Source organism: Chrysochloris asiatica, unplaced genomic scaffold (genome assembly GCF_000296735.1).
Source record: "Chrysochloris asiatica unplaced genomic scaffold, ChrAsi1.0 scaffold00001, whole genome shotgun sequence".
Classification (NCBI taxonomy): domain Eukaryota; kingdom Metazoa; phylum Chordata; class Mammalia; order Afrosoricida; family Chrysochloridae; genus Chrysochloris; species Chrysochloris asiatica.
In genome coordinates, this window is record NW_006408519.1 from 3253468 (window position 1) to 3359217 (window position 105750).

General features: G+C 39.6%; 3 protein-coding genes and 1 pseudogene across 3 annotated transcripts in view; 3 read left to right on the plus strand and 1 right to left on the minus strand.

Annotated features, from left to right (window-relative positions):
* CTHRC1 (collagen triple helix repeat containing 1) overlaps positions 1 to 21570 on the plus strand; it is a 24495-nt gene extending 2925 nt beyond the window's left edge. Inside the window, exons 2-4 of the mRNA XM_006830624.1 lie at positions 12883 to 13104; positions 17419 to 17635; positions 21037 to 21570. Of these exons, the coding sequence (XP_006830687.1) occupies positions 12883 to 13104; positions 17419 to 17635; positions 21037 to 21179 (582 nt within the window). The 3' untranslated portion in view covers positions 21180 to 21570. The remainder of the gene's footprint in view (positions 1 to 12882; positions 13105 to 17418; positions 17636 to 21036) is intronic.
* A 20370-nt stretch (positions 21571 to 41940) lies between these two features.
* On the minus strand, positions 41941 to 63580 carry SLC25A32 (solute carrier family 25 (mitochondrial folate carrier), member 32). The gene is made up of 7 exons (XM_006830625.1): positions 63427 to 63580; positions 51660 to 51810; positions 51130 to 51215; positions 49620 to 49780; positions 44716 to 44829; positions 44221 to 44366; positions 41941 to 42520 (listed from the first exon to the last, which is right to left on the minus strand). Exons 1-7 carry the CDS (start codon positions 63578 to 63580, stop codon positions 42376 to 42378), a joined length of 957 nt encoding a protein of 318 aa, XP_006830688.1. The 3' UTR covers positions 41941 to 42375.
* Positions 63581 to 63880: 300 nt separating this feature from the next.
* On the plus strand, positions 63881 to 64079 carry LOC102813837 (annotated as a pseudogene).
* Positions 64080 to 64102: 23 nt separating this feature from the next.
* Positions 64103 to 103538, plus strand: DCAF13 (DDB1 and CUL4 associated factor 13). The gene is made up of 11 exons (XM_006830626.1): positions 64103 to 64196; positions 72176 to 72375; positions 72920 to 73027; positions 82378 to 82467; positions 84810 to 84965; positions 88927 to 89004; positions 92277 to 92359; positions 97123 to 97287; positions 100007 to 100142; positions 101976 to 102139; positions 103359 to 103538. Exons 1-11 carry the CDS (start codon positions 64127 to 64129, stop codon positions 103444 to 103446), a joined length of 1338 nt encoding a protein of 445 aa, XP_006830689.1. The 5' UTR covers positions 64103 to 64126; the 3' UTR covers positions 103447 to 103538.
* Positions 103539 to 105750: the final 2212 nt, after the last annotated feature.

Here is a 105750-nt window from a genome sequence, read left to right on the forward strand (position 1 = left end):
GGGCTAGGTGCGTAGTGCCGTCCTGGAACTAGGAGGCGGGGGGGGGGGCGGCTGGTGTCTGCACAGTTGTGTGTGTGGTGTGTGTGTGTGTCTAGCGTGCGTCTGGGTGTCCCACTTTGGGTATGTGTAAGGAAGGACCTGGGCTAGGTGCGTAGTGCCGTCCTGGAACTAGGAGGTAAAACCAAAATGCCAGGGCCATCAGGAGCAGAGATTGGACGTGGAACCCCCTACCCCAAGTACAGGGAGTTCAATGGGATGCCCCCATATACAGGGAGTCGCCTAATAATTTCTGGTCTCAGAGGGAAACCCTGGGAGGATGCAGAGAGTTAGGGCTGGAATGCGAGTAGAATTGGAGAGCTTGGGTAGGTTAGAACCTGAAAGCTGCCTGAAAGACTGAACTTCTCTGATCCCCTGGGCCAGGGCCATGCTACGTGTCCTTTGTTGCAGGGCGGTGGCCACATCTAACCATAGAAGAGAATAAGAACCCTCACAAAGCTCTGTCCAACCTTTTGTAACTTGAAGACTGTGAGTAACATTGGGTCATCTTCCTAGGGAGTTAGGGCTGCAATTTTCTTAGCTGGATGACCACAGTTGGGACTAGTAATGATTCAGAGGAGTTAAGGGCTGTATGGGAAATAAAGCGTCTCCACCCTAACCCTCCTTGGTGCTTCCAAACAGTGATCCTGTGGAAACAAGGTTGAGTTAAAGGAGAAGATAGTTCCCAGAAGAAACAGCCCGGCAGTGCTTTCTGTCGGGCACATCTATGAGAAAGTTTCTTTGCTTAAAGCTCTTTACCTCTAAACTTCAACAGAACCACTGAGAGGCAGAGAACTAATAAACACCATTCTTTCACAACTACCATATTCCTGGGCACAAAGTAAACGTCAATCTCATCAGCAAACAAATATGGTTTACAGGCATTGCAGCAATGCAATACAGAGGAGTATGTTTTATTAAAATAGAAATAATAAAGTATTTTGAATTTGTTCAGCAGTCATTCTAAATAGAATTAATAAACAAAACTCCCTGGCACCTAGTTCTATGCTGGATTCAGAAGGGCTGGAAACATGTCTGCCGTTTCACTCAGCACTTTTTGGTGATGTCCTGTGTAATTTTGCTCCACAGAAGCAGACTATGTATTCAGGGCTGCAGTTCTATTTTAAGTGTCTAAATTGTTTTAAACTATTTTAAATGAGTGTGGTTCATGTACAGTTTGCGTTTTATGAATTTGAAGTATGGTCCACAAAATATCCGTTTTCCCCACAAAGCTAGCAATTTTTTTTCTTTTTTTTTCAAAGATTTCCAGTACTTGTAATTTCTCACAACTCTTACGCCACTTGGAGAAGTTTAGTGTGCAGACAGGCTCGGGTATATATTGTAGATTAGATTTAGTTTTACTGAAAGAAAAATGCTACATACTTAGAAGGTTTCAACAGATCCTATAAAACAACTTCTTTGTATAGGATCTTTCAAAGCGGTCCTTTCACACTTTCAACAAGCTCTTCCCCCTGGTGGCCAAGAAAAGTAGCAGTTCTGAATATACATGGTTATATGGAGTCCTGGTGTGGTGCTGTGTGTTAATGCACCAGACTGCAAAGCCGTTTGAACTGCAAGGTCAGCGTTTCAAGCTCACCAGCTGCTCCTCTGAAACCCTTTACTGGGTCGATATAGGTTGGAACCAACTCAATGGCACTTCACAACAACAAGGGAGTCCTTACTGACTATCAAAGGCTTTCAATTATGTGGATCATGACAAGCTATGGACAACATTGCGAAGTATGAGTATCCTTGAACACTTAATTGTGCTCATGAGGAATCTGTACTTGGATCAAGAGGCAGTTGTTCGAACAGAACATGGGAACATTGAATGGTTTAAAATTAAGAAAGGTGTGCAACAGGGTTGTATTCTTTCACCATACTTATTCAACATGTATGATGAGCAAATAATACGAGAAGCTGGGTTATATGACAAATAATCCAAGAAGCTGTGTTATATGAAGAAAAATGTGGCATCAGGATTGGAGGAAGATTCATTAACAACCTGTGATATGCAGATGATACAACCTTGCTTGCTGAAAGTGAAGAGAACTTAAAATGTTTACTGATGAAGATTAAAGAGCACAGCCTTTGGTATGGATTGCATCTCAGTGTAAAGAAAACAAAAATCCTCACCACTGGACCAATAAACAGCATTCTCATCAATGGAAAAAAGATTGAAGCTGTCAAGGACTTCATTCTTCTTGGATCAACACTCATGGAAGCAGCAGTCAAGAAATCAAATGACATATTGCATTAGGCAAATCTGCTGTATAAGACCTCTTTAATGTGTTCAAAAGCAAACATGTCAGCTTAAGGACTAAGGTGCACCTGACCCAAGCCATGGTATTTTGAATAACCTCATATGCATGTGAAAGCTGGGCAGTGAATAAGGAAGACTGTAGAAGAATTGATGCCTTTGAGTTATGGTGTTGGAGGAAAATATTGAAAGTGCCATGGGCTGCCAAAAGAACCAACAGATCTGTGTTGAAAGAAGTGCAGCCAGAGTGCTCCTTGGAGGCCAGGATGGCCAAACTTTGTCTCTCATACTTGGGACATATTGTCAGGAGGGACCAGTCACTGGAGAAGGATGTCATGTTTAATAAGGTGGAGAGTCAGAGAAAAAGAGGAAGCCTCACTCCCAACGAGATAGATTGGCTAAATGGCAGCATCGATGGACTCAAGCGTGGCAACGGTAGTGAGGTTGGCCCAGGATCGGGCAGTGTTTCGTTCTGTTGTGCATAGGGTCACTATGAGTCGGTACCAACTCGATGGCACCTAACAACAACAACAACAACAAGGCCTGGTGTGGTGCTGTGGGCTAATGTGCTAGACTCCAAAGTTGGTTTGAACCTCAAGGTCACCAGTTCAAGCTCACCAGCTGCTCCTTGGAAACCCTATACAGGGTCGCTATGGCTAGGAACTGACTCAATGACACTTAACAACAAAGAGTCCTGGTGTGGCGCTGTGGATTAATGCACCAGACTGCAAAACCGTTTGAACTGCAAGGTTGGCAGTTTAAGCTCACCAGCTACTCCTTGGAAATCCTATACAGGGTCTCTGTGGGTCGGAATAGACTTGACAGCACTTCACAACAACAACAAAGGAGGCAATCACTCGACTGTCCCCACCACTCACCTGTGAGCTGGTCATACTATGGTGGCCTGTGTGTTGCTATGATGCTGGAAGCTTTGTTACAGGTATTTTAAATACTAGCAGGGTCACTCATGGTGAACAGGTTTCAACTGAGCTTCCAGACTAAGCAGGACTAGAAAGAAGGAGAGGCAGCCTACTTGTGAATGTTTAGCCACTAAAAACCTCATGAATAGCAGTGGAACACTGTGATCTAGCACCAAAATATTGAATATTGAAACTTGGTGAATAGCATCAGAATACTGTCCGATAGAGTGCCGGAAGATGAGCGCTGCAGGTTGGAAGATACTCAAAATATGACTAAGGGAAGAGCAGCCACCTAAAAGTAGAGTTAACCATGATGACGTGAATGGAGTAAAGCTTTTAGAACCTTCATATGTTGATGGGGCACAACCTGACATGAGGATAAACAGCTGCAAACATCCATTAATAATCAGAACATGTATGAAGTATGAATCTAGAAAAACTGGAAGTTATCAAAAATGAAAAACGAAGTAGATAAAAATCAATATCTCAGCCTTTAGTGGACTGGTATGGATCTTTTTGAATCTTACAATCATGGTTTACTGTGCTGGGAATGACACATTGAAGAAGAATGGCATTACGTTCATCATTAAAAAGAACATTTCAAGATCTCTATTGAAGTATAATGCTGTCTGTGACAGGATAGTATCCGTATGCCTACAAGGAATACCAGTTAATACTACTATTACTCAAATTTATACACCAATCACTCAAGTCAGTAATGATGAAGAAATTGAAAAATTCTGCCAACTTCAGTCTGAAATCGATCAAACATGCAATAAAGATGTATTGATAATTACTGGCGATTGGAATGCAAAGATTGGAAACAAAGAGATAGGATCAGTAGTTAGAAAATTTGGCCTTGGTGATAGAAACAATTCTAGAGATTGCATTATAAAATTTTGTTCATTGTAAACACCTCTTTTCAACAATATCAAAGACAACTGTGCACATGGACTTCACCAAAAGGAATACATAGGAATCAAATTGACCACATCTGTGGGAAGATGGTGGAAAAGCTTAATATAAGCCCAAACAAGGCCAGGTTCAGACTGTGAAACAGACCATCCATGGCTCATGTACAAATTGAAGCTGAAGCTGAAGAGAATTAAAACAAGTCTACAGGAACCAAATATGACCTTGAACATATCCCACCTGAATTTAGAGACCATCTCAGAACAAATTTGATGCATTAAACAATAATAACCAGAAGATTTGTGTAATGACATCTAGAACATCATACAGGAGGAAAGCAAAACATCATTAAGAAGACGAGAATGAAGGAAAAGATAAAAAATGGATGGTAGAACAGACTCTCAAACTTGCTCTCCAGCATTGAGATGCTAAAGCAAATACAAGAATTGAGAAGATAAAAGCTGAACATCAAATTTCAAAGGGCAGCTTGAGAAGACAAAGTCAAGTATTATAATGAAATGTGCAAAAACCTGGAGTTAGAAAACCAAAAGAGAAGAGCACACTCAATATTTCTCACGCTAAAAGAACTGAAGAAAAAATTGAAGCTTCGACTTGCAATATTGAAAGATTTTGTAGGCAAAATACTGAATGATGCAGAAAGCATCAAAAGAAGATAGAAGGATTACAGAGTCAGTATACCAAAAAGAATTGGTCAATGTTCAACCATTTCAAGAAGTAGCATTTGATCAAGAGCCAATAGTTCTGAAGGAAGAACTGCAAGATGCATTGAAGGCATTGGCAAAGAACAAGCTGTAGGAATTGAAATCTTTAAGAAATTGATGCAGCACTGGAGATACTCACCCCTCTGTGCCGAGAAATATGGAAGACCTACTGATTAGAAGAGATCCAAATTTGTGCCCAATTCCAAAGAGAGGTGACTCACTGGAATGTAGAAATCATCAGATAATATCATTAATATTACATGCAAGTAAATTTTTGCTAAGGATGATTCAAAAACAACTACAATAGTAGTTTGACAGGGAACTAACTGCCAGAGCTTCAAACTGGATTCAGAAGAGGATGTGGAACGAGGGATATCATTGCTAACATCAGATGGATCTTGGCTGAAATACCAGAAAGATAATTACTTGTGCTTTACTTACTATGCAAAGGCTTTCAACTGTGTGGATCATGACAATCTATGGATTGAATAATGGGTATTCCAGAACACTTAATTGTGCTCATAGACCAAAAGGCAGTCATTTGAACAGAACAAGGGGACACTGAGTTGTTCAAAATTAGGAGAGGTGTGCACATGGTATATATTCTTTTAACCATACTTATTCAACCTGTATGCTGAGCAAATAATCAGAGAAGCTGGATTATATGAAGAATGTGGCATCAGGATTGGAAGAAAACTCATTAACAACTGTGATATGCGGATGATATAACTTTGCTTGCTAGAAGTAAAGAGGAATTAAAATACTTACCGGTGATGATCAAAGACCACAACCTTTAGTATTTGTTGCACTTCAATGTAAAGAAAACAAAAATCCTTACCACTGGACCAATAAATAATATCATGATAAATGGAGAAAAGATTGAAGTTGTCCAAGTTTTCATTTTGCTTGGATCCACTATCAACACTCATGGAAGCAGCAGTAAAAAATCAAAGGACGTATTTCATTAGGTAATTCTGCTGCAAAAGACTTTTTTAAGGTGTTCAAGAACAAAGATGTCAGTTTGAGGACTAAGGTGTGTCTGACCTAAGCCATGGTATTATCAATAGCCTCATTTACATATGAAATTTGGACAAGGAAGAATAGATGCATTTGAGTTATGGTGCTGGAGAAAACGGACTGTCAGAAAAACAAACCAATCTGTGTTGAAAGAAGTATGGTCAGGATGCTCCTTTGAATCCAGAATGGTAAAACTTCATTTCTCATACTTTGGACATATTATCAGGAGGGACCAGTCCTTAGGGAAGGAAATCATACTCGGAAACATGGTGGGTCAGTAAAAGAGGAAGACCTCCCCCCCCCCCCCAACTCCACCAGATAGCTTGGTACAGTAACAACAATAGACTCAAGTGTAGCAACCAGTGAGAGGAAGGCACAGAGCTAGCCAGTGTTTCTTCTGTTGTACTTAGGTTTGCTATGAGTCAGAATGACCCGATGGCACCTAACAACAACAACAAGGATCCCTTGTAGCACCGTGGGTTATAAGTTGGGCTGATAACTACAAAGACAGCCGTTTGAATCCACTAGCTGCTATGGGAGAAAGATGAGGTTTTCTGCTTCTGTAAAGATTTATAGCCTCAGAAACCCTCAACTAGGTTGCTGTGAGTAAGAACCAACTCAACTGCACATAACTACCACCACCACTGGGTAGTATGTATGTTCTGAGTTAGCATTTCAACATGAAAGAAGGCATATGGAATACCTATGGAACAGAATCCCTTAAAATGTTCTTGTTATGTGCCATTGAGTGGACTGTGACTCATAGTAACCTTATTATGCACAATAGAACGAAACTGCCCAGTGCTGAGCCATTCTCACAATTGTCGTTACACTTGAGTCCATTGTGGCTGCCACTGTGCCGTTCCATCTTATAGGGAAACTTCATTTTTGCTGACCTTTTGGCTGAAAAGGTAAACAAAAATTCAGTGCTTGGCATTGTTGAGGTTTGGTGCCAGATGATTTGTGTGTGTGTGTGTGTGTGTGTGTGTGTGTGTAGGAATGTCCCATATGTAGGATGTTTACCATCATCTCTGACTTCTAGATGCCAGCAGCAGTGTTCTGTCCTCTCTTATACAACCAAAATGTCTCCAGACATTGTCACATGTCCTCTGAGGGACAAAATTGCCTCTGATTGAGAACCACTGATAGATGTTGTTGTTAGGTGCCATCACATAGGTTTCAACTCATAGCCACCCTATGCACAACAGAAGGAAATATTGCCCAGTTCCATACCATCATGGTATACAGGAAAATAAAACTTGGTCTATGTAGCATCTTACTCCAAGGAAATAATAAAGGAAAAAAAAATCAAAGAAGACCAACAAAAAGTTATTTTTTCTCCCCTCCACTTTATAGTCCACACATTTCATATCTCGCAGAAGTACATGAAGTTACTAAAATGGAATTTAAGTCTAAAATAAAACCAAATTCTTAAAACATTTTTTACTTTGGCATGTCTTTGTATAGCTTTTCAAATATTAAATACTTGTCTTACCATTTATCTTATTATTAAATAGCACTTTTTTTCTCTTGTAATTAGAATAAAAATGGCAGTGCCACAATCATGAAAGTTATCAAAACCAAGACCAAACCACTGATGTTAGAAGCACATTAGTTGACAAACATAAACCTAGATACATAAAGACCCTTTCTAGGCACTGTCATTATTGGATTTTATAATTTGACTATTTCCAATCCCAAGGAGCTCTGGTAGCATGGTGATTAGGAGTCAGGCTACTAACCTCAAGGTCAGCAGTTCAAAACTACCAGCCATTCCACATGAGAAAGATGAGGCTTTCTGTTCCCGTAACCATAAAGATTTACAGGCTTGGAAACCCTATACAGGGTCATTATGAGTTGGAACCAACTCCGCATAACCACCACCACCACCATTTCCAATCCCGGATAGACTTAAAAAAACCCAGTGCCATCAAGTCAATTCTGACTCATAGCTAGCCCTGTAGAACAGAGTAGAGCTGCTCCTTTGGATTTACAAGACTGTAAATCTGTGACTTTTCTGTAAGTAGCCCACTACATCATCAAGGATCCTCCAGTTCCAGACACTGAAGTTAAAAGATAAGCTTTAAGGTTATTTTAATATATAAAGAACTGTGCTTTTTGCTCTGATTGGAGTATTTATACAGAATGACTGTATTAAACATTTACACAAATAGGAAAGGTTAAAATAACACTAAGTGGATTGTATTGGGGTTTGCAGGGTCTAATAGATGACTCCTCTTTTCCCAACTGAATTTATTTAAGGTAACACTTGGGAATTGAACAAATGAAGATCAAAATATCACTGACTGTAGCAGTGCAGGATAAGCACTAGACTGCTAACCACAAGGTTGGTGGTTTAAACCCACCAGTCACTTCTTGGAAACCCTATACAGGGTGGCTATGAGTTGGAACTGGCTTGACAACACTTAACAACAATAAATTATGTTGACGAATAGGGGCTTATTCATGCAAGAGTTAATGCTATCTTCCTGGGGTCTTCTTGTGTGCCATCAAGTCAAAGCTAACTTACAGGGACAATATAAGACAGAGTACAACTACGTCAGAGGGCTTTTAGGCTGCAGTCTTTACAAGAGCAGATTCACAAGTCTTCTCTCCCACAGAGTTGCTGGTTTGAATCACCAACCTTCCTGTTAGCTTCCTAAAGTTTAACTGTTGTGATACCCTGCCTACACTTTGATAGAGTCTACCCAAAGGAATCAACACCCTTACCCAGGATTGCTGCTTCCCACTGGTCCTGAAGGAGTAAAGAAAATAATGGCTGACATATGCAGGCACTGTTCTGGTGTGACGCTGGAGGATAACGCACAGGACTGCAAGGTCAGTTTGAACCATAAGGTTGGTGGTTCAAACTCATCAGCCGCTCCTCAGAAACTCTATACAGAGTCACTATGAGTCTAAACTGACCTGACAGCATTTAACAACAACAACAGGTATTAGCCAGGAGTCCTGGTATGGTGCTGTAGGATAAGCACTGGACTGGTAACCTCAAGGTTGGTGGTTCAAACTCACCAGTTGCTCCCTGGAAACCCTATACAGGGTCGCTGTGAGTGGGAACTGACTCAAAGGCATATAACAGCAACAAGGCACTATTCTAAGCACATTTTATTTATTATCACACTTAAAGTGCATAATAAGCCTAAGAGGTCAGAATCTTTATTGTTATCACCATTTTATAGCTAAGGAAACTGAGGCACTAAAAGGTTGAGTAACTTGCTGTCTTTGTTATCTAGTGCTATTATAACAATTACCACACATGGATGAATTTAACAAGCAAATTTATTTTTTCAAAAACCAAGTTTGATGTTGTAAAGAGTCATCAAGTTGGTTCCAACTCATAGCAACCCTGTGTAGGATTTCAAGGAGCAGCTGGTGAGCTTGAACTGCAGACCTTGTGGTTCAAATGGACCTTGCCATCCAGCGATTAACCCCCAGTACCACACCACACTTGCTGATGTAGTTTGTTGTTGTTAAGTGTCGTCAAGTCAGTTCCAACTCATAGCCACCCTGTATAGGATTTCCAAGTTTAGGAAGATGTTAGTCAAAATTTAAAGCATCAGCTATAGATGAAGCCTTTTTCTCTCGGCTCTGGGGGAAAGATCTTTGTTTATTTTCAACAGCTGTGGGCTTGGTGTCCCTTGGAAATTTCCATGTATCTTGACATCAGTCTTCTCCTAACTCTAGGAGGTTCTCAGTGCAGGGATCCTGGGTCTAAAACGTACACTCCAATCCTGGCTCTTCTTCCTTGGTGGTCATAGGTTCCTTTCTCTCTGCTGGCTTCTCTCTCTTTCTCTCTCTAGCAAAATGTAAGGAGATGCAGGCCACGCCCTAGGGAAGCACCCATTACTTCAGATCAGGAGTATTGCATCCCACTAAAATCCTGCCTCATTAGCATATAAACATTACCTAATTCTCATTAACATAACCTAATCCTACCTCATTAGCACATGTTGTTGTTAGCATGTGTTGACATGTTAACTTGGTGCTGTCAAGCTTGTTTCAGACTCTTAGTGACAGTATGCACAACAGAACAAAACATTGCCCATTCTTAACAATTGTGGTGTTTGAGTCCATTATTGAAATCACTGTCTGTCCATTTCATTTCATTTCATTCTTTTTCTTGGGTCCTCTACCAAGCATAAGGAGCTCTGGTAGCATAGTGGTTATGTATCAGGCTGCAAACCTCAGGGTCAGCAGTTTGAAACTACCAGCTGTTCCACGGAAGAAAGATAAGGCTTTCTGCTCCCATAAAGACTTACAGCCTCGGAAACCCTGTACAGGGTCGCCATGAGTCGGAACCGACTCCACAGCACATAACAACAACAACAACTACCAAGCATGATGTCCATTTCCAGGGACTGATCCCTCCTGACAACAATGTCCAAAGTACATGAGGCAAAGTCTCACCATCTTGTCTTCTAAGGACCATACTGAGCTGTACGTCCAAGAAAAATGTGTTTGTTCTTTTGGCAGTCCATGGTACTTTCAGTATTCTTCATCAACATCATAATTCAAATGCATCAGTTCTTCTCCAGTCTTCTTTATTCATTGTCCAGCGTTCACATGCATACGAGGTGATTAAAAATACCATGGCTTGGGTCAGGTGCACCTTAGTCCTCAAACTAGCATCTTTGCTCTTGAACACTTTAAAGAGGTCTTTTGTAGCAGATTTTCCCAGTGCAATATGTCATTTGATGTCTTCACTGCTCTTTCCATGAGCAGTAATTGTAGATCCAAGTAAAATAAGTCTTGACAACTTCAATTCTGATGTAATTTATTGTTCCAGTTGTGAGGACTTTGTTTTCTTTACATTGAGTTGTAATCCACACTGAAGGGTGTATTCTTTGAGCTTCATTAACAAGTACTTCCTTCACTTTCAACAAACAAGGTTGTGTCATCTGCATATTGCAAGTTGTTAATGAGCCTTCCTCCAATCCTGATACCACATTTTCCTAGCACCTAAGACTTTTTGGCACAGAGACTTCTGATAAATAATTGCAACCCTGTTGAGGACCAGTGGTCACCCACACCTAGGTCCCTTAGTATTCCTGGGGAAGGAGAGGTGGGGCTGGAGGTCAGGAATGCTAACTAATGACATGTCCTCCATATAAAAATAGGCAGGATAAGCAGGAGACATGTGTATCTGAACCTACCCAGTGATTCTGAGGGAGAAAGATCTGGTGATCTTTTCCCATTAAGGCTGTTGTAGGTGGTGGCTGTGCGCCACCAAGTCAGTTTTGACCCTGTGTAGGGTTTCCAAAGCTGTAAATCTTTGCAAGATCAGTAAGTCTTATCTTTTTTCCCATGGAGCAACTGGTAGATTCAAACTACTGAATTATGGGTAGCAACCCAGCTCATAGTCCACCATGTTATCAGGGCTTCTTCCCATTAAGATTTCAGCCTAGTAAACCCTGTGAAAGCAGTTTTACTGTGTTACATAAGATCGCTATGGAATCAACTCAACAGGACCTATCATTCACAATGTATATCCAACGTACAGATATTGCCAGTGTAAGATCAGTAGATACTATTAAGATTTTATCATTATGTTCCTAGGAATTTATCTTAGAAAAACAATTCATGAAACTGTAAAAGCACACTTAAGAAATCCAATCATTTTATAAGATAGAGGATTAGATAAGAAAGAAGCTGCAAAAATAGTGTGGAGATGATGTCTAACCTCTTCTGGCTTCACAAGGGGGAAGGAGGAGAATCATCTGCCCAAGACCAATTCCTATGAGGCAGAGGTCAGACATGTCTCCATCTCCAAACTTCTTTACCCTGTTCTGACACCAACCATTCCTCCCACAGCACTCGACTTCTCTGCTGGGTTTGATCACCTGTTGCAGTGGCCACACAGAACTCACAGACAATATTCACATTTATGAGATTTATTAGGGAAACTAACAGGGTACGCTTCAGGATCAGAAACAACTCAGGTTACACCAGTTCTGTGGTCAGGAGCTCCTCTTCTCAGCCAATCTTGACCTCTCAGCCACATGACCCCTTGGCGTCTGCCCTACTCTAGAAAGTATTATCCTTTTATCCTGTGGGTAACTGCCCAAAGGACACCCCATTCTGCAAGTCAGAGTCCTGCTCGAAAGCATTCAGCTTTACTCCGACTGTGGACCAGGAACCTGCTGCTCTGCTTCTCTGTGTGGCTGCCTCTGTTTCTGTCATTGTTCCACACAAGAATCTTGCTCTCCACTCTTGGCTCTTCCTCTTGATGATCCTAGACTCTTCTGTTCCGATTGCTGAGATGACTTCTTTCAAACCTAGGAGAATGACAAAACTAACCAATCCCCACAACAGAGTCCCTACACCCTGTTTACATTGTCCCACCCAGTCATTTTGCTGGGAGTTACAAAGACCATGACCACAAGAGATATTCTAAGTAAATTCACTGTACCACAGATATAAAAAGCAGAATATCAAATTATATCCACCTTGGAATATAGCAAGTGAAAAATCATGTATGCTTGTAATAGAAAGGAGCAAGGTAAATGAAAACATTTGTCCTCTTCTTTGATTGTATGTGCTTACGTGTGTGTGTGTGTGTGTGTGTGTGTGTGTGTGTATGAGCCCGGCTGGTACAATGGTTAAACTACTCAGCTGCTAATGGAAAGACTGGTGGTTTTTTGACACTAGCTGCTCCGTGGTCAAGATGACAGCCTTGGAAACACTTCGGGGCTGTTCTTACTTTGTCCTATAGGGTCAGAATTAACTCAATGGCAGTGTTCATTTTTGGTGTGTGTGTGTAAAGTTTGTGCAACAAAAAAAATGTAGGGAAGGAATATCAATATTTTAGTAATCACTTTTAACTGAATTTTCTAAAGAAAAAATGGATTATCTACACATCATGATTTATATAGAATAACATGAACAAGAGTGATGAACAGATGTTTGGCTCCAAGGACTCAGAATAAATGCAATTCTGATCAGATTGAGTGTTTGGGTCCTACATAAGTGATGTGTCCCCCTCTCTTCCTCCTGGTAGTATAATGGAATGTGCTTACAAGGACCTGCAGGGGTGCCTGGGCGAGATGGGAATCCTGGGGCCAATGGCATTCCTGGAACCCCTGGGATCCCAGGTCGAGATGGATTCAAAGGAGAAAAGGGGGAATGCCTGAGGGAAAGCTTTGAGGAGTCCTGGACGCCTAACTACAAGCAGTGTTCGTGGAGTGCCCTAAATTATGGCATAGACCTTGGGAAAATCGCAGTAAGTAAAGTCGGTTTTTTGGTTTTAGTTGAAATAAACCTTGAGTTTTCATATTTGACAGCTAACTTTTAGGTAGAATGTTATTGTTGTTGTTATTTTTTACCAGAAGACTTTAAAAAATCAAATAAAAGCTAGGTACAATGTGACTATTAACTTAGAATTAATTTTAAAAATTGATAACACTTCAGAGTTTCATATGACATATGAATCATTCTTACCATAAGGTTTATAACTACTTGGTGGTGGTGGTGTGCCATCAAGTTGCTTCCAACTGTATAGGGTTTCTGAGGCTGTAAATCTTTATGGGAGCAGAAAGCCTCATCTCCCTTCCATGGAGTGACTGGTAGGTTCGAACTCCTGACCTTGTAGTCATCAGTCAGGCTCATAATCCACTATGACACCAGGACTCCTCATAATTACAGACTCTTTTTAAAAAATACAAACAAAAGGGAGAGTGAAGGTGTCTGTATTGAACTGTAAATAACTTTCCAATCTTGTCCTAAAGTGAATATAAATTTAAATTAGTCTAATAAACTGCATTTGGGGCTCCAGACATAAAGGTGGGGGGAAATTTCTACATGATAGGGTTTAGAACATGGGCAGTCCACTGATAGTTGCTCTTACCAGGTAGCAGGCTTAATTTTAAAATGCTAGCTTTGAGAGAAGTAAAATGGACCAGATGGGATGCATTACTTTGACCATTTAAAGTTAATCTGCAACATTTAGGGGGAAATTACTCATAGTAGCCTGCCTGGCAGTACATTTGATTAATGATTCAATCACACTGATTAGTGTTTGCTTCAAGTGTAACTACCAAGTCCACTGGAATGGGAGAGAGTTGAGGTTGTTGGTATTTACAAGCCTTTTTCTCCTTTTATGAACTTAATTCTGTTCATGCTTCCATATTTACAACACATTTCTCCACAGTTTCAGGTGCCATGATCCCCAGGCAAGATAGAAGAGACTTTATGTTTATAAAACTCTAAGGTTCTTTCTTGCCCAGTGAAATAGGCTTCTTGCAGAGCCTTTGCAGTGTATAGGACCTTAGGTGAAATCCTGATCCCCATCCAGAACCTTCTGAGGTGGGACATTCCCACTGACAAGCAGACCAGCCTGGAAGAGCTAGACCAACAGAAGATACATCTTCGAAGAAAGATCTGTAGGAAAACCCCAAAACAAAAATGTCAGTATGATTGGCTACTAGAAGAATAAGCAAATTATTTGCCAGGAAGCCATCAAGGCAAGCAATCAAGTCTCTTCAGGACAAATCCCCCTCTAATACTAAAAGTCAAAGGTTACACATGAGCAGGCATGTAAGCTTACTGGAGACCACATTGATCTAGTGGTGAGTGGAAGAGGGGTAGGGCAGCAATGAAGAAATGGGCTGAGTTCAACCAAATTCCATAGACTCCCGCTTACCTGGAGATGAGTGAGAGAAGAGGAAGGGTTGGGTGGTCCAAAGTGTGGTGAGACCTGGGGACACCTGAGCCTTTGGACAAAGACATGGCAATGGAGGGCTACAGGTGAGAATGAAGCATCCAGCTGATATGGAGTGAGGGAAGACACACAAGAACATCAAAACTTGCAGATAGTACCCATTTGACCTAGCCTCAATTGCTTCATAATCAGAACTCAACTAGAGGAAGATAATTTTTTTTTTTTTTAAATAAAGGAAACAAGGGTAAATTGCTGCAGTTTGATGAACTTGACCTATACTCTTGGATGTCGTAGCTCAAAATACCAACAGAGGGAAGGAGTCTTCACATCAATTATCAGTGCTATCCCCTCTGTATACAGGGTAGATAGGGATGGGCAACTTAGACATTGGCTACTTAAAATGAGGGGACGATAAAGGCATGAAGTGACTGGCTTACAAGGTTTCAAGAGGTAGTTTAGTTTAAGATAGAGTGCAGGGGAAGATAGAGTCCCCACTGAACAGTTTTCATCTTGTCTAGACGGGTCTGTTGAAAAGAGATGGGGATAAAATTCTTACGATTGAATAGTGAGTAATTGTTATCATGATAATTGCTATTGTCAGAACTGTAAATATAGAAGTTTTGTAACAAAAATGGGAACGTAGTCAATGTTACAATCCAGAAACAGAGGACCCTAGGACCATCAAGGGAGAAGAGCACAAGTGGAATGTGGGACCCTATCCAGAGAAGCAGCGACACCAGAGATGGAGGCCGAGATGAAGACATGGAGAGTGAGATCACCTGAGGACTCTAGACTCATGGAAAGAGAGGGACTGAGTGCTGGCGGCTAGGAGAAAGGCTTGCAGAATGTGTTCTTTGGTTGTTTATTATGTATTCCTGAGTGTTTTTGTGTACATCTCCCCACCCCACCCCTCAAAAAAAAAGAAAAACAGAGGGAATAGAAGCAAATACTGTTGAATGATGATGCATGCAAGGGATTGTAAGCATTGCAATGAAATGATGGTGTAAAGCTGTTGTTCTCCCATGCAAACTATCACTCAGGTCACAATATATATATATATTTTAAATGTTAAAGCACATAAGCTTATTGTCTAAATTTTACAAGTCTTGAAAAAAAAAATCAAAAACCTCTAATGTTCTTGTTTTATATCTACCCCACTTCTCAGCTGCTAGGAGCATTTAGATCTCTGTTCTAGCCTCTTTATTAAAAAGCCTGAGACTTTTCTACTTTTGTGTGATAGAATTTCTATAGTGTTGTGGACTGTGACCTTTTTTATGTTTATGTGTCATTTCTAAGAAAGCATCTTATGAAAATCTGACATTGATACACTGGTTGTTTATTTATAGCCCATCATAAGTTGCTGCATTCTTTCTAAAGACTATCCTTGTGGACTCTGAATTATTAATCTGTCTTCAAGCTTCTTGTAGCACTGGTCAGATGGGTATGGACACCTTCAGCAAGTAAAAGATAGTAGAGTCATGAGCCAGTAGGAAGAGAGATTTTGCAAAGACCAGTTAGAGAAAAACACACCTGGGCACTATGATTGTGTCATATAGGTAAAGACTGAAACTCAGATAGATTAAGAGACCCAGACCCTTTCCTGTGCTTCACCTACCACTGTTGTTCACTAAGAAACATCAACCAATTGCTGTTGGTTCAACTCCAACTCATGGCAACTCCGTGTGTGTCTGAGTAGAACTGTGCCTCATAGGATTTTCAATGACTGCTTATTTAAGAAATTAGGTGATCATACCTTGCTTTCAAGGTATCTCTGGTTATACTTGAAACTTTCTGTTAGCAGCCAAATGCATTCATCATTTGACCACCCAAGGGCTCCTCAAAAAGAAACAAGTCAAGAGTAAATATCTAGGGGTACCACTGGTCTAGAATGTAAGTTCCATGAGGGCAGAGAGTCTGTGTTTTATTCATTACTGCATCTGTAGCATCCAGCACATAATTGGGACTCAGTAAATATTTTTGAATGGAAAAAATATAGAGAGATTGTTTAGTCTAAGAGACTGAAGATGAATTGCTTTGGTAAAACTGAAAGATGACTTCAACGGAGCAAATAATTCTAAGACAGCCATAATCTGATTCCCTTCCAGTTCCCTTATCAGTCTATGACCTATCTCACATACAGCCTCTCTCTGTAAAAGTTAAGCCTCTTAACACTTTCATGACCAAGTTATTTTCTACTTTGAATTCTTTATTGATAACCATGTATTTTCATTAAGAGAAAGCATGTTGGATCAAGGAAATTTCTGGAAGTTTGCTATCAAATGGATTTTTTATACCTGTTACTCTGCATTCTGGGTGTGGGGGAGGGTTATAATATTATGTGTGACCCATTTGCCCCTCTGGACTATGGGTGGTAGGATTTGTGGGGCGCATATGTCCCTCTGGACTCTACACTGCTTCTGGATCCCTTGACAGGTGCATACAATTTAGCATACCTAAAAAAGAGATATTCATGCAAACATGAAATCATCACAAGGAAGATAACTTCCAAAAATGCACAGGCGCTGGGAAATATACTTACAAGGCTTAGCTCTCACTGAAAAAGCCAAAAGAGGCAAAATCACCTCCAGGATGCATCACCTCATACAATAAAACAGTAACCGGTGGTACACACCAATTCTTCCATTTCAGTTGTACAGGTCCCCCGATGGCTGTGTGCACCATCCATGGGAAAGCCCTTACTCAATAAACCCCAGAGGAGGGAAATGTGGGTGGGCAGTGTAAGTCATGAAAAGGTTAAATGTGGCATTGGTGGGGGGCGGGGGAGGATATTTAAGTAAAATTCACAATACACTTAGCATATTTTAATCAATTCAAACAGAAAATGCTAACTAAACTGCATTTCTGTGTTTGTGATAGGAGTGTACATTTACAAAGATGCGTTCAAACAGTGCTCTAAGAGTTTTGTTTAGTGGCTCGCTTCGGCTAAAATGCAGAAATGCCTGCTGCCAGCGCTGGTATTTCACATTCAATGGAGCTGAATGCTCAGGACCTCTTCCCATTGAAGCTATCATTTATCTGGACCAAGGAAGCCCTGAACTGAATTCAACAATTAATATTCATCGCACTTCTTCCGGTATGTAGAAAAATGACACTGCCTTTAGATCTTCAGTGATTTGAGATTAATTATGAGTCCCTGTATCATGTTTGGTCACTAGCCTGCTACAAAAAGGAGGGTTTTGCAAATTTTTAGTTCATGATTCTCCAACATGGTTCCACTTTAGAATTATTTGTGTATTTATAATTTACGTATATGGATGCTCGTATCCCATCTCTGATCAGTTGAACCAGAATCTCTGGGTACAAGGCCCCAGAGCATCTGTATGTTAATAAAATATATTCTCTAGTGATTCTGATGTGTTCATGGTGGTGAAAAATCACGAAGTTTGATGAAATGGCAAAATAGTCAACAATGCACCAAAGCAGTCATTGTCAATCTTGTCTGTACTTTGGGCTCACCTGGAGAACTTTAAGATGATTAATGCCTGGTACTACCCTTCCACAAAGGAGCTCTGGTAGCGTAATGGTTACGAATCGGTCCGTGAACAATCGCAAAGCCAGCAGTTCAAAACTACCAGCTGTTCTGAAGGAGAAAAATGAGGCTTTCTGCTCCCGTAAAGATTTACAGCCTCGGAAACCCTATACAGGGTCGCTATGAGTCAGAACCGACTCCACGGCACATAACAACAACAATAAACTCTCCACAGAGCCTAATGCCTTTTGCCTTGGTGCATTGGGACTTTCCTAGGCAATGGGACTTTCATAATATCTGCAGGTTATTCTAATGTTCCGCCAAGGTTGACAGCCACTAGCTTAGAGCGTCAAAGGGAATGGTTTCTCTGCCTTTTCCTTAAAAGGGTGATAACGATCTGCCGCATTTATAAAAGAGAATTCCTATATCATTCCTACATTGTGTGTGTGTGTTTTCCTACCTAGTATGAGAAACTAAAACTAGAAACCAGACCCACTACAGTCTAGTTGATTCTAAAACATATCAACCCTTGAGGGTTGTAACAGTAGTAGCAGCGCAATGCTTAACCCCCTTGTACCACCAGGGCTCCTTAAATGTAGAAGGGGGAAAATTGACCTGTTACTCTCATCATCCATAGACATCACTGGCAGCATTTGGCTGCTGGCAGTTTTGGTTTCTTAGGTTGCAGTAGATGTGGTACCCCATAACAGAAATACCTGATATATCTATTAGTAACCTCATTCTTTTTGCTCTCTTGAAAGATTCTCCTACTAGGCTTGTGCTAATATATATATATATATATATATATATATATATATTGCCTAAGGAAGGAAAGCAATTTCCACACTACTAACCCAAAAAAATTATAGTTCAACATTATTTGGGGACTCAAGTCAGATGTTGTATTTGAAAATGAATATAGTATACTTATCCCCAAGAAATCAAGGATGCCTTTTATATTTTTCCTCAAGAATATAGTGAAGATACGTAAACTCTCTCAGTTTACACATAGAGAGGTCTCAGGGGAATAAAGGGTCATTGTAGGATAAGAACTGCATTTCAAGGTTTGTTGAACCACAAGATCAGTGTTTCAAACCCACCAGTTGTTCCTCAGAAATCCCATACAGGATTGCTATGGTGGCACCCAGAAGAGGAAGGGCTCTGGTGGCACAGTGGGTAAGCACTCACCTGCCACTCTCCAGGTGAAACATGTGGCAGTCTGCTCCCATAAAGATCACAGGGGAGGGAAAACCCTATGGGGCAGTGCTCCTCTGTCCTACAAGGCTGTTATGAGTTGAAATTGACTCCACAGCAAAGGATTTGGGTGGGTTTGATTCAGGAAAGAGGAGTCTTGGTGGCGAAATAGTTCAGTGCTTGCCTGTGAACTGAAATGTCTGGTTGGAACCTGCTAGTTGCTCCAAGGGAGAAAATACCTAGGGATCTGCTTCTGTGATGAGTCCCAGTCTAGGAAATCATATGCGGCAGTTCTGCTCATCATATGAGATTGCTGTGGGTTGGAATCCATTAGACGGCACACAACAATGACCCAGGAGGGAAGAATGAGTGTACAGGGAGGCAGATTTAATAGCCTTCTCACTACTCCCTTAGATGCTTGCTGAAAAGGAAGATAGACTTTCCATCTGAGAAACAATGTTTGAAATAAGAAAAGCCTAGATATAAAATATAAAACTTGATTAGGTGAAATGTGTTTAAATAGTAGCTGATATAAGCAACTTATTTTCTATTATATGATCCTTGTTGTTATTAAGTACTGTTGAGTCAGTTAGGACGCGTAGCTATTCTGTATAGGGTTTACAAGGAGTGGCTGGTGGGTTTGAACTGCCGACCTTGTGGTTGGCAGTCAAGTGCTTATCTTATAGCACTATACCAGGACCCTATATGTGGTTTAGAGTGTGTTTAATATCTTACTATGATGTAAGCCCTTAGGGCCAGGAACTGTGTCCTATGAATGCATATTTGTTGTTAAGTGCTGTCGAGTCGGTTCTGACCCATAGCGACCCTGCATAGGGTTTCCAAGGAGCGACTGGTGAGCTTGAACCACCAAGCTTGTAGTTCAAACGGCTTTGCAGTCTGGCGCATTAACTCACAGCGCCACACCAGGACTCCATGAATGCATATACTTACTACATAATTTAACAGCGCATTTCCCAACCATGGTGTGGAAATTCATTTGCTGTGATCTGTTGGATGGAATATCCCATGTAATTTATTAATAACATTTTTGTATTAAAATGGATTATAGATTGTTTCTATAATACAGTCACTTCTCTTATTCATTAATACTCTTGAGGGAAAGAAAAGGGGTGAATTTATAATTAGCACATTAGAGAATGACTTAAAACCATGGATGTGGCCATTGGCGTTTGATGAACCGTTGAATGTCAACTATTAAATGGGTCTAGAAGGAAAACAGGTTTAGAATTCCTAGTCCAACATAGGAGGAGGCTTCAAAAAGGTTCATGAAAAAAATGGAATGAAAAGGTGACATTTTTCCACAAATGTTTGGAAGCTCTCTCATATTTTAGATGCTTAACAAGCTGCTACACTGGCCAGAAATTAAACCCTGATCTCCCACATGACAGGCGAGAATTCTATTACTGAACCATCAATGCCCCCAACAGATCACAACAGTTGTGTCTTTTAAAAATGTAGGCTTCCTTTGATTTGGTTTAATTAAATTGATTGCTTTAAAACCATTTTTTTAAGTACTCTGTAATGAGACAAATTTTGTTTTTATGATTGAGATCTGTAAACCTATTGCTTGTTAAGTGTGTATCTTCGAATGGGGAATATACACAAGACTTTTAAATATTTACATACCAGTTAAGAGAAAGAAAACTTACCTATATTAGACCCTTATTAAGCATTAGAATTTTTAGTCATACAGTCAACAGGCTTATAATCTAGCTCTCTAAAATGATAAAATGTAAGGATTTTTGCTTTTTGTTCTTAAGAAAGATGTAACCTTCATCTTTGTTTTGCAGTGGAAGGACTGTGTGAAGGCATTGGTGCTGGATTAGTGGATATTGCCATTTGGGTTGGTACTTGTTCAGATTACCCAAAAGGAGACGCCTCTACTGGCTGGAATTCAGTGTCTCGCATCATTATTGAAGAACTGCCAAAATAGCCTTTAAATTTCACCCCTACCCCTTTTTTATTATACTTTTGAGTGTTTTTAAATCACATTTTGTATCATTTTTAAGTATGCATCCAAATAAAAAATCAAGCTAAACATGCTTTACAGACCAAAGTGTGATTCACACTGTTTTAAAATCTATTATGCACTTTACTTCAATCAAACATTTCAGGATTTCACAGTTGATTATAATACATTCTTCATATTCCCACTCCTTGGACCTATCATTCGGATTGTTGTGGTGGTTTTAAGCTTTTCCTATTCATGTAGTACAGCATGTTAAAAAAGATTCAAGCTACCAGTTCTTGTACACATTGCAAATGTTCAGAACTATTTTATAGCTGTTAAATACAAATTATCAAACAACTTTAATATCTTGAAACTGTTGTTATTAAGTGCCAACAAGTCAGTTCCGACTCATAGCGACCCTGTGTAGGGTTTACAAGGAGCTGCTGGTGAGTTTAAACCCCTGACCTTACGGTTCAAACTGACCTTGTGGTTCAGTGCTGATCCTAAAGCTCCACACCAGGACTCCATCTTGAAACAAACTGGCATCAAAATGAGCATTTATGGTGCTTTGTCCATCAGTCACCAAGCAGTTTGTTGTACTGTGGTGGCATGTGTGTTGCTGTGATTCTGGAAGCCATGCTACCAGTATTTTCAATCCCAGCAGCATCACCCATGGTGGACAGGATTCAGCAGAGCTTCCAGACTAAGACAAACTAGGAAGAAGGAGAGGCAAACCACTTTTGAATGGTTAGCCACAGAAAACCTTATGAGTAGTGGCGGAATATTGTGCCATATCAGCAAATGAAGGACTCGAAACTTTTGCTCCGTTTACATCATTAAGGTCAACTCTACTTTGAGAAGGCAGCTCAACCATGTTTTGACTACAGTCCAACCTGAGGAACTCATCTTCTGGCACTATATCTGACAATTTTCTAGTGCTATTCATAAAGTTTTCAATATTCAATATTTTGGTGCTGCCTGACAATGTTCTTCTGCTAGTCATAAGGTTTTCAGTGGCTAAACATTTAGAAGTAGTCCTCCTCTCCTTCCTAGTCTGTCTTAGTCTGGAAGCTCTGCTAAAACCTGTCTACCACAGGTGACCCTGCTGGTATTTAATATACCAGTGGCATAGCTTCCAGCGTCACAGCAACACGCAAGTTACCATAGTACAACAGACAGATGAGTGGTGGAAAGATAAAATGATAGAAATTTTCAGAAGAATACAAATGAGCAACACACACATGTAAAGAAATTAACCTTCATAAGCTGTCTCCTCAAAGTAGAGTTGACCTTAATGATGTGAATGGAGCAAAGCTTTGATGATGGTGCACAACTCAAAATGAGGAGACAACAGCTGCAAACATCTATTAATACTCTAAATGTGGAATGTATGAAGTACGACTCTAGGAAGATTGGAAATTGTCAAAAATGAAATGGAATGCATAAAGATCAGTATCCTAGGCACTAGTAAACTGAAAGGGACTAATATTGGCTATTTTGAATTAGACAATCACATGGTTTTACTATGCTAGGCGAGACAATTGAAAAAGAATGGTAGCTCATTCATTCTCAAAAAGAGCATTCCAATGTTCAAGATCATTAGCCATTGTTGTTGCTGTTATTGTTAAGTGCTGTCAAGTCAGTTCCAACTCACAGTGACCCTGTATAGGGTTTCCTAGGAGTGACTAGTGAGCTTGAACCACCGACTTTGCAGTTCAAACCACCTTTGCAGTTCAGTGCATTAACCTGCAGAGATACTTGTGCTTTATTAGCTATGCAAAGGCATTTGACTGTATGGATGACGACAAACTATGGATAACATTGTTAAGAATGGGTATTTCAGAACAGTTAATTGCAAACACGAGAAACTTGTATATAGACCAAGAGGTAGTCATTAGAACAGAACAAGGGGACACTGAATGGTTTTAAATCAAGAAAGGTGTGTGCCAGGGTTATATCCTTTCACTATGCATCATTTGACTGCTACCTAATTCTCAAAGAAGTTATTGATACTGGTTCACAAATACTAATAACCACAATATTGTAGTTAAAACACCAGAAAATGTGACAAAATCAACAACTATAAAAATATTGACAGCAACAAAAGCAACAATGTGTGCTTATGAAATCACATGTACAGATGAAATCACATGATGCAAAGTGTCATTGTAATTGGGTAATAATGACAGCACTGATCAGAGCAGAAAACATTAGAAATTTCAAAAAGCAAATTAGCATAGAATTTCAGTCTTTTAAGGTTTTCTGCTCCTGTAAAGATTTACAGCCTTACAAACCCCATACAGGGTCGCTATGAGTCAGCTCTGACTCAATGACATACCGTCGTCACCACCACTACCGGCTATGTTCAAAGATGAATTTTCCGATATTCTCGTATTCTCTTTGGGGGAGCTCTGTCTAGATCAAACTGTATCTTGCAAAGTATGTGATCTATATAAAAGCCCAATTAAGATGTTATGTTTGCCCTTGCTGTGTACATGTAAACTGGGTTTATGAAAATGATCTTCTTGTCATAACTAACTACAGGAATATTTTAATAAACATAATAAAATTCTAAAAACCTACATAAAAATTTTATGGACATTTTGCTTTCGCTCCATATAAGAATCACCCAGTGTCACCCCACACCCTTCTCCCTAGTGATGCCACTCCTTTTGTCCTGTAATGTAACATAATCATCACATAATAGCGAATTATAGTCTCAGGTTCCAACTGTATTAAAGTGTAATCCATACTGAAGGCAACTGTGGTCTTTTGACTTTCATCAGTATTTTAAGTCCTCTTCACTTTGAGCAAGCAAAGTAGTATCATCTGTATATTGCAAGTTGTTGACAGGTCTTCCTCCAATCCTGATGCCATGTTCTTCTTCATATAGTCCAGTTTCTGAGATGATTTGCTTAGCGTGCAGACTGAATAAATACGATGAAAGGATACAACTCTGGCGCACACTATTTGTGATTTTAAAACATTTAGTATCCCCTTGTTCTGTTCTAATGACTGCTTCTGGGTCTATGTATATGTTCCTAATGAGCAGAAATAAGTGTTTGGGAATGCCCATTTTTCAGAATGTTATCCATAGTTGTTGTGAATCATATAGTCGAGTACCTTTGCATGGTTGATAAAGCACGAGTGAATATCTTTCTCTACCACTCCTTTGTCCGTTGTCATTTTGTGGTGGCTTATGTGTTTCTGTAATGCTAGAAGCTATGCCACTGGTATTTATAATACCAACAAGGACCTGGTATGGTGCTGTAAGATAAAGCACTGGACCGCAAGGTTGGTTTAAACCAAAAGGTCGGCAGTTCAAACTCACCAGCTGCTCCTGGGAAACCCTATACAGAGTCGCTATGAATCAGAACGGACTCTACAGCACTTAACAACAACAACTACAGTCAAGGAAAGGAATTAATGTAGGATGTATGCACCTACATAAACTTGGGATTCATCTTAGAATTCCGCCTACCACCTGGAATTTGGCACTGTTTCTACCACAGAATCAGCTGATTAGAAAAGGGAGGTAATCTACCAGCTGTTTTACTTGATCCTAATTACAAAAGCAAATTGGGTTGCTGCTACACAATGTAAGCAGGGAGGACTATGACTGGAATGGAGAAGATTTCCTGAGGCGTCTCTTAGTACTTCCAAGCGCAACATAAAGGTTAACGGGAAACTGCATCAACTAGAAAAAGGCAGGGCCCTGCCAGACTGATTGGTATCATTCCACCAGGTAAAGAATCCAGTTGCTCTGTCTGTGGGCAAGGGAAACATGGAGTGGATAGCTTAAGATGAAAGCCATAAATATTAATTGTGGCCTCATGATTAATAACAGAAATAAGGACTGCAGTAGCTTTATATATGTAATTTTTGCTTGCTTCATTTATATTATCTAGCCATTTTCTTTTTTCCTTTCCTTCCCATTTGTATTTTACATGCAAGTTGTTGGTAGTTAACGTTACAATTATTAGTCTTTACAGAATATTCAGTGGGACCATGACTAAATTTGAGGAGAAATTAATCAAGCCAGCAATAGAGTCAATGGTTATTGGAATCCTTAGTGTGAACTCTACTAATAAGAATGGAGATATAGTAGCTTTCTTGCTGTACAGGGGTTCAACTGTGTGGTGGTGTTGTTAAGTGCCCTCAAGTCAGTTCTGACCCATAGTGACCCTGGAGAGAGTTTCTGAGGAGCTGCTGGTGGGTTTGAGCCACTGACCTTATGGTTAGCAGTCCAGTGCTTATCCTGTAGAGTTCAGTTCTGACTCATAGTGACCCTCTGCACAACAGAACACTGCCAGTCCTACATCATCCTCACAATTGTATTTTTGAGCCTATTGTTGCAGTCACTGTGTCAATAAATTTGGTTGGAGGTCTTCCATTTTTTCACAGTCCCTCCACTTAACTGGTGTGGTACTGTGGGTTAATGCACCAGAGTGCCAAGTCATTTGAACTGCAAAGGCAGCGGTTCAAACTCACCAGCTACTCCTCGGAAATCCTATACAGGGTTGCTATGGGTTGGAACCCACTCGACGGCACTTAACAACAACAACCACTTAACTAAGCATGATGACTTTCTTCACGGACTGGTCCCTCCAGGTCTTAGCAAGTGCTCAACATGGTGGCTTAAAGCCTAATTGTTGGTAAATGATTGAGGCACAGATAAGAATATTAATATCCACTGTAGGTATCCATGTTATTTCAAATAGAAGAGACCACATATAGTATCTTGCTTGAAGAAGTATTTGACAATAAAGCAATATCTGTCATTTGTAAATTTTCTTGTTTCAAAGAAAGAAATAATGTTCTATAGATACAAATTATGTAAATAAGTTATTTTATACCATTAAAAAAAAATGCCTTAGTCTCAACATCCTTGCTTCTAAGTAGCATTCTTAGAGTCCTAATGTGTCACTGTGGGTTAACGTGCTAGACTGCAAGGTCAGTTTGAACCACAAGGTCGGTGGTTCAAGCTCACTAGCTGTTCCTCAGAAACTCTATATAGGGTCTCCATGACTCAGAACCAACTCATAGGCACTTAACAACAACAAGGAGCATTCCAGCTATAGTTTTTCTAACACAGACTTGTTTGTTCTTCTCGAAGTTCATAGTACTTTCATAATTCTTTGCCAACACCGTAATTCAAATGCACTGATGTTTCTACAGTCTTCCTTATTCATTTCCAGCTTTCACATGATTCTTCTGTCTTCCTACTTCATTGTCTGATGTTCACATGCACATGAGGTGATTGACATACCATGGGCATCTTGGGTCAGGTGTACCTTAGTCCTCAAACTGACATCTTTGCAATTTAACACTTTAAAGAGATCTTTTGCAGCCTAATGTAATAAATTGTTTGATTTCTTGACTGCTGCTTCCATAAGTGCTGATTATGGATCCAAACAAAATGAAGTATTTGACAAGGTCAATATTTTCTCCATTTATCATGATGTTATTTACTAAGCCAGTTGTGAGGATTTTCATTTTCTTACATTGAGATGCAATCTATAGTGAAGGCTGTGGTCTTTGATTTTAACCAGTGTTTCGAGTCCTCTTCACTTTAAGAAAGCAAAGTAGTAGTGTCATCTTTATATTGATGAGTTTCCCTCCAATCCTGGTGCCATGTTCTTTTTCAGATAATCCAGCTTCTCAGATTATTTGCTCAGCAAATAGATTGAATAAATATGATGAAAGGATACAACCTTGGCACACACCTTTCCTGACTTTAAATCATTCAGTATCCCCTTGTTCTGTTCTAATGACTCCTCTGAGTTTTAGTACAGTTTCCTTAAGAACACAAATAAATGTTCTGGAATATGCATTCTTCACAAAGCTATCCATAGTTTGTTATGAGCCATACAGTTGTGTATCTTGGCATAATCAATACAGTACGAGTAAACATATTTCTCTATCACTCATCTGTCAGTTTGTCTTTCTGTGGTAGCTTGCATGTTTCTGTGATGCTAAAAGCTATGCCACTAGTATTAAAAATACCAACATGGTACACCCATAGTGGACAGGTTTCAGCTGAGCTTTCAGACTGACAGAAAGGAAGGCTAGGCAGACTGTTTCTGAATGTGAGTTGTTTTTGTTAAGTCCTGTATGTCGGTTCTGACTCATAGCAACGCTGTATAGGGTTTCCGAGGAGCATCTGGGACTTTGAACTGCAACCTTGCAGTTTAAACTAACCTTGAGGTTGAATGCTTATCCTATGGTGCCATACCAGAACTACTCTGAACATTTAGTCACTGAAAACCTTATGAATAGCAGTGAAACAGTATCATATAGCACTAGAATATTGAAACATGATATCAGAATATTCTGGTGTGGCACTGTAGGATCAACACTGGACTGTGAACCACAAGGTTGATGAATCAACCCCACTAGTTGCTCCTCAGAAACCCTACATAGTTTTGTAGCAAGGAAGGGAGCGATTAACTCTCCAGTCTAGGAGCAGAGGTCTCTAGGACCATCAACAGAGAAGAGCCGAGAGCGGGACCCGACCCAGAGAAGCAGCGAGGCCCGAGATGGAGGCAGAGATGATAACGTGGAGTGATGAAGTGGCTGGAGAGGGAGAGGGACTGTGTGCTGAAGAATGGGGGGACTCATTAACAACGGGGGCGGGCTTATAGGGTATACCCTTTGGTTGGTTGATGATGCATGGAGGGGATTGGAACTATGGCAATGAAACGATGTACGGTGGAATGAATGTAAAACTAAAGTTCTCCCATGTAAAATATCATATAATTCACAATAAAACATGAAGAAAAAAAAAGATGTATTGACAATTGCTGGTGATTGGAATGCAAAAGTTGGAAACGAGGAAAAAACAGTAGTTGGAAAATATGGCCTTGGTGATAGTAATGATGCTAGAGTTGGAATCGACTTGTTGGCACTGGACACCAACATGGGCAAAATATTAAATGATGCAGGAAGCATCAAAAGAAGATTGGAGTAATACATAGAATCACTGAACCAAAAAGAAATGGTTGATGTTCAAGAGATAGTATATGATCAAGAGTCAATGGTACTGAGGGAAGAAGCCCAAGGTGCACTGAAGGCTGTAGCAAAGAACAAGGCCATGGGAATTGATAGAATACAAATTGAAGTCTTTTAACAAACTGATGCACCACTGGAGGCACTCACTCACTTGTACCTAGAAATTAGGAAGACCTGGTCAACTGATTGGAAGACATCCATATTTGTTTCCATTCAAAAAAAGGTGACTGAATGGAATGGGGAGATCATTGTACACTATCATTAATAACATATGCAAGTAAAACTTTGCTTAAGACAATTCAAAACTGACTGCAATAGTACATTGAAATTGATCTGCCAGAGGTTCAAGCCAGATTCAGATGAAGTCATGGAATGAAATATTATTTCTGACATCAGATGTATCTTGGCTGAAAACAGAGAATACCAGAAAGATGTTTACCTGTGCTTTATTGACTATGCAATAGTTTCAACTATGACAAACCGTGGACAACATGGCAAAGAATGAGCATTCTAGAACACTCAATTATGCTCACAAGGAACCTGTACATAGATCAAGGGACAATTATTTGAACAGAACAAGAGGACACTGAATGGTTTAAAATCAGGAAAGGTATGCATCAGGGCTGTATTCTTTCACCATACTTATTCAATTCAATGCTGGGCAAAGAATATGAGAAAGTTGGATTATGCAGATGATACAACCTTGCTTGCTGAAAGTGAAAAGGACTGAAGATACTGATGAAGATCAAAGACCACAACCATATGGGTTGTAATTCAATGTAAAGAAAACAAAAATCCTCACCATGGGAGCATAATAAATAGCATCATGATAAATGGAGAAAAGATTGAAGTTGTCAAAGACTTAATTTTGCTTGAATCCACTATCAAAACTCATGGAAACAGCAGTCAAGAAATCAAATGATGCATGGCATTAGGCAAATCTGCTGCACATGACCTATTTTTCATTTTTTTTTACAGTTATATATTTGGGAGTGTTTTTGTGTATATCAAAAACAAACATACCTGCAAGAAATATGAGCCATAACACGAGTAGATATATGCACACCAATTTTCATAGCAGCACTATTTACAATAGCAAAAAGATGGAGACAGCCTAAGTGCCCTTCAACTGAAGAATGGATAAACAAACTGTGGTACATATACACAATGGAATATTATGCTACCTTGAAGAATAACAAGGAAGTTGCAAGCCACCGCATAACATGGATGAATCTTGAGGACATTATGTTGAGTGAAATTAGTCAGTCACCAAAGGAGAAATACTGCATAAGACCACTACTGTAAAAGACTAAGAGAAATAACCCATACTAAAGGGGGGAGGGATTCTTTGCTGGTTGCTTGGACGTGGAGGGTGGGTTTAGGGAAGGGAAGGGAAGGTGGAACACAGGGCAGGGAATAGACAAAGGATAGTTTGGGTGCTGGGGAGAGGGTCAGTATACATGAAGGGGGAGGAGAATGGAAGAACAAAGTGGATGGGAGAACAATTAGGCAGGTTTGCATAGGCTAAGTGGGGCAGAGGTAAAGAATGATGTATGCACAACCTTGGAACAATAGGGCTCTGGGATACAGGGATTGAGACATGGTTAGAATGGGGAAAAGGGGGGAAATAATGGCTGTTTTTTGAATCTTGATTTCCCTTGCATACCATTATAAAATAGACACTGAAAGGGGAGAAAAAGGAATAGCCAGAAATATCACCATATAAAGCTTGTAAATCCGTTTTCTGCCTATAACTGATTGGAATACCTAAAATGGGGGCTACAATTTGCCCAGTGAAGGAGGCTTCCTGTGAAGCCTCTGCATTACATTAGACTATAGGTGGAATCCTGAACAGCATCCAGAATTTTCAGAGGTGGGAAATTTCTACTTGAAAGGACAAGCAGACCAGCCTGGAGCAACTAGAAGAACAGAAGATACTTCTTGAAAGAAATACCAACAGGAAAAATACAAAACAATATAGGCAGAACGACTGATTACTACAAGAACAAGCAAATGAAAACAGAGGGAATAGAAAGAAATACTGTTGAATGGTGATGCATGGAGGGGATTGTAAACACTGCAATGAAATGAAATGTGACAGGATGAGTGCAAAACTGATATTCTCCCATGTAAACTATCACCCACTCCACAAAAAAGCTTAAAAAAAAAACAAAACAACTAGAATACTCCCTAGAAACAAGGATGGTTAGACTTAGTCTATCTTTCTTTGGACATGATGTCAGGCGTGGCCAGTTCCTGGAGAAGAATATCATGCTTGAAAAAATGGAGGGTCAATGAAAAAGAGAAAGACCACAATCAGATGGGTCAACAAAGTGACAGCAACAATGCACTCCGACCCATAGCGACCCTGCATAGGGTTTCCAAGGAGCGACTGGTGAGCTTGAACCACCGAGCTTGTAGTTCAAACGGCTTTGCAATGTGGCGCATTGACTCACAGCGCCACACCAGGACTCCATGAATGCATATACTTACTACATAATTTAACAGAGCATTTCCCAACCATGGTGTAGAAATTCATTTGCTGTGATCTGTTGGATGGAATGCACTCAAATATAACAATTGTGAGGGTGATACAGTACCAGCAATGTTTTCTTCTGATATGCATAGTCTCTATGAGTGAGCACTGATTCAATGGCACCCAATAACAACTACAACAAAAAAGATCAGAAATGTAGATTTAAACGAATCATAAAATGCTTGTTCTTTGTCATTTGAACATTCTGCACAAGACCTCTTTAAAGTGTTCAAGAGCAAAGATGTCAGTTTGAGGACTAAGGTGCACTTGACCCAAGATGCCCATGGTATTTCAATCACCTCATACATAGTTGATAGAATTTTTCAATTTCATCATCACTGGTTTTAGTGGTTATTGTGTAAATTTGAATAATAATGATATTAATTGGTCTTCCTTTTAGGCATATAGATGTTTTTCTATCACAACATTGTGCTTCTAGACAGACCTTGAAATATTCTTTTTGATGGTGAACGTGACACCATTCCTCTTCAATTTCTTGCCCCTGGTATAGTAAACCATGTGATCTCATTCAAAATGGCCAATAGCAGTCCATTTTAGCTCACTAATTCCAGCCTAGGATATCACTCTTTATGCATTCCATTTCATTTTTTACTTTTATTTTTCTAGAATCATACTTCGTACATTGCACATTCCAATTACTAATGGATATTTATAGCTGTCTCTTCTCATTTTGTGTTCCATCATCAAATGGAAGTCTGGAAAGTTGCTCCATTTCACTTTAAGGTCAATTTTGCTATGAGGAGACAGCTCTTCCCATGATATGTTGAGTGCCTTCCAACCTGAAGGGCTCATCTTCCGTCACTATGTCAGACAATGTTCCACTGTTATTCATTATATTTTCAGTGGCTAACCATTCAGAAGTGGTCTGCCTCTTTTTCCTAGTCTGTCTTAGTCTGGAAGCTCAGCTGAAACCTGTCCACCACGGGTGACCCTGCTGGTATTTAAAATGCTGGTGGTATATATAACCTCCAGATTACAGCAAAACACAAGCCACCACAGTATGACAAACTGACAGACAAGTGGTGGCATATTTACTCCTGATACAGTGCTGTGGGTTAATGCGCCAGACTGCAAAGCCATTTGAACTGCTAGGTTGGCAGCTCAAGCTCACCAGCTGCTCCTCAGAAACCCTAAATACGATCACTATGGGTCGGAATCGACTCAACGGCACTTCACAACAACAACAATACTCTCAATACTTCTTCACACTTCTCCTTTTTAAATTATCTTGTGGTTTCTGTATCCTGATAGGACACGAACGAATAGAGGATGATTACTTGAATTTATTGTTAAGAAAGTGAACAGGATCTTTGCCTCATACCTTGGAAACTTGCTCACAGAAAACATGCTTAGTCCTCCTTGCCATAAAATTTATAGGGGGTAATTATTAGCCACAGTCCAGTGTTGTCTGTGCTTTGATAGATATGTCTGTATATTCTGAGGCTTGGCATTAGGTAGCTCACTTTTTTTTTTGGTTAAGTTTTTATTGTGATAGTTTACTTGGGAGAACATTAGTTTTACAATCATAATTTCATTGCAATGATTAAAATCTCCTCCATGCATCATCATTCAACAGTATTTGCTGCTGTTCCCTCTGTTTGTTTTTTGCGGATGTGACAAAAACACAGGCATATATAAGCATTTAAACAACCAAAAGGCACATTCTGCAAGCCTGACTCCTGGCCACCAGCACACAGCATTTCTCTTTGCATGAGTCTAGAGTCTTCGGCTGCTCTATCTCTCCATGTCCTCATCTCTGCCTTCATCTCTGGTGTTACTTCTTCTCTGAATGTTGTTGTTGTTGTTGTTAGGTGCCATTGAGATGTTACTGACTCATAGTGACTCTATGCAAACAGAATGAAACACTGCCTGGTTCTGGGCCAACCACACAATTGTTGCCACGCTTGAGCCCATTGATGCTGCCACTTAGCCAATCCATCTCGCTAGGGGTCTTCCTCTTTTTCTCTGACCCTCCACCTTAACAAACACGATATCCTTCTCCAGTGACTGGTCCCTCCTGACAATATGTCTGAAGTATGAGAGATGAAGTTTGGCCATCCAGGCCTCCAAGGAGCACTCTGGCTGCACTTCTTCTAACACAGATCTGTTGGTTCTTTTGGCAGTCCATGGTACTTTCAATATTCTCCTCCAACACCATAACTCAAATCCATCAATTCTTCTACAATCGTCCTTATTCACTTTGTAACTTTCACATACATATGAGATTATTGAAAATACCGTGGCTTGAGTCAGGCATACCTTAGTCCCCAAGCTGACATCCTTGTTCTTCAACACTTCAAAAAAGACTAAGGTGCACCTGACCCAAACCATGGTATTTTTAATCTCTTTATATGCGTGTGAAATACCAATGAGTATTTTAAATACCAGCAGAGTCACCCACAGTGGACAGGCTTTAGATGAGCTTCCAGAGGAAGACAGACTAGGAAGGAATAACAAACTACTTCCGAATATTTAGTCACTGACAACCTTATGAATAACAGAGAAACACTGTCAGATGTAGTGCCGAAAAATGAGCCCCTCAGGTTGGAAGACACTCAAAATGTGATTGGGGAAGAGCTGCCTCCTTAAAGTAGAATTGACTGTCATGATGTGAATAGAGTAAAGCCTGTGGGAGTAAAGCCTGTGGGCCTTCATTTGCTGATGGGGCACAACTCAAAATGAAGAGAAACAGCAGTAAACATCCATTAATAATCAGAACATGGAATGTACAAAGTATGAATCTGGGAAAACTGGAAGTTGTCAAAAATGAAATGGAACGCATAAACATTGATATCTTAGGCATTAGTGAGCTGAAATGGACTGGTATTGTCTATTTTGAATGTGACAACCACATGGTTTACTATGCCGGAAATGACAAACTGAAGAGGAATGGTGTTGCATTCATTGTCAAAATGAACATATCCAGATCAGTCATGAGGTACAACGCTGTCTGTAATAGAATAATACCACTATTATGTGCGACAATACCTTGTGTGACAAGGTTGTATTCTTTCATCATACTTATTTAACCTGTATGCTGAGCAAATAATCTGAGAAACAGGGTTAGATGAAGAAAAACGTGGCATCAGGATTGCAGGAAGACTCATTAACAACCTACGATTTGCAGATTATACAACCTTGCTTGCTGAAAAAATCCTCACCACTGGACCAATAAACAACATTCTTATCAATGGAGAAAAGATTGAAGTTGTCAAGGACTTCATTCTTCTTGGATCAACTTGGATCACGGTAAGTGGTTCAAAATATTTCAAAAACACTCAAGGAAGTAGTAGTTAAGAAATCAAATGATGTATTGCATTAGGCAAGTCTGCTGTACAAGACCTTTTTAAAGTGTTGAAGAGCAAAGACGTCACCTTGAGGACTAAGATGCGCCTGACCCAAGTCATGGTATTTTCAATAACCTCATATGCATGTGAAAGCTGGACAGTGCATAAGGAAGACCATAGAAGAATTGATGCTTTCAAGTTGTGGTGTTGGAGGAGAACATTGAAAGTGCCATGGGCTGCCAAAAGAACCAATAGATCCGTTTTGGAAGAAGTGCAGCCAGAGTGCTCCTTGGAGGCCAGGATGGCCAGGCTTCATTTCTCATACTTTGGACATGTTGTCCGGAGAGACCAGTCGCTAGAGAAGGATATCATGTTTGGTAAGGTGAAGGGTTAGAGAAAAAGATGGAGACTCCCAGCGAGATGGATTGGCCAAGTGGCAGCATCAATAGACTCAAGCGTGGCAACGGTAGTGAGGTTGGCCCAGGATCAGGCAGTGCTTCGTCCTGTGCATCAGGTTGCTATGAGTCGGTACCGACTCGATGGCACCTAACACCAACAACTATTATTCAAATTTATGCACCAACCACTAAAACCACTAAAGAAATAGAATAATGCTACCAACTCTTTAACCTGAAATTGATCAAACCTGCAATCAAGATGTATTGATCATTACTGGTGATTGGGATGCAAAAGTTGGGAACAAAAAGGAAGGATCAGTAGTTGGAAAATATGGCCTTGGTGATAGGGTCCCACATTCGTCACACTCTTCTCCCTTGATGGTTCTGGGGTCCTCTGTTCCTGGAAACTACTTCCCCTTTTGTTTCAAAACTTCTACCTTTACAGTTGTGAAAATTGCAATTAGTCATGATATCTCCTTTCACCAGACCCGTCTTTACAAAATGAAAACTATTCAGTGGGAATTCTACCTTCCCCCGCACTCTGAAATTAAACTCCCTTTAAAACTTGTAAGCCAGTCACTTTGTGCCTGTCCCTATCAACACTGTATACAGAGGGGATAGGATTGTTACTTGATGAGAAGACTCCTTCCCTCAGTTGATATTTTGAGCTACTACATCCATAAGTATAGGTCAAGTTCATCAAATTGTAGCAATTTGCACTTTGTTTCCTTTATCAAAAATTGTTTTTTTTTTTTTTTTTAAATATTCTTAGTTGAGTTCTGATTAAGCAATTGAGGCTAGGTTGAATGAGTACTATCTACAAATTTGGACATTCTTGTGTGTCTCCCCTCACTTCGTATCACTTGGATGCTTTACTCTCAACTTTCACTCTTTGTGGCTATGTCCTTGTCCACGGGCTCAGGAGTCCCCATGTCTACTGCACTTCGGACCAACCAGCCCTTCCTCTTATCTCTTTTATCTCCATGTCAACAGAAATCTTTGGAACATGGTTGAATTCAACCCATATCTTCATTTCCCCCTCTTCACTCACCAGCTGACCAAACGTGGATACAAGCCTGTCTTCCATTCCAGTTTTATCACTAATAAATATTTTTCCTTTCATTCATCTTGTTTACTTCTGAATTAGGTTAGAACCCAGGTGGGAGAAGAGGCTAATTTGAATCACTTAACGTGTGTTGTTCTTGCTTTTAATTTGCTGAGAGTGAATTGGTTTTCTCACTATCTAGCCTTGAATAGAAGGAGCTCTGGTAGTGTAGTGGTTATGAATCGGGCTAATCTCATGGTCAGCAGTTTGAAACTACCAGCTGTTCTGTGGGAGAAAGATGAGGCTTTCTGCTCCCGTAAAGATTTATAGTCTCAGAAACCCTGTACAGGGTCGCTATGAGTCATAACAAGCCTTGAATAGAAGGAGCCTAATGTGTTGGTGCAGGTTAAGCACTGGACCACAAAGTCATTTGAACTGCAAGGTCAGTGGTTCAAACTACCAGCTAATCTTTGGGAACTCTAGACAGGGTTGTTGATTCAGAACCGACGTGACAGCACTTAACAAACAACAAATGTCACAAGTATCATATATTAAACTTTAAACAAATTCTGTAAAATGTCACAAGTATTAACAACAGACTTGACAGAAGTTAACCATTATATAATTTATGTTCAGTATTAAATTTTAGTATATAATACTTGACATTTTTTATTGTTTAAGTGCCAATGAGTCTGTTCCGACTCATAGCCACCCTATATAGGGTTTCCAAAGAGTGGCTGGTGACTTTGAAATGTCTACCTTATGGTAGACCTGAGAAAACACTAGGGAAAAATTTTAAATTATCTAACCTTAGTTGGGACGTCTACATATTAGATTCCTCCTGTGGCGCTGAAGTATCAGCACTGGACTGTGAATCACAAAGTCAGCAGTTCAAACCCACCAGCTGCTCCTTGGTAACCCTGTTGTCGTTGTTGTCAGGTGCCATCGAGTCGGAACCGACTCATAGCGACCCCATGCACAGCAGAACGAAACAGTGCTCGATCCTGGGCCAACCTCACCACCGCTGCCACCCCCGAATCCATCAATGATGCCACCTGGCCGATCCATCTCGATGGGGGTCTTCCTCTTTTTCTCTGACCCTCCACCCTACCCAGCATGACTTCCTTCTCCAACGATTGTTTCCTCCGGACTACATGTCCAAAGTAGGAGAGACGAAGCCTAGCCATCCTGGCCTCCAAGGAGCACTCTGGCTGCACCTCTTCCAAAACAGATCTATTGGTTCTTTTGGCAGTCCATGGCACCCTCAGTATTCTCCTCCAACACCACAACTCAAAGGCATCAATTCTTCTACGATCCTCCTTATTCACTGTCCAGCTTTCGCATCCATATGAGGCTATTGAAAACACAATGGCCTGGGTCAGGCGCACCCTAGTCCTCAAGCTGACATCTCTGCTCTTCAATACTTTAAAAAGTTCCTGTGCAGCAGATTTGCCCAGTGCAATACGTCGTCTGATCTCTTGACTGCTACTTCCGCGAGTGTTGATAGTGATCCAAGAAGAATGACCAAGAAGAATGAAGTCCTTGACAACTTCAATCTTTTCTCCATTGATAAGAATGTTGTTTATTGGTCCAGTGGTGAGGATTTTTGTTTTCTTGACATTGAGATGTAATCCATATCGAAGGCTGTGCTCTTTAATCTTCATAAGTAAATGTTTCAAGTCCTCTTCACTTTCAGCGATCAAGGTAACCCTATACAGGGTTAATATGAGTTCGAAGTGACTCACTGACACTTAACAACATACTGAGTGTACCTGACAATCTTCTTTTATACTTTTCAAGTAAAATAATCACTTTTTAATAGCTATTAAGTTTTTTTTCTGTGAAACTAAAGGCATTTTGAAGAAATGACATGACCACAACGTAAGGGTTCCAAACTGCATACATACGTTAATAGAAACAGCGCACCAACATGAAGCCCACCGATAGTGGCATACAAAGTTCAGAATCTGTAAGAGACTTTCTGTCATCTAAGCAGCTTTCCATTATAAGAACTAAAAACACAACTGAGACTGGCTTTAAAAATAAAGTTTATTTGTTCACCTAATTGAAAATGCCAGAGGCACATGTTGCCAATGAGGAATGACATAGAATTTCATATAATGGGACTTAAGACCTAGTTTCTTTGCTTCCATTTTTTGTCACTGATTTAGCATTGGCTCCTTTTGGACAAACACATGCTGCCAATTCAAGATCCATAGTTGGCTTCAAATAGCACTGAGATTTACATGACTACCTCATTCATGAAACAGTCCAAGAGTCTCCATATTACCAGAAAACTGTCTTTTGAGTTACTTTAATTAGATGAGCTTTAGGTAACTGCGGCAATTTAAAACCACTAGCTATGATCATGGATGGCACATGCATATTGTTTCTGCAATATAGGGCCCACCTCTTGAACCAGGTGAGGTTCATTTTGTTTAAACCATAGAGGTGAGAAGGGAGGGAGGCGTAGGTTGCTAAAAGCAGTTCAGGGCTACTACTACAAGAAGGAAGGAGCTCTGGTAGCACGTAGTGGTTACGAATTGGGCTGCTAATCTCCAGGTCAGCAGTTTGAAACTACCAGTTGTTCTGCAGGAGAAAGATGAGGCTTTCTACCCCAGTAAAGATATACAGCCTCGGAAATCCTGTATAGGGTCGCTATGAATCAGAACCAACTCCATGGCACATAACCACTACAAGAAGGAAAAGAAATGGATAGTGGGCACCTGGCAACAGGTATTCATTCCAGGTGTTCCCAAAGTCTATTGCTATTCAATTAGTCAGCCTTTAAAAATAAATTTAAGACTTTAACTAACCTGAAACTTCACATATTTTCAGCATTTTATTTAACATATTTTTAGAAAACAGGCACAAATTAAATGTCATTTTCACAATATTTTATTTTTGGTATTTTTATAATAGTTAAAAACAAAACAAAAAACCACCTTGCTATGAAACTGCCAATACACACTTTACAGGATTTTATGTTCAAGAAAATGTCCATACTCAAAGGAGGACTCATGAACTCAAACATACTTTAGTAGATGTCCCTCTTTAAACATTTTTAAATGATTTTTGAAATGTATTCTCAGACCACTGAAACACACATGAAATGCAGTTTACCTTTCCAGAGCATGGCATTTGTCACCACCTCAATCACATTCTACCCTCTATTCTCTGGAGCATAGCTCCAACAAGCTTGTTTTATTGGGGGGGGGGGGGGGGCTATGTCTTTTTGATCTTGAAGAGTTCTCCCTTTAAGAGTTCTGGTTTTCCCTGGGTCAACCTCTTCAATTCCCACTCCTTCTGATACTCCCAGTATTTTTTTTAAAACTGAAGTTCTTTCATCTGTCCTTATCTATTTAAATCCAGGGAAGAGCCTAGAGTGAAATGAATGCTTACAGTTCACCCCACCTCTGCAGCCTGCAATCTGTCTTTAGCCTCTATAATTTGAGTCTGCTAAAAGTTATCAGTGGCATGTATCTTCATCCTACTGAATTATTTATATGGCTGATAATCCCTGACCCCTTTTTGAGCTTGTTCCTCTTATCTGATTGTTCTTCCTTTGTCACCCCTAAGATAGAATCATGTCTGTTATATTATTTCTCTTTTATCCATAAAACCCAAATAGGGTTGCTAAAACTCTGAAAGTTTTCATGACCTGGCTCCAATCTTTCAGTTATATCTTCCATTTCTTCCATTCACTGCCATGTTGACTGACAAAAACTCACTATTCAAGAAATGTCACTGGTGCTGCCTTTTTTCCCAAGGTTCCTTCCAAGTCCAGCTCACATGTTTTCCCTTCCATGGAGCCTTCTCTGGTTCCTTCAAGTCATAAACCACAATTTCTAAACTCCATCAACATCAAACGGTCCAAGCCACCATAAGCTCTTGATTAGACCTCAGTAAAACTTGTATCATTGCTTCTTGCCCATCCACACAACCACAATTTCTAATACAATCCAAACTCCTTCCCAAGACCTACAAGGATCCTCAAGATAAGATCCCTGATAAGGCTTCTTGGTCCAGACACTCTCCTAAGTACTTTACTTGGATTGACAAAACTCTATGAGCTGTATATGGATGCTACTGGTGGTTGTTACAAAAACATATATTTGCCAATTCAACATTATTTAGGTGTACAATTTAGTACCATCAACTACACTGATCACCTTGTGCAACCATCACCTATGATCATTGTCAAGTTTCCCAGCATCATAAAAACACTGCTAAAATGAGCTGTGAACTATTAAGATCTGTTTGTAGCAGATGCTACACCTAGATCCTTTTCAGGGCTGGTACACTCACGCTCCAGCTGCTAATAGCTCATGCTTCCACCAGTCTTTGGAGGACTGCCCTTGGCTGAGAAGAGGCACCTGGACATCTGCCCACTCTCAATTCTTTCTGCCCAAGCCCCACCCCAAACCCACAGCCAATCTGAACCAAGCCCCCCTCTGCTTCTAGGCAGGACCTGTGGTTCAGTGTACACTGTAGCACTGCTGAAGAAGGCCCCATAGGATCAGGCTGAAACTGCATTTCTGGAAACCACTTCTTCTCCTGCCCCATCCTGGATATTTTTTGTACTGTTTCTTACTCCATTACAGATCTCTCCTAAGAGTACTCCATCAAGAGTTCTCTCTCAATAAACCACTTAGCTAAGAATCCCTATCTCAGACACTGATTCAAGATAATGAACCTATGACAACAGTTATAAATGAGAAAACTTATGAAAAAGAGAGATGAAGTGATCTTCCTCAGATCAGACAGTAAATGGAAGTTTGAAACCAGACAGTATGGCTCCAAACCTGTGTGTTTCCCACACTGCACTGGCTGTATCTCCAACCTCCTCTCAGGACATTTTGTGGCACCGGGATGATTCCAATTCACAGTGACGTTCTGGGGTAGAACAACACTGCCATTTATGGTTTCCTAGCCTGTAATCTTTATGGGAACAAATCACCAGGTCTTTTCTCCTGTGGAGCTCCAAATCACCAAGCTTTCAGTAAGCTGCCAAGTACCTGACCACTGCACCACCAGAGCTCTTTATAGCCCTGCCTAGCCAAGTAAACTCAGGCCCCGGGGTCTTTGTACTTCCTAGTTTCTCTGTCTAGAATGTTTTCCCTCTAGTTTTCTGTGGCATGCTTTCTGATTTCTTCTAAAATGCTTCAAATATTATCACCTTAAAAGTCTTTCCTGATCCCAACCACCCTATGTAAACTAGCATCACCAAACTCCAACTCTGATTTCATTTTATTTATAACTTTTAGTATCTGAAGCTACATTATGCTTTGTTTATTTATTGTCTGTCACCCACACTAAAGTGAAATGCCACGAGGGTACAAACGCTGTCTAGAGTAGTGACAACTTGGAGGCCTATTTGGCACAGAGTTGGAGGAGCTCAGGAAATGGTTGTTTTTGGATGAGTGAAATATTAGTTCTTATTTCTTAGCAATCCTACAGGGCTTTATGGAACTCTCTTTGCATGTTCTCTAGTCTCTACAAGGGGCTACAAAAAGTTTGTGGAAAATGGAATGAAAAGATACTGGAATTTTTCCAAAAACATATTTAAGTTCCCTAGTAGTCATTAATGCATATTTTATTCATCCTGCTATTCATTCATGCTCTGAGGGGACAGGAATTGTGTTTTATTAATTTTGGAGCACATGGGAGGCATTCAAATAATGGTGTATTTCTAAAATTCCAAATATCAACTGGTTTGTCTTCCACATTGAAGTCAACATCAGGATTTCACATAAATTGAAACAATCTAAAAATACTAAAAAAGTCATAATTTACAAAGTGTTCTTATATAAGTTATAAGAGATTTTAGTAAAAACAAGTAGGTACATATTATATTTATTTTTAAAACAATGCCATTTTTAAAATATGAAAAATAGAACTATTTTCAAAGAACTATTTAAATATGGCTTTGAAAACCACAATGTTTTATTTATAAGTAGCTGGTAATGCAGTGACATTCATATTTATGATAAACAAAACTATAATGATTTTTTCTGGCATTCTTAAAACCTTTATACTTCATTTCCATCTTCATCCAGTTTGGCAACATCTCAAACATACCAGTAGTTAGATAAGGGGAATTACTTCCATTTCCAAGTCAGTGCTTTATTATAGCCCTATAACCTAAATAAGGGGCAATATAGTTGAATCCTAGAAGTTCAGATTTTATACATTTAAAATACACTATGGGCCTATGCCAAAATACAAGATATAAATTGTAAATTACAGGAGCGCCTCTTACAAGAAAACACTAGTGATGGAATGACAACATGTCAGCTATTTTTCCAATTAAGTTAACTTCTTACACTTCACTAGTTAGTGCCTTCAAATGGGATTAATAAAGGCCGTAATTACAGTGGCGTCTTTACCAAAATTTCCTGATTTTAACATGGTCTGGGTTTGGGTAACACCTTTTCCAATAATTCTTATAGTTTAATCTACCCTAGAAACATAGAATGACATTCTCAGAATAAGCTGTATTCTTATTATTGCACAGTGGTCAATTTGTAAAGCCAATCTAGGGACGTGAGTTTAGAAAAAGAAGCAAATTCACCTAATGCATTTAGTGAATGTTACAAAACAGTTTCTACTTGAACAATTAAATAGCAGAATTTATGAAACTCTAGACTTGCTGTCAGTTTTAGCATTGTGTTGATTGCAGCCATTTTTAGGCAGAGGTAGCCAAGCCCCAAACACATGAAAGGCAAAAAGCAGAAAAACACTGTGAAGACTTAGCAGTTCTGTGACTTCTAGCAATTATAGACCATGTTTGTGAGCCATGTGGCTGTGCAGTACTCTTCTGAGTTTTATGTTTCAAACATGAAGGAGGATGCTGCTGCCTTGGGCAGATAGACTGGAATTATCTCCTTTGAGTTTTATTTTCTCTCAAGTCAAGTAAAAAATGTAAGACATTTTCATATACCACAAAGGTAATACAGCAGGCTGGTGTCACTCTAATTAGATTGGGGACAATTCCTTTGTAAAATCCACCGATGCCTTCTTTCCTTTAGAGGGGAAAAAAATAAATGGTTAACTTCCTAAAAATGGATGGCCTGAAAATACAAACATTTACCTGACACAGGGAATGGACAGTCAAACTCATTATGATTTAAGTTTAGACTGTACAAGGGGCTACAAATATCCTGAAATAATGTAGTTTATGACTCATCTGAAAGGCCTTATATTCCTTTTGTGGATTGATTATAAAAGGGAGGACAAGAACACCTCAAAACTGAACTTTACAGTGCTTTAATGATAATTATCTTTCAGACACCTTTAATGTATACATGAATTCTATACTGATCTAATGATGTATTGCATTAGGCTATCTGCTGCACATTTAAACTCTTTTAAAGTGTTCAAGAGCAAAGATATCAATTTAAGTGCTAATGTGCATCTGACTCAAGTCACGGTATTTGCAACAGCCTCATATACATGTGAAATTTGGACAACGAATAGGAAGACCATAGAAGAATTGATGAATTTAAGTTACGGTGTTGGAGAAGAATACTGAAAGTACCATGGACTGCCAGAAGAACAAACAAATATGTGTTAGAAGAAGTATAGCCAGAATGCTCCTTAAAAGCTGAGATGACACAACTTTGTCTCTCTTACTCTGGCCATCAGGAGGGACCAGTTCCTGGAGAAGGACATCTAGGTAAAGTGGAAAGGCAACGAAAAAGAGGAAGACCTGCAATGAGACTGATTTATACAACGGCAGCAGCAATAGGCTCAAGCGTAACAATTGTTAGCAGGGTGCAGGACTGGGCAGTGTTTTGTTCTGTAAAGCAGGGGGTCACTATGAGTCAGAAAAGACTTTATGGCTCTTAACATCAACAATAACATAGGCATTAAAAATCTCATTAAATTATGTGAATGCTGTTGCTGTTGTTAAGTGTTGTCGAGTCAATTCCAACTCACAGCAACCTGTATAAGGTTTCTGAGGGGCTGGTGGGTTTGAACCGCTAACTTTGTGGTTAGAAATCTAGTGCTTATCCTATAGCGCTAGACATCACCAAATACAGAACTCACAAAAGATAACACCTATTTCTTAATGCTTAGAATAAAGACTATGGCTTAAGAACTTGTCACTTAGGTGTTCGCTAAATATTTTCTGAATTAAACTAAACTTAAGCATTTTAAACATTCTGCTCTGGGTTTTCTACAATAGAAGGGAATCATTGAAATATTTACTTTTAACAGTCTAATTATACAATAAGCACTGGACTGCAAACCACAAGGCCCTAAGTTCGAGCCCATCAGCTGCTCCATAGGAGAAAGATGAGGCCTTCTCCTTCCACAAAGATTTAAAAGCGTCGTAAACCTTATACAGGGTCGCTATGTGTCAGAACCAACTCTATGGCACTTAACAACAATTCCCATCCTTTCTATACATGAAAACATGTATTTGCAAAAGTTACGATGCCAATAACAAGTATGGGATCTTCACAAATTATTAAACTGAGTATTTTTAGGGTTGGTTGGTTGTTGTTTTTTAAAATGACTTCCTATATTCAACGTAACAAGCCTCCGAGAGATTGTGACATTATGTCCCTGGTCGCAGATGTAGTAAATGGGAAACCGGGGGCCACCAGTCATCTTTTTATCTCAGTTCACTGGCTTTTGCTATAAAACAAGTATCAACAGTCTAAGACATATAAGATTCCTCCTAAAATACCAATCTGGATATACCCCACACTCTCACCTCCATGTCCTTGTGACTACATCCAATACACCCGTGTAAAAGACGTGTTGATCCTGAAGACGAGCTCTCACAACTTGATATGGATACGTTGCTGTTACAGCAAATATTTTGGAAAGTGCTGCAACAGATATATATTCTACTGTGCTCTAAAATGACAACACAAGAGATTTCTACTTTTCTTTAGAAATATACAAGGAGCTTCAAATAATTCATGGAAAAATGAAATGAAAAGATAATGGAATTTTACGACGAACTTTGTCAAGTATCCCCCAGAAGTCGTCAAAATTTTTCAGGAAAAAAAAATTTTAAGTGGAAAAATGTGATTTCCCTATTTTTAATACCTATGAATCATTAAGCCTATAAAATATTAAATTACAGATTAGCGGCAGAGCCAGTACTTATAATAACAGCAATACTACCAAAACAAGAGGAACAAAAATCCCACGTATAAAATGCCCATAAAAGTAAATACCGTTTTTCTAAGAATCATCTTACCAGCTGGGCTTCTGGTAATCTATTGATACGCTGGTTGTACTTCAACTTCAGCAATTCATATGCCATAAACTGAAGGGCACCATGTGATGTTCCAAACAGGCCAGGAACAAATCCCTAGAAACAAATCATGTAAAGGAAATAATAAAACTAATCTAAACAATGTACGTCCAAAGAAATATTTTCTCTCCAGTCTTCATATAGTACTTTAAGCAAACTTATTGTTTTAATTTTGCATGAATCATATTTTGGTAAATGGGATTTAAAAAAATGCATTCTTTTCTACTTTATTTTTGAAGTTTAGGCTTGAAATTTTCCATCTTAGACTTTCTTTAACAATATAACCATAAAAAGGTATCAAAAAAATATAAATTTCTAATCTGAAATATTAACAACTAGCAATAGGAAGAATACACAATCTTGCTGAAAGTGAGGACAATGGGAAAAACTGATGAAAATCCAAGATTATGCCATCAGTATGGATTGCACCTCATTGAAAAGAAAATGAAAACCCTCACATCTGAACCAATAGATAACAGCAAGATAAATGGAGAAAAGACTGAAGTTGTCAAAGATTTCATTTTGCTTGGATCTATAATCAACAGTTGTAGAAGCAGCAACCATGAAATCAAACAACATATTGCATTAGGCAAATCTGCTGCAAAAGACCTCTTTAAAGTGTTCAACAGCAAAGATATCAGTTTGAGGACTAAGATGTGCCTGACCTAAGCCATGGTATTGTCAATCGTCTTGTAAGAATGTGAAACTTAGAAAAAGAATAAGCAAGATCACAGAAAAATTGATGTATCTGAATTATGATGTTGGAGAACAATATGCATTTAAAGTGTTGGAGAAGAACATGGAAAGTACCATGGATGGCCAGAAGAAAAATAAACAGTGTGACTTACAGGAAGTACACCAAAATGCTCCTTAGAAGCAAAGATGGAGACTTTGTCTCTAGTAACTTGGACATGTTGTCAGGAGGGACCAGTTCCTGGAGAACAGCATCATGCTTGGAACAGTAGAAGGTCAGTAAACAACAGAAAGTCCCCAAACAAGATGAACTGACACAGTGGCAGCAATAATTGGCTCAAACATAAGAATTGTGAGGATAGGGCAGAAACAGACACTTTGTTCTATTGTGCACAGGGTCACTACGAATTGGAACTGCCTTGACAGCACCCAACAACAACAACCTGAAACAGCTCTGGACTGTGCTCATTAATGCTTAAAACATCTTTTTACACTTTCAAGAACTGTGGTGTGGTGAGAGATTAACTTCTAGAAGGTTAAGAAAGTAAAGGCAATGGTAATTCAATGAACTGATTATCAATATTCTAAAAGAATGAGACATGAAATGATGCATTTCCAAAAGTTTTTCTCATAGACCAATAATTCCTAACACTAATTTTATATTGTCAATGATTTTAATTTTGACTGTGTCTTCTCTAGCTGCCCTTTAAATTTTTCTATTCAGCTCTTTTACATCCTCATTTCTTCCATTTGCTTTAACATCTCTATGATGGAGAGAAAGTTTCTGAGTCTCTTCTGACATCCATTTTGGTCTTTTCCTTTTTTCTTGTCTTCTTAATGACATACCACAATTCTTTTGGTGTAATGCATCAAATCTGTTCTTGAGATTATCTCCAAATTCAAGTGGGATACGTTCCAGGTAATATTTTGGCTCTCGTGGACTTGTTTTCATTTCTTCAGCTTTGGAATGAACTTGCATTTGAACAATTGATGGTTTGTTCCACAGTCTGCCCTGGTCTTGTTTTGGCTGATGATATGGAGCTTTTCCACGTCTCTTTCCACAATGTAGTCAATTTGGTTTCTGTGTGTTCCATCAAGTGAGGTCCATGTGTATAGTCATCTTTTATGTTGTTTAAAAAAGAAGTCACCAGTCTTGCAAAATTCTATCAGGCAATATCCAGCATCATTTCTATCACCCAGGCCATTATTTTCCAGCTACTGATCTTTCCTCTTTGTTTCCCATCTTTGCATTCCAATCACCAGTAATTATCAATACATCTTGATTGCATGTTTGGTCAATTTCAGACTGAAGAAGTCTTTAGAATACTTCAATTTCACCAGTATTTCTCAAGCTGAGAAGAAAAAAAATCAAGCCTGGATTTGTAATATTGAAGGATTCTATTGGAGTCCTGGTGTGGCGCTGTGAGTTAATGTGCTAGACTGCAAAGTCGTTTGAACTACAAGCTCAGTGGTTCAAGCTCACCAGTTGCTCCTTGGAAACCCTATGCAAGGTCGCTATGGGTCAGAACCCATTCAACAGCACTTAACAACAACAAATGGGAAAAATTCTGAGTGATACAGAAAGCATCAAAAGAAGATGGAAGTAATACACAGAATCACTGTACCAATAAGAAACAGTTGATGTTTAACCATTTCAAGCAGTAGCATATGATCACGAGCCAATGATACTGAAGGAAGAAGTCCAAAGTACATTGAAGGCATTAGCAAAGAACAAAGCTCTAGGAATTGATGGAATACAAACTGAAATCTTTCAATAAACTGATAAAGTACTGGAGTCACTCATTCATTTACGCCAAGAAACTTGGAAGACAGCTACCAGGCCAACTAACTGGAAGAGATCCATATCTGTGCCCATTCCAAAGAAAGGTGATCCAACGGAATGCGTAAATTATAGCACAATATCATTAATGCAAGTAAAATTTGCTAACTACAAAATCAGGTGCAACTATACACTGGCAGAAAACTGCCAAAGTTTCAAGCTGGATTCAGAAGAGAACATGGAGCAAGGGATATCACTGCTGATGTCAGATGTATCTTGGCTGAACGCAGAAAATACCAAAAAGATGTTTGTTATTCTTAAATGCTGTCGAGTCGGTTCTGACCCACAGCAACCCTGTATAGGGTTTCCAAGGAGTGGCTGGTGAGCTTGAACTGCCAACCTTGTGGTTCAAACTGACCTTGCAGTCCAGCGCATTAATCCACAATGCCACACCTGTGCTTTATTGACTATGCAAAGGCTTTTGAGTGTGTGGATCATGACAAATTATGGACAACATTGAAGAGAATGAGTATTTCAGTATACTAAATTGTGCTTACCAGGAACCTGTACGTAGATCAAGAGGCAGTTGTTTGAAAGACCAAGGAAGGGAACACTGAATGGCTTGAAATCAGGAAAGATGTGCGCCAGGGTTGTATTCTCTCACCATATTTATTCAATATATATGCTGAACACATAATCCAAGCAAGTGGATTATATGAAGAAGAACATGGCATCAGGTTAGGAAGAAGACTCATTAACAACCAGAGACATACAGATGATATAATCTTGCTTGCTGAAAGCAAAGAGGAATTGAAATACTTATTGATGAAGATCTAACACCACAGCCTTCGGTATGGCTTGCACCTCAATGTAAAGAATACAAGAAACCTCACCAATGAACCAATAAACAACTTCCAAATAAACAGAGAAAAGATTGAAGTTGTCAAAGACTTCATTTGCTTGGATCAACCATCAACACTCAAGGAAGCAGCAGTTAAGAAATCAAATGATAAACGATACTAGGCAAATCTGCTGCACAAGACCTCTTTAAAGTGTTCAAGAGCAAAGATGTCAATTTGAGGACTAAGGTGCGCCTGACCTAAGCCATGGTATTTTCAATAACCGCATATGCATGTCAAAGTTGGACAGTGAATAAGGAAGACTCTAGAAGAACTGATGCATTTGAGTTATGGTGTTAGAGAAGAATATTAAAAGTACCATGGACTGCTAGAAGAACAAACAGATCTGTGTTGGAAGAAATACAGCCAGAATGCTCCTTAGAGAGACTTTGTCTCTCATACTTTGGACATATTATCAGGAGGGACCAGTCCCTGAGGAAGAATATCATATTTGGTAAAGTACAGGGTGGGCAAAAAAGAGGAAGACCCTCAATGAAGGTGAACTGGTCCAGTGGCAACAGCAATAGGCTCCAGCGTAGCAATGACTGTGACGCTGGTGTGGAGCTGGACTGGGTTTCATTCTGTTATGCACAGGGTCACTATAAGTCGATGGCAGCTAACAACAATGATGATTTTGAAAGCTATTAAATAATTCTCGAAAAAGAAACTAAAATTTAATGTATCTGATGTTTATTTTTAAGTATGTATAGCCTAAAAATGTATGTATAAACAGTAGGTAAGGATAGGAGTTAGACAAGGGGGTAATAGGGAAAGAGAAAAGGAGGTATACAATTAGAAAACAGCTCTTATTGCCACTAGGAAGGACTTTAAAAAATATTCTATAGTGAAAGGGACCATTGGTATTGTTTTTAAATTCACATATATGATCTGGTCAAAGATAGTCCCTTGAGACAGACTAGATTTGTACATTTAACAAACTGACCACTGAGGCCAATCAAATCTGCTAAGACCTTGTTTGTAAACCCATTGATGTCTTCTCCCCATTTCATTAGCCCAAGTTCCCATGAGAGGAGAGACGGAATAAGTTGGTTGTATGACCTATTGAAAATGTACCAGAGTTTTAGACAGTTCATCTCAAACTGTCATTGTAATGATACCGATGTAACAGCTTACAGAAAGTACAATTTCAATATTGTAAACTAGATTTCAGTTTTTATCAAATTGCTTCTACATAGTAATTAAGGTGCCCTGGTAGTGTAGTGGGTTATCAGTTGGACTGCTAAACAAAAGGTGAGTAGTTCGAATCTAGCAGCTGCTCCACTCCTGGGAGAAAGATAAGGTTTTCTGGTCCCATAAAGATTTACAGTCTTGGAAACCCTATCGGGGTTGCTACAGTCAGAACCTATTCAATGGCACACCACTACCACCTCATAGGTTATTCAGAACTCAGATAATAAAGCCAATGGAAGTTACAATTTTCAGTTATTCAAAATATACTGATAATAAGTTATTACCTTGTACAATCCACGTATACCTTCATACTTATGTATTTTCACAAGTGTATCAAACATTCCTTTATATTTTCGCTGTGAAGGGTTAACTTCAGTCTCATACTGTAACATAAGGCGAGTTTTTGCTACCCATAATGGGTTTGTAATGCAGAGGGTCATGGCTCCTAAAATCAGATTTAAGTAAAATCATTCAATATACAGCTATGTTCTCATTTTTGATATTGCACATTAAGAACAATGAATTTATATAAAGAGTGGGATCACACAGGGGCTGTATCTGAAACATGTGGTCTTCAAGACAGTCCTAGGTTTGCTGTTGTGAGTTGCCCTCAAGTCGATTCCAATTCATGGCGATCCCATGTATGCAGGGTAGAACTGCTCCACAAGGCTTTCAAAACTGAGAACCTGTCTCCTGAAGAGCCAAACATTCAGCTAGTAGTTAGTTAACCATATGTGCCACCCAGAGACTAAAAATGATTAGTCTCAAATGATTTGCTAAAAATGATTTTGTTTTCTCTGGGTGGCACATATGTTTTTGGTAGTCCTAACAAGGTATTCGTGGTTAATGTAAGGAGACAGAAATGTGAAATCCTTTCCCTTTGGAGTCTGAAGATAGATGTGGGTCCTACCTGGTGCAGAGAACAGATACAAGTTCTGAGAAGCTGACTCAGAAATGAGACATGGTATAAACCAAAGGGTCAAAGGGCCAGGAGACCAGGGACACAGCATTCGCTATATGAGATATTTATCAAAATCTTCCTCAAATCCATTCAAAGTAGCTATTACTCTTCAAACATAAAAATTACATAAGATTTTACATTTTTTAAGGAAAATTATAATGTTTGTTTTTTAAATTAGGAAAATATCTTGTTTGTAGAGTTTCCTAAGTTGTCATTTTTCAAAAGATAATTTATTAAGTCCTGTTGTGGACCCTATAAACATTTTGGATCACAAGGTCGGTGGCTCAAGCTCACGAGCCACTTCTCGGAAACCCTACATAGGGTTGCTATGGGTCAGAACCGACTCAACAGCACTTAACAACAATTGAACTGTGTAAGTCTAAAACTGAAATTGTATTTTACTTAAACACTCTAGTCTTCATAAACTATTAATTCATAATTTAACTACCTTTGTGATGTGTAAAATTCTTGTAATCTATCCAGAGCAATCAGGGGAAAGACCTGCTTTCTGAAAGCTTTTATGTGACAACTAAAAGTAAGAAAAACTAAGTAACTAAGTAACATATTTGTTGTTGTTAAGTGCTGTCAAGTCAGTTCCAACACACAGCGATCCTGTATAGGGTTTCTGAGGAACCACTGTTGAGTTTGAACCATCGATCTTTTGGTGCAAATGACCTTGCAGTCCAGGACTTACTCTACTGCGCCACACCAAGGCTCCAAGTACATAATTATATGATTATATTTAAACTCCAGTTTTCAAAGGGAAAATAAAATCAGAGAAAAAGTAAAAATCAAATTGAAATTGACATTTTGTATTTCACAGTTTGCCTTACCAGCCTCAGCAGCTGAGACAAGGTATTCTGTTGCTTCTAACCGTTCAGTTCTTCCCTCTGTCTTATATGATTTGATGGCATTGTAACTAAAAATTTAAACACAAACAGCTTGATAAATACTTGAATAGGTATCATCAAACACTACAGTCTGTTGGAAATCTGTTAACAGTGCCCCAGAATTAACGTGTAATACAGCCACAAAATGAGATCTTCAGGAAAGGATTTGCTAAAAATGATTTTGTTTTCTTTTTTATATTAATATTAAATCTTACAAAACCCCACAGTTAAACATTTCACTTTCCTGAATTCTCTTTAATCAAAGTGGCTTCTGTAAAGAGTTATTTCTCCATCTTATCTATATTCTTCTATTAGGAACAATCTTGTTCCAGTTCAGAGAAATTAATTAAATTAGTCTGTAATTTTGTCATATTGAAATCATCGGGGGAAAAAAAATCAACTATCATATTGAAATCATTGGGGGAAAAAATCATTTTTACTTTAGTATTGTTAAAATCTCCCAATATACTCACAAAAAAAAGTAGAGTCCCCAAGATAATCCTGCACCCCATACATTTGGGGTTACTCCTTGGTAAAGTCCACGTAGTCCACCAAGTTTCCAAATAGTAGTCAAACAATGCAAAATTCCTTTATACTTTGGTCTCAGTTCCAATCCATCACTCACTACATTAAAGGATACACAAAGTTAGAGGAGACAAAGTTCTAGCTCTAAGACACATATAAACATAGATACCACACAATGAATTGTATCAAAAATATAAAAAAATACTAATTTAGGGCATACTAAGAACTCAAATTATATTGGAGAAAATGTTAGATTCTCATTTTAAAAAATAGTATTTGTGGAGGTTTTTTTGGTAAGTGTACACAGAGAAACAGGTTCCCATTCAATGATTTCTGCACATTCGTCAACATTACCATAATTTCCACTCTACTGTGTCCCATGAACTTAGTCTCACTGCTCCCCAACCTTTTCACCTATGCTTTAGAGTAACTGTTGACCAAAGGTGATATTCATGAGCTAACCTGCTATTTTGCTAAACTTGAAGAGATAGTTTCATTTCAAGGTTTAAAGAATATCTTAGAGCAATAGTCTCAGGAGTTCCTCTAGTATCAATGAATACAGTAATTCTGAATTTTTTGAGAATTTGCAGTTGTAGTCCTCATTTTTCTCCCTTTCTACTAAAAGTCATCTATTGTGGACCTGATTAGAATGTTCAGTAGTGGTAGCCAGGCATCATCTAGTTTTTCTGGTCTCAGGGTACAGAAGCCCATGGTTCACATACACAATCAGTCCTGTAGACTGGTTCATTCTCCTTTCTTTTTGGCTCCAGAGAACAATAGTTGTATCTCAGATAACTGCTCCCAAACTTTCAGATTGCACATGCTAGTCACCAAAGTAGGATGTAGAACGTAACTTCATAATGCCAAATGATTAAGTTGTCCCATGAGACTAAGACCTTAAGGCTTTAAACCAAGAAAACGAATCCTGTGAGCTGATGGGATTATTCTTATGAAGTATCAGTTTCTATGACCCCTATTTGTTTTATACACACACACACACAAGTGGATTTCAAAAAGTTCATGGGAAATTTTAAGTAAATGAGTGTGTAATTTTCCCACTAATTCTTTAAAGCCCCAATGTGTGTGGGCACATGATGTTGCAAAATTATATATAACATAGCGTTTACCCAAACACTCTATTTCTTGTATCCAACTTAGTGACATGAGTTACCTTGGTCAAACTGAATATTTCACTCACATGGATTCCCTCTTAAATAATTCAAAACCTTCTTTGGTAAGTTAAGTTTCAACACTCAACGTTGTTGTTTTCATACTTACCCCAAATTTATGATTAAAAGCTCACAAATATATTTTTTAAATACACTAGCCAGGAACCTTAATTATAACAAGAATGCATCAAAACCTGAATAGTGTAACAAGAAAGAAAAATGTAGATGTACAAAACTTATTTTCTGGAAATTTTCTTCCTACACCTCCAATCCCCACACACCCTAAAACTAGAATTCACACACCTTTTTACTTACTCTGAAAAGCTCTAAATTTAAAAAATGACACATTACAGCAAAGACCAATTTATATGACGTATATTTTATGTTCCTTAAATAAAGGATATTAAAATTCGTTTTGAAAAAAATGACAATACTTATTTGACTAAATAATGTTAACCTTCTATGTGGATGAGGGGGGAATAAAGAAAAATGGGCAAAGATATGAATTGACAATTCACAAAAAAACTACAAATAGCCAAGAAGCACTTTAAAAAAGTGCCCCCACCTCACTGATAAGTATATAGTTACACTACTAACTATAAGGTCTGCTGATCAAAATCACTATCTGATGTCTGCTTCTACAAAAACGTACATTTCAGAAACCCTAATGAGCAGCTCTACTCAGTCCTGTAAGGCTATGACTTGGAATCAATTCAATAGCAGTACGTTAGGCCCTTTTAGGGAGCAATTTATAGCAGTTATCTACTTAAAAGTTAAATGCAATTATCCCTTGCCATAGCACCTCTAAAAATGAATTCTATAGCGACACTAGCCTAAGCACATAACAATGCTATAACAGTTTCTGTCATAGCAAAAGTGAAAGCAATCTCATTATTCATCATGAGGGAAATACTTACATAAATCATGATACAGACATACAATAGACGACAGTAAACACTCTAAAAGAAATTGTATGGCTGTATCAAGAGTAACATGGATATAACAATCTCACTTTTAAAATCCATCCTCTTGGGAATGGAAGAACAAGGCAGATGGGAGGCAGGTTTGCATGGGCTAAGCGGGACAGAGATAAATAATGATGTATGTACAACCTTGGAACAACAGGGCTCTGGGATACAGGGATTGAGGCATGGTTGGAATGGGCAAAAGGGGGGAAATAATGGAGCTTTGGTAGCGTAGTGGTTACAAATCAGGCTGGGAACCACAAGGTCAGCAGTTCGAAACTACCAGCTGTTCCGCGGGAGAAAGACGAGGCTTTCTGCTCCCATAAAGATTTATAGCCTCAGAAACCCTGTACAGGGTCGCTATGAGTCGGAACCAACTCCACGGCACATAACAACAACAACAATGTTAAGATGCTTGGCTGCATTTTGAATCTTGGTTTCCCTTGCATACCATTATAAAATAGACACTTGAGAAGGAGAAACAGAATAGCCAAAAATATCACCAGAGAAAGCTTGTAAGTCCATCTTCTGCCTATAACTGATTGGAATACCTAAAATAGGGATACAACTTGCCCAGTGAAGGAGGCTTCCTGTGGAGCCTCTGAATTGTATTAGACCATAGGTGGAATCCTGATCCCCATCCAGAAACTTCTGACGTGGGAAATTTCCACTCGAAAGGGCAAAAAGACCAGCCTGGAGCGGCTAGAACAGAAGATACTTCTTGAAAGAAAGTCCGACTGTAAAAATACAAAACAGTAACAGCAGTCTGACTGACTACTACAAGAACAAGCAAGTTGCCCACCCAGGAGACATCAAGGCAAGTGGTCGGGTCCCCTCAGGGCAAACCCCCTTCCAAGACTAAGACTCAATCAATGGGAATACACGAGCAGACATGCACGCTGATCGGTGACCACTTTGGTCACTGATAAGGGGAAGTGAGGGAAAAACAGCAATGAAGCTGCAAGCTAAGTCCAACCACGTTCAACAGACTCCTGTGAACCCGGGTGGAGACCTGGTCGGCCAGCAGTGTGGCAAGACCTGGATACTCCTGGGCCCAGAGTCAGTGATATAGCCACAGAGGACGAGAGTGGACAGTGAAACGTCCAGCTGATAAGACGAGAGGGCATAAGCACAAGAACACCCACACTTGCAGATAATACCCCCTTGACCTGGCTTCCATGGCTGGATGATCAGTGTTTAACCTGAAGAAGAAAGAAGAGAAATAAAAGAGTAATCTGATACAATTTGATGAACTTGACCTACATCTGTGGATGCAGTAGCTCAAAAGAGGGAACAAATCTTTAAAGCGAGGATCATTCCCACCCCACTCCCCATACACAGATTCGAAAGGGATGGGCAACTTGGACATTGGCTACCCAAAATGGGGGTCTACAAAGGCAAGAAGTGACTGGCTTACACGCTTTCAAGAGGGAGCCTAGATCCAGAGGGCGCAGAGGAAGGTAGAATCTTCACTGAGTAGTATCCAATCTGTCTAGGTGGGGCTGATGAAAGGAGATGGGGATAGCACTCATGTGGTACAATAGTGAATAATTGTTATCAGGACTGACTGTGAGGGTTGGAAATGTGAAGGTAGACGTTTTGTAGCAAAAGGAGAGGAGTGGTTGATTTTGCAGGTCAGGAGTGGAGGTCCCTGGGGCCATCAAGTGACAAGAGCCGAGTGTGGGACCCTACCTAGAGAAATAGTGACCCCAGAGATGGAGGCAGAGACGATGACATGGAGAGATGGAGCAGCTGGGAACTCTAAACCCAGAGAGGGAGAGGGACTGTGTGCTGACAACCAGGGGGCAGGCTTGCAGGGTGTACCATCTGGTTGGCTGATGATGCATGGAAGGGACTGTAGCCATGGCAATGTAACAATATACGATAGGATGAATGTAAAGCTAATGTTCTCCCATGTAAACTATCACATAATTCACAGTAAACAGTTTTTTTTTAAAAAAAAAAAATACACCCAAACCATCCTCTTTCACTATATGTTTACATATGCCTAAAAAAGAAACAAACACAGCAATAGGGAATCCATAGGGAATGAGATTGGGAAGTAGGGGTTGTAGGGAGAGAGTGAAAAGACAATTGAACAATACAGAGAAAGTAAAAGGTTAAAAAATAGACTTATTTTATAAGAAATAAAGGGAAAAATGTTAGTTTTCAAATTTGTTTCTTTTATCTCTCAACCCAGAAAATTTCCAAATACTTTACATCAGCAACTGACAATGAAAATACAGCAACAGAATAACACTTTTAAAAGACTTTTTGTGTCATCAACACTGGACTAGCACAATCAAAAAAGACAGCCTTTTTTTTTTTTATGTTTTATTGTGAATTATATGATAGTTTACATGAGAGAACTTTAGTTTTACATTCATTCCATCGTATATCATTTCATTGCCATGGTTCCAATCCCTTCCATGCATCAACAACCGACCAAAGGGTATATCCTAGAAACCCGCCCCTACACTCCCCCCTTACCCCCAGTCTTCAGCCCACAGTCCCTCTCCGGATCCAAAGTCCCCAGCCGCTTCATCACTCCACGTCATCTCTGTCTCCATCTCAGGCATCTCTGCTTCTCTGGGTAGGGTCCTGCTCTTGGCTCTTCTACGTTGATGGTCCTAGAGGCCTCCGTTCCTAGACTGGAGAATTAATCACTCCCTTCCTTGCTACAAAACATCTACTTTTGCATTTCCAACCCTCATAATCAGTCCTGATAACCATTATTTACTACAGTATCATGAGTCACCCATCTTGGATAGTACTCACTGGAGATTCTGCCTTCCTCCACGCCCTCTAGCTCTAGGTTCCCTCTTGAAAGCTTGTAAGCCAGTCACTTCTTGCCTTTGTAGTCCCCCCGCCCCCCTTGGGTATCCAATGTCCAAGTTGCCCATCTCTGTCTACTCTGTGTGTGGAGGGGGTGGGAATGTTTCTTGCTGTAAGGATTTGTTCCTTCTTTTGAGTCACTGCATCCTTAGGTATAGGTCAAGTTCATTAGATTGTATCAGCTCACTCTTTTTTTCCTCTTCTTTCTTCTCGTGGTTGAGCTCTGATCATCCAGTCATCCAGTCCAGGCCACGTGGGTACCATCTGCAAGTGTGGGCGTTCTTGTGCACATGCCCTCTCTTCCCATCAGCTGGTAGCTCCACTCTCCACTCGAGTCCTCCGTGGCCACGCCAATGACTTTGGGCCCAAGAGTCCCCAGGCATCCTCACACTGCTTGCCAAGCAGGTCCCCAACTGGGTCCACAGAAGTCCACTGAACATTGTAGGGCTTAACTTGCCGCTTCTTTGTTGCTTTTACTCCCCTTCCCCCTATCGGTGATGCGTGTGGTCACCAATCAGAGAGTGTATTTCCACTGAATCTTAGTCTTGGAAGTGGGTTTGCATTGAGTATACCCCACCACTTGCCTTGATGTTTCCTAGGGAAGCGATTTGTTTGTTCTTGTAGTAACAGCCCATCCGCCTCTATTGTTTTGTATTTTTCCTGTAGGTCTTTCTTTCAAAAAGTATCTTTTTCTAGCCACTCCAGGCTGGTCTGTTTGTCCTTTCAAGTGGAGATTTCTCATCTGTGGAGATCTGGATGTGGTTCAGGTTTCTACCTATAGTTTTATGTATTGCAAAGGCTCCGCAGGAAGCCTCGTTCACTGGGTACGCTGTAGCCCCATTTTAGGTATTCCAATCAGTTATAGGCAGAAGACAGACTTACAAGCCTTCTAGTGTGATGTTTCTGACTATTCCTTTCCCTCCCCCTCCAGTGTCTACTCTATATTATAATGCAAGGAAAACCAAGATTCAAAAAACAGCCAAGCATCTTAACACGATTTCCCCCCCTATTCCAACCATGACTCAATCCCTGTATCTCAGAGCCCTGCCATTCCAAGGCTGTGCATATTTCATCCTTTATCTCAAGATAGTATTTAAAAAAAAAAAGCAATATATGTGCATTGTAAACATATCCAAAACAGAACTAATTGCTTTTCCATCCTTGTTGGAGCTGCTCTTCTTGTTCCAATGTCCCGCTGTTGTTGTTATGTGCTGTCAAGTCAGTCCTGACCCATAGGGACCCTGTATAGGGTTTTCCAGTGACTGGTGAGCTTGAACCGCCAACCTTATGGTTCAAACTGATTTTGCAGTCTAGCACTAACCCACAATGCCATACCACCATCTACACATGTCAAACAAGAAATCTAGGGTCTACCCATGAAACCTATTCCCTTCCTACCCCTTTTGATTTGTTAACAAGTCTTGCTGATTCTATAGGAGTCATGGTGTTGCAGTGGGTTAAGTATAGGACTGGTAACTATAAGGTTGGCAGTTTGATCCACCCAGCTGCTCTGATGGAAAAAGACGGGGCAATGTGCTTCTATAAAGAACTCTATGGAGCAGTTCTGTTTCTGTCCTTTAAGGTCACTGTTGTTAAGTGCTGTCAAGTTGGTCCCTAATCACAGCACCCTTTGTAGGGCTTCTGAGAAGAGACTAGTGAATTTGAACCAACAACCTTTCTGTTAGCAGTCCAGTGCTTATCCTACAATGCCACACCAGGACTCCACTGGCTTCTATAAGAAGCTCTGATAGCATAGTGGGTAAAAGCTTGGCTGCTAACCATTATGTTGGTGGCCTGAACCCACCAGCCACTCTAGGGAGAACAATGTGCCAGTCTGTTTCTGTAAAACTTACAGCCCTAGAAACTTTTTGGACCAATTCTACTCTGTTCTATAGAGTTGATATGTATTGGAATTGACTTGACAGCAACAGACTGATGTTTTATTTTGATTCTACACCATAAATATTCTTTAGACACACTTCTCTCACTTTCCAGTGTTATCACTTTCCTGTCTTATTTAAACTGTTCTTGCCTCCAGTTTAGTGCTAAGCCCCTGGTCCTTGCACTGAAGGTAAAATAATCTTTCTAAAACACACATTTCAACGGCCACTTTCCTCCTTAAAACTATTCTACAACATTTTTTATAAAGAGTTCCATAATATTCATATAATATATATGACCATCCAAGAGCCCCGTCTCCTCTATACTCTTCTTGTATTCAATGAATGATGCTTCCATACTGAACTTACTGTAAAGTGCCTGGATTATTAAAGTTTGTTGTTGTTGTTGTTGTTAAGTGCCTTTGAGTCGGAGCCGACCCATAGCGATCCTGTACAGGGTTTCCGAGGGTGTAAATCCTTACGGGAGTAGAAAGCCTCATCTTTCTCCCGCAGAGCGGCTGGTAGTTTCGAACCACTGACCTTAAGGTTCGCAGCCCGATTCGTAACCACTACGCTACCAGAGTTTACACTTCTTATATTGTTTCTGATCTCAAAGCTTGTGCACAGGTTATTCTAATTCCAAATGCCAGCACATTCTTGGTCTTCTCAAACACACCCACTCCTCCATACAATAGCTAACTGTGATTCCTGTTTCAGGGCTTATTTTAATAATCATTGTCTCGGGAGATCATTTTCATAGTCCCTAGATGAGGTCAAATTTCTCTGATTCTATTACATCCCACACTACCATAATAAAATAATTTTTATTGCAATTACTTACAGGTTTTTTGTTTTGTTTGTTATCAAATTATTCTGGTTCCCTGTATGGGGACTACTCTGTAAGCGCAATAGTTCTACTCTTATCATAGAGCTGAGATTTTGAAGCCTGTCAATAAATATATTTGTGTAATTAACATATTCTGATTAGCTTCCATTTCCTTTCCAGATCCACTCTTAACCCCTTCTCCACAGTGTTCTGCCCCAGAAGCCGGACCTTGTCTTCTAATTTCAGGATGAAATGAACCAATAGGAAACCCTGGCATATCTGATGGGTGCATGAGAGCAGGTTCAGGGTATTTATTCCTCCAGTCCCTTTCCTTGAGCTGACTGCGCCCCTCTACTGATGTCTCATATCTCCTTCACAGTAGCCAGCTCTCCCTAACACTCTCCTCTTGCCATTTGGACCTATGGTAGCAACAGCCCAAGTAGTTTCTAATCCCAGAATACTGCATTATTTCTGGTGGTTTTCCTATAACCTGCCCACACCTTGTAAATATTTCTTTCATCAACCAGCCTCATGCCTCATGTTGCTGTTGAGTGAATTCCAACTCACAGACACCCTATAGTACAGAGACCCTATAGAACTGCCCCATAGGGTCTCCAAGGCTATAATCATTACAGAAGCAGACTGTCAACCTCTTTTTCTTGAGGAGCAGCTGGTGAGTTCAAACTGCTGACCTTGTGGTTAGCAACTGAGTACTTAATCACTGGGGCTCCTTTCCCATGCCCCCAAACTATCCAATTTTGAATGTGCCTTCTGTTTCTTACAGGGACATGGAATTAAAAGAATGCTAAATTTATATTCTAGATTATTTTGCTATATAGAATTTTGCCTACTCCTTTTTTCCATGAGAATATATTATGAGCATTTACCTCATTGATTTTTTAAAAAAAATAAACATGATGTTAAATGACATGATGGTTTTCACATCTCAGACATTTCATCATATATATAATCATTCCTCTATTTGATATATGAATTTGTTCTCATTTGCTACTATCATAAAAAGTGCCCAAAAGTATATTCTGTACCATAATTTAAGATTTGAGTGAATTCTTGTTTCTTTGAATTAGCTACTAGGAGGGGTATAAAGTATAAATTTAAAGTCATAAATATCTACTGAAACTGTGCTACCTAACATTTATAAAAATTACAGTCCCATTAGCCAAATACAAGCACACCCAGTTCACTGCCCTTATTTTCACTGCCAATATTTTACAGTATATATAATGCAGTGCGGCAGAAAAGAATTCCTATTCCCCACTGCCAGGCAAAAGGGGAAAAGCCAATTTCTTTCATCATTAACCTGACAATGTTACAGCATCAAATGAGATTAAAATACACTAGGCTTTGTCAAAAAACAGAGTTTGATAGTTAACTTCCCTAATTAGCTACAAGGCCTTAACCTTTCGGTTTTTGGTACCCTCATTTTTAATATGGGGATAAGCATCACCTACCTTACAGAGCTGTGAGTTTTATACAAGACAATTATAAAGCATGCTTGTTTCTTTTTACATTATTCATTAAAAGTCACACACATTCTTAACCTTGCAGAGTGGCTTTTAGGTTATTTTTAGCAAATAACCATTTTTACAACTTCTTTGTTGGGTTCTCTCATCAGTTTTGATGGTTTAACATTACAGTTATCTAACCCAATCTTTCAACCCCATACAAGGATATCTTCTAAGCTCTGTCTGAACCATTTCCAATCATCATCAGGCAGCCAGTTCACGTCTGAGTACCACCACTTTACCAAGCCAAAATCTGCTTCCCTGTAATTTCCACCCAACCTACATGTGCACTTTGAACCCACTCACAGTAAGACACCTCCCTTTACAGCATGTCAGTTCTCTCAAGTTTTAGATGCTTTTTGTTTTTCCCTCTATATCATTCTTTAAAAACATTTTTAATGTGAATTGAGTGATAGTTTACATGGGAGAACATCAGTTTTACACTCATCATTTCATTGTAATGATTATAATCTCCTCCATGAATCATTGTTCATCACTATTTGCTTCTATTCCCTCTGGTTTTTTTATTTTGTTTGGGGGGGGGGGTGCTGTACACAAAAGCTCAGGAATGTATACTAATTTATAGTTTCAGATTTTCTAACAACCCTGTCACTAGCTATTACAATTTTATCAAAAGGGCTTAATTACACAAAATTACATGAAAGCATAAAAACTGAACGGTGAGTCTGTAAGAAAAGTACTGAAGTGTGAACCACAAAGTTGGTGGTTCGAGCTCTGCAGGCAAAAGATGAGGCTTTCTGCTCTTGAGATCTAGAGTTACACTGCCTAGAACCCTCTTTTTTTTTTTTTTTTTAACAAACCTGTGACTTAAGGCAAGTTAGTCAACTTCTGTCAACTGAATAAGTTCACAGAATTGTTTTGAGTAGTAAGGGAAATAGTTCATGTAATGTTAGTCATTCTTTGGTTCCTTCCTAATAATGCTCAATGAATGTTAATGATAATAATTTTTATTTGCTATGCATTGTAAAGTCCATAAAATTATACACCTCTGTTGATTTTTTTCCTAGAGAAAATACTGCATTTTCACTGATTTCCCTTAATCAACAGCTTCTTGTTCCTCTCCACTTATAAAAATTCTAGTGCTTTTAATCTGGTGCCACAAGATCGAATCTATGGAACGATTAGCAAATAAACATGGCCATCAGCAATCTACAATTTGCTTGATAGTCTACTATTTTAATACTTTGAATTTATTCCACTCTGACCTTGATTTTCAGTTGCCTTGTATTATCTGTTCTATATTACCAAATTTCCAGTCCACAATCAGACTGTAAATTCCATGAAGCAAAAACTTTATAAAAAATACTTTTGTGTCCCAATACAGTAGTCTATAAATATTACGAGGGCAATACTTATCTTGATGAGTTGAATGGAATTATCTAACCCTTTAAGATAAACCGCTTTTGCAGACCCAATTTTCAAGGCAGAACTTAACTTGTAGTAATATTATCAGAAAACAGCTCCTAACTAGTTAAAAAATCATCTATGAAACGATCTTTTCCAGAATTTAGTGTTGAGTTTAACTTCTAAAACTTCCTGTTAATTTCAATATTTGTTGTTGTTAAGTACCATTGAATCAGTTCCGAACCATAGCGACCCTGTGTATGGTTTCCGAGGAGTGACTGGTTACCTTTGCTGTTCAAACGACTTTGCAGTCTGGCGCATTAACCCACAGCGCCGCACCAGGACTCCAATATACTTTACTCAAAAATCACAGCAGCTCGTACCATACTATGGTGGTGGTGGTTATGTGCCGTGGAGTCTGTTCCGACTCATATCGACCCTGTACAGGGCTTCCGAGGCTATAAATCTTTACGGGAGCAGAAAGCCTCATCTTTCTCCCACGGAACATCTGGTAGTTTCGAACTGTTGACCTTGCGGTTCGCAAGCCGATTCGTAACCACTACGCATACTATATACGCTACAAAACAAAAACCAAAACCCACACCTATCCAATTTCAAGCGAATTTCATCCTAAACCTAATCACATGCCGAATTAAACTCGATCCTAAGTGCCTGCATTTTCCTTTCAGCAGAGTTGCCAAACAAGTGTCTACGATTTCAAAGTAGCTCCAAGCTGTCTGTAGCTGACGACTAAACCCTTAAATGCGACAATCCCTCCTTTATTTTAAATCAGACTTTGAGCCTCATATTCTTCTTCTCATCCTGGAGTAGGTGTTAGAGTCAGCAGCCAGACACCTTTACCACTTCCTCAAATCTAGTTCCAGATGAGCCCGGATAAGGGGCGCCTCTGCAACGCGCTCCGCCTCCTAGTACCGATGAGGCAGAGAAGACCCGGGTATTCTTTCAAGTCTTTACCAACCGGTTCCGGTGACGGTGCGGTCAGAGACATGTCCCACTCCGCCAGCCCCTACCTCTGACGCCGTCAAGCGGGGACACTGCCACCAGGGTCGCTGAAGCCAACAAGGGGGAGTCCAGAAATGGGGATGACAGCGCGGGAGAAGGAGCCCAAGGGTCTAAGCGGGTTCTTACCGGCGAAGCGTATTTTCACGAGGTCTAGAGGGTGCAGCGCGAGGTTGGACAGCACCCCACCACTCACGCCCGCCACCAGGTTCTCGTATCGGACATGGCGGAATATCGTATTCCACGCCGGAGACCCGGGCGCTGACTGGCCCTGGCCAGTCATAGGCACAGGATCGGCGGGCACCACGGCGCTCAGAGCCGCGGAGGTAGGACCTGACGCAGTGGCCGCCACCGTGGCGACGGTATCCGCTGGGAGCAGAAATCGGGGGCGCTAGCTCACTTCCGTGGCTGGCACGTGGACTCCGAGGGCGGGACGCGGAGTGAAGCCAAAAGATTGAGACAAAGCGAACGTGATCGGGGTGCAGTCTCCTCTCGCTGGCGGAGAAAGCGTGGAAAGCGGAACGCCAGCCTCCGCCTACTCCTTACCCTGCCTTGCCCGGGCGGCTGTAGCCTCCGGGTAAAGGTTGTAGGCGACACCGAACAGCTAACTGAAGGACCGCCCCCTGCTAACCTTTGCCTGCGAAGCTACGGAGCGCCACAGGATAGAGCTGAGCCGGCAGGCCGGATTCCGTGCCTGGAAGTCATGTGACAGGAAGTAGCCTACAAAAGGTGGAAGTAGAGCGAGTGAGGGGAGGTGGCGGTGATCAGAACCCGGAGCGTGAGAGAGCAAGAGAGAGACTCGTGGAGTTGGGGAGGAAGAGCCGCCAAGATGAAAGTGAAGATGCTGAGCCGGAACCCGGACAATTATGTCCGCGAAACTAAGTTAGACATACAAAGAGGTGAGACAAGTTGTAAGGTTAAAAAAGTAAAGCGAAAGAGACGCTTTCCGCGAGTCTCCGACATCTAGTCTGTTTTCTCGGGGTAAAGCTGGGAAGAAGCTGGCGCTCCATTCTCATAGCTTGTTATCTTTCACCAATTTATTGCAGATAAGGCTGATGCGGGGCTGACTAGCAGCTGTATTCTCTTCAAGTGTTTTTTAGAAATGGGAAATAGTTAACTATAGGTAGGGGGAAGGATTTTGCCTACGCCCTTTTAGCTGCTGCTATCGAATTGTTCTCAGGTTCCTATTACTGTTGAGAAGTGGGGCTTCAGTGAGCCACGCTCATAAATTGAGGGATTGGAGAGAAAAACAGGATTCTCTAAACCTTCCTGCTGGTCTGTTTTTTAGCTGCTTAATGACTTCAGATTGCTTATTTCGGACGTGGAAATAGAAACACGAAACCTAAAGCCATCAGGTTTCTCTTAGCACCAATTCTTGTGATTAAGTTTGATGGGGGTAGTGGTTACAATGACATTTTTTTTTCCTTTTCTTTTGTTTTTAATCCCCTCCAAGGAGATCTGGTAGCGAAGTGGTTACGAATCGGGCTGCTAACCTCAGGGTCAGCAGTTCAAAACTACCAGCTGTTCCGTGGGAGAAAGATGAGGCTTTTTGCTCCCGTCGGAAACCCTGTACAGAGTCACTATGAGTCGGAATCGACTCCACTGCATAACAACAACAACAACATGCATCATTAACCAACCAAAGGGTATATCCTGCAAGCCTCCCCCCCCCCCCCATCCTCCACCCCCAGTTGTCAGCACACAGCCCCTCTCCCTCTCTGGGTCTAAAGCCATTCCTTCTCTTCATATCATCATCTCTGCCTCCATAGTTTCTGCCTCCATCTCTGGCGTCACTGCTTCTCTGTGTAGGGTCCTGCTCTCCACTCTTCTCCCTTGATGGTCCCAGGGACCTCCGCTCCTATACTACAAAGTTAATCACTCCCCTCCTTTTGCTACACAACATTTACCTTTACATTACCAACCCTCACAATCAGTCCTGAAAGGATTATTCACTCTTGTATCACAGGAGACCTGTCCGCATCTCCTTTCGTCAGTCCCGTCTAAACAGATTGGATACTACTCAGTGAAGATTCTATCTTCCTCCACGCCCTGTGCATCTAGGCTCCCTCTTGAAAGCTTGTGAGCCAGTCACTTCTTGCCTTTGTAGGCCCCCCCAACTTTGGGTAGCCAATGTCCAAGTTGCCCATCCCTGTCTCCTCTGTGTATGGAGGGGATGGGAATGATCCTAGCTGTAAAGATTTGTTTCCTCTTTTGAGCTGCATCCATAGGTTTAGGTCAAGTTCATCAAATTGTATCAGATTACTCTTTTTTTCCTCTTGTTTCTTCTTCAAATTGAGCTCTGATCAAACAGTCATGGAAGCCAGGTCAAGTGGGTATTATCTGCAAATATGGGTGTTCTTGTGCATATACCCTCTTCTTTTATCAGCTAGATGCTTCACTCTCCATTCGAGTCCTCTGTGGCTATGTCACTGACTCTGGGCCCAAGAGTCTTACCACAGTGCTGGCCAACCAGGTCTCCAGCCAGGTTCACAGAAGTCTATTGAATGTTGTGGGGCTTAGCTCGCAGCTTCATTGATGTTTTTCCCTCAGCCAACGTGGTCACTGATCAGAGCTTGTATTCCCATTGAGTCTTATAGTCTTGGAAGGGGGTTTGCCCTGAGGGGACCCAACCACTTGCCTTGATGTCTCCTAGGCGAGCAATTTGCTTGTTCTTATAGTAATCAGTTGGTCTGTTAATATTGTTTTGTATTTTTCCTGTCGGTCTTTCATTCAAGAAGTATATTCTGTTCTAGCCACTCCAGGCTGGTTTGCTTGTCCTTTCAAGTGGGAATTTCCCACCTCAGAAGATTTTGGATGGGGTTCAGGATTCCATCTATGGTCTTATGTAATGCAGAGGCTCCACAGGAAGCCTCCCTAACTGGGCATGTTGTAGCCCCATTTTAGGTATTCCAATCAGTTATAGGCAGAAGACGGACTTAAAAGCTTTCTGTGGTGATATTTCTGGTATTCCTTTCTCTCCTCTTCAAGTGTCTATTTTATAATGGTGTGCCACGGAAACCAAGATTCAAAAGACAGCCAAGCATCTTTTCCCCCCTTTTGCCCATTGCAACCATGTCTCAATCCTTGTATCCCTGATCCCTGTTGTTCCAAGGTTGTGCACACATCATTATTTACCTCTGTCCCGCTTAGCCCATGCAAACCTGCCTAATTGTTCTCCCATCTGCTTTGTTCTTCCATTCCCATTCCCCGACATTGATTTTTATTTGTCATTACTGCTGTGTTTCCTATTAACATATTCTTGAGTCTGAAATGACAAGGAACAAACTATGCATGAACAGAATTTTCCAAGTAACCTGAATAATGAGTGAAAAGGCTTTAAGGCAAAGATGAGTTTAAGACATGGAAGGGAGGGCCATGTGATCGGAGTATGAATGGGGAGTATATAAGTGATAGAAGATGAAACTATAGTAGTATATCAGTGTTTGGATTGAGTTCTGGAGATTAGCAACATGTGTGAGCATTGTTCTTTAAATGTGGTCTCTACCCCTGAGATGTTTACAGATTACGTAACAAAACAGTCATGCATGTAAAAATGCAAATCAGATTTTTTCGAGCAAGGAAGGGCTTGACATCATCTCAACTCTTTGAATGAACTGCAGGTCCCATCTTCTTCAGTTTCATCAGTCACAAATTTTGCATAAATTGCAGCACTGGGTTAAGCACTCGACCTTAAGGTTGCTTTGAACTTCATGGTTGGTGGTTCAAACTCAACAGCTACTTCTGGAAAAGCCCTATACAGGGTTACTATGAATTGAAACTGTTTCAACAGCACTTAACAACAACAAGCTTACTGGTGGAGTTTCCTAGGTGCACAAATGATTGGAGTCCTGGTGTGGCCCTCTGGGTTAATGCGCTGGACTTCAAAGTTGGTTTGAACTGCAAGGTCGATGGTTCAAGCTCACCAGCCGCTCCTTGGAAACCCTATGCAGGGTCACTATGAGTCGGAACCAATTCAATGGATGGTACTTGACAACGCAAATGACTAGGAGTCCTGGTGTGGCACTGTGGGATAATGCACTGGACCGCAAGGTCAATTTGAACCACAGAGTCGGTGGTTCAGACTCACCACCTGCTCCTTGTAAACCCTATATGGGGTCATTGTGCCTCCGACTCGACTCACCACCACGATTATTCCCTGCCGCTTGATTCATTTCCGCACCCCTCTTTTGTTATCCCATCACATATATGTATTTTTCATATTGTCTCATGATTATTTTTGTGACGAGTCTTTCCTATTAGACTGACCTTGCAGAGACGAATCATGCTTATTTCTGTATCCATTGTGTTTAGACAGCTCTGGCACATAACTTTGTATTTTTTTCCATAAATAATTGGCCCACATAAATATGCTTAGGATGCATAGGAAACTAACATGTGAGGGAGTTGGATGGTTTTGCAAACAAAAACAAAATACGTAACAGTCATATTATTTGCATGGAACTATAGTTGTTTTTAAGTGCTGTTGAGTTGATTCCGACCCATAGCGACCCTGTATAGGGTTTCCAAGGAGCAGCTGGTGAGCTTGAACCACCGACCTTGAAGTTCAAATGACTTTGCAGCCTGACGCATTAGCGCACAGTGCCACACCAGGACTCTTACTTTATAAATGTCTGAATGAAAGAGTGAATGAATAAGTGAGTGACAGGCTGAGGGTAGAGTGAGTCTAGATTGTATAAGACCATGTTGTTGTTGTGAAGTGCCGTCGAGTCGGTTCCGACCCATAGCAACCCTGTATAGGGTTTCCGAGGAGTAGCTGGTGAGCTTGAACCACTGACCTTGCAGTTCAAACGGCTTTACAGTCTGGCCCATTAACCCACAGCGCCACACCAGGACTCCGTATAAGACCATAAGGAGCTTGAAATTCATTCAGTAAGTCAGAGATCTCTAAAATGAGTATGCAGGCCATCAGTTGGAATGTGGAGAGGGGCAAAAAACAATACTTCCATTTATATAAGGGGACTTCAAAAAGTTTCTAGTAAAATGGAATTCAAAGATAATAGAATTTTTTCCCACAAACTTTTTGAAACCCCCTAGTATTCCTTGTTGTTGTTGTTGTTAAGTGCCGTCGAGTAGGTTTCGACCTATAGCGACCCTGTACAGGATTTCCGAGGGTGTAAATCTTTATGGGAGTAGAAAGCCTGATCTTTCTCCCGCGGAGCAGCTGGTAGTTTCGAACTGCTGACCTTAAGGTTCGCAGCCCGATTCGTAACCACTACGCTATCAGAGCTCCTTAGCCTCAATAAATTTATTTAATAGTTGGATTGACACTGCCATCCTCAGTTGGGCCTTGTAGTCAATGTTGTTAGTTGCAGGCAAGTCACTTCTTAACTCATGGCTTCCTCGTGTGTGCCGAGTAGAACTGCTTTGTAGGGTTTTCAAGAAGCAGATTGCCAGAGTGTCTTCCAAGGCACTTCTAGGTTAAATGTTATTGTTAAATCCCTTCAAGTTGGTTCCAAGTCACAGCAACCCTGTGTAGGGTTTCCAAGGAGCAGCTGGTGGATTTGAATCACTGACCTTGCAGTTAGCAGTCCAGTGCTTGTCCTTCAGCACCACACCAGGGTTAAATAATTAGACCTTATATATGGTACTGCAAGTATCCAGAGGAAAAGAGTAGGAGAGCTGGCAAAGGTTTCTGCCTTCAGAATATTGCAGCATATTTTATTTACTGTGGTTTGCATTCTCTTAAAGGAATAGAATCTTTGTAATAATTGGTGAAGTGATGGAAAGGACCACAGACATCATTTTTCATGCAGCAGATCCTCAGTCATGTCATGATAAAGTTTGTAGAAGAGTTGGCAAAGGGCATGATGAATAATACATTTTAAATTTTGCCCAGCTTTTCTGTGACTTAATACTAAGTAGTTTATTGCTTTGTTATTTTTTTAGAAAAGAATAAACACCTAATGTGACGCATCAGCGTTTACTTTTCAAAAGAACATGTGTTTAAAGGTCATTTTGACAATGTATGTTTAGTGTGGTAATCATGTTTTTGATTTTATACTAAAAATGATGAAAGTGCCCTATAAAATTCTTTTTCCCCACATGAAAATGTTTGAAACAGTCATCTATCTTGTTTGGGGTTGTTTTCCTTTGTTTTAAAAAACCATTTGTTAAAATTATTAAAATGAGCTTTATAGCTGTTGACATCAGAGTAGATGGAAATTTTCTGGACATACTTTATAAAGAATTTTTGTAATACTGCCGGATGGGACTGAAAATTAAATAAAACAAATGTCGCCAACTCTGCAAATTTTCTTTTTGAATCTGCTTGTCTTTGTGAAGTATAGGAAGTACTCAGTGCACAATAGCAAAGTAACTGAACTGATTGTACACTTTGACAGAAAACTGTAGAACCATAAAAAGTTACCATGGAATCATGCACAGCAAGGAATTGGCTCCAGTATATACATGCTGTTCCATCAGCATTGTTCTGACTCATAGCGATCCTGTATCGGGTTTTTGAGACGAGGCTGCTTGGTTTGAACTCTAAACCTTCTGGGTAACAGTCCAGTGCTGATCCTACAACTCCACACCAGGACTCCAAATATATTTTTTCAGCTATGTTGTTGTTGTTATATGCCATGGAGTTGGTTCCGACTCATAGTGACCCTGTATAGGGTTTCTGAGGCTGTAAATCTTTATGGGAGCAGAAGCCTCATCATTCTCCTGCGGAACAGCTGGTAGTTTTGAACTGCTGACCCTTAGGTTAGCAGCCTGATTTGTAACCACTATGCTACCAGAGCGCCTTTTTCAGCTATGTTGTTGTTGTTGTGAAGTGCCGTTGAATCGGTTCCAACCCATAGCGACCCTGTATAAGGTTTCTGAGGAGCACCTGGTGAGCTTGAACCGTTGACCTTGCAGTTCAAAAGGCTTTGCACTCTGGCACATAACCCACAGGGCCACACCAGGATAGCAGCCATTAAAACCAAACAGTGAAATCAATTGAAATTGTTGTTAAGTGCCGCTGAGTCACTTCCTGCTCTGTGACCCCGTATAGGGTTTCCAAGGAATGACTGGTGGGTATGAATCAAGAGCCTTCAGGTTAGCAAATGAGTGCTTATCCTACAGCACCACACCAGGACTCCAAATTGAAATTGTTGTTAAATGCCCTCGAGTCAGTTCTAACTCATAGTGACCCTGTATAGAGTTTCTAAGGAGTGGATGGTAAGCTTGAACTTCTGACCTTGTGGTTCAAACTGACCTTGCAGTCCAGTGTATCAGCCCGGTTAGAACCTTTGAATTGCTTTATCACAATGTTAAATGGAGATTGGGGAGAAAAAAAACAACCCGCCAATCATGGGTCTCCTTGAGTAAATATGCAAGGGGGCTTCAAAAAGTTTGTGGAAAAATAAAATGAAAAGATACGGGATTTTTGATTTGGGAAGGAAATTGGAATGAAAATAAGAACCACAGGGAGGAAATGGGGAAACTTGTTTTATGGTGAGGATTGCAATCATTGAAATTAAATCAATTGTATGATTTGTTGATTATAAAACTGGTGATCTGCTCTGTAAACCTTCACATAATTCACAATAAAAAGTTTGGGGGGAAAAAAAAGTGAAGTTTTTCCACTCGTTTATGAAGCCCCCTTGTACGTATGTTGAATAGGAAGGACCTGTTAAAAAAAACTCTTGTTCTAATGGGCACACAATTAGAAAAATTAGAACATTACTATTTTAGAGAGCCATTGGAAGTTTTTAGTCTTGGGTGGTAGTGGTGGTGGTTATGTGCTGTGGAGTCGGTTCCTACTCACAGCGACCCTGTACAGGGTTTCTGAGGCTACAAATCTTTATGGGAGCAGAAAGCCTCATCTTTCTCCCATGGAAGAGCTGGTAGTTTCGAACTGCTGACCTTGCAGTTCGCAATAACTCTTTTAAGGTGATTCATCTGCTGGCAGTGTAAAATGGCATCAAATAGAGTGGGGGTCGCCTTACAGTAATCTAGGTATGGGCCAAAACAAAGTTAATAGAGGTAGGTAAAGAAAGAATAGAATGAATTACAAGTATTTCCAAGGGAAAAGAGTAGAACTTTGTGAGCTTTGGCAATGGGGAATATGGAAGATGGGATACATGAGGATGATAAGAATTTGAGCTTGTCTGAGTGTTGTAATGTAGCACTGCTAGGGAATCAGAAGAAATGTCCTAGGATGAGGTATAGTCGGGGTAAGAAGATGCATTTTCTTTTCTTTTTTTAATTTAAGGTTTTGTGGATTGAGTGAAAGTTTACAGGGCATATCATCAGTTTTACCTTCAACAAATCATACACCTTGTTTCATTACAATGATTATAATCCCCTTCGTGTACCATCAGTTAACAGTATTTCTCTCAATCCACTTTGCGTTTGCTTTTGAACATTGAGGTGTAGACGTGGGCTTAGAATGATTTCCTAAGATAAATTAATAACTGATTGAGCTTGTTTCGCAGCTTAACAGAATGGTAGGAAGAGTTCAGATGAATGTACAGGAAACTGTTCATTAGGACACACAAATGGAGAAGCTGTGAGTATACATGTAGCATCTAACTGTGGGTTAATGCACTGAACTGCAAAGTCTGTTTGAACTGCAAGGTCAGTGGTTCAAGTTCACAGGCTGCTTCACAGAAATCCTATACAGGGTCCCTCTGGGTTACAACCAACTCAACAGCACTTAACAACAACAACAATGATAATTTCCTGGTAGTTTAGAAGAGGTATCTGTATGAAAGATCTTTTACTCTTTCATTCTTTACAGTGCTTGGCATAGAACAGGATTCCTAATAAAAGGGCTTATTGCATAATAAATTGCTTCGGTAGGGAAAATGACAGGTAATAGTAAATATGAACTATTTTATTTTGTTAAGAGGAGTCCTTCTTGTTTCAGTTCCAAGAAACTATGATCCTACCTTGCATCCTTTCGAGGTTCCACGAGAATATGTAAGAGCTTTGAATGCTACAAAACTGGAACGGGTATTTGCAAAACCATTCCTTGCTTCCTTGGATGGTCACCGAGATGGAGTCAATTGCTTGGCAAAGCATCCAAAAAGCTTGGCTACTGTCCTTTCTGGGGCATGTGATGGAGAGGCAAGTGTCACTCTAAACATTGATATTTTAAAGTAAAAATAGTTACATTGCAAATGTTTTTCCTTTGGTTTTCAGTATGGGTTTTACTTTGATTTCTGCCTTTCTGTATTTTTTTTATTTTTATCCTCAAGACTAACTTCTGTTTGAAATAGTAACTTCAATAATTTCTTTACTAAACCTAGGAAATTATAAAGGCAAGACTTGAGGCTTAGTTTGATCACAAATAAAGAAATCATGCTTGCAATAAAGGTATTTAAGTGTGCACTTTTAGTGATCCACGCTATTGGTTTGGGGTTAGAAACAAGGCTTTGAAATGCTTTAAGCTATACTAAGCAAAGTGACAGATTGAATTTTTTTTCTTTTTGATATACTTGTCAATATGCATTGCATTATTTTAATCCAAAGCATTTTGTTTTTAGCTATCTATGTGAGTGATTCATAGCCTTTTGAGTGTTGAATTTCTTTTTCTTGGAATGTAGTACACCAGTGTCTGAACATTTCTTGTTTATTATTCTCTGAAATTTCCTGGTATGCTTTATCATAGGTTAAAATTTGGAACTTGACTAAACGAAAATGTATCCGTACAATGCAAGCACATGAAGGCTTTGTACGAGGAATATGTACTCGCTTTTGTGGGTCTTCTTTTTTTACTGTAAGTATGCTATTTAAGTTATTAAAACTTTTCTGTCTACAGAATACTGATCTAATTGAATAGATTTACTTCTGAGTTCATTTATTACTTCCAAGGTCCTTTTGGAGCGATACAATGTAAAGTACCTTATTAAAACCTTGAAAAGTCCTAGTCTTCATATAATCCAACCCTAAAATTATATTTTGAGTTGCTTAACATGTTATTAAACTAACCTATAGCATATTGAGAAATGGGAGTAGTAGGAGGTGAAGCTATAAAGGTAGTTTGGCTTACGCTGGAGAAGTTTATATTTCAATTGGCAGAGTCTAAGGAATTACTGAAGGTCTTTTGACGGGTGGGTGACAACTCTTAAGCTGGACTTTGAGATGTGTGGCGCTGTGGATTAATGTGCTGGATTGCAAAGTCGGTTTGAACCATAAGTTTTGTGGTTCAAGCTCACCAGCCGTTCCTTAGAAACCCTATACAGGGTCTCTGTGGGTTGGAAATGACTTGACAGCACTTAACAACAACAATTTTATAGGAGTGAATAATGTTTGAAAAGTCTGGTTCATGGTGGTTGTTGCCATTGAGTGGGTCCTGACTCATAACAACCCTGGATAGAGTTTTGAGACTGTAAATCTTTATAGTAGCAGAAAACCTTATCTTTCTCCCGAGGAGCGGCTGGTAGAACCACGCTCCTACCCTTGCAGTTAGCAGCCCAGATAATCCACTACACACACCACCACGGCTCCTTGAATAGTCTAGGTAGGCAACATTAAGATGCTGCACTGGGGAGTAGAAACAAAGAAATGGTTAGGTTTAGAAATATTTTGAAGATTTGGCAAGTTTGATAAATAAGTGAGAGGTGCCTAGGAAGATGATAGTTCCTGTTATAGAAATAAAGAAGTGAAGAGTATCAGCAAGTTGAGGAGAGTGAGAATGGGAAGGCTAAATTGTGATGAGTTGAACTTCAGTGGACTATTGGAATTAGACTGTCAGACCTTTATAGGTACGGGCCTGGAACAAAGCCGGGAAGGGAGGGTGGCATCATCATGTGAGAAGTTAAGAAAGGGAAATGTAGAAATACAAATCAGTGTTAAAAAAAATAGTGTGAAGAATGGGAATGTTTTTACATTTTTGCAAATCTTTTTTTAGTAGTGGACAGCTGGAGTTTTCATGTCTGCTGTGTGTGATTTGGTTGTATGTGTAAAGACTCTGACCTCACATAAATGTGTAATTTTAAAAGGCAAGGGTATTTTCATAGTTTTTTCAGATAATTGTGAATGTTTTTCTAGGTACTACACTAAAATGTCATGAGGTTTACATTTTAAAGGTTATAGCTAATCTAAATTTAAAACGACATCAATGAACTTTAAATACAAGGGGGCTTGAAAAAAGTTTGTGGAAAATTCCATTATCTTTTCATTTCATTTTTCCATGAGCTTTTTGGAGGCTCCTCATACACTATTACATTAAGATTCTTTGATCTATCATTCACTTTGAATATATCTTTAGCCCCTGCAGAATTTTATATCTAGAACATATTCCACTGAAATATGCATCTCTTGTAAATGTTAATCCATATTACTATATGTCATATGTATATTTTTAAATCACATGCTACTATTACCACTGACCATATCAGAAATCTTTAATTATTCTCAAGGTCATGATGGTGAAGATAGGTTTCATACAATTTTTATTTTTTCTTGAAAATTTAAATATTATCATTGGCAACAAGTAATGTTAATTGTTTTCCTTAAAGTGACATGTCCAATTCTTTTTTTTAGTGTTTTATTGTGAATTATATGATAGTTTACATGGGAGAACATTAGTTTTACATTCATTCTATCGTATATCGTATCATTGCCATAGTTACAATCCCCTCCATGCATCATCAACCAACCAAAGGGTATATACCCTGCAAGCCTGCCTCCTACACTACCCATCTCCCCGAGTCTTCAGCACACAGTCGCTCTCCCTCTCTGGATCTAAAGTCCCCAGCTGCTCCATCACTTCACGTCATTGTCTCTGCCTTCATCTCAGGCATCACTGCTTCTCTGGGTTGGGTCCCACTCTCGGCTCTTCTCCACTGATGGTCCTAGGGACCTCTGCTCCTAGACTGGAAAGTTGTTCCCTCCCTTCCTTTACATTTCCAACCTTCACAATCAGTCCTGATAACAATTATTCACTATTGTATACAAGAGACCCATCTGCATTTCATTTCATCAGTTCCGCCTAGGCAGATTAGATACTACTCACTGGAGATTCTGCCTTCCTCCAGCCCCCCTGGCTCTAGGTTCCCTCTTGAAAGTTTATAAGCCAGTCACTTCTTGCCTTTGTAGCCCATCCTCCCCCCCATTTTGGGTAGCCAATGTCCAAGTTGCCCATCCCTGTCTACTCTGTGTGTGGAGGGGGCGGGAATGATTCTTGGTGTAAGAATTTGTTCCCTCTTTTGAGTTACTGCTTCCATAGGTGTAGGTCAAGTAAATTGTATCAGATTACCCTTTTTTTCCTTCCAGTTCTTTTTTGTGAAAATCTTTGACAGATGTTGTTTTTGTTAGGTGCCATTGAGTCGGTACCGACTCATAGCGACCCTATGCACAAAAGAACAAAACACTGCCCTGTCCTGGGCTAACTTCACAATTGTTGCCACACTTGAGCCCTTAGATGCTGCCATACTTAAGTCTAAATAGTGATAAGTTTGTTGCCACTGCCTTGATTTGTACTAAGGGACCAACAGTTTTGTTTTTTCACCATCTGTGCACATGTCAACACGTCAAAAGCAAATAGTGTCTTTATTAACACAGAAATTGTTTTGGCCTTGTGTACCCCTGAAAAGTTTTCTGTATCTTTCAGGGGTCTACAGACCACAGTTTGAAAACCACTGACCATTTCTGGAGTTTTGTGTCATGCTTAAGTTAAAGGACTTTGTCCATTCCAAGATTGTAAAACGTCTTCTATCTGGTATTTTTAATGTTTCCTATTTTATAATGTATTTGGGTGAAGATTTACACAGCAGATCAGCTTTCCATTCTACATTTCATGTACGTTTCGTTTCATCTCATTGATTGCAGTTCACATGATGTAACATCACTGGTCCCACTTCTTCCTGTATTTCCTATTTCTGTTCCTCCAGCTTTCCTAACCCTTCTGAGATTTGTCCTTGGTTAAATGTTGTTCTTTTGATCTCAGATGGTTGATTATCCTAAGGTGTGCATACATCTACAGTGTTGTTATTCCGTTTATAGACATGTCTGTTTGGCTGAAAACTGAGCTATGGGGAAGAGTTCAGTTCCAGACCTAAAAGATGTCTAAGGGCCATAGTGGTTAGACAGTGCTTCCATCAGTCTCTAGCCAACCAGTAAGCCTGCTCTTTTTTATGATTCTGAGTTTTTGTTCCACATATTTCTTCCACTCTTATCTAGGACCCTCTAATGTGATCCCTTTCATAACAGTCGGTAGTGGTCACTAGGTACCATTTAGTTCTTTAGGTCTCAGGGTCATGAATAGTAATGATCATGTGGTCCATTAGTTTCCACGCATCTTCAGTTTTCTTCACTCCTTCCCTCTGGGCAGAGAGAGAGCAGTAGTTAAACCTCAGGTAGCCACTCATGAACTTTAAGACCCCAGTAGCTATGAATCAAAGGAGTCGTGATGTGGTGCTGCAGGATAATGGACTGGACAACAAGGTTAGTTTTAACTGTAAGGTCAGCAGATCAAACCCACCAGCTGCTCCTCAGAAACCCTACAGAGCGTTGTTGTGAGTCAGAACCAACTCAGTGGCACTTAACAACAACAACAGCTATAAACCAAAGTAGGATTATAGAACATTGTCTTGTGTACTATGTAATGTTAATTGATCTTGGTGTCCCCTGAGACCTTGATCCTGAGCCCCTAGGTTCCCAAACACTTGAAGGTATTTGGTTTTGTTGGAAACATCTTTAAACTTTGACGCTTGTATGCTCCACCACATTCATGAATTTATCTGCAACAAATATATACCCTTGTACAAATATCTTCTGAAAAATGTATATATATTCATCATTCATTCTGTGTGTATCCATGCATCTACTAATATTGTTGTTAGGTGGCATTGAGTTGGTACTGATTCATAGCGACCTTATGCACAACAGAACAAAACACTGCCTGGTTTTGCACAAACCTCACAATCATTGCTACTTGGAGCCCATTGTTGCAACCACTGTGCCAATCCATCTCGGTGTGGGTCATCCTCTTTTTCACCAATCCTTCACGTTACCAAACATGATATCCTTCTCCAGAGGCTCATTCCTCCTGATAATGTTTCTGAATATGAGAGACAAAGTCTGGCCATCCTGGCTTCCAAGGAGCATTATGGCTGTCCTTCCAACACAGATTGGTTTGTTCTTATGCCAGTCCATGGTACTTTAAAAATTCTCCAACATCATAATTCGAAGTCATCAATTCTTCTACGATCTTACTTAATCACTGTCCAAGTTTCACATGCATATGAGGATATTGAAAATACCATGGTTTGGGTCAGGTGCACTTTTCTCCTCAAACTGACACCTTTGCTCTTGAATACTTTTAAGAGGTTTTATGCAGTAGATTTGCCTAATGCAATACGATGTTTGATTTCTTGACTGCTGCTTCCATGAGTGTTGATGGTTGATCTGAAAAAAATGAAGTCCTTGATATTCAATCTTTTCTCCATTTATCTTTTTTTCTTTTTAAGTTTTTATTGTGAACTGAGTGATAGTTTACATGGAAGAACATCGGCTTTACACCATAGTTTCAATGCAATGATTATCATCTCTGTGCATCATCATTCAACAGTATTTGTTCCCTTTCCCTCCCTGTTTTTTTGTTTTTTTTTTTTGAGGAGTGGGGGTGGGGAGATGTACACAAAAACACTCGAATACATTATAATTAAACAGCCACAAGGGCACATTCTGCAAGCCTGCCTTCTAACTGCCAGCACACAGTCCCTCTTTTTCCATGAGTCCAGAGTCCTCAGCTGCTCCCTCTCTCCATGGCCTTATCTCTGCCTCCATCTCTGGTGTCATTGCTTCTCTGGATTGTTGTTGTTGTGTGCCATGGAGTCGGTACTGACTCATAGCGACCCTATGCACAACAGAATGAAACACTGCCCACTCTTGGGCCAACCTCACAATTGTTGCCATGTTTGAGCCCATCGATGCTGCCGCTTTACCATTCCATCTTGCTGGGGCTCTTCCGCTTTTTCTCTGACCCTCCACCTTACCAAACATGATCTCCTTCAGTGACTGCTTCCCCCCCCCGCCCCCAGACAATATGTCCAAAGTATGAGCTACAAAGTTTGGTCATCCTGACCTCCAAGGAGCACTCTGGCTGCACTTTCTATAACACAGATCTGTTTGTTCTTTTGGCAGCCTATGCATTCCGCTTGTGCTCGTCTCCCTTGATGGCTCTAGGGTCCTTTGTTTCTGGACTGTAAGATTAACTACTCCCCCATTTTTGTTACAAAACTACCTTTACAGTTGTGACACTCGCAATTAGTCATGATAACATTTACTCATTATTAAATCATAAGAATCTTATTCCCATCTCTTTTCACCAGACCCATCTAGATAAGATGAAAACTATTCAATGAGGACTCTACCTTCCCCTGCATACTTTTAAATTAAACTCCCTCTTGAAAACTTGTAAGCCAGTCACTTCGTACCTTAGTCGCCCCCTCATTTTAGGTAGCCAGTGTATCAGTTGCCTGTCCCTATCTACCCTGTCTGTGTACAGAGGGAATAGGATTGATATTTGATGTAAAGACTCCTTTCCTCTCAGTTGGTATTTTGAGCTACTGCGTCCATAAGTATAGGTCAAGTTCATCAAATTGTAGCAATTTACACTTATTTCCTGTATCATAAATTGATTTTTTTATCTTCCTCTAGTCAAGTTCTGATTATCAAGCCATTAAGGCTAGGTCTAATGTGTACTGTCTGCAGGTTTGGGCGTTCTTGTGCTTCTCCCCTCACTTCATATCAGCTGGATGCTTCACTCTCAGTTGTAGCCCTCTGTTGCTATATCTTTGTCCATGGGCTCAGGAGTCCCCGGGTCTCACCACATTTCGGACCAACGTCCATTTATCTTGATGTTGTATATTGGTCCAGTGGTTAAGATTTTTGTTTTCTTAACATTGAAGTGCAACCCATATCAAAGGCTGTGGTCTTTAATCTTCATTAATAAGTATTTTAAGTACTCTTTGCTTTCAGCAAATATCATCTGCATATCGCAAATTGTTAGTTATTCTTCCTCCAATACTGATGCCACATTTTTCTTCATATAATCCAGTTTCTCAGATTATGTGTTCAGCATATAGATTGAATAAGTAATAGTAAAAGAATTCAACTGTGGTGCATACCTTTTCGAATTTCAAACCAATCAGTGTTCCCTTGTTCTGTTCAAACAACTGCTTCTTGGTGTATTTACAGGTTCTTCATGAGTACAGTTGAATGTTCCAAAATACTCATTCTCTGATATGTTGTCCATAGCTTGTCATGATTCATACAGTTGAAAGCCTCTGCATGGTCAATGAAGCAGTGACTTCTGGTGTGGCACTGTAGGATAAGCATAAGGTCTCTTTGAACCATAAGGTCGGCTGTTCAAACTCACCAGTCATTCCTTGGAAACCCTATACTGTGTTGCTATGAGTTGGAACCGTCTCTAAGGCACTTAGCAATAACAACAAAACATCTTTTTGGTATGCTCTGCTTTCAGCCACAATCCCTATGATGTCAGCAATGATATCCCTCGTTCCATGTCCTTTTCTGAATTTGGCTTGAACCTCAGGCAATTCTCTTTCAATATACGGCTCCAGCCATTTTTGAATTGATTTCCGCATTGCATTGGGTCACCTCTCTTTGGAATGGGCACAAATATGGATCTCTTCCAGTCATTTGTCTTCCAGATTTCTTGACATAGATGAGTCTCCAGTGCTACATCAGTTTGTTGGACGATTTCAGTTTGTAATCTATGAATTGCCAGAGCCTTGTTCTTTGTTAATGTCTTCAATGCACCATAGACTTCTTCCTTCAGTATCTTTGATTCTTGACCATGTGCTACTGCTTGAAATGGCTGCACCATTTCTTTTTGATTTCAGTGACTGTGTATTCCTTCCATCTTCTTTTGATGCTTTCTGCCTTGCTCAATATTTTGCCCATTTTTTTTTGTTGTTAAGTGCTGTCAAGTTGGTTCCAACTCATAGAGACCCTTTTAGGGTTTTCAAGGAGCAGGTGGTGAGTTTGAACCACGATTATTGGGTCCCAGTGCTTTATACCACAGTGCCACACAAGTATTACAAGTTGAGGCTTGAATTTTTTATTCAGTTCCCTCACTTAGGAATGCTGAGCCTGTTCTTCCCTTTTGGTTTTTTAACTCCAGATCTTTGCACATTTTGTTATAATACTTGATTTTGTCTTCTAAAGGTGACCTTTGAAATTTTCTATTCAGCTCTTTTACATCCTCATTTCTTCCATTTGCTTTAGCATCTCTACATTGGAATACAAGTTTCAGAGTCACTTCTGACATCCATTTTGGTCTTTTCTTTCATTTTTGAGTTCTTACTGATCTTTGCTTTCTTGTATGATGTTCTTGATGTCATCCACAACTCTTTTGGTCTTCAGTCTTTAGTGTCTAATGCATCAAATGCGTTCTTTGGATGATCTCCAGATCCAGTTGGGATATGTTCAAGGTCATGTTTTGGATCTGATGGACTTGTTTTAATTTTCTTCAGCTTCAGCCTGAACTTGCATTGAGCAATTGATGGTCTGTTCTACAGTCTGCCCCTGGCCTTGTTTTGGCTGATAGAGAGCTTTTCCACTATCTCTTTCCACAGATGTAGTAACTTTGATTTCTGTGTATTCCATCTGATGAGGTCCATGTGTATAGTCATCTTTTATGTTGTTTAGAAAAGGTATTTATAATGAAGAAGTCATTGATCTTGCAAAATTCTGTCATGCGATCTCCAGCATCGTTTCTATCACTAAGGCTGTATTTTCCAACTACTGATACTTCCTCTGTTTCCAATCTTTGCATCCTGATTGCCAGTAATTATCAATACATCTTGACCGCATGTTTGATCAATTGCAGAATGAAGAAGTTGGTAGAGGTCTTCAATTTTAACATCACTGACGTTAGTGGTTGGTGCATAAATTTAAATAATAGTGGTATTAATTGGTCTTCCTTGTAGGCGTGCAGATATTATCTTATCACAGACAGCATTGTACTTCTATACAGATCTTGATATATTTCTCTTCATGATAAATGTGATGCCATTCATTTTCAATTTGTCATTCCAGCATAGTAAACCATTTGATTGTCAGATTCAAAGTGGCCAATACCATCCCATTTCAGCTCACTAATGCCTAGGATATCGATGTTTATGCATTCCATTTCATTTTTGACAGTTTCTGGTTTTCCTAGATTCATACTTTGTACATTCCATGTTTCCATTATTAATGGATATTTACGCTGTTTCTCTTCATTTTGAGTTGTGCTCCACAGCAAATGAAGGTCTTGAACGAAGGCTTTACTCCATTCATGTCATCAAGGTCAACTCTGCTTTGTGGAGGCAGCTCTTCCCCAGTCACATTTTGAGTGCCCTCCAACCTGAGGGGCTCCTGTTTTGGCTGGTGCTCTTCATCACATTTCAGTATTCAGTGTTCTGGTGCTGACAGTGCTCTGCTACTATTCAGTGTTTTCAATGAGTGAATATTGGGAGGTAGTTCATCTCTCCTTCCTAATATGGAAGCTCAGCTGAAACCTGTCCTCCATGGGTGACATGCTGGTATTTAAAATACCAGTTGCATAGCTTCCAGAATCACAGCAGCACACAAGCCCCCACAGTACAGAAAACTGACCAGGGAGTGGTGGCATCTGCTCTCAGATCACCACTATTGCAGGGTTGTGTATTATTACGTCTGCCTCTGTTGCGTTCCTCTGGAATTTTATTTTCATGTTAGGTACTGAATGAGGCTGAAACTTCAAAAATAGCTAATCTGATATACAATGCCACTTCATTGTACTTCAGTTTCTTTTCTCCCTAATTTGAAATCTTAATTTAATATGCTTTTTTTTTTTTTTTTGGCCGTGTATATGACCCAGCTTTGCTTTTTCTCTTGTTCTTTTTTTTACTATAGCCATACTGTCTTATCTTTAACTTTATGTACTTTTTTTTTTGCCACAGATGTTTAACATAATCGGTTATAAATGCACTGATAAATGTGATAATGAAAGAGTATGTTAATGTGTTGTTTCGGTAACTGGAATTGCTCACAATTTGATGTATGTGGTGGCAAATGTTTGTAACTTTTTTTTCATCATCATTATAATCATAGTGAAACAAATATTTTTAGATTGGTGATGACAAAACTGTGAAGCAGTGGAAAATGGATGGGCCAAGCTATGGAGAAGAGGAGGAGCCATTGCAGACAATATTAGGAAAGGTATAGAGTAATTGGTCCATTTTTCATTGAAATTCTTCTTTTAGTTGAAATTATAATTTTTTAAAGATATAAATAAGAGACATTTTAGTTTGTAGTAATTTGTTTTTTTATGCAGTATTTAATGCAATTAGGATCCTTTGTAACTACAGCTCTTTGGTGTTCGTTATACAGTAGTAGGGCTTGGTTTCTGTTTTACCTAGAGGGTACAAGTAAACAGTTCCTATAGTAAGACCATCAAGGAATTAATTTATAAGGTCAAACACCATAAAAAAATAATGCTTTAGCTTCTTTCTAATTTATATCATCATAGGTATAACATAAAACTTAGAATTTCCTTGATTTGTTGTTGTTATGTGCCATGGAGTCGGTTCTGACTCATAGCAACCCTGCATAAGGTTTCTGAGGCTGTAAATCTTTACGGGAGCAGAAAGCCTTATCTTTCTCCTGCGGAATAGTTTCGAACTGCTGCCCCTGAGGTTAGCAGCCCGATTCATAACCACTATACTGCCAGAGCTCCTTGATAGAATCCTTTTAAAAATCAGTTTCTCATGTCCATATTGGTCTAAATATATACAAAACTTCTCCATTGTAGATTTCCAAAACTTGTGAGTGTTCTTAAAAGAAGGGGTATTGTTGTTGTTAAGTGGGTCCAGTGCATAGTTACCCTGTATAGGATTTATAAGGCGTGGCTGGTGAGCTTAAACCACTGACCTTGCGATTCAAATTTACCTAGCAGTCCAACCCATTAACCCACGGTGCCACACCAGGACTCCTAAAGGGATATAGGGGTATGGAATATGAGTATGTGATGGAGCTAAATCCCCAAAAGGGAAGCTTAGTAATCTCTGAAAACAAAAATGATTTCATTCTTGTAAAATGCCTTTTCTATAGGGAGTTAAAAAATAGCCTGAAATGTGTTGTTACCCCTACTCTATATTTTATTGTAAGAGTCCTGGTGTGGCACTATAGGATCAGTACTGGACTGCTAACCACGGAGTTGGTGGTTCAAACCCACCAGTCACTTCTTGGAAACCCTATATATAAGGTCATTGTGAGTCACAACTGATTGAATGACACTTAACAACAACAATTTTTATTGTATAATAGATTATAGAACATGCCTTCATGAATAGAAAATAATCAGAAATTTGAAGATGTGGTTAAAGGTTTCTTAGAAGCTTGGTGGTGGTGGTGGTGGTGGTGGTGGTAGTTGCATGCCACCGAGTCAGTTCTGACTCATAGTGACTCTACATAGGGTTTCCGAGACTGTAAATATTTACGGAAGCAGAAAACCTCAGCTATCCCACAGAGCGACTATAGATTCTAACTGCTGAGTTTGTGGTTAGCAGCCTAGCTAGTAACCCACTACACTAAACATTAAGTGCTGTTGAGTCTGCTCCAACTCATAACGACCCTGTAAAGTGTTTCCGAGGAGTGGCTGGTGGATTTGAACTGCCAACCTTGTAGTTATCAGCCTAGTGTTTATCCTACAGTGCCACACCAAGACTCTGTTGACTAAACATGTCCCTTTGCTTTGAACCAGTTCATTCTAGTTTGGCCTCCTCCTGAGAACTTACCTTTCCACCGAGATAACACTGAATTGTTATTAAGTGCTATTGAGTTGGTTTTGACTCATAGCGACACTGTATAGGGTTTCTGAGGCTAGAAGTCTTTGCTGGAGCAGAAAGCCTCATCTTTTTCCTTTGGAACAGCTGGCAGGCTGAAACCACAGACCTTGTGGTTCACAGTCCAGTGCTTATCCTAGCCTCAGCAGGGATTGAATTGTAGCGAACAGGTTTGAAGCCCTAACATGTAAACATTTTCCATATAGAACAAATGTTACACTTTAACCAGGCCCTGAGCAGATTTACATTTCAAGTAATTTTTTTTTTTTGCTTTTACTAATATTAGCATACATCTCCCCAATCTTCTCCTTTCTGAACTCAGTTTTAATCTGGTTATTATTATTTAGGTGTCCGTCCTGGGAACAGTGCTTTATGTATTATAAAACTAAGTTTTTTGGAAGTTATTTTGCATTTCATTAGCTATATCTAACACCTCAGTAGCCAATATTTGTCATTTCAATGAAATGTATTGAAACTTAAATTAAGTGTATTTCAATTACCTTTTTTTTTACTTTTTTATTTTTAAATTTCAGTGTGTGATAAGAAATATTACTCTTTATGTACTGTTTTCTCCTTTAAATGCTTCAAAAAATTGATTTGGCAAATTGGGATTTTCTCAACAATAAAAAAGAGACTTTATAAATATGTTTAATATATTCTATAGATTTGCAGCAGTAATGAACACACCCATCTGTAACAACCTTTTTGCTTTTAAAGACAGTGTATACTGGAATTGATCATCACTGGAAAGAAGCTGTGTTTGCCACCTGTGGACAGCAAGTAGACATTTGGGATGAGCAAAGAACCAGCCCTATATGTTCAATGACTTGGGGATTTGACAGTATAAGTAGCGTTAAATTTAACCCAATTGAGGTACTGTTCCTTTTAAAAATATGTTATATTTATTGTCTCCTTATCTTTGGTTGGTAATTTAGGCTCTGTTGAGGAAGCTTTTGAGTGTGTGTTACATGAATCTTATGAATTTTATTGGTATCCTGGTATTTGATTCTTTTCCAAATTATAGCTGGTAAAGATGCCTTTGGTCAGATCTTAACTTGTTTGCCCACCATATAGTTCCTGATATCCATGCTAAGCTTTATAGAAGGAGGGCTGTAGACATATGTTCAGGGGGTAGAATCCAAGCAGGTACTGTACTGTAGACCTTTAGTTTTATTCATGCCTTTAACACTTATGAATATAGTTTTTCTTAACCCTGTTAGAGGTCAGAAGAAGGAACATTTGAGCATCGTTTTCTCTATTTACAAGTGAAAGGCCCCCAGTGCTTCGTAATAATATACACAGCTATTTTGTCCTGCATGATAATTATAGTTATTTTTTTCTTTGCTCAAAAGTCTGTGTTAAACAATAAGTGAATTGATTGACCAAAAAGCTTAGTTGTTTTTGCTGTTAAGTATCATCAAGCTGATTCCGACTAATAGGGACCTTGTACAGGGTTTCCAAGAAGTGGCTGGTGAGTTTGGACCACCAACCAACCATGTAGTTCAAACTAACCTTGAGGTTGATTTATCTCACAGTGCCTATAACAGGACTGTAAAGAGCTCAGTAGAGGCACCTCTTCATGCAGAAAGAAAAGGAAATCATTGCCCGTATGAGGGAGCTTTAAAAAGTTCATGGAAAAATTGAATGAAAAGTTAATGGAATTCTCCCATGAAGTTTTTGAGCCCCTCATCTAGGCTGAATTTAGTATAGAAGGCTACCATGTTAGATGGGCCCTCCCTATGGTAAGAGGATATCCTGATACATCACTTTCACAGTCACACCAGGGTATGAGAATCATTGTGTGTAGGATGTATCGGGGCATAAGGTGCTCATTGTTATGTGAGCTTGGATTGGTGCTGCTGCTGAGGAGTCAGAAGTCATCCCCCGACTCCCAGTACATATCCACAGAGATTCCTGGCAGAGACTGGCAAGCTGATTCATGAGCCAAATCTGGCTTGCTGGCTGTTCTTGCAAATAAAGTTTTACTGGGACACAGCCATCCCTGTTTGCTTATTGTTGTATGTAATTGTTTCTGCATTACAATGGCAGAGTGAAGTAATAGAGCTTATATGGCCCATAAAACCTGAAATACTTAGTGTCTGGGCCTTTGCAGAATTTTGTTGATTCCTGGTATAAAGCACCAGTTTCTTCTATACAGATCTCTTCCTCACTCCTCTCCCTTACCTATGTTTCTTCTGTTTGTAGAAGTGAGGTAGGTATTACAGGAGGGGAAGGTCAGCTCTGCAGAGCAGGGCTTATGTTATACTAAGCAAAGGTAGGGTATAAACACAGGCAGTTTATAGAAGCAATTTATTTCCTACTGGTGGAGAGCAATGCTGGAACTGTAGTTCCTGCCATTGTTTCTTTGTACTGGCCTTGTCAGTCACTATTTTTCTCTATATTTGTTTCTTTATTTTTAAAATGAGATTAATTATACCTCTTGGTGTACTTCATAAGTTTGTTGTGAGTGTAAAATGTGATAATATGTGTGAACATTTTTAAAAAGTGCTGTACAAAGTCAAGGTGGTGATGCTGCTAACAAAATAAAAGGGACAGATTGGGTTATTTTCCAGGAGACAACGGAGATCTTTTGTTTGTCTGTTTTGGGGAACACCTGTGTCAGAAGAATTGATATCCATTTCTAAAACCATAATTTACTAGTCATGACTGATGGTCCTCTTCTTTAGACCTGGCAGTCTTTGCACAACTGTGTGTTTTGTTTTGCTTTGTTTTATTAACCCTATAATCTGACTTAGTGGTGAAAGTGTATGGCATGCATGTTTCTTATCCTGAACATAATGGGAAGCGGATGCTGCTGTCAACAGTATTATGTGTGTCCTCTAGTCATTGATAATTAATTGTCTGTTAAATTATTGAAGCCTAAAGTTTATGTTGATTGAGCATTGCCACATTTTACGATGTGAAAATCAACTTTTAGTATAGGTAGTGTTTTTTGCTTTACTCTGATCAAAGTCTTGGTTTTGAGAAGTGGAGCATGGTCAGACTCTGAAGTGACACAATGAGAAGCCAAGAGGAGTCACTATCTTGCTAACCCTCAGGCAGGTTTGAGGAAGGACTGAGGGAGGCTATCAGGAAGCATTTTAAAGTGTGTGCAAGCATGTAGTTGGAATTAGCCAGACATACCATTATCTAGTAAACATGAGGGGGTTTCAGAAAGTTTGTGGGGAAAATGGACATCAAAAGTAATGGAATTGTTTCATGGATTTTGGGAAGCCCCCACGTGATTCTCCTTGTTCCTCCTACACATGCAGTAGGAAGTAATTGTAGGCAGAAGCCAAGACTGTGAATGGCAGAAACCATATGTGAGGAGGAATGGTGCTGCAAAGAGAGGGCTTCTGGATTCAGTGATCAGTAGAGGGCTTATTTATGTGTAATATTCACCAAGGATGAATGTCATGCATGAATGAGGATCATGCATATTTATAAGTGACATACAAATAAATATTTGAAACATCTTGAAATGATTGAACAGAGGACAGGTACAATTTATTATAGATGGAGTCCCGGTGTGGCACTGCAAGATAATGCACTGGACTGCAACATCAGTTTGAGCCTCAGTGTGAGCTGTTCAAACCCACCAGTCACTCCTTGGAAACCCTATATAGGGTCACTATGAGTCAGAACCGACTCGACCGCACTTAACAATTTATTATAGAGTTAACAAACATGAGGAACTATTAGTAATTAAAGCAATAAGTTTAATTGGAAATGGCATAAAAACATTAATTTGTTGTTGACAACAGTGGAGTTGGCAGTAAAATAGTCATACTCCCACATGGTGATATATGTTGGTACAGCTCTTTAGAAAACAATTCACCTTAAGTATCAAAAGCCATACAAATGTTCATGTCTTTTGATTTATTGCCGCTTCTGAAATTTTATCCTAAGAAAATAATTAAAATGAAGAAGATCTAAGTATATGAAAGTATTTATTGAAGTATTACTTATTGTGAAAAACAGGAAACATAAGTAGAAAAGTTCTGTTATAGTTTGATGGTGGTGGTGATGTGTTGTCGAGTCTGTCCCAACTCAGAGCGACCCTGAACAGGATTTCATGACTGTACCTCTTTATTGGAGCATAAAGCCTCATCTGTCTTCCAAGGAAACCTCTGGTAGTTTCCAACTGCAGACCTTGAGGCTAGCAGCCTGACTCGTAACTACTATGCTGCTAGTATTACTATTTGTACACCATCATCATTGTTGTCATATGCAGTTGAGTCGGTTCAGACTCATAGTGACCCTATATAGTGTTTCCAAGGAACAGCTACTGGATTTGAACCACCAGCCTTGTGATTAGTTGTTAAGTGCCATCGAGTTGGTTCTGGCCTATAGTAACCCTGTGTAGGGTTTCTAAGGAGCAGCTGGTGGGCTTGAACTGCCAACCTTGCCATTTAAACTGACTTGGCAGTCCAACACATTAACCCACAGCACCACACCAGCACTCCTTGCAGTTAGTAGTCCCGTGCTTATCCTACAGCAGTACACTAGGACAAGAATGAGGTTTTAATAGTGAAGATACCTAGGGTGCTGAGATTATGGGTGATTCACTGTTGTTGTTGTTGAGTGCCATCAAGTCAGTTCCGACCCATAGTGACCCTGTATAGGGTTTCCAAGGAGAGGCTGGTGAGTTTGAACCACCAACCTTGAGGCTCAAACTGAGTTTGCAGTCCAGTGCACTAACCCACAGCACCACAGGACTTTAGTGTTTTAACATGACCTTGAAGAATGATTAAATTTTGTTCATTAAATGGAAAAGATTTGGTACCAGGATTGGCTTTTAACTGGTGAATGTTACATTTTTTTTTATTTTTAGACCTTTCTCTTGGGAAGTTGTGCTTCTGATAGGAATATAGTACTGTATGATATGAGGCAAGCTACCCCTCTGAAAAAGGTAAGTTTCAACTTTATCTTATGTTTTATGTGATTGTTGATGCAATCATGTGTAAATCAGAGTGACTGAAAATTTAGAGAAAATGTTTTTTCAACATTAAAAGTTTCTAAGCTATGGTCTTAAGAACCCAAAGTGATGACAGCGGCATTCTCTCAGCTCCCATGAATTTGTAAAGACCCTTAACTTGCCACTAGTATTCTAGTCTTCTTTGTGTTTTCCATAATCATCTAGTTATAGTACGTGGACTCTTGTTGTGGCTCTGTCGGATCAGCATTGAACTGCGAACCACAAGGTTAGTAGTTCAAACCCACCAGCTGCTCCTCGGAAACCATATACAGAGTCACTATGAATCAGAAGCGACTCAATGTGGCACTATTAACAGTTAGTACTTACTGAATGAAAAGTTCTTAAAAATATTGCATCATATTGCCTAGCAGTGTAATAATACTTAAGGCCCCATGATTATTCAGGATATGTAATTAATTCAGATAATCAGTGTTATTTGTTTGCTACATTCTGATGGGTAGTAGTTTGGCGTTTTGTTTAGACAAGTGCTGTCCTGTTCAAGGTGACAGGTTTCCCATCAGTTGTTTAGGTTGTTCTAGGACTGAGATATGTCAAAGCTAACACAACTTGAGAAAGCTGACTCAAGAGGAAGAGAAGTACTGTCAGTAAAGAGAGGAATGCCACTCCAAGTAAAAGTGCCTGAAGTCCTGACTTCAACTGCTAGAGTTGGGAAGGCACAGGCTGAGCTAGGGAGCATGTGTGTGTCATAAGCCCATTGTTAGAGTCCTCGTGTAAAATACATGTTTCTAATACTTGTCTCTGTTGTTCCTAAGTCATTTATTTTAGTGTAATATTTCAGAATTTTAGAAATAGACTATATATCACTGAAGCTTGAGACCCATAAATAAGATAAGCCTTCCAAAATACCACTGTAATCATTTCACTCATGTGAAAAGTAGGGAGATTCCCCCATAAACTTTGGTGTTAGACGTTAAGCTTGTAACTTTTATGGGCCTCTTATAAATATGATATTAATAATTATCTTGCAGCACACTGATAAGAATAAAACTCATACACTTGATCTTCCTTATTCATGGATTGCATATTTCTGAATTTTTTAGTCACTAAAGGAGTCCTGCTATGGCACTGTTGGATAAGCACTCAACCATAAGGTCGGTTTGAACCACAGGGTTGTCAGTTCAAACTCAATCATTCGTTCTTAGAAACCCTATACAGGGTTGCTATGAGTCAGAACCAACTCAACGGTATTTAACAATGCAGCAAAGCTTATGTATGACCTCCAAATCGGTATTCTCTGTTTGTACAATTGGGTAGGGACATGCATTGTTGTTAAGTGCCATGATTCAGTTCCAATTCAGCAATCCTGAATAGGGTTTTCAAGGAGCAACTGGTAGATTTGAACTTCTGACTTTGTGGTTCCAAGTTCAGTGCTTATTCTATAGCACCACACCAGGAGTCCAGTGGACATGCATGTTGTTGTTAACTGCTGTCAAGTTGTTTCCAACTCAGAGTGGCCCTGTATAGGGTTTCAAAGGAGCGACTGGTGAACTCGAACCACAGACCTTGTAGTTCAAACCAACCTTGCAGCCCAGCACATTATCCCACTAAACCAGGACTCCAGTGGACATGCATAGAGCGGGGAAAATTTGAGTCACCTAACACATATTCCCAGCTAAAGTCAACCACAGTGAATTCTGCCTTCTTGTTTCAGCTCTGATGCTGTAAACAGGTGCCATCTTTGCTACATTTTTTGTACTTTTTTTGAGGGGGAAGAAATCTGATTTTGCTGTTCCAAGTGTGCTGATACGCTGTCCTAGTGTTCCTAAGCTCAAGAAGGCTTTATGAAGAAAATATATGGTAGATAAGCTTCATTCAAGGTGTCTCTAAATACAGGCACATAAAACAAATTTGTGTTGAGGGGTTGATGAAAATGTTATGACCAGAGGCTTGCATGAGCCTAACTTTGTTTCCCCTAGGAGTTCAGTGTTTGCTGATTCAGTTTCTTAGCAGCTTCAGAACTTAACTGGCACAAGTAACAAGAATCAACTGTACTTAAAATATTTAGCCAAGAACTGACGTGAATGACTAGTTTAATAAGTTTAGTTTCTTCCTGCCTCACCCCTGTCTCAGTTTTCAGTGGTGGTCTGTTTTTTTTGGCTGAAGAAAATAATTGTAACCTGGGTTTTAATCTTTCCAAAATGTGGTCCCAGTTTGCAATCCATTTACTTGTTTCTATAAGGTAACGTTTAATTCGGGTTTGTTGCCTTCAGTCCCCCTTGATAGATGCAGTGGTTATTAGACATGGTTCCAGTTTTGTTCTTTCCCTGTTCTAGCTGCTATACTATTAGTGTTTTCTTTTTCTGCTGTTAAATGCTGCAGTTTAAGGGGAAACAAAGTTAAATTTCTGCAAGCCTCTGGTCATAACATTTTCATCAACCGATCAATACAAATTCAGAAATGTTTGAAGGGGATTTGGGAAGCTGTTAGTTGCCATTAGTAAACAGGTACCTGAGAGACTAAACATCCTACAGTGGACAATTGCATAAAAATAGAAGATTGTCTTATCCAAAATGCCAGTAGCGTACCTGTTGGGAAACACTGTAATATACCAATCTTTCACAGGTCAGCTCAAATCATGCTTGCCTTTTGAAACCTTTGTTCTCTAGTATAGCCCTAAGCTCACACCATTAATTTTGCCACTGTTTTGATAGTTAAAGAATATACTGCTTCATTGTTTTGTGTTTCAGCTTTTCTTAGGTATGTCTCACTGTTCTAACTAAATTAAGGTATTTGAGGTCAAAGGACTAGGTATTAGGCATTTTTATATATTTCCATATTTGCCACTGTGTGGGGGTCTGTCTATTCAGGGAGTCTTGGTGGCATAGTGGTTAAGCTCTTGGCTGCTAATCAAAAGGTAAGCGGTTCAGACTCAGCAACCACTGCAGGACAAGGATATGGTTGTCTGCCTGGAATCCTTGTGGGGAACTGCCCTATAGGGTCGCTATGAGTCAGAATCTCCTGAACAGCAGTGGATTTGGTGTAGGTTTGATTCAGAGAAAATAAAAACTATTCATTTTTTCTTTTCTCTTATACTGAGTTACTGAGTGTTGCGCACCTAATGAGTGTGTACTAAATATTTGATTAAATCAGTGAAAAGAGAAGCAAAGGAAATAATATGGGAAACATACCCAGTGTAGAGGTAATTAGCTTCATGTTAATGTGTTATTATGTGCTTCCTTGCACAGGTTATCTTAGATATGAGAACAAATACAGTCTGTTGGAACCCTATGGAAGCTTTTGTTTTTACTGCAGCAAATGAAGATTACAAGTAAGTTTCTTTAAAAATTTTATTACCAGGAATGGCTCAATTGTATATGCCTTACTATGAAATATGTTTCACTGGGTAGTATACCATCATCTATAAATTTAAAAGCTATCATTGGTTTAAAAAGCATATATTTCGAAAATTGGGCAAGAGTTGCTTAGACAAATACTCTCAGCTCTCACATTTTGTGGTCCAAATCTGGTTATTTGCATGTGTGGTTTTTTCCTTGTTTTTGTTTTTAAAGTTTTTATTGTGAATTGAGTGATAGTTTACATGGGAGAACATTGGTTTTACACCATCATTTCATTGCAATGATTACAGTCTCCTATGTCCATCATCATTCTACAGTATTTGCTTCCATTCCCTCTGTTTTGTTTTGTTTTGGGGGGAGGTATACACAAAAACCAATCAGATGTATTGCAGTTGTAGTTAAGTACCGTGGAGTCGGTTCCAACTCATAGTGACCTTGCACAGGGTTTCCGAGGCTGTAAATCTTTACGGGAGTAGAAAGCCTCATCTTTCTCTCATGGAAAGGCTGGTAGTTTCGAACTGCCTATATAGAGGTTAGTAGCCAGATTTGTAACCACTACGCTGCCAGAGCTCCAAAAATGGAGTCCTGGTGTGGCACTGTGGGCTAATGCGTCAGACTGCAAAATCGTTTGAACTGCAAGTTCACCAGCTGCTTCTTGGAAATCCTATACAGGGTCTCTATGGGTCGGAATCGACTCGACGGCACTTAACAACAATAACTACATATACAAAACCACTCAGGAATATATAATCATTTAAGAAACCAAAGGGCACATTCTGCAATCCTGTCTCCTGGCTGCCAGCACACAGCCTTTCTCTTTCCATGAGTCTGGAGTCCTCAGTTGATCTCTCTCTCCATGTCCTCATCTCTGGTGTCGCTGCTTCTCTGGATAGGGTCCCACATTCCACTCATGCACTTTTCCCCTGATGGTTCTCAGGTCCTCTGTTCCAGGACTGTAAGATTAACTACTCCCCCTTTTTGTTAAAAAACTTGTACCTTTACAGTTGTGACTGTCACAGTTAGTCATGATAACAATTAATCATTATTGAATCATAAGAATCTTATCACTATCTCCTTTCACCAGATCCATCTAGACAAGATGAAAACTATTCAGTGGGGAGTCTACCTTCTTCCCCTGGACACTCTGAAACTAAACTCCCTCTTGAAAACTTGTAAGCCAGTCACTTGGTGCCTTTATAGCCTCCCCCATTTTAGATAGCCAATGACTATAAACATTTGCTTGTTTTTATAAGTAAAATTTTTATTGTTAATACTGCCACACCTATTACATACTGAATAGGACTGCTTTTTTAAAAATGTTTTATTGTGAATTATGTGATAGTTTACATGAGAGAACATTAGCTATCGTATATCGTTTCATTGCCATGGTTACAATCCCTTCCATGCATCCTCAACCAACCAAAGGGTATTATACCATGCAAGCCTGCCTCCCAGTCATCAGCACACAGCCCCTCTCCCTCTCTGGGTCTAAGTTTCCAGTTGATCCATCTCTTAACGTCATCATCTCTGCTTCAATCTTTGGTGTCACTGCTTCTTTGGGTAGGGTCCTGCACTCCGCTTTTCTCCCTTGATGGTCCCAGAGACCTCCACTCCTAGACTGCAAAGTCAATCACTCCCCTCCTTTTGCTACAAAATGTCTACCTTTCATTTCCACCCTCACAGTCAGTCCTGATAGCAGTTATTCACTATCTTACCACAAGAAACCTATCCCCATCTCCTTTCATCAGCCCCGCCCAGACAGATTGGATACTACTCAGTGGATATTCTACCTCCTCCACGCCCTCTGGATCTAGGCTCCCTCTGAAAGCTTGTAAGCCAGGCACTTCTTGCCTTTGTAGCCTACCCCCCCCCCCCCCCCCCCTCATCTTGGGTAGCCAATGTCCAAGTTGCCCATCCCTGTCTACCCTGTGTAGCGAGGGGGTGGGAATGATCCTTGCTCTAAAGATTTGTTCCCTCTTTGGAGCTACTGCATCCATAGGTGTAGGTTAAGTTCATCAAGTTGTACCAGGTTAGTCTTTTTTTCCTCTTCTGTCTTCTTCTAGTTGAACTCTGATCATCCAGCCATTGAAGCCAGGTCAAGTGGGTATTACCTGCAAGTGTGGGTGTTCTTATGCATATGCCCTCTCATCCGCTGGACGCTTCACTTTCCACTCTAGTCCTCTGTGGCTATGTCACTGACTGGGTTCACGAGTCCCCAGGTCTTGCCAAACTGCTGGCCAACCAGGTCTCCACCCGGGTTCACAGGAGTCTATTAAACGTTGTAGGGCTTAGCTCGCAGCTTCATTGCTGTTCTTCCCTCACTTCCCCTTATCAGTGACCCACGTGGTCACCAATCCGAGCGCATGTCTGCTCATGTATTCCCACTGAGTCTTAGTCTTGGCAGGGGATTTGCCATGAGGGGACTCGACCATTTGCCATCATGTTTCCTGGGCGAGCAACTAACTTGCTTGTTCTTTTAGTAATCAGTCAGACTGCTGTTATTGTTTTGTATTTGTCCTGTTGGTCTTTCTTTCAAGAAGTATCTTCTGTTTTTCTAGTCACTCCAGGCTGGTGTGTTTGTCCTTTCAAGTGGAAATTTCCCACCTCAGAAGATTCTGGGTGAGGTTCAGGATTCCACCTATGGTCTTATACAATGCAAAGGCTCCGCAGGAAGCCTCCTTCACTGGGCATGTTGTAGCCCCATTTTAGGTATTCCAATCAGTTATAGACAGAAGACGGCTTTCTATGGTGATATTTCTGGCTATTCCTTTCACTCCCCTTCTAGTGTCTATTTCATAATGGTATGCAAGGGAAACGAAGATTCAAAAGACAGCCAAGCATCTTAACATTATTTCCCCCTCTTGTCCATTCCAATCGTGCCTCAATCCCTGTATCCTAGAGCCCTGATATTCCAGGGTTGTGCATACATCATTATTTACCTCTGTGAGTAGGACTGCTTTTATGAGTTGTTGTCAACAGCAGCCATATGACTTCCAAAGACAAAAATGTTTACTTTCTTGCCCTTTATGAAAGAAGTTAGCCAATCTCTGTTGTAGACAGTGTAAGTGTTTACCTGCCTACAAAATTGGTCATCCATCAGGTGGTATCTGATACTCATGTAGTTATGTTACTGGATCATTCTTCTTTTTTTTTTTTTTTTTTCTTCAGTGCAAAGCATTTATTTTGCTATGTGTATGCTATTGTTACATGCTGCCAAGTCAGTTCTGAATCATAGCCACCCTCAAAGTGTTTCCGAGGCTGTAACTATTTGTGGAAGCAGAAAGCCTCATCTTTCTCTCTCAGAGTGACTGGTGGGCTTGAACCATCAACTTGTGTTCATAGTCCAGTTACTTATATGTTGTTGTTTGTTAAGCGCCATCGAGTCTGTTCTGACTCATAGTGACCGTCTGTAGGGTTGCAGTTCAAACAACTTTGAGGTTCAGTACATTATCCTTCAGCCCTGCACCAGTAGTACTTACATGATAGATTCTTAATGGGAGGCTTTTTTTTGTTTGTGTGTGTGTGTGTGTGTGTGTTTTTGTTTTTTTTTTCTTTAGAAGATGAATATTTATTGGTTAATTGACATTTGAAAGTCCTCAAGTTGTTAATTTTTACCAATTGTGTAATTTTCTAATTGGGATTATTGTTGTTAGGTGCTGTCAAGTTGTTACCAACCCATAGCAAGCCTAAGTACACTAGAATGAAACACCACACAGTCCCGGGCCATTCTCACAATTGCTACTACGCTTGAGCTCATTGTTGCTGCTACTGTGCCAGTCCTTCTCGTTGGAGTCTCTCTCCTTTTTGCAGTCTCTCCCCTTTACCAAGCATGGTGTCCTTCTCCAGGGACTGGTCCCTCCTGATAATCTGTCCAGAGTATGAGAGACACAGTCTGGCCATCTTGGCTTCTTAGGAGCATTCTGGTAGTACTTCTTCCAACACACATTTGTTTATTCTTCTGGTAGTCCATTGTACCTTCAATATTCTTCTCCAATACCATAACTCAAATGCATCAATTCTTCTGCAGTCTTATTTATTCGTTGTCCAACTTTCACATGTATATGAGGCTCTTGAAAAACACCATGGCATGGGGCCACCCTTTGAAAATGCTTGCTCACTCGTCTGCATCACTGGCAGGAGTATAAATAAGAGCAGATTTGGCATCTTTGAATCAAGCATTAAATATAGTCATGCCTTTGAACCTAATAATTCTACAAATCATCCTTTGTAGGAGCCTGTCCAGATTTAATTAAATTTGCCCCATTAGATTAAAGATTGAGTGTCAAGCATTTAAATGTTGGAATTTAATTTAAGCATCATTTGTAATAGTTGTAAGTAGCTGGAAACCATCAAAAATAGGAAAATTATTTCAATAGATACAAAGCCATTAAAATCTTTTCAAAGATTCTTCAATGATACAGGTAAGTGTTCAGTAGTATGATGAAAAGATTAGAAATATTACGCTATGCTTCTCTTGGTGATAGAATCAAAGGTAATTTTTACATTTGCATTCTTGAAATTTCCACATTTTCTAGAGTGAGGTTAATGTTGGAAACAAAGAGTGAATGAATGTGTGATCTTCTTCCCTGTTCCTCATCCTCCCTTCCAATGTATTGAGCTGTGCATATAGACATGTATTGCCTAGCTGATGAGTCGTGTTGTCTGGTGTGACTCTTAGTACTGCATATGCTTATTTCTAGAAATTTGTATCAAGTATTTAAAATTTCTTTTACAGCTTATATACTTTCGATATGCGTGCACTGGACACTCCTGTGATGGTACATATGGACCATGTGTCTGCAGTGCTGGATGTGGACTACTCGCCCACTGGGAAAGAGTTCGTGTCTGCTAGCTTTGATAAATCTATTCGAATCTTTCCTGTGAATAAAAGTCGGAGCAGGTATGTAACTACCAGTAAACCCTTTTATTTTGCTTTGTTTTTTTCTTTTTCTTGATCATTCTTATTTTTCAGAGAGATTGACTAATTTTATATATATGATGTACTCACCCAGGTATGGTCACTTGGAGTTCTGGTTCCACCGTCTCATCAGTGAGCAAAGTATTAACCAACAGGCATTTTCTTTCATTAAGTATGAAATTAGGGAATTTGCCTCCTTAAAGTTTTTGGTGTGATTCCATAAGAAGACACTAAAATGAGAAGAGAACAAGGAAAGAATAAGTGAATTGGGAATGAATGCATAGGCATCTAGGAGGAGAGCTCTAGTGGTGCACTAGTTAAGTGCTTGGATGCTAACCAAAAGTTGGTGGCTCGAACCTGTACTGAAGGAAGAAGATGTGACAGTCTGCTTCTGTAAAGATGTCGGCCTGTGGAAACCTTGTGGGACAGTTCTCCTCTGTCCTGTAGTGTCACTAGGAGATGCAGTGGGTTTGGTTTGATTTTGGTATTGTCATCTGTGCTCCCAACACCCTGGCAGCTGAGATCAGATGATTTATTCCACAGTTGGCTTGGGCAGCTAAATGGTAAAGCTAGGTAGCAACCTCACATTATTCAAAAATTCTGTAAAGCATGTGGCATTTGACACTTGTCATGTTAGGAAGTTAGAGCAGACTGCAGAAAAAGCTAGAACTATCTTTCAAACATGAAGGCAAAGGTCAAAGGGAGTACCATTTAACAAGAAGTACCATATTTGTGATAATACTGCTATATAACACCAGGATAAAGTTTGCTTGTTAAGTGCCATTGAGTTGGTTCCAACTCATAGTGACCCTGTGGATAGTTTCTAAGAAGTGGTTGGTTAGCTTTGAATCTGGCAGTTCAAACTGATTTTGTGGTCCAGAGCATTCGCCCACAGCGCCACACCAGGACTTGAATAAAAATATAAAATTTTAAAATGACTTCTCTTTTAATATATACTGTGGCTTTTCAGTAAGCTTTACAGACCTAGCATATGTGCAGATATAGATGTATCTAGAGGTTAAGAACGCTGCATAATTTACCGTTCTGGAGGATTGTAAGTTGGCTAAGTGACTAACCATTGAATTTGACTAGTCTAATGTATAAACTCCTGGTGTGACACTGTAGGATGAGCACTGGACTGTGAACAAAAGGTCAGTGGTTCAAACCCACAGCTCAGAAACCCTGTGTAGTGTCGCTGTGAGTTGCAATTGATGGCACTTAATAGCAACAACAATAATGTGTAAACAGATTATTTGTAATGATTATCAAAGCTGGCTGAATTTTATAACATTGAAATGAGCAAGCCATTTCTTGTTGTAAAATTGCTTTGAATAAAAGGGCCTGTGAACCAGAGACTCTAAGACGTGAGTTGTAAAAGCAGAGCACTGAGAAAGAAAAAAAAAAAAGCAGTTTTATCCAGTGTTCAATTTAATAGTGCTTTTCTAACTATTCCCTTAAAAAAAAAATAATGTATGGTTTTTCTACATATGTATGTATTCATGAACTCAAAATACATAGAACTAACCTAAAAGAATAGCTTTGTGAGTGTATTTTTAGCTTTTAGAGATACTCTTTCTCGATCTGAGTGCTTTGATTGGTCATCATGTATGATGCATGGTACTATGCATCATTTGTTGAGCTAGTTTCCTGTTCTCTGGTGCATGTGCATTTAATCTAGATAGGGAAATGTCTCATCTTTTTATTTTTTCTGACTCCTTTATTTCCTTTTTTTAATGCTCTTCTTAACACTTCCCAATATAGTATCTTCTGTGAATTCACAGCATGTTTCACAGCCTTTCCAAATAGGTATGCTATTTGACATCTCCATTTATTAAATGTTTCTTACCTCAACTCACCAGACACTTCTGTAGCCTTCCCCCACATTCTTTTCACACATGTAAATCATCAACTTTCACTTCAGTTAATTAAATTTTTAAACAATTTGACCAAAACAAAAATCAAACATTAGGATCAGAACAGTATCAGGATGTGGTCTGTGAAGGCCACTGAATTTCCAGTGAAATGAAAATAAAAGTGTGGTTGTTGTTGTTAAGTGCCATTGAGTCGGTTCCGACTCATAGCAACCCTTACAGGTTTTCTGAGGAGCCGCTGGTGTGCTTGAACTGCCAACCTTGTGTTTCAAAGCAGCTTTGCAATCCAGCTCATTACTCCATAGTGTAACGTGAATTGATTTTTGTATCAAGCCATTTCTTGTTTCAAAGTCCCTCTAGCTTCCTTGTTGGCGTCTAGAGTACATTGATCATGTAACAGAGTAGATGTGCCCTATAGCATTTTTTAGGTGGTAATCTTCATGGAAGCAGAGTGCCAGGTTTTTCCTTTTGGTTAGCAGCCAAACACTTACCCGTGGTACCAACAGAGCTTTTACTCTAACTTTAACGTTATATTTTACTTGTATTGTATGTCTTCAATTGTTTTGTGAACATCCATCTGCTTTTCCTAGTTTGCTTTTATTTATTAATCTCGTGGGATTATACATTTTCTGAGGGAAGAATTGTTCCCCAGCCTTTGCTGTACAGTATTATTAGTTGAGCTCGATAGTGATACATTAAAATGAATTTGAATTTCCTTTCTTTATTCCTTCAGGACTAAACAATGGTGTCCTGCTCATTGATAAGCAATGGTTAGTAATAAAAAGATCTATACCAAAATTAAGGTTTTTAACTTAATTCCTCTTCGATAGGGAAGTATATCACACAAAGCGAATGCAACATGTCATCTGTGTAAAATGGACATCTGACAGCAAATACATTATGTGTGGCTCTGATGAAATGAATATTCGTCTGTGGAAAGCTAATGCTTCTGAAAAATTGGGTGTGGTAAGAGACCTCATCTTTCATGTTTTAATGCTGGTTTTTTATTTTATTGAGTATCATTATTTTGTGGAGATAATTTATTTGAAGTATTATAGGTATTTTGGTAAAATTAACATAGCTAGCTCTGGTAGCATAGTGGTTACAAATTGGGCTGTGAACCTTAAGGTCAGCAGTTCAAAACTACCAGCTGTTCCACAGGAGAAAGATTAGACTTTCTGCTCCCGTAAAGATTTACAGCCTCAGAAATCCTGTACAGGGTCGCTATGAGTCAGAACCGACTCCACAGCACATAACCACTACCACTACCATGATTTAAAAAAATACTAAGCACCAAAACAAGCAAGGCTGCATTGAGATTATTTTTCCCCATGTCAAAAGCACTTTCAGGGTGACTTTTTAAATTTAGGTGTTTGATGATATTTACACTTTCTCGATTCTTTATGCTTTCCTTGCAGTAGAGAGAAGATACAGGGACTAGATGATTGTAACTTAGGAGAAAACATAACTATTCTGTTAGAAGAATAGAAATCAGATCAAAGACTGCAAGTCCCTATAAATGTCAGAGACACCGGGAAATACTTAACAACAACAAAAAAGAAATCAGAGCTTAGACCTCAAAAAGATTCACTGAATATTGCAAATACCATCATTGGTTAACTGCCTCTGGGTGTGAGCTCATGGTTTATTTTATTTTGTTCTTGGTAGTTTTCTTAATATCTGTATTTTTAAAAGAAGCACATAGGGCTTTTCTAACAGAAAGAAATAATATTAAGGAAAGGTTAGTCGTGGTTGTGTGCCACTGAGCTCTGAGTCATGGTGATCCTTAGAGGATTTTTGAGGCTGTCAATCATTGCAGGAGCAGAAAGCCACCTCGCCTCATCGTTCTCCCACAGAGCAGCTGGTAAATTCAAACTGCTGACTTTGCTGTTAGCTACCAGGGCTCCAAGGAAAGGGTTATGTTGTTGAAGTGCTATCAAGTTGGTTCCAACTCTTAACGACCCTATCTAGGGTGTTCAAGGAGCTGCTGGTGGGTTTGAACCACCAACTTTGTAGTGCAGTGTATTATCCTGCTATGCCATACAAGGAAAGGGTATGGTTAGTGGTTATGTGCTGTGGAGTTGGTTCCGACTCGTAGCCACTCTGTACAGGGTTTCTGATGTTATAAATCTTTATGGGAGCAGAAAGCCTCATCTTTCTCCCATGGAACAGCTGGTAGTTTCAAACTGCTGACCTTGCGGTTTGCAGCCCGATTAGTGTGAGTTATTTCCTACTTAGCCCCAGTAGGAAACTACAGTGTAATAAAAGTAATTAGAGACTAGTTAATGATTGGTAAGTATAACAGTATGTCTTGTTTTGTATTCATTGTTAAATTTTCCTCTAAATCATATCTTCCTTTAATATCTGTTAAACAAAATGCCAGTTATTATGGAATTGATTTCTTTCTTGCTCCCCTTCTCTCTTTATTTTTCTATTTGGGTCATTATATATACAGAAAAAAAATTTTTTTGAGTGAGTCACTTAGGTGCTTTATATACGTTATCTATGCCTAAGGAAAGTCTTAAGTCAGTGACCATTAATTGTACTCACTTGATGGTATCTAACTAAATTGTGGGCATGGTATCTAAGGGAACTTTTGTACTTGCAGAGCAAGTTCATACTGACATGAACTTGTAAAAGGTAGGATTTTGTTAGTAATTTGGTTTCCATACTATAAAGATTATTTTTTGTTTTATTTAGTTTTTTAGAAAAGGATGCTCCCTTGTTTTATTAGACTAAAGAAAAACAAAGAGTACAAGTACACCATTCATTAAAATTCCAAATTGCATTGTTTTTCAGCTTACATCACGAGAAAAAGCAGCCATGGATTATAATCAGAAATTGAAGGAGAAATTTAAACACTATCCTCAGATAAAACGTATAGCTCGTCACCGACATCTGCCCAAATCCATCTACAGTCAGATTCTGGAGCAGCGTGTCATGAAAGAAGCTCGTCGGCGAAAGTATGTTTTGAGGCATTTGACTCTATGTGTTTCCTGGGGTGGTGGTGGTTTTGCCATGGAGCTGGCTACATTCATGGCAACCTCATGCAGATAGAGCTGTTCCATTGGGTTTTCATGGCTGTGACCTTTTAGACGATTGCCAGACCTGTCTTCCAAGGCATCTCTGGATGGATTCAGATCAACACCATTTGGCTAGACATTGGGTGCTTAGCCAATTGCACTCCTCAGTACACTTGTCTACTACTCATCAGCAAAACCTGCCTTTTAAGGGAGTCGTTTATGTGCAGTTCATTTTATTCAAAAACATTCAGAAGTGTTTATTCAAAAAACAGTTTTGCTGTTTTTGAAGACATCTCTAGGCTTTTCCTTTCCTTTTCTTGGTAAAAAGAAAATCGGTAGCTATCTGAGAGTGTGAGAATTTGCATTACCCTGCTTTTGAGAATATTTGTAAAAGGACCATCAGTGCAAATGAGTTATATCATAAGAACACATTCCAAATCAATAACATTTAAATTGTATTTCTAATATAGCTGGAATTCATAAAACTGTATTTCCCAAGTTAAAGAATGCAAAGAACCCTTATTTAGAATTCTTAAGAATTTTTCTCATACATTTTATCATAACCTTGAGACTCAGCAACTTCTATCTAAAGCAGAGGTATTTCAACACCCCGCTGTTTCGCCTGCATACTGTTCTTCTCTGGAATCTGTGAATTCATACAGTGTATATAGAAATTCTAAGATAGAACTTTTTTTTTTCAAATTGTGCAAGTAACAACTGTTTTGCTGGCTCTGAGGTAGATGTTGGGTTTGAGTTGTTTTAAAGTATTTAAATGACTGTCAGGCTTTACAACAGTAAAGGATGCTGATTAATAGAGTTGTTGTTAAAGTGCCATGGAGTTGGTGCGAACTCACAGCAACCCTGTATAGGGTTTCCGAGGAACAGTTGGGTTTGAACCACTGACCCTGTGATTAACAGTCCATTGCTTATCCTACAGTGCCACACAAGGACTCTGATATAATGGGATAGAAGCAATTAAATAAGTAATAAAAGTTCATTTCTACCTACGTTTTACCTATTCTAGTTATGAAAACTCTGTTTTAATAAGTGCTTTTCCAGAGAAAGAAAAATGCTTTATTATTTTTCTAACAAAATTTGATTTGGTTAGGATGATTTCTCATAAACTTGCTTATGTTTTGTCTGTTTTGTGTCTTTCTAGGGAAGTGAATCGTCGTAAACACAGCAAGCCTGGATCTGTGCCAATTGTGTCAGAGAAGAAGAAGCACATCGTGGCAGTTGTGAAATAATGTTTGGTACTCCTACCAATCTTGATATATAATTATCCTGGTATATTTTGATTTGTGGATTCTACAAATAAAAGTATTGGCTCTAGTTAAATACTGAGCATTTTAGTTATTTGTGTAGAGCTTCATTAGTGCTCGTTTTGGCTACCCTGGAAAAATGTCCTAAAAGGCAGCCGAGTTGCTAAGACTGTCTAACATTTTATCCTTCATCTGCAAGGTAACTCAGTTTGTGCTGGTAGAAATGCAATTATAATTTCTTTGATCTGTTGTGGTCAACACTATGCATTTCAGTTCACAGTTAAGACCAAACATTGCTTAATATTAGTTTAGATAATGATTGCAATGATTTTTTCTTTGATTTCACATAACATTTAGAATAACTTTTTAACTGAATTTATTATCTGTGTTTATTTCTTTGGGATTTTTGAGTCTTTAAAAGTGATATAATTAACATGCATTTATGTAACTTACATATATAACGTAATTTGTGGTTAAGTCAAGATAATAAATCATTCTTTTTCTGAATATTGAAATTTTTATCTATTTCTAATAAAACAGTTTCTTTTTACTTTCCCTAAATCTTAAATTGTTTTATGTGACATAGTTGATTTTCTTGTTTCTGTATCATAAGGTTAGCAGCCCCTGGATGGGTGCATATGGTTAAGTGCTTGACTAACCAAAATGTCCGTGGTTCAGTCCCTTCCAGGGGTGCCTTGGAAGACAGGCCTGGTGATCTGCTTCTGTAAGGTCATAGCCTTGAAAACCCTAGGCAGTGGTTCTCCTCTGATGGCTGCCGTTAGTCAGAATCAATTTGACAACAACTTACAGCATCATAAGGTTAGCAAAACTTTAATATAAAAATAGATAAATGCAAATGATGAAATTTTAAGTAAAGAAATGATTAAAAGCTACCCAAGGAGAAACTATGCATTGTTTCTTATTGTTGTTAAATGCCATCAACTCACAGTGACCCTGCATAGGGTTTCCTAGAAACGGCTGGTGGGTTTGAACCACTGACCTTGTGGTTAGCAGTGCTGTACTTATCCTATAGTGCCACTCCAGGACGCCATGCGTTTTCTAGGAATATATATATATGTTGTTGTTGTTAAGTGCTGTTGAGTCGATTCCGACCCATAGCGACCCTGTACAGGGTTTCCGAGGCTGTAAATCTTTATGAGAGCAGAAAGTCTCATCTTTCTCCCGCAGAACAGCTGGTAGTTTTGAACTACTGACCTTAAGATTCGCAGCCCAATTTGTAACTACTTCACTACCAGAGCGCCTTAGGAATATATATTATATTCATAAAAATAGAAAGAAATGTACAGGAATGACAGAAAAAAACAAAATCTGGAGAGGTACAGTCAGGGTGGGGTGTACAGGAGACTTCAACTTTATTGGTAAGGTTTCATTTCTAAAGCTGTATGTTCATAGCTTTATTTCTTATACTTTCTTGTATGTTTTGAATGTTTTATCTTATTTCTCTTTGTAAACAAGGAGACATCATAGGAACCCTGTTTAAGAGAATAATTTTTAATCCTAATCATCTATTGTAGACCTCAAATTGCTTGATTTTTAAAGTAAACCAAATTCTCTTGTACACCTAAACAAGAGGGCTTCAAAAGGCTTGTAGAAAAATAGAATGAAACGATAATGGAATTTTTCCATGAGCTTTTTGAAGCATCATGGTATTTCTGCTAATTTGGGTGTGGTTTCAAAGGAAACTTACAAATACTAGTCCATAACTACGAGTTAACTGGGTCAGTTTATGTCCTTCATAAAGCAGATGGCCAATGCAGATGGCAAGGTTGGTTTGATCCGTAAGGCCAATCCTCGGAAATCCTATACAGGGTCGCTATGGGTCGGAACCGACTCAATAGCACTTCACAACAACAACAAAGTGAGACTAAGACAAGTGTATTACTGAGCGAACTTGTCTGCAGCCACCCACTGAATCACAGAGACACGTTTATAAACGTTTTCTCTGGAACCAACCCATGCGTGTATGAACTGGAGCCTGAGCAGTAATACTTGCACTTGTCCACACTTACCTTCATAGCTACCCTTTTTTTGAGTGGTCAGATGTTCTGTGAATAGGTCAGAACCGTTTAAATTCCCCTTCAGTAAGCCTATAAGAAGCCCTGGTGGTGCATGGGTTAAGTGCTGAACTGTTAATAGTATCCTACAGAGCCTCTAGAAGTCGTAATTAACTTGATGGTGGTTTGGTTCAGTTAAGCACAAGATCTGTTTTATAAAATTAAAACAAAAAGTACATCAGTTAAAAAGTAATAAAACAAAGTATATATATAT

Excerpts from the sequence above, each read along its gene's own strand:
- DCAF13 (XM_006830626.1), top strand. The coding sequence starts at position 64,127 with ATGAAAGTGAAGATGCTGAGCCGGAACCCGGACAATTATGTCCGCGAA. Across the intron at positions 89,005-92,276 it reads AAGCTACCCCTCTGAAAAAG|GTTATCTTAGATATGAGAAC; the intron begins GTAAGTTTCAAC and ends TTCCTTGCACAG. Across the intron at positions 97,288-100,006 it reads GTGAATAAAAGTCGGAGCAG|GGAAGTATATCACACAAAGC; the intron begins GTATGTAACTAC and ends CCTCTTCGATAG.
- SLC25A32 (XM_006830625.1), bottom strand. The coding sequence starts at position 63,580 with ATGACTGGCCAGGGCCAGTCAGCGCCCGGGTCTCCGGCGTGGAATACG. Across the intron at positions 51,216-51,659 it reads TGGGGACTCTACTTTTTTTT|TTACAATGCCATCAAATCAT; the intron begins GTGAGTATATTG and ends TTAAATTTTTAG. Across the intron at positions 44,830-49,619 it reads GTATACGTGGATTGTACAAG|GGATTTGTTCCTGGCCTGTT; the intron begins GTAATAACTTAT and ends ATTTGTTTCTAG.